Raw genomic sequence first — 144,179 nt, 5'->3', positions numbered from 1 at the left:
AACCTATATTTCAAACTTTCTTTTCATATTCTGTTGAATTAAACACCGTTTTCATTTTAAATACAATACTTATGAATCTTGATCGTATGACATCAGACGTCGTTAGCACTTCTAATTTACACCTGACTATCTAACTGTTGTTGTATATCTATGCAATAATCAAAATGATATATTGATTGGTTAATTCATATAAAAAAAGCTCAAAATTCTACCCCTGGTGGTATCTTTTAAACAAAATAAAAATGCCAAAAGTGTTAACTCAAAGCTGCCATTTGACACAAACATGAAACCATTCGCTAAAAAAACAAGATTCTTTTAACGAAATAACAACAAACACAGTAAAATTTAGTTTAAACGTTTTAAGAAGATTGACGAAAGTGACTTTAGATGAAATTTGCTATTCTTTAAAAGTCCCATTTGGACGTAAAACTCCTATAGTTTCCGCGAATTTATACATTCCTGACTTATAACTGTTTTAAAAAAGTATAAAAAAAATACTGAAATCCATCAATGCAAATTCAAAAATGAAAGGGGTAGTCTATATAAACTGCCAAAATCATACTCTTCATTTTGTTTTTTTTGGTAACATCTTCTGACATCAGACTCGGACTTCTCTTGAACTGAATTTTAATGTGCGTATTGTTATGCGTTAACTTTTCTACATTGGCTAGAGGTATAGGGGGAGGGTTGAGATCTCACAAACATGTTTAACCCCGTCGCATTTTTGCGCCTGTCCCAAGTCAGTAGCCTCTGGCCTTTGTTAGTCTTATATTATTTTAATTTTAGTTTTTGTGTACAATTTGGAAATTAGTATGGCGTTCATTATCACTGAAGTAGTATATATTTGTTTAGGGGCCAGCTGAATGACGCCTCCGGGTGCGGGAATTTCTCGCTACATTGAAGACCTGTTGGTGACCTTCTGCTGTTGTTTTTTTCTATGGTCGGGTTGTTGTCTCTTTGACACATTCCCCATTTCCAATCTCAATTTTATCTGTCAAACAACGAGTGAAAAACAACTTACATATTCCTGATTTTTGTTTGGGTGATTCCGATGAAGGTAAATTCAGATTTCTACTACAGCTATGCTACGTTGGTTTTTTCTCTCAAGATATACTCAAGTAATAAGTATGGAAGAGAAAACCAATGAGCGGGGTTGTAGTAATGACAGACAACGTTCAGTCATTGTGAAATCCATCGGTTTATTGATACCATTTTGTCATCAGTAAATGCATGTGAAGTCTGTTAATGTCATTTAGAAGAAGATTGTAGTTGTGTCTATTTTCTACATGGGAAGGTGTCTGTACCGATTCAGTAATATGACAGTTGTTATCCATTCATATGCTGTGTTTGAGCTTTTGATTTTGCCATTTGATTAGGGACTTTCCTATCTGAATTTTCCTCAGATTTCGGTATTTTTGTGATTTTACTTTTTGCTGATTTTTCAAACGATAACATTTGAAATTTGTGTTTCGGTATGGGAATCTTTTATTTTTAACAAACTTTATTATTTTTAACAAACTTTATTATTTTTAATTAACAAGTAGGCGTTTGTTAAAACCTGTGTTTAATTAATTTTCAAGTAGAATTTACAAATAGTTAAAACTCCGATGACCTTTGAAATCTTTGCGAGTTCTAATTAATTTTTGACTCTCAAATAAGTCGAGAGCTATTTTCAAAGGTGTGTTGAACAGTGAGATAAAAGAGATCAACTTTGTTTTGATTAAAAAGCCACTTATTTATATATAGTTCACTTGTTTTGCACTAACATGAAGGAAATATGATCAATGAATTATATACAGCAGTTAAAACAGCTTCGAGATATATTCCACTTTAAATTCTAAGTATTTGTAACTGTTGAAATAATTTGAATAAATATACTGTTTCTTAAAAGTTCAACGACAGAGCGTTTATGTTTTTGTGTCAATAAGGACACTTTTTCAAGTGGGTTTGAATTCTTTTCCAGAAAACAACAAAAAAGGGAGAGAAAGAAAAATAATTGACGCCTTTATATGAGGTCCAGTCATTTCGTGACTAATGGTTAAGTCTTCTTATTTTGTTATACATCAACCAAAATCTGCTGTCTAAATATTGCCATTACCAATCCTAAAGAACAAATGTTACATTTTAAATTGACAATTAATTGGAGATTTAAAATTGATCATTTAAAATTCAGCGACCGTCTATCTCATCCTCTACATGTTTTAACCATAATGGTAGGACATAAAATATTAAAAATGAACTATTGAAAGAAACAAAACGACATTTAGAGTGAGGAAGACCATGACAGTCCAATAGAGACAATGTCAAGTACCGAAATATAGATTGATTTAAAATATGACGATGTGGTATGGTTGTGAATTATACATCTATCTACCAAAAACCAAATGTCGTCGATTGTTTGCATTTAAACATAAAATGTTTCTCGGGCTTCTATTTCAGCCGCTTTTTTTTTTTTTTTTTTTTGCTTTTTGGGGTTGTTCTATTTAATTTGTATTTGCAAAACATGCATTAAAGACACAGTAGGAAGAATAAATAATAAAAAATACGAAGTTTCAAATGCTCTTTAATAGCCATATTTGTCGCTAAAAATAAATAGTTTTACAAAGCACACATGCACTACATTAATGTCTTTAAATTTTCTTCTATTGAAAGCCTGTAAAGGTTGAACAAAATTCGACAATGAATAGGATAAAAAGTACTTTGTGGTCCATTTGCGAAAGTTTTACAGACCCTATTCAGATTCGGTTTAACGTTACAGAATTTCTGTGTCGCATAAGACTATAGATAAGTTTCAGTTGTGACTTTTAATGCCTCTTCCTTATCTCGTTTATGGTATCATCCCACTTGGGGATATGGAACTGCGTACTTTTTCGAATCATAGGTCTGAGTTCACCCCCTGGGTTTAGTGGAGTTTGTGGGTTTTGTACATTTTGTATAGTGTTCTGTGTATTTTTTTGTGTCGTTTGTTCTTGGTGTTGTCCATCTCTCTTCGATGTTTCTATTGACCCCTTTGAGTCTTTTTTTCTGATTTTACTGTAATCAGCAGACGACAATATTGTTGGCTGCTATGTCAGATGGCACAAACACAAAACTCCTTCCAAGAATTTAATTTAGGCTAATTAATGTTTAAGTATTTGAATGAATTTAGTTTTGAAATGACTATGACTATATTCAACCAGTATTATACTGTTTAAAAGAAAGAATCTATATATAATACTTAATCCAATTTCAATCTTTTGTACCCAGATTTGATATCAGATTGAAGTGGTGTTGAAGGAGATTCTGTTATGGTGTAACGTTTGATTTTGTCAGTGGTTTTATTTTAGACTTCTCCATTTTTGAATTTACCTTGAAGTTCAGTATTTTCGTCGATTTTTTTTTATCTTTCAAGAAAGAAATCAAAATTGACTGATTTGTTTTTAACAATTTCTCTCTACCGAGCAATTAAAAAAAAGTAGACGCTGATGATTTACAATTTTCGAAAAATCATAAATAATGTTATGTTTTGGAAAAAGCTGGCAAAAAAAATCACATAGGAAGCAATACAGATGTGTTATTAGCAATATATATCTAAATGCATTTTTTTCAATCAGAAACGAAAAGAGTATTTGACTGCATATTTCACAAAACATCAATACAGTTAATTCTCTGAGGTTTTGTCAAATACAAGAAAACCAGTTCTGGAGAAGCTTTGCTCTTTTATAAAAAAAATATGAATACATGTGTTTGTACTCCTGGCTTGTAACTCGTGTAACCTTTCTCACTTGTTTTGTGCATATTGTAAATATTTTTGATGTATTTGTTATCTCTGTACTGATGTAATGCGTTGGCTGTATGAGAATAAAGATACATTAGGCACGTGCCTACACATAATGGATTATATAGTCATTAAATGGAACATAATGGATTATATAGTCATTAAATGGAAAAGCCATTCTCTTGTTTTGTATGTCTCAGACCACGGATGTTGTCTTCTAGAAGAATCTACTACTATGTTCAACACGTTCCTGCATATCACAAATATGCATAAGTCTAACACTTATATAGATCAATACAAACAAAATGATTCCAACAACAAAAAAACCAAGTCAATGTCAATATTTATATTTTATTAACAACAATTAATTATGCATTTAACAAAATTGAGCACATATATCTCTGAGACTTATGACTTTATGACAATGTACTAAATATTGCACGCAAACACTTCAAGATTGTGATTCGCAATTTAATTCAACTAACTGATCTAAGTGTTTTAGTGCACCAATAAAAACACGTTTTAAACATCAGGTGAATGGATTTTTTGTAATGTAGTTAACATCATAGAATCATAAAAATCAAAGAAAGAAACAGAGAAGCTAACGTAGTGTGTTCGGAACTTGTATTTAACTAATATTCGTGTTTCTTGTTCTGCATGTGGATTTGCAATTTTTTTTAAAACTTATATTCAAAAAAGATCTTGAAACAATCGCCACACTTATGGTAATAAAAGGATAACATTGATTTGTCCGATGGTTAACATTAACGACAACAATGTTTTTATATGGATAACGATGAAAAGAAATTGTAACCAAAGAAGAAAAACATCACATTTTTTTTCGATTTAGAAGAGATGAGAAGGAGGCTTAAACAAATGAAAGTGAGGTTTAAACAAATGAAAGAGAGGCTTGACAAATTGAAGAGAGGCAATAAAAAACAAAATGTTATCCTATTCACCTGATAAAAATGATAACAAGAGAGGTTTAAACAAATGAAAAAGAGGCTTGACAAATTGAAGAGAGGCAATAAAAAACAAAATGTTATCCTATTCACCTGATAAAAATGATAACAAGAGAGGTTTAAACAAATGAAAAAGAGGCTTGACAAATTGAAGAGAGGCAATAAAAAACAAAATGTTATCCTATTCACCTGATAAAAATGATAACAAGAGAGGTTTAAACAAATGAAAAAGAGGCTTGACAAATGAAAGAGAGGCAATAACAAACAAAAAATTTATCCTATTCACTTGATAAAAATGATAACAATTAATTGCATAGATAGTGTGATTACAAATGTAACATCAATACGAATAGATAGATCTATTGAATAATGCGTATTCACTGAGATTCATCAACGAATATTCTATAAAATAAAATGAATTGTAAGATCTGTTTGCACCAATTAAAGTCAGAAAAAAGTGTGTACCAAGTCACCTTCAGAAAATGTCTACTAAAATACGTAAATATTCAAATTTTCAAATAATAAGCCCGCGTAAAACATCAATATTTAACAAGTATATAAGTATAATTTTGATTAAAATGTGACAAGAAAATAATATATATATACAGACTATAACATCGGTTAAATGATTGAATAATGATTGTATGATAGAAATATGTATAGTATAAAATTGTAAAAGTATAATAATTATGCATAGAATGATAATTTATCTCATAAATATACATGTACAAAAATGATACAGCACTGATCACGTGAACACAAAATCATGGTAAAATTCGCCCTACTTTTCTGCACCACATAAAATAAAACATCTAATATGCACAGTTCATAAATTAGCACATAAGAATTAGCAAGAAAATTAGTATACTCAAGCACTAATTTATTTGAGCAAACAAATAAAAAAAAAAGTTCAATTCGTCTGGTTTAATTTCAAAAACTGATCATATGATCTAACTATGATAGAAAAATTAAAACCTAATCATCATATCATTTGAGTTCAAAAAGCAAACATCCTTTTCCGTATATATATTTCACACACAAATTGCATAAACATAAATAATATAAAGAAATTCCGGATATTTGTATTGCTATTTGTTGGACAGTTTCCCAACCTTTTATAATTCTCAAAACCAGTGCAAGGCTTGGTGTTTGTTCTCAGTTTTATCAGCACGATCTAACCCTTTCGCACTGAACCGCCATCGCGGACTGCATACTATGATAAGGTATCATTGACTCATTAATCTGATTGGTCAAAAGTCACTAGATTTGAACATATCTGTAAGGAGCCTTTCGATTGGTATACGCCCTATTGTCTTTCTAAAGAAGAGATCAGCAATGGTGTTTGATGATATTGTTTTTAGGGTTGGTATTGATAAAAGCAGTTTGCCAAATCTAAATGGCTGTGATGGGTAAGTTGTTTGAATGTATTTACTTAATGTTAGTTGTGCCTGGTCTTGTAATCCGGCCACGGTATGAAAGTCTCTTAAAACTTTTGGGTCTGAAGAACTGGAATCTGGAAACGCTACAAAAGAAAACATCGAACATGTATAATAGATACAAAATGTTCATCTGTTACAAACATCGTTATTTAAAAAAAAAATCGCTTGTTTCATGGTCAACAAAATCTTTTATTTAAGAATTGAATGCTTCTTTTTGTAAATTTATTGGGGTGTAAAAGCGTTGACCGAAGTACATTTTGTATGAAGCGCGAAAGCGCTTCATTCTGAAAATGTACGCACGGTCAACGCTTTTACAACCCTATAAAGTTACAAAAAGAAGCATTCAATACTTATAATTACATTTTTTAGCTATGATCATGAAAACACGAATTTTATATATTTTATTATTTAATTCACCTGTGCACTTTATTGTTGGAGCACGTGTTATCATGAGTGAAAAGTTGTATTGAGCAATGCAACTGCTTACGGAATAACACGTGATGTGCAGTTAGCCAATTAGAATAAAATATTATAATGAAACATACATCTAATGTAATTATATGGATTAAAACCAATATGACAATATCAATATAACTATATTATATAATTTGATTCAATGAGTATAGCATAATCAAAGTTGTTTAAAAATATGTTAAAAATTACCTGTTTTGAATAACACTATTCCTTTCAAGCAGGCGTACTCTGTCGGATCAACTTGCAGACTTTTTAGTTTGCCAATAATTTCTTGGAATGCTCTTATTTCTGTCATCAAGTTCACAACCTTCTCTGATGTTGAGTCTTCTGCAGACACTCCTGAAATTGGAAATGTAATTTGTGTGGATTTTTTGGGTTTTTTTTTAAAACTATAAACATCTAAAACAATGTATGAAATGTTCTAAAACTAATCAAGTGGGTAATAATCTTGCACAAACGTTGTATTCACCTGAGCTTTTAATTAATCATTTAGTCTATGTTTTTAGGTTATTGAGGAAATTATTGCAAATACAATCGATACCTTTTATTTGAAAATACAATATATTTTTTTTCGTAAAAGCGTTAGAACTATGTCGAAAAGCTCTTCAATCTTATATGTTTTGCCTACCTGCACTAGCTAAAAGAGCACCAGGCTCGAGTGGCAGCTGAAACTGAGCAGCACCTAACACAAATAGCTCCCTCCATCCTTCTTCCAATAATAAAACTTGATCACGATAAGGTAAACCAACAAAAGCTGGTACACTTTTTGTCCATTTTACACTCATAAAGAGAAGTCTGGCAGCTACTTCACATATAGCATCTGGGCTAGCCATTGGATATACAGCAGGCATTAGTTCATGTGGATACTGAAAATGAAAAACAAAAGTTATGAATTATTTAACATAGCACTCGTCTGACATAATTGATACTCAGTTCAGTTCAAACAGAAGTTTCAATTTTATACTAGAATTCATTTTAAAAAATGGTTTTCAGCTTTATCTATGTATGTCACAACTCGTCGAACAATCACAGAAAAATAGGATGTTTTATAGTACCATAAAACTGGGTTATGAATTTTATGTATGATCTTATTGGAATACAAGCTATACCAGTACTTACTTTTGGAGTTGGTTGACAAATCGATCCTGGCGTGACCGGTGATGGCGGTCCAGAAGGTGAATATGCAGCAATGTGTTCTTGGATTGGTTCAATACCCATACATCCGGTTAGATATGGCGGTCGATAAGCAGAGTGCATCATCATTGCGTTATATTCACTTGACTCTTTCAAATACATTGCAACTTGTCTTCTAATTGTTGAATTTCTAGGACCACGTTCATGTTGAACAGCTAAAGTATAAACACATTAAAGTATAGTGATGATAATTACAATGGCTATAATCATTAATGGTATTATTGATAGTTTTACTTTATTGCTGTTGTTGTTTTTTTGTGTTTTTTTTTTCGTTACTGTTGTTTTTGTTAGAAGGTCAGTTCAAGTATGGTTTGAAAATTTTTGATCAGATAAAATGCATTGTTTGTACCTGCGTTTATTGTCTATCGATCATCATCAATATTTTTTTTGAGAAAAAATAACAAAAACCAGTTCAGAAAAAAAAGAGTCAATTTGAGGACTGATTTTCACCAGCCTTCACCAGCATCAAAGACATATTACAAAGTATAGTGATAATTCTTCATTATATTCCTTTTTAAGAAGTGCGAGGTAAAATGTTTGTAAACATACCATCTTTATTCATTCCTGCATCTACACATTTCTTTAGCCGGCAGGCTCGACATTGATTTCTGTGAGTTTTATCTACTGGGCAAGCGCCCTGTCCTCTCGATTTGCATACATATTGCCTGTTTCGTCTTATAGACCTCTGTAAGAGAAAAGGAAATGTTTATGCCGTATTCTAAAATATTTAACTGGAGAATTTGCAAATTGCAATTATGTACATTTTAAAGTTTTCCACCGTTTTATTAATTTAAAAGTTGTAAAATATTAAATGTTTAATGAAATTATACAGATACTGAAATTTTATCATAAAACGAATGTGAATTAATGTGACTTTCTAACTAAGGAATAAAGCTATTTTCACCAACATGAAAGAAAACAGGATTAAGACATCAAAACTCGTGGATTATCGTTGACACGAGATTTTGGCGTATCGATTAAACCCTAATACCATATAGTGGTTATTTGAGTTTAACGAGTTACAAATTGGTTAAATGTTGACTTTTGTATGAAATATAAGCCTAAAAAGGGACGAAAAGTTATGATCGGGATAAATTCATAGTGTTTAAGCCTTTTATTAGATAATAAAAGAAGACTTTGAAATCTTTTTAAAACCTTTGGTATGATGATCCTGCAGTTATTTTATTTTCAACACCTTATTTGAAGATGCACATCAGAAGGATGATAAATGGTTATCCCATATGAGATATCAGATTAATTTTAAGTTGATAAATTGATAAGTGCGTGAATAAACTATCTAAAATAATCATGATAAATGGTTGTTCTCTTTTCGAAATACGTTGAGAGGAAAAATGATCCTGGTTAAAAACTTCAGAAAATAGGAACAGGGTTGGTCCCCGGAAAGGTAAAATGCGGACACTGACTGCATCAAAAGCAATCCTCGGTAGATAATAAACACTTAATGCACCAGGATGCAACAGATTCATTTCTGGAATATTTCTTTATGAACAGGAGTCAACAACCATGTGTTTGTATGGTTCTCGGGTCAGACAAATATTTGAATTTGTTACTTTATACTCTTGACAAACATAGACATCTACTTTTATTTTATGTAGGAAATTAAAACAAAGTTACAGAACGTACCTTAAAGAATCCAGCACACCTGTAAAAGATTAAAGTTACGTTAAATCAGCAAGTCAACTATTATAGTATATCAACAACCACCGAATGTGACAAACACGCGACCGTATGATAACAAAGTCAAACAGTACCGTTTATAGTCAAATGTATACTTGTTTATATTCCCTTAAAAGTTTCAAACTGGAATTTACTTTAAAAATGCATTCCGTAAGCAGATTCTTTTATTGTAATGAAGCAAGTTTTAAATAAAATTACTAATTGATTGTGAAATAAATTTTCCAAAAAATGATATTTCTAACTTCGAAAATTTTAGTATCATTTCTTTAGTTTCTATATATTGGATTTCTCATTTATTTCGATTTGAATGACGATTTTCAAAGTACGAAAGTATGCACAGTTATGTTTTGATGTGTTGAAATTAATATTGATAAAAAATATTTCTTCTACAGTTAAAAATAGACTTACCCATCACAAGCATATATTCCATAATGTTTCCCTGAAGAGTGGTCTTGACAAACTTTACATGGTACATCTGTTAATATACGACCTGCAAAGGGAAGAAAATATCTGTTAAAACTTGTTTAACCAAAGTTCAAATGAAAAAAAGTAAGGTATCTAGAAGAAAGGTTAATGGTCAGAGAAATTATATAAAGTGTATAGTCATTTTTCTATCACTCTATGAAAAACCTAGGCGGTCGAATTTGTTTAAATATTCGACAATAATGGAATGCAAATTTTGAAAGAAAATCCTGTTATTATAATTGAGAAATTGTACTTTAGATATACCATAGAGAAAACCCATTTTAAGTGGCCAAAGTTGATTCAGAAGACAAGACTGACCAATCAGAACAACGCAAAAAATGGCCAAAGCTGATTCAAAAGACAAGATTGAGCAATCAGAACAACGCAAAAAAAAACCCATCAGAATCAGAAATTGAGGACAGGATTGTGGATACATGTACGACAAATGGAACATATTTGTGTTCAAATGTGACACATATATTCTGTAACGAACAGTCGGGAAGTTACCTTTAAGACGATTTACATGTGTTAGTAAAATCTGAAGCCTTCTAAGTATAATGAAATGAAAATTTGTATAATATCAAATCAAATTCAACAATCAGAAACCCATAATGTTAAAAAAAACGCAAATCTTAAACAACGACATTCCATAGAAAACAACATGGTCCGATTGTGTATTTTATGAAATGAAATACTGTACTTATGTGACAATATATATTCTATAGAAGATTAAATGGTATTTATTGCATGTTCTTAAAACAGACAACTTTGTCTTGTCACATAGTATCCTCTAAAGAAGAATCACAAAAATAATGTCCTCAACTGTCATGACGTTGTGATTTCTTGGTTGGTATAAATGTATATGTTATAGATTTATTATTTAATTTAAAGTTTTGGTATTTAATCTTCGTCAATATAATTAGGTTCGTATTCCTATAAATTATGTAAACATCCTTTAATGGCGTGATAACTCCACTAATATATCACTTGTAAGGTTAAAAGTTAATCTCCCTCAAACATACACAGTGAAGGCTTATACCGTCTTCCTGTTTTTCGCTTTTGAAGCGAGCATTTAAAATTATTATCTTGGAAAAGTAAAAATTTGACAACGAAAGTTTTTTTTCGGATCTAAATTCGAAAGTATAGTTTTAGATAGCTTCATTTGTGATTATGAAGAGATATACTACAGTAACGGCTGATAATCTTTTTATTTTAATATAAGATATCGTTTAGGAATTAATAAATGAACCCAGAGTTATGATTCTGTAAAGTCCATGAATAGAGCAAAGACCATAACATATCATTGAATAGAACAAAACAAAACTAACGACCGAACATTACAACCAGAAATTGGTACAGGCATTTGCAGAGATAATAAGAAGCAAGCCAATTAAATGGGAAATTTGAATGATATGTTTGTTTGATCAGATTATAACTGAGACTATAATAGTCCCAGGAAAAAAAACATATTATATTTACTTTTGCACCAATTTTTATTTCCGTTTTTAAGATAATTTCTTTTGCATCACATTGCTATGTCTTCTATTATTTAAAAACATTACCAACAGTGAAATCCATTTGATAATAATCAAACTACCACTACGGAGGGTATTTAAAGAACTTAACTACTCCTAAGAGTTTCTCTCTCACAGTCAGTTATAATTTTCATCCTGCAGATTTGTGTTTTACATAACATATAACAATAACTAATAGCATAAGTCATTTCGATATTGCATAAACGTTAGCAATGTAATACATGTGTTTACTTAAAATTAATAAATTCAAAGACCCATAGACATAAATTATTGTGTAGCATAATAACAAAGACGAAAATTTCAATTTAGACACAGTCATTTATTAAGTAATCGTTTAATGACAATGTCAACGTTATATTGCAACCATCTTCAAATATTTGACATTTACTTTCCAATGTATTTCAGAAGAATCATCTTTATGACATTGAAGTAATTTTTACTTTTTCAGGCAGGTGTTACAATTATTTTATCTTTCGAGGAATTTATTTCATTTAAAATTCCCGAATTAAACACATGTTTTTTGTATGTTATCCAATGTATTCACCATTGTCACGTTATTTGAAACAATTTGTTAAAAGTCGACAATTTGATTAACGTAGAACGTGTCAAATCCACAAATTGGTCATTTATATTGGTGTAAATTTTTAGTGTATTACGACAGTTCTTTCAAAGGGGATATAAGGGTTGACTCTTTTAATGTACAGTAGATTCAAAGCCGCTTAGTTAGGACACGATTGCAATGTAACAAATTAATATCTGTTTTTCAAAATAATAGATTTACACCAATCCACAGTCAAAAAGGCAAAATTATTTAACACCTATGATCCTCTTTTGCCAGTCTACAAAAATATTTAATTTTCAACTCGATTCAAATAAAAATTCAAGTACAAATATTACTCAACGTGTCGTAGAGGCTTATTCAATGACAATTGCCTTTAAATGATAGCTCAAGTGCAGAAAATTGTCATTTATTTTTTTAAGACTTTACCAAAAAAAAAATACATTTTATAAATTGTACTACAAAAATTAGATTTAAAAAAAACTAAATCACAGAAATACTATATGTATGCTACATAATTAATACACAGATTAAAATTATATATGTATAGAATAAATAAATTAATTAATTAATAAAAAAAAAAGTCAAATATAATACAATATTAGACCATTGCTTTTTTCTTCTTTTCCCCCTATCTTTTGTACTGCACCGAATTAACAGATTTTTGTATTTTTTTTTAATTGTACTAAAAGCACATTTTTACTTACTTTAAATAATAAGAAATGGCTTTAAATGATCAAAGTACTTTTAATTTGTGTACTCTTATGGTGCAATCTCTACACCTTTGATGTTACAAAATATATACATTTTGTCCAATCATTTGATTATAATTTGGTCGTTATGATGCAAACAAAATTTAGAAAAAAGCCTTCTAAATCCTCTAGTGGTGTCTATGACGACTTAAAGAAGCAGTAAACTTTATCGTCTGCAAATAATGTGCTCGCGTGCAAAGATAATTAAGTACAATTTGTTATTTCAATTATCTTGTTAATTTCCTTTGGACTTCCTTTAATTTCTTTTGTAGTTGAACTGACTTTCCGGAGTCGATGTCTACGTATATGTCTCTGGATTCTATTATCCTATTTTAATGTGAGGTAAACACTTTCCAGATGAAAGGACTCCCTTCATGTTGAAAAGTTAAGTTTGCATGTTTTGTTAAATGGTTCTGGCAAACTTTGCTTTTTCGTACGAAATGGACATGCCCCTGGATATACTAAGATGTTAAGTAGACAATAATTAGATAAAGGCTTACGTATTCAAATACACATTTGTTGACATAGCATCTAGGATCCAAAAAGTATACTTAATAAGCAGAAAACTGGACGAGAAAGAAATTTTAAAGGAAATTTATCCCCAAAAAAGGAGAGCAAAAACGAAAATATATATACGCAAAAACGTCGTTTTCTATCTTTGAACTACTAGTCTATCAGTCATAAAAAAGCAACATATAACTTAATTTCAATCAGTTACAAAGTGATAAAGATTCATTTACTTTAATATATATACATTGTACTACTATGTTTAACATAAGAGCATCAGATAAGCTTGCACAAAATCATGAAATCACAATTAAAAAGCATAATATAAACGCAGTACAATACAATATGCTTTATTTAAAATTAAAAAAATGGTAAAGATATTTATTGCAGGTATAAAACCAAAAATGTTCTTCTAAAATAGGCAAGAAATGTTTTTTTTATATAAAATATTACTGTTCAATATAATCTAATTGCAATTCAAAATAAAATTAATTGACACATCTTTCAAACTCCCTAAATAATAATTCTTTATTCCGTAAGCAAATATACAGCTCATAGAATTAAACAGATACACAAATTATACAGTTTACATAGACATATACAGCATTAATATATAGCGGAGTTTGGCATACAATTTACATTGGTAATAAAAGTACATTTAACAAAAAAATTAAGTGTTACGGATTTTCTCTGCCTCATACAGGTATTTACCCAGATTATTTAATTCTTTAATATTTCTTACAGATAGTAATTGAACTAAGTTTCAAAAGTTAATATGTGCTGTTACATACATGTTAATATTGTGGATAAAAGATAGAATTGCAGATTGACAACTTATTGCTGTTATATTGATAAAATGTTCTGATTTTAACGGTTTACTTCCACCTAAAATATGTATTGTTCTTATATATAAGAATAAGAAGATGTAGTGTGATTGCCAATGAGACAACACTCCAGAAGAGTCAAAAGCTGCATCAAATTATCAACTCAGATAAAACTGTATTTGACTATTTTCCGTATCAGTATTTTTATGTATTTGTATAAATTATTAGTAAATATTAGAGCTCTTAGTAAATATAGAGCTAGTGAGATTGCTTTTATTCCTTGTTTTTTTTAAGTTTTTTATTTTTTGCCAGAGAGCAATTTTTTGCATTTAAATTGTATTTTTGTTTTTATTTTAAAAAAGACTTACTCTTCAGACTAATTTTTTTTTCAGTTAAGATTCATGAAGAATAAAACATTGTATATGTTCCTGTTTATCAAAAGAAAAAAAACCACCCAAAGTTGTCATCATAGATCTGTTGAAATCATTACCTTTAAAGTTAATAAAAGCAATTAGTAAGTACGAACCGTTTTGTTTTATATGACTACCTATGTACTTTACTTCTACTTACTAGAAGTTCCTGCAGGTTTATTCATCATGGATGCTGTCAGCTTTAAGTCTGTTGATGAAACCAAATATTAAACTTTATCACTTGTTATAAGTCCATAGAAAGTGGATTTAAATGTCCGAAGTCCCTTGACTAACTTTATAAAATGACCAAACGTTTTTGTTATTCACACTTTTTAAAATGCTATTTGATTGACTACCCGTTTTATTATTCCTTTTGAATACCCGAGTCAAATCGACGAGCGATTGGCTGTTTTACAACAAAGGTGTTGCGTATTAGAGGCATTGTAACGAGTCGTTTTAAGGACAGGTGAAAATTTGTTTGCATTTGATTTGTCAATAGAATACAATATATTGTAGATGATCTACCCTCCTGTTACCTTAACTAAATATTGATAAGGATAAAGCTGTATCAGTTCAGAGATTTAAATTAAATATCCTTTCACTTTTATGCTTTATAATCGGGTATTTTACAAATACAGATGTAGAAAAATGGTTTTTTTTAATAGGATAAAATTAGATTCATTGTACTAGACTTTATATCTGGAAAATCGTAAGAACAATTAATAAACACTGTTATAAATTTTATATTTAATATAATTATTATTACGTTGCATCGTATGTTTTTAACAACATTGAGAATGGAAATAGTATTTATCGTTTAATTGATTCATATAATATTATTATTAATAGATTTAATTGTTATTTTCTAATAATTGTCACTGGACGTTAAACAACCAACAATGAATCAATGTTATTTTCTATTTATACTGAAATTTAAATTTGAATTTAGATTTATAAAATTTGCGCAAATTCAAAAAAGCAAAATATGAGTATGATCATTTTGTTATGGTATTGAAGAAGATAGATAAATTCCACTACCCTTAAAATAATTTAAATGCAGTTACTATTGATTGTTATAAATTTAATTTCTCTGTTTTACTTACATAGCTGTAAAGGTAAACCGCTATAACTTGTGGGATTAAAATCTATCTATTAAATGAAATTTATCTACTCAGAAAAACGGGTTTTTTATGCAAAATTTAACCTGCATCGACGTGATGATGCACAACCCATCACTAAGATATTTTTTAAAATCATTTAATTCCTTTTTTACTCTTTTAAATTAATTATACAGCATTTCAGAGCAACAGAATATCAATACAATTTTACATATAGTCTTGCATGCTACAAATGTCGCGAGCCGATACAAAGGGCGTTATTCCAGACTATTGTAGGGGTGTCTTCAAACTAGAACCCTTGCAGATTTTTCTGATTTTCATTTGTGTTATACGTCAATGATATTCAATATACATAGCTTCAGCATCAATGAACATGTATGTGAGGCCTCGTCCATGGGGTCATGTACCTGTGATGGTTTTTTGTAAAGTGTAGTTATGTTACATTTATGGTGTTTTAGTACAAATTCGGTCGATTGCTTTCTCTTTTAAATTATTTCACATTTTGTCATTCCGTATCATTTTAAAGAGTTGTACACGATGCGGGATTTGCTTATTGCTGAAGGCCCCCCGGTTACCTATAGATATAGTTGTATTCATCCTTGTCCCTTTGTTTCTGTTGGAAAGTTGTCTCTCAGGCAATCTAAGCACATCTCCTTGTGTATATATAAAAGAAAGTAATGCATTAGTATCAACTTAGTAAAGATATAAGAAGATGTGGTATGAATGCCAATGAGACAATTCTCCATCAAAGTAACAATTTATAAAAGTAAACCAGTATAAGTCAAAGTACGGTCTTCAACACGGAGCTTTGGTTCGTGGCCTTGTTTCTATATATTCAATATGTAAAGCTTTTAGAGTTGGGAATGACTTTGAAGAGACAATCGAAGATCTGTCGTTTTGTCCAAGTTCACAAAAATGACAATACATTAAGATATCGCACAAAAGACAACCTACATTACCACGGGCGATGTTCCTGGATTGGGACATGTACACGAACACAAGATGGGTTAAACAATCTCCCCGCATTCAATCACAATGAAGGATGAGGTAAATAAAAAAATTGTACAATTGTTTCATTTGTTATTTTGAGGTCTTATATAGCTAGCTATATATGGGGTATGTGTTTTGCTCATTGTTGACGGCGGTACGGTGACCTTTATGTGGTTGCTTATTTTTGCATCCTTTAATTTCTAGTGGAAAGTTGTCTCATTGTCAATTAAACTGTTAAATCTTATTTCTATATTCACAGTTCTTGAGATAAATTCTTTAAGCAACGTCATGTGTTTCCAGACAAATTAGTGATGAAAACAATTGGTGTCTTTACAGTTGAAGAACTAATTTTGTTATAAGATTCTAACCTTGATTATCTTATACGACTGACTGGTAATTTGTATCAGATTAAAAATAATCACATTTGACAATGTCTGCCGTTTAGTGGCAATTAGAAATAGATTAAACCATCTGTAAGTTTTAAACAAAATGACTATAGGAATGATGGCGCATCATCTGAAAATACGTTAGCCACTTGTCTCACTCTTAACCAGTTGATCCGTCTTTTCAATACACAATAGCAATGATAGAAAGTATTATATATATGTAACGCAGACATCCCATTTGTGTTTTATAATCCCACTTCATCAACTTAGTTAGAAGACAACTTGCAGGTAATTGGTATACGTCTATACAAGTTATATTGTTAAAACTTTCAATTAGATATGATAATGTTTGTTTCTTTTGTTATTTAGCAAATAATAGCTTTGATGTCTTTTTCACAGGTGTTACATATAGGACAAGATATAGGAAAGATTCCCAAGGAGCTTCACCGACCAAAACCTTTAATGTAGATTTAAATTGTTTCAAGAGCTAAGTTTTGTTAGATTTTGGAATATTATTTTCAAGTAGATTTACTGTGATTCAGTTTAATCTTTGTTGTTTCTTAAACCATTTATATTTCTACAAAATACAAGACATATTTTGAAATATCTGAAATAACTTCTATCACATTTTTTTCTCTCAATTGCATGAAATGTTAAGCTATGCATGTACTTGTTGGTTTCGGAAATTAGGCCATGCATGCAAAAGTGTCTAACAAGGTGAAAAATGATTAGAAAATAGAAAACCAATGTATTAAAAATCATAATGCGTACAGGTATTGTCTTTTTCCTAAAACAAAACCACACACAAGATAAATACAATAAGTAATAATTTCATTTCATACTCATAATAGATATCAGAAGATGTGGTATGAGTGCCAATGAGACAATTCACAATTGGAAAAAGTAAACCATCAAAGGTCAAAGTACGTCCACAACAAGGAGCCTTGGCTCACACCGTCCAGCAAGCTATAAAGGGCCAAAAAATTATTAGTGTAAAACCATTCAAACAGGAAAACCAAAGTTCTTATCCATATAAAAACTCTTATGAACCAGATCAACAAACAACAACTACTGAACACCAGGTTCTTGACCTATAGGACAGGTGCAAAATAAAATTGCAACAGGTTTAAACGTTCAAATAGGCACCAAGCTTCACCCAATCCTGAAACAATAGTCCAACAACACAACATAGAAAGACACGATTGAGTGGCTTAACCCAATAGGCTACTTATGATATAGATAACCATGTTGGCTGGAAAGTACAACAGTCTCGAATTGATGCAACATGTCTTTTTAGTTCTTTCTGTGCCATACAGCATGTAATCTTTTAAGAATCAACATTAAAATGTTTTCATTATATTTCATAAACCAGTAAAAATTTACTCCTTGTATCTATGATGAGTTTTAAAATATGTTCTGACGCATTGTACATGTCTTCACTGAAAAAGACTCTTCTATTTTTTGATGATGATATACTCTAATATGGAAATTCAAGAACCTTATTTTGAATTCATTTGCAATCGAGAAATGCAAATTCAATAATTTGGCTGCTACATGTATAAATTAAGCTTTTCCCTAGTGGATGGCTAACCAATAACAAACATTTTTTCTTTGTTCAGATCAAAGTGTGGCTGGGAAAATTTTCAGCATTATTATTTAAGTGCTACACTCGCCAAACACTGACTAGTTGGTTAAGAGAATACACGAATAGTTGTGAACCATTTTAAAGAAAACTAAAAGATTAATCAAAACGATTCCAACTCAAACTTAGAGGCAACTGAAGAGGGTCGAAAATGTGAACGTGACAATTCATATTTTTTTTTTTTTTTTACAAAATCACGGTAACTTAAAACTCAAAAAGCCATCGATAGTCAACTCGTTCAGGACTAAAACGCACAAAATATAAAAATTATGATCAAATACATTTTTTTTACTTGCATTTAATTGAATGCTGGTCCGCTGTGGTTGCTTTTTTAGGGAGCACGCGCAGCAATGACACCATGCACGATTAAATTGTGTTTGAAAAAAGCTTTAGTAGATTTACATGGATCATGGAGGTGTTATATAATAATTCCATGTTGGGTGTAATAAATCAGATTGTAAGAAGCTGTTTTTGAATGAAAATTAAATTGCTTTTGTTCGATGCTTAATATAAACCCTATATCCAAATGAAAACTACGCTGAGCTATACGACATGGAGCTTGTAATCGTTTGATTTGATAAATCGACAGCAAATTAATTGCATCATTACAGTCATGATTTAATCAAAACAACGATTCAATTCTTGGACAAACATATTTTGGCAAATGTAGTTATCGTGGATGTTTTAGAAATAAAGAATCTTGAATCTTGGATATAAATTAACAATAAACCAACAGTGGTGTCATTTTAATGTGATTACCATCACCACGTTTAGGATTAAATTGAAATTAACCAATCAAAACACAGATTTTGCCTCTGGCTATTCCGTCGTTTGATAAGCCAGGTGACTTTTGTTTTTCTTGTATTTGCCTCTGTTTTTCTCATATTTGCACAAATGCTGACGGGGGTTGATGTCTAAATAATCTATGTGAAAGTAGAATATTTGGCATCAATTACAAAAATATCTTCTGGTTATGTCAAATATTAAAACGAAGTAGATCAACAAACTGATGGGAAATGTACTTGAATATTAGACTAGAAACAATAAGAAGTCCTTGATCCATAATAAGATTTAAGAAGGTCATATTTAAATATTTACATTCAGTTATCTTATACAAAAATGGGTGTAAATCTCTTTTTATGGTGTTATTCTAAGGATGAAGAGCAAAGAATCATTTAAAGAAGTTTTATTTTGAACAAATTTATAATCTTTAAATTATAAGAGTAACCTAGCTGTCATATAAAAAATAGGGTTTTCACAATTTTTCTTATTTTCACAAGAAATGACAAAAATACCCCACTCACTCGAAAAAAAAGTGAATAAATTAAACATATGCTATTGTTTCAGAAAAAGGGAGAAGGTTTGGTACCATTAAAACGTTTAATCCTGCTGCAAATGTTTGCACCTGTCCTAAGTCAGGAATATGTACAGTAGTTGTCGTTTGTTTATGTAATTTATACGTGTTTCTCGTTTCTCGTTTTTTTATATAGATTAGACCGTTGGTTTTCCCGTTTGAATGGTTTTACACTAGTAATTTTGGGGCCCTTTATAGCTTTTTGTTCGGTGTGAGCCAAGGCTCCGTGTTGAAGGCCGTACATTGACCTATAATGGTTTACTTTTATAAATTTTTATTTGGATGGAGAGTTGATTTATAACATCCCAACTCACACCATATCTTCCTATATCTATATATGGACCATCAAAGATTTGTCAAGTTTTATGGGTTACTCCAAACAGTTTCATACTCTTAAGGACAAGATGATATATTTTATTGGTTTAAAATCTAAAATTATAGGATTGAAAACGAGACAATAAACATTTGCCACTGGACGTTAAGCAACCAACAATCAATCAATTAGATAATAGATAAACATAGGTTATACATAAATATACAAACATATATCTCACCAGATTTATAAACATTGTATATATGTTGTCGACAAGTTGTGTTTTTTTGTTATGGGAATTTATTGCGCACCTTTGTCAGCTGACTAGTTTTTGTACTGTTATGAAATCTAGTGCATGGCCAAAGTCACCAAAACCCAGTCTAAATTCTATAAATTTAGTTTAACATTAATCAGTTTTCTCGTTTATATTTGTCATTGAAGGGCTTTTTAATGGTTGCTATTAATTTGTTCACTGGTGGAGAGTTGTCTCATTGGCAATTTACCGCTCGCCTTCTTATTTTTACATGCACATGAAGAAGATTGATATTTTTATTTGAAAGTTATCAAAATCTCCAAAATTTTCGAATTTTGTAAATTTGTAAGATTTACATTGAAACACATTATGATTAAAACCAGCCCCCACTATTCACAAACACAAATGGATAGTGGGGACTGGTTTTAATCAGACTGGCCTACAAACGCAAGTGCATATTGGGGGCTGAATCACTATTTTGACCTGAGTGTCACTGATGAGTCTTATGTAGACGAAACACGCATCCGCGTATTGAGTTATAAGCCTGGTACCTTTAATAACTATAAGCATATCGTAATGTTCTATAGTATGTTAACGTTTATTTGTGTATTTCTCTGTCCTGAATGTTCTTCCATTTATTTGTATTGTAGTCCTGTCATGTAATGTCATTTTAGTTTTATATTTAACATTGGCATAGAAGCATAGAAGCATAGAAGCATTGGCATAGAGGTTAGTCTAGCCATAAAACCAGGTTCAGCCCAACATTTTCTCTTAAAATGTCCTGTACCAAGTCAGGAAAATAGCACTTGTTCTCTTATAGTTCGTGTCTGTGTGTGTTGTATTGTCGTTTTGTCTTTTGTTAATTGCATTTTAGTGTTTCTTTTGTTTGGTTGTTTTCCTCTTATATTTGATATAGAAAGTCCCCGCTGATTTGATGTGTTTCCTTCAGTTCTATTTTGTAACCCGGATATGTTTTCTCTCAATTGATTTATCACATTCAAGCATTTGTATACTACTGTTGCCTTTATTTAAATCAGAATGAATGAAACATTACATTTGAGTTCATAAATATTCTTTTTCAACAATATGATATATCGTTTATAACGTTAAAAAACGGTAACATTTTTAGCTCTGTGGTTAAAACCGCGTAGAAAGCTCAGTGACCACCTGCCTGATCTTTGACTATAAGTTAAATAACTTAATTGGATATATTTGATAGATTATTGACGTAAACCATGGTTTTTAAGCTGCTAATAACATTAGTATTAGGATAAGAACCGTCGTCTATATGCAATAACTTTTGGCTTACTGCATAACTTTTTCTTATAGTATCAAGAAGGCTGGTCTGGATTAATATCGCTTTGGGTTATCCAGAGTTTAATAGGGATTATGACGTTAATAAATCACTAATTAATTTGGAGTTTGAAATATTTTAAAGCTTGTCTAAAAATAACATCGTAGCTTGTAAATAAAAAATCATATTTTTTCACATCGGTTGTCATGATGATGATTATAGGCGGTTATTTTAGCTGTAAAGTCAGATATGTCATAATTTGGTATCATTCATTTCATGAAGGAAGGATCACCGAGTGTGGGAACATCTATAGCAGGTTGATACATTGTTCAATACCACTATCTTCTAAACTTCGATAAAGAGGATTTGAAAAACATTACTCGCCTACCAAAAGCCACAAAAGACGCTTTGCGCACACGCAATGTCACAGAAACAGGGGTTCGAATCCCACTGAAGATGAACAGTTGCTAATTCAAATTTACAGACCAAACAGTGTTTATGCTAATTTCTGACGAAATTTATTTGAGTGTGAGATGTGTATCTTTGTTCGAATAAGGTTTTTGTATTTTTTTTCTTTTTCGAAATTGCAACTCTTTCTGTAACAAAACCGCAATTTATACAAATGTAGGAGTTTTTAACAAAAATATTTTTAATGCACTATTTTCAAAGGAGGTGTCTGTACCAAGACCAGTAGAGAGTCCTCATCTTCATGTTTTTTTCTTTGGTCTTTTTAAACCTCATTGAAGTCCAGGTTGTATGTCAATTATATTTCTATTTTTTTTTCTGCATTTGGAGAGTTTTTCAATTGTTTTTGTTAATATTTCTCAAATACATTCAATCTATTTTCAAAAAAAATCTTTTTATTTAAAAAAGGGAGCTAGTATTCGAATGCCCCATATATCTTTCAAATATTATATATAACATAACCCTTCAATTCAACCTCTTTTATTTTGAGATTTCAATATAATTTCCATTTATTTTTCCATTTTTTTACCCTTCTGTGATCGTGTTTCGTGTGTGTGCCTAGTAACATTCTGATATAACGATCAAAACATATAAAAGAAAAATAATAAAACCATCAGCTTTCTCTTTAGAATAAGGAAGCCAACAAATGATTATAGTACAAAATAATTTTTCGCCGCCCATGAAGAGAAGCAATGCTTAGCTAATTCTTCGAATGCCATTCTCTGGCAATATTGCTAATACACAAAAGAATGATATTCTCGAACTGGCTTAAGGATCAATTAATACAAAGTTTCAGATTAACGGTTTGTTGATTTTGGCTATTTTGATCTCCTTTATAGAAGATCAGAACAGTAAACTTCATAAAACAGTATGATTTATTGATTTGTGAAAATAAACGTTTTATTTGATTATTTTCTATACTTTGACAGTTTGAAGACATTTAATTTTTGATGTTGTATTCAGAATTAACGTATCTAATTTTTCCTTTTGAAACCAAATAGTTTCAACGATAGTTTGTTTAAATAGTATTTTGCTGTTATAATGTTATAAGTAAAGGCAGGCATCAAACCTTATTTTCCATTGTCGATTAGTGACAAATTGTCATTATTGTTATTCATCTATTGTTGATGGTTGTTGTTGGTTGTTGTTGGTTGTTGTTGGTTGTTGTTGTTGATTGTTGTTGGTTGTTGTTTGTTGTTGTTAAGAAATAACGATATGATTGAGGAGATATCTAAACGCTGAATGTATAAGTGTTTTGCGCTACCCTCTTCGTTAGTTTTATAAAGTAGATAATTATGGGCAAAAGGTGCAGAATAAAGGGTAAAATAGATAAACAAAAATATAGCTTAGAAAATATTGCGTTGCTAAAATAAAATAAATCGTGAAAAATTATCCAAAAAATTGGTCTATTGAATTAAAAAAAAAGTAATGAAGGAACCCCATCAGGACCCTCAGTCTGTTTGTTTTTTGTTTGATTTTGTTTGGTTTTTTTTGTGTCTATTTTGGTGAGCTGTTGTAGGTGGGGGTTAGTGTGTATTGTTTTTTATCGCGTGGAAAAGAAGAATAAAAAAAAATCAAATATTAGGAAACAGGAAAATATATTGATAAAAAAAATGCAAAACAAATGATATAATAAATGCATTTTTTCAAAGTTTTAAAAAGGTTCTTGTCTGTATGTCTTCTTCTTCTCTCCTTTTATATAAAAACAAACATCACTGGTTGATTATTACTTTCTAATGAAATATATCATAAAAAGAACATCCCATATCAGTTTTCATACCAGACCCCTTATTAGCCAATGGTGAAATTCATCCCTCGAGCCTGACGACTCTCGGGCTGATATCATGACCTAGGACTGATAAGGGGGTCTGATATGAAAAATACCATGTTATAATCTGTATATATCAATGATCCTGAGAAAAACCCATCTTTGTTATGTTTACATTTATTTCTACATCATTATTGTATTTTAAACCTAACCGAAGGGGATTTTTTTCCCCTGAACATTCAATAAGTAGTTTAAGTTGACCAGGAACACCTGTGTAAGAGGACTTATAACATAGTTGGGATTTAAGCCGATTTAGACCCTATCAGATGCCAGACTGAGGTTACTGACGTTTTAAATGCACGATTAACATAATATAAAAATTGGTATTTATTAATTGCATTGAAAATTTAAACTTCCTTTTTGTGTTATTAAAACTCAAATAATACGTGGTAAGTTATATGGAGTCAATCCCAAAGAGGTCTTGAAGCAGGGATTACTGTCAGTTGAGCTTATTTCAGGCAAGAATGTTGTCTTTAGATATACTGATAAATGTCAAATTCTTTATATTTTGGCACCAAGCATTATGTTTCATCCACTGATTTTAACTTGTTTGTTTCATGAATTAAAACAAGGAATTGTATACTATACAAATCCTTAGTAAAAATAGTTCACTGACCTGATATTGTCAAAACAAAATACGTCGGACTCTTTGAATTTCAACTGTTCAAAAGGAATTAAAAACGATTCTCTAACTCGATGCATATTGTGGTTAATGACAACAAACTGACAACACAAGAATCATCGATGAGAATTAAAAATAGACAGCATTCTAATAGTACGTTACAAACTGAACAAAACATCAACAATACATATTCCTCAGTGTTATCGTGTCCAAACCAGTTCTAAAAATATCTAAGGCGTAATTGTTGAATCTTGAAATTTGGATACCACATATACGAAAAGCTGTGTGAATTTTCACAGGTTATTTATGTCTTATAGTTAAACTGAAGCTCGTAAAGACGCATGTTAATTTACATCATCGGTTGTTGTGCTTCAACTTTTGCTATGTAAAAAAGTTTAACAGCCTTAAAACAGGTTGTCCAGGGTTTCTTTCGTGTAAATGCATAGGCGGGAACAGCACTTCTGAATGTAAATGTGATTGTCAAAAGATGTTGTGCAATTCCCGATGCCATAATTAACTCACCTGCTCAAACGAAATCATAAAGAACTACTTAAGTATTTGATAAATAAGATCATTTTATAACAATTCTGTTGTGTGTATCAATGTTTTTTCCCACCAAAATACATATAATTTATTGTACAAGTTATAAGTGAATTTTCGTCAAATTTTGTACAAATTGTAATTTGTACAGGCACTTTTTGTACAAATTACAATTTGTACAAAGTAAAAATACAAACTATAATTTGTACATTTTTTTTGTACAAATTATAATTTGTACAAAATGATAACTTGTACACAACATATATATATCTATATATATATATGCCACACCTTCTACCATATTCATGTAACGCAAACATACATTAAATCGAGAATCTAAAATTCAATTATTCAGGGAAATGGTTTTATCCATTGAACATGCAAATTTACTTTTAATGCTCTGCCCTTTTCACAAAATCAGTTCATTACTTTTCTTTAAATGAAAATATGAGCCATATCTATGAAAGTTGTCCGGGGGGGGATGCATCTACTCTTGTGCGTACACACTGTGTCTTTGTGGGTGAATGTTTCTGTCCGTTTCTACCTTAACAATTTTGAATTATATATCTATTGAATTCCAGTTACCTTTTTTTAACTTCTATCACTGTAGTAACAATTATCCCCTTTCAAGCTGAACATATTTTGGGGAAATTTATGGTGATACAAAATATGTCATGCTGACGGAGTCTAACTTGATTTTGTGAAGCCTACTGTAAACCTACGGACTGGTTTTGCTCAGAACGAACAAAACCTTAAGCAAATTAAAAACCAATTGTTCTGTTCAGAGAACAATTGGAGGTCTTTCCACCAGTTATAATCCGTTTGACTTCTATAAATCTTCAAAAAATAATTCTTAAAATTTCATTTTTAAAGATAAATATTTTTTTCTTCATGCATGTTAGTTAATGTATGATATATGCGAACTCTGACTATGCATATCATAATTTTAAACCTAGAATCAAAAAGTTACTCATTAGGTCTCTATGTTACCTTAATTTATTTTAATATAAAATACTAAATGGAGTACGTATGAGTAGTGTAACAGCCTTCCATTCAAAACAAAAACATTAGACATGTGCTCTAAACCTGTTTTATTGTACCATGTGACTTTACTCATTTAAATAACTCTGGTCATGTGATTACTGAGCTTTCTGTATTCAATGAGAAATACAAAAGCATGCACACATGACCAGAGTTATTTAAATGAGTAAAGTCACATGGTACAATGAAACAGGTTAAGAGCACATGTCTAATGTATTTGTTTTGAATGGAAGGCTGTTACACTATTCATACGTACTCCATTGAGTATTTTATATTAAAATAAATTGAAGTAACATAGAGACCTAATGAGTAACTTTCTTGATTCTAGGTTTAAAATTATGATATTCATAGTCAGAGTTCGTATATATCATACATTAACATACATGAAGAAAAAAAATATTTATCTTTAAAAATGAAATTTTAAGAATTATTTTTTGAAGATTTATAGAAGTCAAACGGACTTATAATATCTATTTTGATATTAAAATATTAAAAATCAGTCTAAAATGTCAGTTCATATGGCTTTATGATATATAGATATGAATTTAAAGCAAAGGTCAAAATCTAGAACGTCAAATTAACCTATGACCTTGACCTCAATTTGAAGGTCACAAATTGAGGAACTCAAGTCAAAAGACCCTAGGTCTCTAATATGTATGGTTAGTAAGTTATATCACTTTACATATAATTTTAGATATGATAGGGGCGGAAACTCCCATTTATTGTCTACGCACCCTTTCAACTAAAATTATTAAGTTACGACATGTCGCAACTAACAATTTAGTCAAAATAATTTGTCGATATCTTATAAGGTTAATGAAAATGAGTGAAAATAAGCAAAATTCAAAAATTAGAATATGACCTTGACCTTTGACCTTGACCTAATTTTTATTTTTTTGGACCAAGGACCTCAAATCAAAAGATCCTTGGTCTCTATCACTTATGGTTTACAAGATAGAAATGCATATCACTTATATCAAATGCATAAGGGGAAATAACTCTCATATGGAGCGTTCATATCGCTTCGGTCAAAATAGGACAAATTACGAGAAGGATATAATCAGCAAATTTGTAAAATAAATTTATCGTAATCTTTTAAGGTTGCGAAGGAGTTGTGGACACAAGGAAAACAGTGTTTGGGGAGATAACTCCTACAAAGAAAAGTATTCGGTTACACAGGGTAAATTTCAAAAGAAAAGTGGAAAGACCTAATTAGATGCAACAAATCTTAACTTTCAATTCTGAAATGCGGTATAATATTCAATCTCTTTTGACTAACTTTTATGAAGAAGACACCATTTTAACATGTATTCCAGCTGTTTTATCTGTCATTATTTGTTATAAAATGTACAGTTAAATCATGTGGTTTGTATGAAATTTTTCTATAAATAACATTCTTCAGTCAAAGATTGGAAACCAACAATACTTGTTTCAGAGTGCATGATCATATTGGATGAGACTTGAAAACTACTTTCACAGCTAATGTAAACTTTACAAAAATCCTTAGATTTTAACAATTTCATATTAAATGTGCAGTTTTAACAAACATACGTTTTGAATTTCATACCCCACACAATGTTGGGAATGATTTTGTTTCATGAATAGTAATGAAAAGTAAATAATGTGATACTATATGTAAGAACTAATACCATGAATAGTAGTTCAAAATCAATATTTGACTTGATAGGGCTTTGTGTAAAATTCACTTCAGATATAGTTTTGTTAAGTTAAAATTTGTTTGACTTTTCAAAGTCTTTTTACTTTATTTTACGATTAGAGTTGACATTTGACGGTTTATTTCAACTAGTGTAAACACTTGCTAAAAACTCTTTAAATTGGCCATAAGGCTTCCTGCCGTCTTTTTGAATATATCTGTTACAAAATAAGCAAAATATTAGATTTTTTTTATACAAATATCATTTAATTCGTGGTTTCAGTAGAAATTATCTGAACTTGTTGGCATAAAAAAGATAATTGTATACACTTTATATGAACTAGACTAATTTGGGAGGTAATGATATGAATACTGAATATTAAATGTTAATGTAAAGAGTGCAAAATACAATCAACTATCCAATAGTATAGAGAAGAAGCACCCTTCGAGATACAGATTGAAAGCGACTGGGCTTATTTTTTTTTTGTGTTAAACATTATAAAAAAATATTTGACTGTTTATTTTCAGTATCAAATATATATATAGAGAGAATGCTGTTGCGTTTCGTAACTAAATGTATAAATATCAATTCTACTTTTAAAATACATGCCTCAACACAGTTTTAGAAGACTAAGTAGTTCCTGCAGAATGAATACAAAATTAGTTTGCCTTCGATATTTTGAGATATCCACGAGGTTTCCAGTTTAATATATTAGCAGGTGCGCGCAACGACATAATAGCTTTGATTATCATGAAAGCTAAATGCAATGGACCTGATGTACCATATAACATCCGATAATTGAAATTTACAGACATTCATCATTTTTCAATAGGTAATATTATTCATGGAATATTCACTCTAGAAAGACACGAAATTATGCACAGAAAAGATAATCTCCAACGATCAACAACACCAACAGTAGAAAGTATACTATTTAACAACTACAACATCAGCTTTAGTACAATAATATCACACATTAAACGAAATTTTACATCTTTAAAGTCATGCCAGCTTAAGACCAAACATTGGAAAAACCAAAATCATTTATGAACACCAAAATCAAGATGACATAGGCAGGACAACAAACTCATTAAGTCAGCGAACACAGTCTATTTTTAAGTCAGACATTAGGAATTGGACAAACTATCATTTATGTTTCTGATATATGTGGTTTGAAAGTGTTGTTGGACTTGGAATAAGAAATAGCGTTTCTTTAACAAGTAGTTGTGTTCAGAAACGAATTGTTTCAATGAAATAATTAGTTTTAAGTGTGACAAGACTTAAACTGTTTGCGATGCATTTAAACGAATATGACTTTTAAAAGTTGTGCTGTTTGACCTCAACATTTATTATTTTTAGTTGTTCACTAAAATGACTATTAATGATTTTATTGCTATAAGAAAACTGCGGAAGATCTTGCGTTAGAATGGATTTTACTTCGTTCCCAAAATAGTCGATTTCTTATCACTCAATTGCCATATAGACTCGCTAAAATGTCCTCAACAGGTAACCATGCGATTTTTCAAAATAGAGAAGTGTTTCCACAATGTGTCCGAGACGTCTTCTATGGTTTTCGTAGAAACCATATGAATTGCGAAACCGTATGCTTATTTTCAATTAAAACGAATTAATTGGGTTTGTTTCTCTTGTGCAGAGTTTAAAAAAAAGAGAGAGAGTAATGATAAATGAGTGTAATCATACATGTAAGGCCAAAGCCTTACGTAGCTTAAGTAGTCCACCATTCCATCTAAGCTCCTCTCTGACGGTAAGTGTAGCGATAAGTGGACACAACAGGTGTCCAATTTAGTGGTTAGTTGTCTATGAGGCCACATTTCCTTCTTCTTTTTTTTTTTTTTTTTTAAAGAAAACTGTTTTTTTTAATCCTATTTTCACAATTAAAGATAAAAACGATAATCAGACATACACAATAATTGTACAGAACAACAGACCAAAACGACAACCAACACCCGAATCTTCCGAAAAAAATAAAGTACAAACGAAATTCAACACATGGCCTGGAATAGGTGGAATGCAGCGAACCATATATAGTTAGTTGAACTTGTCCCCTGCACACTGCAGCACATAGTTTTCCATATATTTGTATCTCACTCGTATTAATATTCACATTGATTATTTAGTATTCTCATTTTAAATTTCAATCGACAGTTTTGTCGAAATACAGAGCCTGAGCAGTATAATTCTGAAGAATTCATTGAGTCGCTTATTTGAGAAATGCATTTGAACTAAATTGGATATAACATGACTTTTTGATCCTTTGTTTAAAATAAGGATTTTTAAAAACGACAATAAAACTCTGGTTCAGTCAAACAAGTTTATGTAAACATATTATCATTTAATACATCATACAAGTGTTGATCGTTTCTATATATGAAATGCAGGAACAGAGGGATCTGGCTTAACTTTTATAATGTTTAGAAGTCAATGCGTTCAAAATGCTCTTCAAGCGAGAAAAAGGGAGATGAGAAGAGAGAAGCTTGACATAAAACATGAATGATGCGTGTGACGTCATAAATAGATATATAGAACTATTTGTTCTTCTGCTCCTGGTAACAAAAATCGAACAAAGAAACTTTGATTTGTATACTTAATTTAAGATATATATGGATAACACAGATCTTTTTAAGTAAAGGATGTACATATTTAGTTCATCCACTACCCTCAGCTTCTCGATATTTCTGCATGGTCATTTCTTATTCATAACATCGCGCAAATAAAATGCCGTTTCAAAATTCAATAAAATTGCTGTATTTGCAAAAAGTATATATAAATATATTAAAACTAAAACTCTGTCGGTTGCAATTAATTTGATACCATTAGTTACAGTAGTAGTAGCAAATTTTCACATAAAAAGGAATTAAAGGTGTAAGTTCTATGCTGGCATGGTTACAGGTTTCACGCGAACATAAGTACAGCATAATTTACTCGTCATGTTATTTTCTGATGAACAGGTCGTTTTAAAAGAGTTGTTCTTATTTTTGTTTTTTTAGAGAAAAAAACATACCCCTCCCCCTATAAGTTAAATGGTCGTTCCTTAAAGCAGTTTCTCCATGAGTATTAAGAACTGCTTAAGGTGAAATACATATAAAATGGACTTTAATATGCGAGTACGTTTCAGATCAGACTGTCTTCTTGAAAGCCAAAATAGATCCGTCAGTAAAGCTACTGTCATAACAAAATTTAAAGGTTAACGGTCGTTCATACGAAAAATAGTATCACATTTGAATGGCAAGATTTGTTTATGTGGTTAATTAGAAGATTCCATGCCTGCGGTCCAGTACCAAAAGGATTAAAGCCAGGTGACTTTTGTTTTTCTTTAATTTTCTATGTTTCTGAATTTTAACAAAGGACTTAACCTTACGAGCTTTGAATTATTTAGAAACGCAACCTTCTTATTTTATAAATTATCTTAGGCGTGGATTTTGTGTTTAATTTAAATGTTTATTATAAAAATTGTTTTGACGAAGACGATTGATAAGATAACGAACTTTCAATTCTAATCTCTAGTTGAATATTTTAATCCAAATTGCGTAAAATTTCCGGATAAATTTGTAGATTTGAAGCAATCTTTTGTAAAGTCATACAGAATTCTCAAACATGAAATTACATCGACTTTCATAAGAAAATATTGGTTTCAAAATAAATTTCAAACAAAATGATTTTACACCGTGTATATATGTACGTAACTAAATTAATTGTTATTGAATACAGGGCTCAAAATTTTACAAAAATTATAAATCAATGGAGCAATTGATAATACATTTTTCAGCATTTAATTCTTTTTTGCATAGAAATTAGAAAGTAGCACTCCGTGCATGAGATCCTGCATATTTTTATTTATTTGAAAAACATCAATATATAGATAAGGTTCAATCCATCATAATTCAAGTAACCAGTCATTAATGATGGCCTGATTATTAATGCGATGGAGAGTACATACTGTCGATTTTTTTTTTCTGCTGATTTCACGGGAAAAAAAACAATATACAAAAGGAGTTGGATCTGCTCATCTCTGCAGAACATCTTTTGTGGGGTTCGTGTTGCGCAGGTCTGTAGCTTTCTTCACAGTATTTTGAAGAAGTATTTTTAGGGAACGACCATTTAACTGTGAGAGAATGTTTTTTTTTTCATTGTAAAATAATTTTTTTACACCAATCATATTTATTATTTTTTTTCTTGAATTGCGAATAAAAGAACTTAGGATTAAAGTTCATCGCAAATACTCTCAAACTGAGTTTGTTTCCTCCTCAAAATACTTTTTTCTTCAAAGTTGGTAATAATTTTTAGAGAAAAACCATACCCCCTATTTCAGTTGTTTATACCTCCATCTGTTTCTCTTCCGAGTTTTGGATGTTCCCTCTGTACTTCTGTCTCTTTTGTTTTGAGAATAAATAAAGAACATTTTATATATTTTAAAATACAGCAAGATATGAACGAGTGCATATTATTATAAAACGAAGGTGCAATTAACTGAGGGAGAAAACATGTGCATGTTCAATTAGTTGGTATCTTGCTTCTCTCTTCCAATCGATACTCGAGAAAAAAAAGTTTTACAGCACGAATATTTCTTTTTCAGTTTATAATTATTACTTGTAGTTCACATTGAAGTTTAACGATTAAAATGTCGACACTATCAAATAGCGGTTTAAAAGTGCAAAATTGAAATAAAATATTCTAAGAAATGAAATAAAAGACAAAGGGGGGACTTTTAATCAATAAATTAATTTCACCTTCAAAGTGTACGGTGTGAAAATCGAAAAAATTGTCAAATAAGGTAAACATTCATTAAAGTTGAGAATAAGTCTATATAAATAAACATCCATATCTTGAACTCAGTCTTAATCACCCCACGAAAGAACAAAAAGGCAGATTTAATCAAGTTTGTTTTCTGCCTTGTTAACCGTGTAATTGCCATGTGAAATTGGTTGACAGAAAGCTGATGAATTTATTTGATAAAAGCTACCACAGAAGGTAAAAAGATGTAAATTTCCCAGCAATTTGTTGTTCATTTCTTACCAAACTATCGGATATCAATGAAATCTGAAAGTGTTAATAGATCTCCCGCATTGTTGGACGTATTGGGTGATTGTTTTGCCATCTCTCATCAAATATTTGAACAACTTTTGAAATTTTCAAAATTAAGAAAAGTAAAGAAAGTGTCATATTTTAATAGCAAGGTAAGAATCATACCTTTTTGTTTAGAGAGATGAAAAAATGGTACCAAGTATCTATATAGTAAGGAATTATCAAGCATTTTCTTCTTAAAAATTAAACACAGACAACAAAGCTTATCCAGTTCGTACGTACGAATATTATTTCCCGATCAATCTCCATCAGTTTGCTTACAATACACTTTTGAAGTCTGAATAATGTAAGGATATTTCATATTACTTTAATCAATTCATGATGAGAGTGAAATGACTTGAGAAAATACATTAAAAAATGTTGTTCGTGAAAGGAAATATACTGAGCCTTAAAATGTGTTTCCTTTAGATTACAAAATGTTCATTATGAAACCCCATTCTAAAGTTAACAACATATATAAGAAGATGTGGTATGAGTGCCAATGTCCAAACATGTTGCACACGAAAAGGGTTGTGAATCTGATTGATGGAAAGTTGCCAAATGTCATACCCGGAAGTAACATTTAATAACAATAACGCTTTTATTGCAGTTCGTCCTTTACAGCAACGAGTTACAGCACTTATACTTTACGGCTTCTGCAATCCGATTCAAATGGTGTCCTTTTCTGAACATTTTTCATTCCTTTAAATAAACATTGAGAATAGAAATGTAAATAAACTAATTATGTCTATTGCAAATGTAACGTTAAAAGTACACAGTAACACTTTTGGACAAATACTTTATAAAATCATTTCTGATAAAGAAAAAGGAAACGAAACATCCTGTATGTCGTTACAAAGTAACCAAATGTCTTAAACTTTGTCTCCATTGACGCATATAATTGAATTATTTAACTTGCAGTGATTTCTTTCAGAAAATCTTAGACACCAGATATAAACTTTGAAATTAAAGAACAAATATTGAAGCCTTTGGCGGTATACTGGAGTTATTGATATGATTGTTGTGTTAACTATTCATTAAAGATTTAGTCAAATCAAATGTGTAAAATTCGTATTAAAGTATTTAAAAAGTTGTTAAAATTACCTCGGAACTTTGCATATGTTTGATAATGTTTGACGCCATAATAGAAGACGTCTGATTCGGGTTCTTTTGAAAATAGCGGCTTTCTGGTTATTAGACTTAAGCTCCAGACGCCTCCCAAATAAGTGACTTAATGCAGCGGAAATAAAAACTATAGCTCTATGTGTTGACAGTTATGTTTGGAGTTATTTTAAATAATTAAGAATAAGTACATCAGTTTGTGCCATAGTGTACCAACACTTAGAAAGTGAGTGACCGTTTACAGGATACAAGTTTCATTTTAAGCATACAAATATGTATAAGTAAAACAAAAATAACTTTCTTAATATAAAGGTTATAATACTTGGTTATGAGACTTTTGTTGAAGATTGTATGTTGTTTCTATTTTAATAGGTTTAAAAGGTATAGTTGTGATGTTGTTTCATTCATATATACACGTTTCTTCTTTTTATTTATTTTTTAAAGTTTTTTTTTAATTTAGAATTGCTATAGCTATCTATTGTCTGTGTATTGTATATTATTGTTTATAATGGATCATAATGATATTGTTTGTATGCTATATGCCCTATTGGTGCCTAATTTGGTGAAAACACATATTCTATTCTGTTCTTTTTGAAGTTAATAGATTCGGTATGGATACAACAAATTCTGATTTCTTGCAACTTTTCCAGCAAATTACTTTTTTTGGGGGGTAAATTCACTGAGCAATAACAAATATTTCGGTTGCGATTTAAAAATTGTGACAAATTAGTAAAATCGCATACTTTTGTAGACAATGAATATTCATAGAAACAAAACGCCAATCATTTCAACTTTAAAGAATACATTTTTGAAGTGTGTTTATAAAGCTTGACTCCCTGTATTGGTTTTAAGTTTACATAGTGAAGGGGCTTAAGTAAATTGATTCTTTGATTAAAGAAAGTTCAAATATTCGTCAGAGGTTCTGGCAACTCGTCTTACAACAAAGACATCAAAAAGTCTTATAATATCATACTCGTATTTCAAACGAAAATACTAGTTTCGTATTGAAACATGTCATTCTCATAAATTTTGCAAATATTTTACCGTCAGCTAGAATTTTTGTAGAAACATATAGATACCATGTAAAATTTAATGAATATTGTTTTTATTATTACCTAATTTTCTTGATTTTGAACAACATGAATTACATATTACCGTTGCTGTTTTTTTTGTAAAACCTTCCGAAATAATTGGTCATCAATGATCTTTGATTTCGTCTTTTATTTAGATACATCTACGCTGCAACTATTGCCATTCAGATTTTTCCCCAAGGTCACTTTGAAAAAAGTCACATGCCTGTATTTAGCTTGAATCTTTATTTTGTCAAATTTCGTACAAAGTTATGTCGTGGTTTTAATTCGTCTCACTTTGGATTTTCCTCTTTATAGATGGAGCATAGGAAACTCAAGACTAAGTTACACAGTGTCTTGCTTTTGATGTTCTGGTAATTTGGTGTTCTGTTTTCAATATTCTGGTAACTAAGTATTCTGTTTTCAATGTTCTGATAACTCGATGTTCTATTTTTAATGTTCAGGTAACTCGGAGTTCTGTTTTTATTTCCTGGTAACTATGTGTTCTGCTTTCAATGTTCTGGTATAACTCGGAGTTCTTTTTTTTAAATGTTCTAGTAACTTTTGGTGTTCTGTTTTCAATATTCTGGTTACTGGATGTTCTGTTTTCAATATTCTGGTTACTGGATGTTCTATTTTCAATGTTTTTGTTGTTTTGTGTTGTGTCTTCAATTATTGTTCTGATTACTTGAACTAACTGCAAGGCTTGGATAACCATGTATTGAGTGTCCAGTGTTTTTTGGTTGCAATATGTTTAAAATGTTATAGGTTATCATACGTTATTTATAAAATGTTTTGGGTTTCATTGCGTTATGTTTCAGTGCTTTTTGGTTACGATGTGTTATGTTTTCAGTGTTTTTGGTTGCCATGTGTAATGTTTTCAGTGTTTTTGATTGCCATGTAATAGGTTACAGTGTGTTAGGTTTTCAGTGTTTTTAAGGTAGCAATATGTTATATTTTAAATGTTAAAGGTTACAGTGTGTTAAGTTTCAGTGTTTAGGGTAGCCATATAATCATTGTGTTTTTAAAGTAATGTTTTGGATTATCATGTCATGTTTTCAATGATCTGGGTTACTAAGTGTCATTTTTTTTACAACTTCGAACTTTTAATTATTTAATAAACTTAGTAGTTACTGGTAATACACTATAATTACAGTTGACAGAACATTTCTAACCGAAGATCATTAACAAACTAAAGTTCGATTATCAAGGCTACCATTTGCTATGTTCTTAATGTTTATGTATATTATTTTAATATTTTTTATTACTTCAATATTTTTGATTAATAAGTTTTGATTTATTATCTTAAATTTGTAACTCAAACATAACATGTAGATCTGGGTTTAAATCTTATAACATAAACATATCTACTTTGATAAAGATATACCCTGATCACTCGGTGACATTTAAATTGTTCTTCTAGTTAATCAAACAAACATAATAGTACAACATTTGATTTAATCATGTCAGACAACAAGAAGCTGTAGAGATTGGCAGCTAACATATTTTTCAAGTTTTATCTCACCACGACACCATTATAATTGATAAATTTATGCTTAATCTGTTTACAAAAGGATGATCGCGGTTCGTCGTCACAAAAGAAAGTTATTCCTTTTAAACCACATTGGTCAGTTTGTTTAGGAGACTAGGATGACAGCTAGCTGACTACTGATATGATTTCTCAGGAATTATATGTATTATCATTTGTCATTTACTAATCCACATCTCTGTGTTGTAATTATTTGCGAATAACAATCTATTAGTCATGAATTTTCTTATTTTTCCAAATTTTATATCGGACAGTGCATATGGACAATAACAGGAACTCTTAAATTTGTCGTAGTTCTTTGAATTTTATATCGGTTCAGAGAGTAGTAATGAGCTACTTTACTGTTCTTTGAATTATAATTGTAACGTAACATAATTAGTATGAATCGAATGAAACATAGCTTCGTACATGTTGAGACGCTTTTGTGCTTCGACATTAATTTAGAGTTTAGGCAACCAAAAGCATGGATAATTAAACAGTAAAATGCAAGAGATCTATATGACTAATTATAGGACCTAAAAGGTATAACCCAACCTGTTTTAAAGTGAAGTTTTGCTACTGCTTGATAATAAGCAATTTGTTGCTGATTCCATTTTCTATAAACAGTGACTATGCAGTGTCAAAGACCATGCTATTTAACTTTTTAGCTGCCAATAATCACATATTTTACCAGTTATTATTCTTCAACATGTTCTGCAATGTTGTTTGCTTTACATTTCCCCTCCCTTTTCTAATATTACTGTTTATTTTTTGTCTTCAAGTATATTATTAAATAACATAATATCCACTGTCGCCATCAGTTATGAAATTTGTTGTTTCTGTTCTTATTGCACAACACATGTAACTAGTAAAATATTTTATTAATTTCATTTGAGCCTGTGTTATGAATTTACTAGACAAATATAGTTAATTTTCGATTTGCAAGATATTGCGCTTTAATCAATCTAAATATTATGAAAGTATGAATAAGGTTGAACAAAAATATTATGAAATTATGAATAGGGTTGAAAAAAAAACCACATTCAGTTTGATGAAAAAACTAAATGGCTGTCCTGTTTTTATAAATGAATCCATTTCATAATTCAGTTAATAATCTAGCAAATAAATCTACGCAGACCGTTTATATTTTTATGATTTTATTTATTTTCGGTCACACAGGAGAGCAATCTCTTGTAAACATTTGCTGCAGGGTTATTATTATTATTATTATTATTATTATTATTATTATTATTATTATTATTATTATTATTATTTTTTTTTTTTTTTTTTTTTTTTTGCAAGTTTCAGAATTTTCAGAGACACTGATTCCTAGCAAGGGTGCCTTTACAATCAAACGTAACGATTTTAATTAGGATTTTTTTTTCTCGAATCTATCACAAAACCATCTTTGCCTTAACAGCTATATTTTCTTGGATAAAACAAATTATAAATGTGGTATCATTTCATGTAAATGAGCATAGGATAGGCGTAACAGACCCTTGAGGTAGAACCTCGTTGAAGTGTGTTAATTGGCTCCCGCTTTTAAATTTTCCTGTTGGAAAGCACCATCCTTGAAATGAATAATTATTGACAATTATCAACTTTAAAGTCATTCTTTTATTGCAAACACGGGTAAAACACCTTGCAATTTAATTTAGGATATTTTCCGTTCCCCGCCTCATGACAACGTTTTGCCCGTAAGTTACCAACTTGATTCTGTAATTAGACTCTTCGGTATTCCGACAACAATAACTATTGTGTTAATTAACGTATGATATTATGGTAATTGTAGGGTGTATCTCTAATCTTAAATTCTGAAGAAATGAAACGGAATAAATATAACACCCGCTTAATGCTCAAGAAATAAGTGGCACTTTCAAATTTTATCAAGTTTTATTGACGACATCATTAAAAAGTTTCCATTTTTTTTCTCTATAGATACGGTTACCAGAACTACTGTTAAAGATAAATGGAATCGGTTTCTTTTCTTAACTATTTAATGTTTTTATTTTTAATGGGTCGTCATGACTTTGAACACTTGAACATAGTGTCTTAAAAATAAATAGAAAATTGTGTCTTAAAAATAATTTCATGCTTTTACTCAGGAACCGAGTTAGATCTTCTCTAAATAAGCGTACGATGCTTAGTTTTTGTTACAAATAAACAAAAAAAAGGCTGGAAATATCCAAAAATCAAGGATTCAAAGGATTTGTTTTACTTATTTTCAGTGATTAACCAAGTAACTTTGCCATGGGAAAATACCACAGGACAAAAAAAAAACACCAACCAATTGCAAGAGAACGCTTATAACTGGTTTAAAGCAGATACAATAAAAACATTTAATATCCAATTCCAGTGATCGACTTTCTGTTTCAAAAGAGTTTGGTAATTCAAATACGTTAATGATTATTATGATCGCACATTGACATCTGACATACATATATATTATACTATATATATATTTGAATGCTATAATATCTTTCCAAAAATGTATTGCCATGCACTGTCTACTCATAAATTATAAGCATGCATACATCATAAGCTGAAAATCCATACATAATTTCAGAAAATGTATACTTTTACTGCTCCATCTGTCTGTGACATCATTATTATATTTTGAGCTTATTCTTTTTTTGGCTTTATTTCATTGTATGCACTATCAACACTGTCACCTTGCAAAATATTTAAGCCAATGGGAAGTTTGAAAGCAATTATGATTCGTCAAACAATGAGCTTAATACAAAATTGATTCTCCCCCACTTCCAATTTCTATTGAAAACAATCATCTCAAATTTCAATGCGATCTGTTTAACAACCTTTTTGGAAGTCAGCTAGTGCTGTATTTGAATAAATACAATATTTCACTTACAAACCGATTAATGCGTCTAACTCTTGATTTTAGTTGCATTAAGTAGATGGAATACATTAGAATAATATGTTTGAGAAATTATTTTCAAAGGGTTTTTCGAACTAACTTTTTTGAGTAGAATTGACTTTTGAAAAGGGGACATTTTAAAAAATGATTTTGGAAATGTATACAGGAAATTTGATTGAATACGTTTAGGTACATGCAAACAACTCAGTATTCGGTTTTAAACCCATTAACATTATGACTTTCACTTTATGTAAATAAATATTAGATGAAAATAGCACATACTTTTATAAATCCATTGAAAGAAAAATGATGCAGTGATGTACTTATTAAATATTTTTTTATCGTATTTCTATATTTTATATTTTATTTTAGGTGGTTCAAATATAAATTAACCATCACTCTGAAAGTTCATCAGTCTTTTTTTTTTAACTGATCCTGAAAATACTTTGTAGATAAAAGTTGAAATTACAATCAACAAGTATCATTTTCTGCTTTTAAGATTTTTCGCGACATCTTTGATGAATGGTAAAACTTACAACACACATACTGACTGTAAGTGTTTATTTTCATCAAAAGACAATTATGACAACCAGTAACTCAGCGTTTAATGCCTATACCAACGAGGCAATCTTTTCAGCAGTTGTTGCTGTTGCCAAGTCGGAAATCTCTTTATTAATCGTCGCTATTGCATAGTCAAGAATCAATTCAGAAGTTTTCGCTGTTGCAATGTAAGTAATCTCTTCAGGAGTTGATGATGCAAACTCAGAAATTGATCCTTTTTTCGCTGTTTCCAAGAAACCAATCTCTTCAATGGTTGTTGCTATTCCTAAGTCAGGAATTTATTTGATAGTTGTTAATACAAAGATATGAAACCTTCAGACATTATCACTGTTGCCAAGTCAGAAATCATCTCAGTAGTTGTAGTTGTTCCTAGGTCAGAAATTACTTGAGTAGTTGTTATTGTTGCCAACTTTGGAATTATTTCATTAGTTTTCACTGTTTCCAAGTCAGAAATTACTTTAGTTGTTATTACTGTTACTGAGTCAGCAATCATTAATTTGTTGTTGTTGATACCAAGTCAGGAATCAGTTCAATAGTTATCTCTGTAAGCGTTATTGATACTGACATAGCATATCATTATCATCAACACTTTGGTCATCATCGCAGAATTATATGACTCTACTCTTTAAACTTTCTCTCTTCTTTTTTACAAATGATAGCTTGCATTTTTTTTATAAACTGTTTCTTACCATTCATGCTGTTAATACTTTTATGATATTTATCTATATTGTATTATTGAGAAGTCTTCATAGGTTTAGTTGTGGTTGTTGCCAAGAAAGGCATGCCTTTATTAATTGTTGCTGTTGCCATGTCTCGAATATCTTCATTAGTTGTCTCTGTTGCAAAGTGAAGAATCATTTTAGGAATATTTCACCTTTTTCAAGTCAGGTATAACTCCACATGTAAATGCTTTTGACGAGTCAGGTATAACTTCATAAGTAAATGCTGTTGACAAGTCAGGAATCCCTCTATTAGTTGTCGCGGTTGCAAATTCGGTAATCTTTTCAGTGCTTATAACTTTTGCCAAGTCAGGAATTTCGGCAGTGTTTGTTGTTTTTGTCCAAGTCACAAATCTCTGCAGGAAGTTGTCACCTTTGTAAAGTCTGGTATCATTTCATAAGTGAAGGTTGTTGACAAGTCAGGAGTTCCATCAAAAGTTGTCGCGGTTGCCGAATCAGGAATCTTTTCAGTATGCTACTTTTGCTAAGTCAGGAATTTCGGCAGTGCTTTTCGCTATTGCTTGGTCAGGAATCAGGTTTTGCGGTTGCAAGGTCAAGAATTACTTCATTAGTTGTTGTTGTTGTAAAGTTAAGAATCTCTTCAGTAGTTGTCGCTGCTGCTGCAAAAAATAGGAATCACTTCAGTAGATGTTGCTGTTGTCAAGGCAATATGATTTCTGTAGTCTTCGCTGTTGCCAAGTCATGAATCACTCCAGTAGTTCTTGTTGTTGCCAAGTCAGGAATCCCTTCATGATTATTTTGGTTGCCATGTCAGGAATACTTTCATTGTTTGTCGCTGTTGGCAAGTCACGAATCACTTGATTTGTTGTAGTTGATAACAAGTAAAATATCCCTTCATTAGTTGTTAAAGGAATACATTTAGTAGTTGACGCATGTTGCCTAGTCAGGAATCACTTCTGTATTGGTTGCTGTTGTCAAATCTTGAATGTCCAAAGGAGTTGTTGCTGTTGCCAAATCAGGAATCACTTTATTAGTAAATGCTGTTGCCATGTCGGTAATATCTTCAGTAATTTTCCCTGTTGCAATTTCAGAAATACCTTGATGCATTGTCTCTGTGCTAAGTAATTATGAATCCCTTCACTCTATGTGTATATTTTGTCAAGTCAATAATCACTTTAATAGTAAAGGATGTTGTCAAGTCAAGAATCCTTTCAGTAGTTGTCGCTGTTGTCAAGTGAGAAATACCTTTGGTATTTTTTTACGTCTTTGTTCAATATATTTACAAAACGGCAAGGCTTAGTGACGAATGAAAACGTTTCTTATGACAAGTTTTTGACAACAATTTGAGTGTATTGTAACCTTTAAGCATCTATTAAGCTCATCATAGATACCGGGATTAAAATTTTGTATTTGCACAAGAAGTACGTTTCGTCTACAAAAAACTCAGCAGTAACGCTCGAATAGAAAGTGTAAAAAAAAAAGCAAAATAGAGTACGAAGTCTATAAATATACGGCGGTAAAAAATGATATATGACTCGATTAAATACATAAAAGTTATAATTGTACGGTAGGGATCTGTTCTTAAAGTATTTAAAAGTATTTGAATATACAAATAACAAATACCATCAGTCAGAGTCATTATATTTGTCTGATACCTGCGGTCACCCATGTTGATTACACAGACTTCGCGAACATTGTCGCCATCAAGTACATTTTGACTGACAGAGAACAAAGCAATGCAAAGGAGCAACGTCTCTATACTATATTACGTCTTTTCAAACACAGTATTATGGTGTTAAACGACATTAACTAATTGCCAATTGTGAGGGGATCTATTTTTGATAGAAGAGTCAGATTAATAATTAAATTCTACACTTTTGAAAATCAAAAAGCCAAATTTTAAATTTAAATTGTGATATTTGTATCGTTGTCAAAGCTAACTTGTCAATGAAATAAACATTCTCTTTGTAATATGAACATATGTTTTGTATAAAGTAGGACATTTGGTTCATACCTTGTAATAAATAAGTTTAGATTGGTTGACTAACGATTTATATTAAAAATCAAGTTACCTTAATATCGTTTGGTAACAATATGATGCACAATGTCGATAAAAATGTATTGTTTGAATTTGATAGTCAAAATATCGTATGACATTCGATTAAAGGCATACAATTAAAAGGTTGAAGCAAAAAAAGGAATGAAGTCAAAATATAACATGTTAAAAAGTAAATAAATGAAATTTGAATAAACTGTTAAATAACCTATAAAATACTTTTTAACCATTGTCCAAAACGTCAAAATACAAAAAAAAAGGCAATACTGAGTAATTGAGTGCAGAGACTGACCAAACAGCTGCATATATATCTTCTTTCTGACATCATTTTCCGGTTTTTACCATACCGATTTTTTTATCCTCAATAACGCAGAGACAATTATTGATTGATACCCACAGGAACTATGGATACAGCATATTCACATACTTATACGTAATGGTTCTTTACCTATTGATGTACAATTTAGTCTGTCGGATTCCAGGATAAAACACATCTTACTGAAAAATTGAATAACACGAAAAACTTAAGGGTTTTATCTCTAAGGATAAATGGCATGAGCTATGTTTGGGACAACTTTACGGAAATTTTAGCTATCAATGCTTTTTTATTTCGCTCTTGGTTTGGCTTTCTTTTCTTTTTTTTGTTTTATTGGAGCGCCATTTACGAGTGTAATGCAGGTGAATTCGCATCTTACAAATTACAACTCTGATATCTTTGATGAGAATATATTTCCTGTATTGTACTTTTGACAATTTGAAAATTGTTGAACTGGAATGTTTGATAAATCATAAAATGTAAGAGATTCTACGTACTGCAATGGAAAAAATACAAAAAAGGACGCTCTTCGGAAACAAAAAAACAGTGAAAATGTAACACTTTAGCAAATATGGATTGGATTGGGGTTCATTGTTTCACTATTATTTAACAATCTCTTCCTACTCTTGGAATAATCGGGGGTATTTTCCAACCCATTTAGCTCACTACAAACAAAATGTTATATGTAGTATAGTAATAAATCAATGGAGTTTAATATTTTGAAAGTGTCAACAAATCTTTAGAGATTGTAGGTAAAGAACGTTCTTTTTTTTTTTGTCTTTTCAATTCGATTGACAGTTATTGCAATTTGACTATACACTTCTTACTACACACACGTTTTCTTAACAATTAAATGGTCCTTTGAAAAATCTGATTTTAAATGCATTCGACTAATCTGAACAACTTTTAGCGCTAGCAAACATGTTTAACTTCGCCACCTTTTGCATGCATTGGACCAAAGTCACAAGAGCCTGTATTTGAGTTATCATACATCAGCAAACATGTTTAACTTCGCCACCTTTTGCATGCATTGGACCAAAGTCACAAGAGCCTCTATTTGAGTTATCATACATCAGCAAACATGTTTAACTTCGCCACCTTTTGTATGCATTGGACCAAAGTCACAAGAGCCTGTTTTTGAGTTATCATACATCAGCAAACATGTTTAACTTCGCCACCTTTTGTATGCATTGGACCAAAGTCACAAGAGCCTCTATTTGAGTTATCATACATCAGCAAACATGTTTAACTTCGCCACCTTTTGCATGCATTGGACCAAAGTCACAAGAGCCTGTATTTGAGTTATCATACATCAGCAAACATGTTTAACTTCGCTACCTTTTGCGTGCATTGGACCAAAATCACAAGAGCCTGTATTTGAGTTATCATACATCAGCAAACATGTTTAACTTCGCCACCTTTTGCATGCATTGGACCAAAGTCACAAGAGCCTCTATTTGAGTTATCATACATCAGACCGTTAGTTTTTCTCGTTTTGATTGTTTTACAATTTGTCATGCAATTTTTTTATAGCTTTAATACATCATGTATATGTGGTATTGTATGGGTTATGCTTAATGTTGGAGACCACACGGTGACCTATAGTTGCTAACATCTACATCATTCGATAGATGGTCGATAACTTCTTCCCTCACAATCCATCCATTTGTATTTATATCATATTTATTTTTTACATTTTAAGTCTGAACTATCACATAAAACAAAAGCTGGATATAGCAACAATCATTATGTGCTGTATGGGGCATTCACGCTGACAACATATTCGTTCATTTATGAAACTGTATATTCACATAATAAGATGTCTCGGATTATAATTTTCATTCATTGTCAGACCGTAAAATCTGCGCTTCTGGGCAAGACATGTAGATACTATGGGCGGAGATGTCAATAAAACACCATATGATTCTTACTAAGACCCTTGGCATAAACTGACCTCCTAATTATTATTTTTGTCACTTTAAGTATTACTTCTCGTCATTATTATGGTTCATGTACAGGTTAAGATACAAAAGAGAACATCCCAATTTTCATATTGGCTACTCCAGTAAAGTCTGATTTTGTTTTTTGGTAACCTGAATAAAAAGCAAAGTCATGATTGAAAATTTTATACCCTTACTTCATTTGTTGTTTTTTCAACGCTTATGTAAGTTTTTGCTCATTTGATGGTTAATTTGTGTTATGTCTAAATAAACTCATTATAGATACCAGGATAAATATAATCATTTTATTTCACCACATAAACTTAACGTTAAAACTCACCAAGAATACCAAGGCCAAATTTTATTCCACCAGACGATCATTTAGCGCTTATTTTAAATAAGTTGGAAGTCCTTATCCTTAACCAAACACGATAATTTCAAATATTTCCAAAAAGGGGTGCCAAATATTATGTCTGGGGTCTTTCGAGTAATTAGAAGTTGTGTAACAGTAAATTAATAGAATGATGACCATATGTGTGATATTTCTTTGCAAAAGAGGGGCGAAAGATATCAGAGGGACAGTCACACCCATATATCGAAAATAAACTGACAACGCCATGGCTAGTGATATCCGCCTGTAGTTGAAAAATCTCATCAAAGACACCAAGCTAAAATTTGTCACACTAGCCCTGTGTATTATCTACGTAAGAATCATTATTGGCGCTCAAAACAAGTAAGTTGGGAGGCCTTAAAAACACACTCACCAAATTGTCATTGACAAATTATAAATTGTCCCCATTTGTTGTGAGCAATGAGCAAATATGTGCAACTTTGATTCAGATTTTTTTTTATCTAAAATGTTCGAGTCTATTACACAAGCTTTCATTAACTATATATTTATCATTTATCAATTGAAATTGGTGTCCTCCAACTCACATTTCACATTATATACTGAAATATCCCATTTATACGCAAATCAGGACTTCTGTAGTTCAGCACAACTATATTGAAGTATAGAAAATATAACATATTTTTATTTTTATTTCTCTTGCTATTGTATCAAATCGGATTTATTTTTAGTAGCGCTGAAACGCAACAGAAAAGTCGTTTCACCAATTAAATACTGAAATACCACCTGTATACGTAAATAAGGGCTTTTATTATTAAAGTATAGAAAATGTTACATATTTTATTTCCCTTGCTACTGCATCAAATCGAGTTATTTTTTCGTAGCGCTGAAACGCAACAGAAAAGGGGTTTCACCAAACCGTTGTCTTACTTATAACGGAGTACACATACATCATTAAAACCTTACATCACTTATATTAAAGAATCTAAGGCACGGCGAACTAGTTATATTAACCCTGGGTCTATTCCACTATCCTTACGCAAATTTCGTTCTCGAGGGCTTCATCTGCCATGTAGTCAGCATAATAACAAATAATAAAGCAACAATAGTTTACAGATGTCTATTCATATCTTATTTTTATTAAAATCATACAAATCGAGGTAACAAACAACAACTCAGGAAACTACAAGATACCTTAATTTTCTATTGAAGTTTTCTTTCATTTTGAATGATTTAGGACCATAAAGGTTTTATACCCGAGACGTCGATGACACAATTTTAAAGTTTGTTGGGTTTTCAATGCTCTTCAACTTCGTATTATATTTCGCCTTTCAACTGTTTTGATTCGAGCGTTACTGAAGAATATAATTTAAATGACGGAGCGCATCGGGAGTATTGGGTTTTTGATTTTAAAGATTTTTTTGCCTCGATCGACACTCAAGATACCAAAGTCAGTTGTCGAAATTCGCAATTGATACAGTGTAATATCCGCCATGTAAATGACGTCCGTTCACTGATTAATACACAGTTTGGTGACTGACGATTGCACCGCACCAATTCCAACAAATTGAATTAACAGATGCCACATATACAGTAAAATGTGTCTCATATTTAATCTAAAAATTAAAAATGATCGTTGGTTAAGAAAGTAACTTAATGACAATAGTGATTATTTCAATTTTCTCATTTTGCACTTTCCATTTCTATGTAGCAACATTCCAACAATGATATTTATGTACTATATATCTTTCAGTTGATACAAAATCTAAGAGCGTTTTTCTAACATGATTTTCTTAATACAGAGTAATTGCCAATAAGAAAGATATTGCATAACTAGCTCCAAGTAGTTATCATTTTTCAAGTTTTACGGACAACATCAGGAATTTGTTGACCGTGTTGGAATAGCTGTATTAAAAAATGACAACGGATATGTTCCACTTGTTATAACCACAGTTATGTCCTAGTTTCCAAAATTGTGACATTACCCAATTCGACTTTTGTAACGGATTTGTGTTTAGGAACATGACATGTGTCACATGTGGAGCAGAAACTGCTTACCAGAGATCATACCAGGATAATTATTTGATAGATTCGAAGAAATAAAGCAGACATTCGGTTCAATTTGTAGAAAAATAATTGTTTCATTTTATATATGCTGTACAAAATCATCGGAAAACAGTTAATGTCTTCCCCAAATTGAATTGAAACTTTACTGTTCTTTTATATGCTTTTATTTGCCGAGTAATGTCCTAGCACATAGTAAGTAAGCTGTCGAAAAAAAAAATCCGGAGCTCGATATTTTTGTGATTTTACTTTATACGCAGGAGTCAAAAGTCGGTTATATGCAAACAGTCCATTCCGACAACTGCATCTTATTATGAAAAGTTCAACAGCAACGCTATGTCCTTCTTTTAACCTTGAAAATGTATATTTATATGTCCGAACTTATCAAATTTATTGTATTTCCTATAACAGATTGTGCAATTTTAATGTATTAGCGAAATGTGTCGGTTACAATTTTAGCATCATAAATCCAAAAGTTTTTCAAATAAATAAATTTGAAGTAGTCTATGTTTTGCACAGTAATTGTATACCTAGTGTAAGCCTTATCTACTAAATACTGGGAGTTCGATATTTTTGTGATTGTACTTTTTTACTCAGGAGTCAAATGTCGGTAATATGCAAATAGCCCATTACGACAACTGTAGCTTTTTATCATACAAAGTTCAACAGCAACGCTGTCCTCCGTTTAACCTTTATAATGTATATGTATATGTCCGCCATAATATAGCAGTTGTATCAATTGTTGACTTTCGAATGGAATGAATTTTATCAAAGTTGTCGGATGTAAAATGAAATGAATAAAAAGATTTGATAAAAAAAGAAGATTTTACTAGACAGAAAGACGAGGATCATGATAGCCTGATATCGCTCACCAATAATGTTAGTTTCAGGCATTTGCCTTATTTGTGATCTTACTTTGCTGAAAAATTATGTCAGTTACACTTTCTCTCTTTCTAATATTATATCAAAGATAAAACATAACCAAAAATTACACAATTTCCTAAAAATTAACTATTTCTGGACTGTTATCCAACAATATGTTGTCCTAGTGATCTAAAGATTACTTGACAGGAAGCATTTGGCCAAGTAGTTTCAGAATATAAGAGTTTTGAAAACAAATGAGACTTTCACAAATAATTTAAATATCCGTAAACATTTTTGCTATTTATCTCTCTATTTTTCCCTTCATATAACAGACAATTTTCATAAAATTATTTTTTTCGGACAGTAACCCTTCAATAGGTGGTCAAATTTGTCTGAATTTCATAGCAGATATAATTTGACTTATTCATTACTTTAACTCCATGTCACTTTTTCTTTAACGTCTATAGTTTTTGAGATAAAAGCCATACACTGCATTTGATCCCTATGTTCTATTTTAAGCCATGGTGGCCATGTTGTTGATGGATCAAAAATTCGGATACAATTTATAACTAGATCCCTTAAGAAACATTAAGTTGAAGTTTAGAAGTATAAGGCCCAGTAACTATGACATTGTGATACATACTTACAATAAGAGTGAGAATTCGAATTTTTACTATGTACAAAGAACGATAATCACTGACACCTAAATATGTATCTTTGATCTCTAGTTTTAACTGGATACACATCGATGCTGGCGAAAGTTTTGTCCTCATAGATATCACCAACCCAGTAGTATGCAATACTGTGCTGACATGAAATCGCACCGTAATTTTCTGTAAAATAGGTAATCCTAAATCGTTCCATACACTAAAGTGATCATAAGCTGGTATGGTCTTAAGAACAAATATATACTACAAAAATAAACTCATCATAGATACCAGGAATGAAATTTTATATTCGCGCCAGATGCGCGTTTCGTCTACAAAATACTCATCATTGACGCTCGAATAAAAAAATGTTAATCAGTCCAAATAAAGTACGAAGTTCAAGAGCACTGAGGACCAAAAACTCCTTAAGAAGTATGCCAAATACAGCTCAGGTTCTCTATCCCTGAGGTAGAAAAGCTTTAGAATTAAAAAAATTCTAAGTTTTGAAAACAGTTAGTTTTGGCTTCCTAATTGTGATATTTCTTTTTTTTTGTAGCAATAGCTAAGCAGCTCATGTTTAGTGAGTTGATACGATATTTCAGAGCTTTCATTTCGTATTTCGATTACCTTGATAGAGGATTTATGCATGCTTACAAGGAAGCTATTGAACTAAGTTTTTCAATGGTGAAATTGACCGTAATGGAGTATCTGTTTCACAGACGACATATTTTGAAAAAAAAAGTACTAGATTGAAAAATTCGTTTAGGCTTTTAAAACAATAGTTTCTCATACTTTCTTTATATTCTTTTCTTGCGATTATTTCATATTAACGTTATATGTGCAAAAATATCACTAGTAAAATGCATCACTATTGATATGAAGTTATTAACTAATCACTAATGCTCAAATTTAATCCCGAGAGAACATTTCATGAATTACAATCGGCAATAATATTCACGTTTACAGTATATAAAAAAAACCCAGATCTTTACAATTTAACAGTACTAATTTTAGTTACTACTATAAATTCAGAAATTACTGCGAGGTTTGTATTAATGCAAATAGTGCGACTGGGTTAGTATAGCATTAATTAGAACTCACATTCTAATATCTGATATGTGCATCTGTATGCAGAACTTCCTGAAATCGCAATGATTAATTTCGCAATTTTGTCCTTTCTTCATTATTTGCAATTTTGTCCTTTCTTCATTATTCGCAATTTTGTCCTTTCTTCATTATTCGCAATACTATTTAAATTTACAGTACTTGGACTTGAGAAATCAAAACGTATACCCGAAAAACAGCAATACACTTCATTCTCAAATACAATAAAAACTCACAAAGAGATACAAAAAAGACAAGGTACGATAAGGCCTGTTTTGGCCCACCAATTTTCTGATTTTTCAAATTCTGTTTTGGAAAGCTACTTATTATGTTAAAATATTCCCTGAGGTTTGAAAGGAGTAGGTCCGGTAAGGACCGATTTTGGCCTCAAATTTTAGGTTCATCTAACGAAAGATTTTGACCACTTTTTAAACACTCAAGTGTCTATTTTATTTAAATTAATTAGTTTAGTGAAAGATTTTAACAGATTTAGTCATTAAAAACGATCCGATTCATGCTCAAATATGAAAAATCTACATAATATGCCGAAAAATGTCACTTTTCAGATGGTTTTTGGTAAAAACGAAAGTGGCCGCATCCGTGTTCATCCTCAACCTTTATATATGTTATGTATTATCATAAAATACAACTTACGTTTCAATATTAAGGATGAACACGAATGCGGCCACTTTCATTTTACACGAAAACCGTCTAAAATTCAACTAACATGGTAGAATTATGAGGATTTCAGTAATTTAGCATGACTTAATGGTGCTAGTACCGGATATATGTGCATTGTATTGTCAAAAACAGCCCATATTTACGTAGCAGAAGCATTCCACTGTCCAATAAATAACTAAAGGTGTACATTTTAACAATTTTGTAAAACTGCTATATTTTGGGGCCAAAAAGGGGTCTTACTGAACCTACTCCTTTATTTAGTTGAACTTTAAAACCACTAATTTTAGAGTTATGAATTATTTTTTTCACTTTATGAAAATTATGAAAGAAGTTCGTAAGGAGAGGTTTAAGATTTTTTTAATGTTGTATAAAACATCCAAACATCCTGTTAGTTTCTGCCATAGACCTGACATGGGTAAAAATATTTCATGGTTTAAAAAAAGATCAATGAATCCAGACAAATAGTTTCTAGTTTTGACTTTGTTATTGCGTTACCGATGTGCCAAGCTTTAGGAATATGAACACTTTAGAACATATGGTCTAACTACTTGATTCCAAGGGATTTGAATTTTTCTACTATCAGTGTTTTTTTAATTTATTAAGTTGGTCTTCAAACTAATTTCGATTCTTATGTAGACGAATTCGGGTATAATGCTCTCCAACTTTGTAATATTTTATTTGGCTCTCGGGTACCAAACTATAAGCCTGATATATGTAATGCGTTTGAACGACTGGTATCTTTGGTAAGATTTTTATGTAATGACAGACATATCATATGAACATCTACTCAATGCTCTCATATCAACACATTGGTATCAATCGATCCACGTTTTGTCTCACAAATCAACTGAGTGTTCCGATGTATAAAAAAAATGGAAACAACACGTTTAATAATTTCTTGCGTCCGAATCGATTTTCTGGATTTACCTTCATCAGGAACGCTAAAACCCAAACATTTGAAATCCGAAGATGTATAAGTACCGAAACCGTTGAAGAGCTATATGTCAAAAATACCTAAAATAAATAGCCAAATTCATCTAAAGCCAACTTTGCATGAGGGAGTTGAAACCTTAGTTTCTTAATGATTTCAAAATTTAGAAACGGACAATTTTAATAAAGTTTTGTTATATCATGTCAGTTCCGAAGTACTGAATACTGAGCTGATGATATCCTCAGGGACTAATAGTCCACCAGCAGAGGTATCGACCCAGTGATGTAAAATAATGGAAACAACATGTTTCATAATTTCTTGCGTCCGAAGCGCTTTTCTGGATTTACCTTCATCAGGAACGCTCGAAGCCAAACATTTGAAATCCGAAGATGTATAAGTACCGAAATCGTTGAAGAGCTATATGTCAAAAATACCTAAAATAAATAAGATAGCATAAGGGTTAAAATTGCGAGAAAAAGCCCTATAACTAAGCTGTTGTTTCGAGTAAAAATCCTTTCTGAACTTTCTGGCTATAAACAGTAATGCAAAGTGTTGTGCTTGTGCTTTTGTTTATTGTAAGTGTGGGCAGAGATTTTGTTTCATGGATAAATAATAGTATATCTTTTGTTTATGTTCGTAATGTCTCTTGATTTTTTTTTGCGATTTTTGCATCTGTAAATCAAACACAAGTAGCCGATTTACACTCTCTTTACTCTAAATTTCAAAACAGGTGTCAAGGGCAATTTTCTACGAATTATCATCAAGTATGAATGATATCATTATCTTCTGCGCTTCCGGCAAATCATTGTTATTTCACAAATATTATTTAGATAATATCTACAACCTATTTCTAGTGGGAAATTTAGCTTTTCTCTCTCGTTCTTAAAAGAGGTTACATCAGTATACCTGTAGTTCAAAGTCTTTTAAAAGTACAAATTATCGTTCATATTGCAAAGACATTTTAAGAGGTCAATGATTAACAGTGTTGAGTCTATGACAGTGTTCAGATAACCATTATTTCCCCAATATATAACAGATGATGTTTATCCTCCTACTATTGAATTAGACTCTAAAGTCAAGATCGAGTTCAAAATAGAAAGTAGTTTAGTAATAGCTTTCAATAAATATCTCGGAATAAATTTCATGAGTGTAGAACCTGAAATTTTTAATCTGTAGTACAGCGTCAATGCAAGAAATAGATTAAGAGAAACGCTTGTCAGACAAAACAAATTTTGCCGAAATCCAATCAGAACCTAAAATTAAAAAATAATCAAAAAATTGCCAAATTTGTTTTGATATATTATTTGGAACATGGTTTAACAACAGACGAGTGACAAACAAACTGTACAATTGGAAATGGAAACAAAGAAGAGCTTATCATTCGAAGGCCATAAAAAGACAAAAAAGAACAAGAAAATAAAAAGTGAGCATTTTTTTTTATCAAATTTTACAAGAGAAAGGTAAAAGACACCAGAGGGACATTCAAATAAACTGACAACGCCATTGCTAAAAAAAATCCTTTACTTTTAGTAGATTAAGCACAGGTTTCAAACACCCGATTTGCGAGAATACGCCTGCCGATTTCCAGTCAGATAATAAACCGGTCGAGTTAACTTAACCTAACTCAGATGATAAAACAATGGTACAACAGACAGCCTATCATAAAGACAAAATTATCTATGTTAAACAAATGAAAGGTGTTTTGCAAGCAAATATGGCAGCAAATATCATTATCCTTTTTGATGTTTTCATTTACTAGTAGATGGTTCCAAAAGAATCCACACAGATTTAAGAAGTTTGAGCAAAATATGCAGACCTATTTCTTTTCGTTTACCTTTGATAAGATAATGCAATTTTTAAGGATACCTTCATGTTTCATTGCGTTAGATTTGAAAAGAGGTCACTAGCAAATTAAACAATAATACACAGTTGTTGCAAAACGACTGCGTTTGCTTGTATTAGGACTCGGTATCATGCAGTCTTCTAATAACTGATGCATAGGGGTACAAGGATGTTAAGATATTGATATAACATAAATTTATTTGGGCAACATTCTTATTCTAAGAAACCTACGGACAAAGTATACTTATAAAATTAATTGTGGAAACTTGGATAGAAATCGAAAAAGTGTCCTTAATTTTAAAAAGCTAAATATTTTATTTTCAATTTGGAAATAACTGCAAACCAGGTCCTTTAAAAGTTTGAGCGATTAACACTTCCGAACCATAAAGATATGTAATTTTCTGTTAAAAGTAAGATCACAAAAAACAACCTCCTAGAAAATTCAAAACAATAATGATAAATGGCGAATGGAATCATATGTAGCAGTTTATGCTAGAAGTCTGCAATAAGAAGGTTTTTCTGAAAGTATTTTTAGATTTACCATTGTCAATGTTCTACGAAAATGAGGTTATGTTCAGATGTACAATGTAAGCCGGACATGAACACATTACAGTAATTTCAATACACAAACGATAAGGGCCCTAGTGCTTATAGTATCTGATAATTAAATAGACCAAAATACACAAACTAAACATTGTCCAACAGAACCATAATTGATTGATTGCTTGGTGTGCAATGATACCATCAGCACTATTGTGGTATTTCGTTGCGATCAATTTTTGTGGTGTGTTGGATAGCCAGTGCCCAGAGAGAACAACACACATTCGTAAAGAAATCTGACAATCCTAGCCACGTGTGGGACTCGAACTTAAAACCATAAAATAAAGGTAAAGGTAAGATGAAACCTGCTTGTCCAAATCGTAAACCTAACAATCATTCCATACACCAAATATTGTTCACAATGGTTTTCATATCTGAGATAAGAACTTGATTTGAATTTTGGTGTTTTGACAAGGCATAGATAACCGTAGCCTTGTTGAGTCATATGTAGACGAAACGCGCGTCTGGTGTTTTAAATTGTAAGCCTGGTACCGTTAATAACCATTAACGCCACTTTTAAGCACCGCTTATGGGCTATTTAGTGGTGGCCAGTTTTTACTGGTGGAGGAAGCTGGAGTGCCATGAGAAAACCACCGACCTTCGATAGGAAAACTGAATATCCTAGTCAATTAAGATTGAAGTAAAGCGCAGCCGAGTGGAGTTCGTACTGGCTAGTGGTTACAGTAGTAACTTCTCGACCATTCGGCAACCGGGAACTTGCACACATTTAAGAAATGAGGTAGAAATCAGATGAGACCTACTTGAGGGACATGTAGACCTTGCAAGAGACTTGTACCGGTATACCAAATATGGTTTACATTTTACATATTATCAGTGAGTCACTGGTACCTTTGATAACTATTTACACCACTGGGTCGATGCCACTGCTGGTGGACGTTTCATCCCCGAGGGTTTCACCAGCCCAGTAGTCAGCACTTCGGTGTTGACATGAATATCAATGCTATGGTAATTTTTATAAATTTCCTGTTACAAAACTTTGAATTTTTCGAAAACCTAAGGAATTTCTTATTCCAGGAATAGATTACCTTAGCCGTATTTGGCACAACTTTTTGGAAACTTTGGGTATTCAATGCTCTTCAACTTTGTACTTGTTTGGCTTTATAACTATTTTGATCTGAGCGTCACTGATGAGTCTTATGTAGACGAAACGCACATCTGGAGTATTAAATTATAATCCTGGTACGTTTGGTAACTATTTACACCACTGGGTCGATGCCACTGCTGGTGGACGTTTCGTCCCCGAAGGTATCACCAGCCCAGTAGTCAGCACTTCAGTGTTGACATGGATATCAATGTTATTTTCATTTTTATAAATTTCCTGTTACAAAGCTTTGAATTTTTCGAAAACCTAAGGATTTTCTTATTCCAGGAATATAGTACCTTTAATAGCCGTATTTGGCACAACTTTGGAAATTTTGGGTCCTCAATTCTCTTCAATTTGTACTTGTTTGGCTTTATAAATATTTTCACCTAACAAAAGAGTTATATTGTTTGTCAAGCAGTCGCTGAACAATGAAAATAAGGTCAAGGACAATGGACATACGACAGAAGGAAAGTTATTTTTAACATCATAGCACAAGCAATTTGCATACAAAGTATTGAGAATACTGATTTTCTAACTTTGTTAAATATAATGCTTCATACAAATAGTTTTCTTTTGCTGGATTGTAATTATTGTGTCGTCCCAGTGGACACAGCAAAAAAATGTCATTGAATGGCATTTATTCATTAAGGAATCAACGTATGATATTTGTAATGTGATTTAAAATAATTCAAATGAGGAAACTAACAGCAATTAATGTAAAAGACAAGCAGTGAAAATTCAAATATGACAGACAGCTAACAATGACTAACACTGTAGTACAGTTACCCATCTTAGAACATGCACATTCAAAATGTGAAGGCCCTAATCATTTTTGCAAGCACATTGCCTTCTTCACATGCAAGTTTTCAGCTAACATCTCTTATTACGGAGATTTTTATAGTTAGAATTCAAAATTGTGCATGGACCTATGGCTATTGTGCAAAGGAAAATCGAGGCCAGTGAAGGTATCACCAGCATAGTAATCAGCACTCTATTGCTTACATGATAAATCATAGATGCAGTATTTTTGTGTATTTAAAATGCCAAAATCACTTGCAGCACTATGTTATTTATACCTCAGGAAAACATGTCTGTAGCAGATTTTGTACCAATGTAGGGCAATAACTGCAAATGGATCATTATTAGGATTTGAATAAAGAGAATTATTTTCCTAGCAACTTGTGACAGTTTTATAGAAATTGTAGCATAAGCTATAAATGTATTACTTTGGGATACCATAAGGCATATTTTTTTAAGTGAACAAAAAGTAAAACATGCTACACCAAGAACAAATGATCAGTATGTTGCAATTTCTTATTTTAAAATGTCACAAGTGTCCGAGTAAAAAGTTGATGAACCAGGGGTATGTCAAAAAATTCATCTGAAGGTACCAAGGTGTTGATAAATATTCTGTATCAACTTCAGAAATAATACATCATGGTCTTGAATTATAGATTCAGAGAATCATCTTAACAACATGTTAAAAGTTTTTTTTCTTTTTCTTTATGAATATTACTTTTACTGTTTAGTTTGTTTTTATGCCCCCACCTACGATAGTAGAGGTGCATTATGTTTTCTGGTGTGTGTGTCATTCGTCCTTTCATTTGTCTGTCCAGCTTCAGGTTTAAGTTTTTGGTGAAGTTGAAGTCGAATCAATTTGAAACTTAGTACACATGTCCCCTGTGATATGATCTTTCTAATTTTAATGCCAAATTAGAGTTTTTACCCCATTTCACAGTCCACTGAACATAGAAAGTGATAGTGCGAGTGGGGCATCTGTGTTTGGGGGACACCTTCTTGTTTGTGATATCCATTTGGTGTGGCTCTGTACTTATACACCCATCATTGTGTTATTGTACTATGGTAAAATTTTTGCATCCGTGTCTTCCATTTTAGCTAATATGCTTTGTCTACAACTCTTTTTGTGTCTCTTTGTTACATATATTTTTGTTTTCATAGTTATTAAGATTTTAACACAATGTTGACTGCTGTACCCCTATTTTTGACATTTCAACGTTGTCAATATAATGGAATGCCTATACCGAGTCAGGAATATGACAGTTGTTAACCATTCGTTTGATGTGTCCGAGCTTTTGATTTTGCCATTTGATTAGGGACTTTCCATTTTGAATTTTCCTCAGAGTTCAGTATTTTTTGTGATTATACCCCATTTAGCTAGCTATAAAAACAGGATTAATCCATCATTTTCTACCCATGAAAATGCCTGTGCCAAGTCAGGAATATGTCAGTTGTTATCCATTGGTTTGATGTGTTCGATTTTGCCATTTGATTATGGACTTTCTGTTTTGAATTTTCCTCAGAGTTCCATATTTTTGTTGTTTAACTTTTATCTTATGGCTCTTAATTACCTAGTAAAATTCTGGACATGATATTACGAAAATAATAAACAGTCAAGCGAAACACATTTTACTACCAGGCCAAATTTACTGGCATCTCAACTACCAACTTTAATAGTAAGCATGCTGCTTTATTTTTTCAAGGCTTTAGTTTCTTGATTTTATATACCAAAATAATAAGCTTTTCCTCCTGTTTATCATTTATTTATATATGATTAAAAACTGTAAAAAAACATATTTTTATTGAACATGAGTAGATTTTAAGGAATTTCTTACCATATAATGTATAGTAAAATTACACTTTTAACAAAATGTCAACAACTAGCAACAATAACAACAATGACTAGATAAATGTTACCTGCACTGCAGTTTCAAAGGAAATAACATATCACAGATTACCTTGATGAGCATATCAATAACATTTTAGAAAAATTACATAATAATGTTGAATAATCTAAGAGAAAAAAAATAAACAAACATTTCAGTCTTCAAAACCAAAGACAGAATCAATGTCAAACCATGTCTCTTCTTTCTGCTTAGCTTTATGTGATGGTCTATCTTTTGGTGATGACTTAAAGAATTTCCCTGGTGGTTTACTTGGTGTTTTTCTGATATTTGGTGTCCTTGGTACAACCATTTTCTGAAAGAAAAACCACACATTCTTCATTATATTTTTTATGGCCCAATCTAAATACAACTCTTCAAAAATAGCTTTAATTCAATTGCCTGGATATTTATCTTGCATTTTAAATTCAAATAAATGTTATTGTAAATTAATGGGTCATAATAACACATTTTATATATAAAACATCTCAATTTTCGATTTCAACAATCAATTATCAAAAAAAGTAGCAAAAAAAACCAATAATTACTGTAAATTCAGAAATCATGCGAGGTTTTTATTATTGTGAAAACTGCGACGAAGTTGTAAACACAATAATTCAAGCTTCCATTTTGAAATATTTTATATGAATTTAACGGGGTTTTTCTCAAAAATAGTAAAAATTAAAATCGCATTTAAGTCTAAACTGACAAAATCGCAATAATAAATGCTTGAAATAATTTCTGAATTTACAGTAGTTATTGTCTTTTAGTGAACTATTTGCACTTCTTATATTTTCCTCAAATTGATTTGTGTGAACAAAAGTGAATATAAATCTTATTTTATCATCTCTAATTAGTTAATAAATTTCAATTGACCAATAGAAATGATTATTTACAGGTGAAAATTGTGAACTTTATAACACATTAAAAGGAACCGAACCACCTAAACACAAATCTCATACATGTCTGATAGACCAAGCTATTGCAAGTTCAGATGCTCTTAAGAGCTTGAAAACCATAAATTGTAAAAAAATAAATAATCACAATCAATAATAAAGTAGCAACACATATAGCTTTGAGACTTTAAATCATCATTAATAATTGAAGATGAGATGAATATTTTGACAAAAATGCATAAATAACAAGAAGTAATTGTAACAGGATGCTGTTACGAAGTCTCCCAAACAAAGCTCCCATATTAATTTGACTTGTTTAATTGTCCCATACAAGAATATATATGGTTTAGGGGTGGGGATCTTGACCGTTTACAAGTTTTCAAACAAGAGGGGGTGGGGTGACCCCCTAGGGTCTTCCCTTTTATTTCATATCATTTATTTTATTGTCCCCTACAAGAATATATATGGTTTAGGGGTGGGGATTTGGACCGTTTACAAGATAATAGAACATTCTCAAATTGAGCGGGGTAGGGGTAACCCCCATGGACTCTCCCTATATTTCAGTTGTTGTGTTTTATTGTTCCATACAAGAATAAAAATGGTTTAGGGGTGGGGATATGGACTGTTTACAAGTTTTCAAACACAAGGGGTGGGGCGACTTCATTTTGATTTCTTTTTATTAGTTTTATTGTCCCCTACAAGAATATACAGTCGACTCTCGTTATGTCGAAGTCAGCCGGACCAGAGAAATATTTCGAGATAAACGTAGTTCGACTCAAACGAATACCGGAAGTTCGACAATCTAAGGGACACAACTCTTGCTTAGCTTGGTAAAGCTAAAATAATTCCGGGTGAATATGGCAAGGGGATCGATATTCTAGTATCAGATCGATGTATTTGTATGTCACAGTCTTTAATTATTATAATGACATTTTTTTTTACTTATTCAAATAAAAAAAAAATCCTATGGCTTTTCCAAGAGAGTAATTTCCAATCGATAGTTTCTTTATTCAGGTCGGTTATAGCTGACAAAATTGTTTATTCTCGGATACAAGAGATTTAAGAAAATGTTGATTTCTATTCATTTTGTTTTATCTCACTCTTTCTTTTCAAAAGAAAATATAACAAGATTAAAAACGCCGTTTGAGTAGTTTTTAGGTGATCATCAACGGAAGCCATAATCTTCACTTTTTACACACCCAAGCTCATTAGTGTAAATCACAAATTAATTGTTTTGTAAACATTATAAATTCCTTTTCCATGAACATTAACAATGTATCACTAATTATTTATAAAAATTTTATAAAAGATAATCTTAGGTAAACACTCATGGAAATAGCATGTCATAAATCGATACAGTGTTCAGTGACCGGAAATTTAATTACACGTGTATTGTCAGATTAACTCTTCAATCCATATTTAAAAATCCCGGAGGTCATGTTTTGACATATGTGTATTAGTTCGAGATAAAAAATGAATTTTGAATGCTTTTGTTAACCTTGGGACCGTAAATTTAGTTCGACTCAACCGAAATTTCGACTCATCCAATTTCGACTCATCAGGAGTCGAATTACATATTTTTGTATGGAATAAAGTTCGGGACCACGTGAAAACTTCGACTCATCCGAAATTTCGAGTCAACCGAGTTCGAGACAACGAGAGTTAACTGTATATGGTTTAGGGGGTGGGATTTTGACCATTTACAAGATAATAGCACATTCTCATATTGAATGGGGTGGGGGTGACCCCCAGGGACATCCCTTTAATTTCATTCTATTTGTTATATAGTCCCCTACAAGAATATATATGTTTTAGGGGTGGGGATCTGGACCGTTTACAAGATAATAGCACATTCTCAAATTGAACGGGGTGGGGGCGACCCCCAGGGACTTCTCTTTTACATCATTAAATTTGTTTTATCGTCCCATTCAAGAATATACATGGTTTAGGGGTGGGGATTTAGACCCTTTACAAGATAATAGCATATTCTCAAATTTAAGGGGGTGGGGATGACTCCCTAGAGATTCCCCCTTTATTTCAGGTGATTTGTTATATTGTCACTTGATCATTTCTGAAGACTGTGTGTGTTTATCACTTAAAGTTTTCAAGTTATATTCATTTGAAAATTTTCAAAAATTAAATCCCATAGAGTTCTATAGTAAACCCCTCCCTTCTTTCAGCCCCCAAAATAGCCCTTAATAAACCCCAATGTACAAACGAACGATTGATGGCTCATCTAGACATGTTAGTCTAACATTTTATGAAATCCTAAGTAAATCTGACAAGCGGTTTTGGAGAAACGCTGCGGACAAGTTCATTTTGAAGAAGAAGAAGAAGAAGAAGATTGTTGGGTTACATTTTTAAATTTTTTTAACCCTTTTAAGGCTTCACTAATAGAAAAACAACTGCTGCAGCATGAACTGTAATGTTATGCAATTATTTGAGTAAACAAATTTCATTAAGCTACCTTCATTTTCAGGTAAATAACAGGTAAAAGGTGTAATTTATTGTATTTGTGTTGAATTTTGAACAAAAACAACCTTTAATCTTTATTTATTTTGTTGTTTTATCTGCCATAAAATAAAGAAAACACCAGTTGCTCAATTCCGTAGCGTATCAACTATTTGTGCCATACACAACATATAATGTAAATGTAGCGCAAATAAGTGGCTCCTTTCCCAAATTTTCAATCCACCTATGTTTCCCCCCTTTTTCTTTGTCTCGTAAAAATCGAAAAAATTAAATTGTCCACACAAATTGAATGTAATCAACACATTGAGATAAAGGGAAACCTTCTAACTATTCCTCTTTGTCAGTTTCCCCATTGAAATGCTGAAATATTTACAGCGTCTTTTTCGATTTAGATAAGACCAAAATGAAAACCTAATGGTTACGAGTCTGGATGAAAAATTTTGACAAATGCTGCGAACAGCAGTGGTGGACAGCGTATGTCATCGTGGTATATGCTGTGTTATAGCATTGAAAGGATTAAGATTAAAATACAATTACCTTTTCAGTAATATCAAATTTCTGGTGAACATTTTCTTTATTTGATGGATTCAGTGACAAATTCACTCTTGCCTATAAATATAAATGCATAAAATTTATATGGAATAGCTTTTGACTTACATTAAGCAATTTGATATACAAAACTACATTTAGAATTCTATTTAGTTGTCAGTATGTTCCAAGAAAATTTGGTCAAAATTCTTTCATTTACTCTAAGCTTAGTGTAATTCAATACTACAATGTGCTAGTTTTGCACCACTGAATGCTAATTATTGAACATAAGCAAGATATACCACCAACAAGAATGTGTCCATAGTAAACGGATGCCCCACTCACACTATCATTTTCTATGTTTAGTGAACTGTGAAATTGGGGTAAAAACTGTAATTTGGCATTAAAATTAGAAAGATCATCCCGTACAGAAATTGCTAACAAAAGCACATAAGTTTCACATGTGAAGCACATGAGATGCAAGTAAGAATTGTATGCAAATCAGGTTGCTCATATGTGCAGTTTGGTAGTTCATATGTGCCCACAAAAATCTAACATAATGCTCACATGTGCAATTCAAACCTCAGGTGAGCTTTTATCATCCATGTTAGTTTTATGTTAGTTTTGTACTTTGAAAAGTTTTTCCATTCTTCTTACCATTCAAAACTAACCTACATCATTGCTCATATGAGCTTTTTCAAAATGACATGCCCAGTCATGTACTTCCTGTAAATTCAAATTCATGAAAAGCATGCAATAAATGGAGGTAGATGGATATGGAAAATGTTAAGTCCTATATTATGCTATTTGAAGAAAGGCATTGTTGAAATCTGATAAAACCAGTGTGGCTGTGGTTAATTTTATGTAAGTTATCATTTCTATTTCATTATTTTCATTTTTGTGTCAGATTTTGAAATATATTACAATTTTAAGTCCTTTATGGGAATATATACATACAGGCTGCTTCAAAATAAGTACTACATGTATAAAGATTTTTCCCTTTTAAACTTTTTGAAATACAGTACTTATTAATCAAAGACATTCATTGTGTACTAAACTTGCAAGTCCCTCTATTAGTTTTATAATGGAATGTTATGTTTTTAGTCATGATCATGATTATTGTTTAAATAAAAAAAAAAAAAAAATGATATGAAAATCATAATTAACTGACAATAATTAAAGAATAACTCTTTTAACATGATGTATCAGTTATTTTATTTTCAACTGAATTATTTAAGATTTTCATTTAAATTTGAAAAACATTCCTTTTTTAAAGCAGCCATTTTGTTTTGGTCAACTATAATAATCACGTGTGCAACATGTGAGCAACTGCTCATATGAGCAATCTAATTAAATGCACATGTGAAACAAAAGCTCATATGAGCAGTTGCACGTGAGGTTTTTAACATGCAAATTAGGTTAGTTTCATATGTGCAATTTTTTTGCTCACAAAATGCTCACCTAATTTGCATGTTAAAAAACTCGTGTGCAATCATGTTAGTTTCTAACGTGAGCATCTTATGTGCAACTTATGTGCAACATGTTAGCACTTTTTGGTAAGGGATATCATAGGGAACATGTGTACTAAGTTTCAAGTTAATTGGACTTCAACTTCATCAAAAACTACCTTGATCAACAACTTTATCCTGAAACTTGCACTATCATTTTCTATATTCAGTGGACCATGAAATTGGGGTCAAATATCTAATTTGGCATTTAAATTAGAAAGATCATATCATAGGGAACACGTGTACTGAGATTCAAGTTGATTGGACATCAACTTCATCAAAAACTACCTTGACCAAAAACTTTAACCTGAAACTCCCACTATCATTTTCTATTTTCAGTGGAGTATGCAATTGGGGTCAAATCTCTAATTTGGCATTTAAATTAAAAAGATCATATCATAGGGAATATGTGTACTAAGTTTCAAATTGATTGGAATTCAACTTCATCAAAAACTACTTTGACCAATATTTCAACCTGAAGCAGGACAGATGGACCCATAGACCAGAAAACATAATGCCCCTCTACTATCATAGGTCACATAGGTGGGGCATAAAAAAAAACCCAAGTAAAGCAAATCTCTTTTGGCTAACATGTATTGTGTTGTTATCTTATGCACAACTACTCCACTTCTTACTTTTTTTTTATATTTGAGTTAACACAAAAATATTTTTTTAAATGTTTTACCTCTTGTTTAGGTGTTTTAGGTACAGGTGGGCCTCTAGGTTTCCTCTGTAATGAAATTCTACTTCTATCGGTCATATCATCATCATCACTACCCATACCCCTGATCTCTGGTGTCTTAATTTTTGGTGAAGGTCTAACATGCAGGGGCAGATTTTTCTGGCCAGCTTTGTATCTGAAATCTACTTCACCTATCTGAAACAAACATTAATATTATCAATGAATAGTCATTTCATACCATGTTAAGTTTAAAAAATTAATGTTCTGCACTAACTTCTATTTCTCAAAATCATACCATGTTCATGTTAAGCTCAAGCAATTAATGTTCTGCACTAGATTTTATCATTTCTCAAAATTCATGAAATTGTGAACCATACAGTCATGTCTAACTTACATCACAACAGAGCATTTGATAAGAGTGGTAGTAATAAATGTAATAAATTTAGAATCAAACATTTCAGATTTAGTCAGATACTGTGGATTCATTAATATGTTGGATACCAATTTTCATGGATTTTTTGTTACAGGTGAACCACGAAATTAAATGATCAACAAATGGCAAAATTTTCTATAGGCTTGTATGTAGACTTCATCAAAACCACGAAATTAAATATCAACGAACATGCAAGTTTCCCTAATCCACAAAAGTTGGTACATGTACCCACAAAAATAAATTAATCCACAGTAAGTGTAAAGCTACTTACCTCAACTTCCATTAGTTCAGACGAAGAAGAACAGTCCGATTCAGATCCATCTGATTCAAATGCTACTCTCCTTTTTTTCACTGCTGAATTTCTTTCTGTATTTTTTAAGATACTTCTCTGTGGAGTTCTCATGGCAGACATTGGTGTTTGGGCTGTAGGAGTTTTAAACAAAACGGGTGTACAAGGAACTTCTGGTGTCTTTACATCCATCTTCATATGGTTTAACTAGAAAAGTAATTGAATTCATCATTTTTGAATCTAACATGAAATTCTATTGTACCATCAAAATAAAAATCATAATACCATTGGTTGATATGCATAATATCTTACAATTTCAGAAAAGTTAAAACTGCAATTCTGAACCGTAATCAGGCTAATACAATTTGAAGGGTCTTAACGTATAAGATCTAGAAGCTTTATAAAAGGTGACTGTAGATTAGATAGAAAACAGAGAAATAGAAGAAGGCAAGTGCATAAAACATCTTAAAAATTGTATTTTTACTACATTAATGAAATTTGTTATACCTGAGGTGTTTTTGGTGCTACTCTTATATTGGGTGTTGTAGTTCTTTCTTTTTGTGTTTGCTTCATCCCAATATCTGTTCTTTTCCTTGATGGTGACGTAATTGGTAATTTTGAATGTTGAATTTCAAGTTCTGTTTGTATTCCTATATTCTCTGTCTTCTTAGATTTAATGACATCTACTATGTCCTGCAGACTCTTTATTTTTGTCTCCTGTACATTGATATTACAAAAACACTATGTATACAACAAATGAAAGTAGTAGCACAATGTATACATACATATATATATATATATATCAATCTTAATTTGTTACAGAACTTTATTGTTCATGTTTTAAAAGCTTTATAATATTTAAATTAATAATAAATTGTCAGTGATGTAATAAAAGGAAGACACTGTTTAACACGTCTTTCTATAAAAGGATTTTAAAAAATTGTAAAAGAAATATTCTATGGGCATTATCTATATTATCTGACATTAAAATAAATCCTTCATATTGTTCCTTACCATTTTTGAGATATCATTTTCATATTTTTTTACTTTCCTTTCCAATTTTGTAACCTTTTTATCAGCAGATACCTATAAGTATAAATTATAAATATATGTGACCTCTTCATAGCAAACTTTATTTTATATGACAGACTAAATTATTGAACAGAACTTATTTTCTCTTTACTCCCATCTTTATGTGAATTACAAAATAATAATGATGTCATTCAACATTTGATGTAATAATTAAGAACCTTAATTTAATGACCACACAATTTATCATAAGAACATTTACTGTTTTCTTTACACACATTTCTTTTATAGCAATGTTATCATGAAAAAGAAGTGCTTTTAAAATATGAGATCTGAATAGAAGAAATACTGACCTTGTGTAGTAAAGGTATTCGTAGAAGAAATATTATATTTTTTGTTCATCAAGAAAAAAAAGGGCATATAATATTTGTTTCGACAGAAACCCATTTCATATTCACTTGATAATATAATTTTAACAGATTTTTTTTCACTCGAAATGACCATATACAATTTTGTAACTGTGATTGAAATTGATATCATCATGGATGGTTACTAATGACTGTTTGCCATGATTGAGTTATTTTACTACTAAGTTTACATTCAATACTTATAACATACCTTTTCCCCTTCAGTAGAACTCAATTTTTTACTCAGGTCTTGCATTTTATCATTCAAATCAGAAATGACATCATTTGTCTGGAAAGCAAAAAGTATATAAAATTTTGTGTCTAAAAGTACATATAGAATATACATAACACAATAATCTATCTCCGCATCTGACAGCAATATTGCAAATCAAGTTAACAATGAAACTGAAGTTAAATGTTTAATGAAATCATTATCAACTCACTTGTTGTAGCAGCAAAACAGGTCATAGGTTTACATACATCAAAACAATACTTTAAAATATTAGAGGACAGTTGAGCACTCACAAACATGGTCAACCTCACCACATTCATCAATATTCCTGTCCAAAGTTAGGAGCACATAGTTCAGTGGGTGTCATTGGTTAATGTCTCATATTTGTTTTTTTGTAAAAATATTTTTTATTAATAAGGTGTTATCTCAATTGAATTAATTAATATTTTCATGTCAGGATCTTTAATAGCCACCAAAACAGTATGTTTTTTTCTCATTGTTGAAGCCCATATGGTGGCCTATAATTTCTTACATCCACTTAATTTGAACTTTGTGGATAGTTGTCTCATTGGCAATTATATCTCATGGATGAAGTTACTTAAAATAAGCTCAATGTTCTTCATAAATATCCTGCCTTCTTATACAAATTACTTCCAAGAAGATTCAATTAACTTAATGAAAAGACAGAAAATCATCGATTTATTGTTGTTCATTATGTCACAAAAAGAAGATGATGCCATTGGTATTACTTTACTTTATTTCTAACAAATTCATTAACATAAATTTACCTCCATTTTTGATCTGCTTTCACTTTGTTCCACTAAAATTCTCATTTCACCAATTTCTTTCTCCTTTTCAGCAACAATTTTTTGGTTTTCCTGTTGATATTTTTCTAATGTTGACATCATTTCAGCAATCTGGTGCTCACATTTTTGTACCATCTCTTCTTTGTCTTTGGAAGCTTTGTCCGACAGTTTTTTCATTTGTTTCTCCTTCAATAAAAATAAAAATAAGACAACATGGGCAAAGGTCACACTTTGCAATTTTTTAAATTGATTTACCCAAAAATTTGTATCTAGGCTGATTGAATATTAAACTCTACTAAAAGCAAGAAAAGGGAGAAATATTTCATAGAATTGATGCATATTTGTAAAGGGCTGGAGACTAAAAATCAAGATATAATCTTTGATGGGTACAGTAATTGGATTTTTCCAACGAGGGTAAAAGGTCTCACTCCTATTGAAAATCTTAATAAAACTATCCAATTATTTATCTCTCACTTGCCCTGTGTCAAGGACACCAAAATCGTAGTAAATAATAGTAAAAAGTCATCAGGAACATTTGAAAATCAAAGAGCAGAATGCTCTGAGGGATACGATTGCCATATAGTTTTCATTGACACATGTATAGCAGTTCTGCCAACTTTTCATTAAGCAAATTCGTGAGATTTGGCCAAAATAGAAAAGATCAAAGAGGAAAAAATTGATCCAAGGATACTGCTGCAAAAAAGCATGAACATGCGTGAGTCTCACACATTTTTGGCAGCCCTGGCCTTGATAGTCCAAATAATTATGACGTCTTGAAAGGCTATTATATTTTTTTTTCTTTGACGCCTTACTTCGACGTCCAAGTAAGGCCTCAAAGAAAAAAATTATAATAGCCTTCCAAGACGTCATAATTATTTGGACTATGGCCTTGAAGGCTTAAAACTTTGCTCAGTGCTTGGAGCACAAAAATCATGCTCGAAACAAGAAATCAAGCAATTTCATTTGTTGATTTTTGAGTATGAGTACAAAAAAACTGACTCGAAAGTTTTATGACCGCAAGGCCTGGTACAGCTGGATAGTATTATTTTCAAAACTAATTCAACTGCACATGCAAAGGTAATATAAATCTGAATAGTCACTCAACTTTAAAAATAGCTAATCCCGGATACAAGTGTACAAGCAATGTACTTATTGTGTTTTATTTGTGTGCTATCAATTCCAAGTTTACTTTCCACAGCAGTCACTGAGAGAGAGAGGGAAGGTATTTCACTTCATAGTTCGAGATTACTCTGATGTCCGACGGCTGATTTGCCAGACAAGCTGGGACCGTTGGGGACTTTTATGCTAGTATACTTAAATTACAAACTTAAATAGTCCCAGTCCCATATATTATATCAAGTATTATTGGATGCCGAATTGAATTTTAAATAGGTGCCGATTTGACTTTCTCTATGGGTGCCGATTTGACCAGGTGCTGATTTTACTTGTGCCTAGTAATCTCGGGACTATTCACTTCGTATCTTATCACCGTTAATTCTAGGAAGAACCCCATTTCCCAGTCCCGTATATTATATCAAATATTATTGGATGCCGATATTGACTTTTAAATAGGTGCCGATTTGACTAGATGCCGATTTAACCAGGTGCCGATTTGACTTTTTCTATGGGTGCCGATTTGACTTGTACCTAGTAATCTCAGACTATTCACTTCGTATCTTATCACCGTTAATTCTAGGAGGAACCCCATTTCTAAATCTTAAAGTATTATTAATTTCCTTTGGGTCAGTGGGCATGAATCCTTCTGTACACACTCCTCTGTTTAAATTGAGATCGTTCTTAATATAATACGACGTTTATCGACATCTAACAAGTTAATTTTTTCTTGACGATTTTGACGGGAAATACTTCTGAAAGGGAGACATCTCGAAACGATAATATGGAAGACTCCATTTCGGCTAAAGGGGTGTTATAGGTAAAACTTCATTGATTTTAATTTAAATGATGTATATGATTTTAAATTATGCAACAACGTTATTAAACCCTCAATAGCAGGCAGACACAGAAAGAATCCAGTGAGTTTCAAATTAATTAATAAGTGGGGAATCCAGAACAACCACTCAATCTGATACCCCTTGAAATCAAGAAAACTATACGCATGCGCATTAATACATAAACAAACCCGCGACTTGCGATTTGGAACAAGAACGTTTATTTAATTTATGATGTGATGAAAATGGATGAAACTGGTCAATTTCTTTATGAGAGTACAGTATCAGTTTCATAACGGTAAAATATAGAAAACTCCACTTCAGTTCTTACATGACAGAAATAGAATTATCGGATTCAAAGAACTCTCGCATTTATCAAAACTGGGGAATTCCCTCTGACGTGTTTCTAAATTTATAAAAACACTAAATATAAATACTGCTTAATTCTGATTTTCCGTGTTGTTAAAAACACGCACATAAGTCAAGGGAAAAATCAAACATGAAGATTATGAGAAGAACATTACAGGAAAGTTGTTTATGTTCAATCCTTTTGCTTGTTTTTACCTTTTAAAGCAAGACAATCATAAGAATCTGCTGAATGTTTAGAATAAAACGGATGACGTGAGGGAATGAGCTCTGAGTCAACGGTAAAAGTCTACAGATTGCTTAAAAGCAATCGTATCCCAAAAACAAAAATGTCGGAAAATTCATAGAATTCATGAGTTTGAGAGATTTTCAGAGGGAAGAGCAGAACTTGATTGTAAACGGTATCTAATGCAATTAGCTCAAAGTGGTATTGGTGATGATTTTATGATCAGTCATGTTGAAAGTTAACTTTCAATGGAAAATAATGATGAACCACAACTGGAAGATGTAAATAATGCCAGTGATGTCCCCAACAATGATGTATGGCACCAACAGTTTGATAAATATGAAATAGGTCACCACCACCTATTCCAACCTGGAAGTAATACTGGCCCACAAAATATATAAGGATACCATTGACTTTTTTCAACTGTTCCCATCTGACAACCTAGTTTAAATATAATTGAGAAAACTGATGAAGATGCAAAAAGATATTAACCCTGACCAAATCAGCTTGGTCTTGTTCCTACATTGCTGAGATGAAGGTTTTTTTTGGGATGACTTTTCTCATGGGTATTGATGTAAAGTCAGACATAAATCAAATTGGTCAAGGCATTGCTAAGAAACCAAGTATTTTGCTACAGATATATGCAGAAAATGAGGTATTTACCCTTCACTGATCCTCACCAGCAAGTTCCGCAAAGATCGGAAGCTAATTATAATGGTACTTACAAAGTACGATATATTATAAAAATCCTTAACAAAGATATTATTCAAGCAATACATGCCTGCTAAACCAACAAAATAGGCATCAAACTTTGGGCATTGGCAGAGTCTGACACTGGATACATGTCATATTGTGAGATCTACCAGGGCAAGACAGATCAAACACACAGGAGTGTAGGATTGGCCAGCACTGTATTATCTTGTCTTGAAAGAGCAACTTTACCCTGACAAGATTGCACCATTTTGTTTCAAAATTTTAATACTTGAGGTTGCAGAAGTGTCTACAACAACAGCAGAGAATTGACAAGGGATTAAATGCCAAAAAACCTGTTTATGTAACACAGAGAGGAGATAGTCAGTTTAGGCAAAACGAGGCAATTGCTGCTACAGTATATAAAGACAAGAGCATCTTAAATTGTGTCTGTGATCTCTACCATACATGACAACAGCTTGACAGAAGTAAGTAGAATTGTTCAAAATGAAGGACAATTCCAAAGGCAAGAACTCCAATGCTCAAAGATGGTTGCAGATTACACAACCCACATCAGTGGTGTTGACTGTTGGGATCAGTATATTCAATACTATTCCTAGGAAACAAGACACTGAAATGGCCAAAGCAAGTTTAACGCCTACCATCTCAACCAAATCACCAGCAAGCTACATCAATGACCTTCTTGGATTTTACAAAATCTGTTGCTACTAAGCTTACCACAGGAGATACAACAAGGGAGAATTGTAGGGGAAGGCCATCAAACCTACCAACAGAAATCAGACTGACACACAAGTATTTACCAGCAGACAGCAGGGAAACAAGACATGATGACACATGTGCTGGCTGTTCAACAATGTAAACAAATATTACTAAATTAAGGAATTAGGGATGATTTTGAGTTTTGAATACTTCATGAAACAAGCCTGAGGGCTCAGAAACAGGACTGACCATTTTTATTTTTAGTCAATGAAAAATATAGTGTCAGACTTAAAAAATATTGCAAACATCTGGCATAACAATTTTGATATTCATGAAAGGGATTTACCTCATTTATTCAAACATAAAGGTTTTGATGGAAGGGCAACAGGTCTAGCTACCAGTTTAGCTGCTGATAAGGGTCCAATAGACTCTACTAGGTTTTCTTGAATGTAATAATTTTTGAACACATAATGAATAAAACTGAAAGATATGCAAGCCAACAAATTGCTGAAAACCCAGACATTAATAAATCTCATTGGTCAAAACCAAGTCTGCCAGAAATAAAAGCTTTTATTGGCCTTTGCTTTGTAATAGTAATTGATGTAAGCCAGAAATCAAACTTCACTGGTCAATGATTCCTGTATAGAATCTACAATATTCTGTAAAACAATGTCCAGAAATAGGTTTATACAAATCATGAGGTATCTTCATATCAGTGACAACCAAAACTCTCAACAAACAGGTCATCTACCATATGATGTACTATATGAAATAAGAAACATATGGAATATGTTTAATATGTTTAGTATGTTAATGTAAAGAGAATGCATACCATGTTTCAATACCGTAGTCTGATTAGATGAATGTATGATCGGCTTCAAAGGAAGGGTTAAATTTCAACAGTATATGCCAGCCAAAAGATATGAGTACTGGTAGATGCCAGTAAGAATATATATGATATAAAACCCTGTCTTACAAGTCTTATAATTGATACAATAATTAAAGGTACAAGCTAGCTAGTGCATTTGATTTCACGTGATTTAAATATTTTATGACATCAAAAGCATGTATATTTCAACCAGGTGCTCCGCAGGGCGCAGCTTTATACGACCGCAGAGGTCGAACCCTGAACAGTTGGGGCAAGTATGGACAAAACATTCAAGCATGATACAGCTCTGAATTTGGATTGTGATCAAATTTTTGACATTACATGGTTTTTTTTACACAAAACAAATGCCAAGATTTTACAAAACAATTAAAGATTTCTTCTTCAAACTTTTTAAATCTAAAATTAAATAGTTGACACAGCATAGGTTTCTGACACAGAATGAATGTGGTCTAATGAACTTAAAAGGTTTTTTTTGCCTTTGAGCAAATCACTATGCTGTTGAATATTAATCCTCTCAAAAAAATGTTTGAAGAAATTTTCTTTTTATTTATGAAATCTGAAATGAGAAAAATTTAACCCCCCCCCCCCCTTTTTTTTCACATCCCCGTTTCCCTTTTTCAAAACTGATATCAATTCAAATTTCTAATGGAGTTTGCAACAATAACTACTCATTTAAATACATCATAAAATATTAAGATGTAAAAAAACTGCTTGTTATTACTGAATGGTAAAGATTATTTAAATTTATCAGTTGGTAGTAAAAAGTGTATATACATTGTATATTGTATATAACAAAGATTTAAGTTGATTCTGGACAAAGAAAGATAACTCCAATTAAAAAAAATTCTTGCTATTGCACAATATTGTGCAATAGGATATTTCTTGCTTACTATTCTGGACAAAGAAAGATAACTCTAATTAAAAAAAAAATTTGCTATTTCACAATATTGTGCAATTAGATATTTCTTGCCATTGCACAATACTGTGCAATTGAAAAGACTTGCTATTGCACAATACTTAATATAATAATTTTAGATCCTGATTTGGACCAACTTGAAAACTGGGCCCATAATCAAAAATCTAAGTACATGTTTAGATTCAGCATATCAAAGAGGCCCAAGAATTCAATTTTTGTCAAAATCAAACTTAGTTTAATTTTGGACCCTTTGGACTTTAATGTAGAATTTGAAATTTGAAAACAGGACCAAAAATGAAGAATCTACATACACAGTTAGATTTGGCATATCAAAGAACCACAAGGATTCAATTTTTGATGAAATCAAACAAAGTTTAATTTTGGACCCTTTGGACCTTAATGTAGACCAATTTGAAAACTGGACCAAAAAACTTCAATAATCAAGAATCTAAGTACATTTTTAGATTCAACATATCAAAGAACCCAACTGATTCATTTTTTGTCAAAATCAAACTAAGTTTAATTTTGGACCCTTTGGACCTTAATGTAGACCAATTTGAAAACGGGACCAAAAGTTGAGAATCTACATATACAGTTAGATTCGGCATATCAAAGAACCCCAATTATTCAATTTTGATGAAATCAAACAAAGTTTAATTTTGGACCCTTTGGGCCCCTTTTTCCTAAACTGTTGGGACCAAAACTCCGAAAATCAATACCAACCTTCCTTTTATGGTCATAAGCCTTGTGTTTAAATTTCATAGATTTGTATTTACTTATACTAACATTATAGTGCGAAAACCAAGAAAAATGCTTATTTGGGTCCCTTTTTGGCCCCTAATTCCTAAACTGTTGGGTCCTAAACTCCCAAAATCAATACCAACCTTCCTTTTGTGGTCATAAACATTGTGTTTAAATTTCATAGATTTCTATTTACTTAACCTAAGGTTATTGTGCAAAAACCAAGAAAAATGCTTATTTGGGCCCTTTATTGGCCCCTTATTCCTAAACTATTGAAACCAAAACTCCCAAAATCAATCCCAATCTTTCTTTTGTGGTCATAAACCTTGTGTCAAAATTTCATAGATTTCTATTAACTTAAAACTAAAGTTATGGTGCGAAAACCAAGAAAATGCTTATTTGGGCCCTTTTTGGCCCCTTATTCCTAAAATGTTGGGACCAAAACTCCCAAAATCAATACCAACCTTCCTTTTATGGTCATAAACCTTGTGTTAAAATTTCATAGATTTCTATTCACTTTTACTAAAGTTAGAGCGCGAAAACTAAAAGTATTCGGACGCCGGACGACGACGACGACGCCGACGACGACGCCGACGCCAACGTGATAGCAATATACGACGAAAATTTTTTCAAAATTTGCGGTCGTATAAAAACAGCATGAAAATTGTGGTGAAAATTTACTTAAAATAATGCTGGATATCTATTGTATACCAATAAACTTGATTCATAATTCCTCAACCTGATTATCAACTGATTGAAGAATCTTTAATAAACAAACAATTAATTACCTCTTTTCTAGCTTCATCTGCAGCTTTCTTTTCTTCATTTGCATGACATCTCAATTCATTGTTTTGTGTTTCTAAATCTTGTTTTTCTTGGTTGATATTTCTTAGTTCTTCATTTAATTCCTCAATTTGTTTCTCTTTGTTTTCTGTTTCTTTAGTCTGTGAGGTTACCTTTGACTTTAATGCACGCATCTGAAATCAATCACAATAACTTAAAAAGGCTGTATAAGCCAAATATATGGATTTGTAGAAGCAACATTATCAACCCTTTCAAGGCTACACAAAAAAATAGAAAAATGGCTGCTGCTGCTGCATTTTTTGTGTGTTCATTGTTTAGAACAGTATATTCCTTTTCAGACTGCTGTATCTTTTTTATTATAAGAGATACAGACAAAGTTAGTGCATGAAAAATGCTCAGAAGAGCATGAACTATAAATTTAAGCAATTATTTCAGTAAATTTTTTATCAGGTTACCTGCATTTTCAGGTAATTAACAGGTAAAAGGTGTAAATTACTACATTTGTGTTGAATTTTTAAATAAAAACTACTTTTAATCTACATTTATTTTGTTGTTTAATCTGCCATATAATAAAGAAGACCCTAGTTGCTCGATTCTGAAGCCTATTGCACCATACATAACGTATAATGTAATCGTTGCACAAATAAGTGGCTCCGTCCTCAAAATTTTCAGTCAATCTCCATTTCCCCCCCTTTTTCTACGTATAGTAATGATCAATCAAATCATATTTCCCCTACAAATTAAATGAAATAAACACATTGAGATAACAGGAAACCTTTTAACTAATCCTCGTTGTCAGTTTCGGCATAGAAATGCTGCAATATTTACATATTTACAGCTTCGTTTCCTATTTCCACCAATTGCATTTGTCAAAATATTTGTTTTTATTTTGCTTCTACTGCATGCTTTTACTTTAAAAATTGCCAGGATTTCAAGCACAAATGAGACCTTGTATATCCTCTATTCATACGAGGAAAAATTAGAGAGGACCTGAATAAAAACCATATGGTTTAAGAATCCTGATGAAAAATCCATTGTCATTGCGTCATATGCCGCGAATAGCAGTGGCGGACAGCATACTTATCGCGGCATATGACGCGTATAGCGTTAAAAGGGTTAAGTTGCAGGTATTTTTTTTATTAACAGTTTTGGTGATTTTGAAATTCAAAATAGAATTGCTAATCTATTGGGAAAAAAAACCAGCATTCAGAAATGGGGGGAAAAAAACCAGCATTCAGAAATGAGTCTGTCAGACATCAGAATCTGCATTTTTGAATTGTTAAACAATTAAGCATTAGGGCTTCAAAATCCAACAACTAGTGCAAACTGCAAAATCTGCCAAAAGAGCATCTGACACAAAGTTTTTTTGCATTATTTCCATTTTTGAATACCATGCATTATCTACTTGATACATATTTTTCTTAAATGATGCACATGATTGGCAAGATACCTACCTCCTTTTCAAGTTCCTTTACTTGTTTTGTCTTTGTTGAGACATTCTCTTTAAGATTTTTTATTTTGGTATCTAAGGCATTGGTTTCTTTTGCTTTATGTTCCAATTCATCATTTAACACTTTATCCTGTTGTTATAAAAAAAAAGTAGAAAATATTTATATGTTAAATAATACAAAAAAACATTGCTTTTCTATATTTTTGTAACATGGAAAGGCATGTAAAAATAAATTCAAATATTAAGATGAAGAAGAGTTTAATAATTACAAGTAAATTCATAATTTGTAGCTTTATTTGTCAAATTTGAAGAAATGAAGAAAGCTTCCTTTCTATTCAAACATTATTTTATGTTTGTTTTTCCACTTACAGGACTTAACCATTATCAGCACATCAAATGTATTTTTTCACCACATATCCCTGATCAAAGTGAGAATGCTTTAATAAATTCACTTTAAACTTTATATTGTTGTTAGTATTGGTAAAAGTAAACTCCATTTGATATTGAGTTTGTCATTGCAGATATTTTGGACTGTCAAATTTAAGTCAATTTTGAACTAGCTCATGCCCTGAATGCTCGAATCGTTTACTTTTATTTTTGGAGGAATAGCTAAAACTAACTTGCTTTTACGTATTGATTTGTCATTCCAGAGTTAGAAAGGAAGGAAGGAAAGTTTAATTATTGAATGTGGGTCATGGGTCTTTTTCAGTATGCATCTATTACCATTATGCAAAATTATCTAAAAAATAGTTGTTGGTTGTAGTTATTTTGAAAGTTGAAAATGATACAGAAATATGAGATATGATGCATTTGTCTGTATAAGAAAAAAAATGTATAAGTAAACATCTCTATATAAGACTTTTCTCTCTATGGTATTCAAACATTATTAAGCCTGCTTCAATAACTTAATTCTCACATGATTAAAGACACAATTGACTTTATTATATACACTACCTGCTCTTCTCTATTCTCATTTAAATTTTCAATTTCTGATATCTTTATTTCTAAACTGGATTTTAGATCCTGAATCTCAAATCTATAAATGAAAGAATATATATCATTTTAACTTTGTTTTCCCAAATATAATACAAAATCTTCCACACAGAGCAATGTATGTCAAGACTGCATACTTGATTATTACATTTCAATTTTTATTTAGAAAGGATGAGGTTTACCATCTTAATATGTCAGTGATTTGGGCAAATCATTCAGATTTTTTTTTTATAGAATATGTAATCCCTGTACTTCAGCTTCATTACAATATGTGTGTACTACATTTTTTTTTGGAAGTACACAAACACAACGTACCAAGGATTTGACATTTGTTTATATTTAAACATAATAAAATAATGCACATAATTTGAGGTAAATGCTATTTCTCAGTTATTTATATCCATATTTCAGGAGTAAAGACTTTGGTCAAATAGGTCAGGTTTTACCTAATAAATTTAACTGGATCAAAGGTTTACATAATTATAGATGATAAACCAATTTATCGAAGTCTACTAAATAGCTAATTTCAAAACTTTTTTTTTTTTATAAAATTCTTGGTTGATTTGCTTTCATACAGGCCTTCCTTTGAAATTTGTATTTGCCTTCTGACGGTTCTTTCAAACAAACCTTAGCTGTTCTTCTGAATTGGTACATTCCTCAAGTTTTGTTTCTAGCTTTTTCACCAATTTGGAGGATTTCTGAAAGAATTGGAAAAAAAAAGTGTCCATTAGAAGGAAGATAAAATATGATAACCCTACATTATGGTAAGGTAGTGTATCAAATTTCATTTCATTCTAAAGTATGTTATAAAACTTGTGCTTTAAACATATATATATGCACAAAGAATGATAAATTCCCTTGTGTAAGTTACACAGTTATGCTTTGTGTATACTTCAAAATGTAATGTAATTATTTTGTTTATGATTGGAGAAATCCAATAGCAATGAATCAAAGGCTTGTCTCAACTGCTAGAGCAGCTTTAAGAATTTTTGTTATCAACTGAACACTTTATTTCATAATGAAAGCAGTAATTAGGTAATGCAAAAGTGAGAGAAACATAATAAAAGTTATGTCACAGACTCACACAAACAATTTCATTGATATAAAACTACCTATATTCTGACAAAATGCTTCAACATTTTTGATAAATAATAACCTCAAGATCCTTATGCTTTGAATTAAGCTCTGTGTCCTTATCCAATAATTCTTGTTGTAAACTCTGAAGTTCTTCACCAAGGTTTCTTTTCTGTATGAACATATCTTCCAATTTTTCTCTATTTAAAAGAAAAAATACATAAATTCAATTTATGGAACAACAAAAACACAATTATAACCATTACCAAAAGTCTGTTATGCCAAGGAGAGAGTTATGAAAGACAATTCCTAAATTTAGTAGATCAATAAACACTACTATCTTAATAATGTTTATGTTCAAACTTTGTCTTAGACTTTTGGTTCTTAGCATTATGTATGAGTAACATGAAATTCAAAGTCAGAGGTATTTAGTCATGAGGAACATAATTTTGATGCATCTGGCAATAAAACATACTGTGGTTCATCATTATTTGTTGAATACTAATTTTTGTGAATTATTGGTATAGTTGAACCACAAATTAAAATGTTCAAGGAATTATAAACGTTCAATAAGCTAGTATACAGAATTTGGCAAAACCACAAAATCAATATCCATAAAAATGAAAGTTTTCCTCAATTCACAAAAGTTGGAACCCATGAAAATAAATGAATCAACAGTAACATATATTGCTTTCATACCTTTCTTCCTGCAGCAATTGTGACATTCTTGCTACTTCATCATTCAAACATGAGGATCCAGTTCTCTGCTCTGCAATATCTGATTGAAGCCTTTGCAAAATTTCCTACACACACAAATATAAGTATTATACATTACAGAATCCAACACAAATCTGTTTAATATATTTTAGGGAAATAGCAAGTTCTTTTTTACTCATTACAGAACTTATTTTAAAAACTCATAGTTTATGATGTCACCTTAATCATGGTCTTCAAAAGATCCCCTTTGTGTACAAAATTCAGCAATATTCATGTTTATTAAGTGCAATGATATGAATGGTATTAAGTAATGCAACCAATTTTCAAACTTGATCTGTGTTTTGTAGTTATAAGTATTGTCTATACATTTTAAATCATTTGGTTGAGGCAAAATTAAGTTAGAGAACGGAGACGAAAAAATTAAGCAATTTTTATGTTGATAAAAGGACATAACTCATGAACAGTAAAAGTGACGCCACCCAATTTCCAAATTTGATCTGTGTTTTGTCGTAATAACCATTGTGTATAAGATCTATTTGGTAGAGGCAACCTAAAGATAGAGAATGGAAACCAATCTGGGGACATCTGACAGACGGATAGCCAAGGGTTACACTTAATGACCCCTTAGCTACAACAGAGCTTTAAAAATAGATTTCAACTGATGGCATATTCTGGAATGGTCTTTGCATCTACTTTAAATGAAATAACGTTTTTACACTAAGTTTTTTAGTCAAAGACTTACATTTTTAGATGCCAGTTCTTGAACAAGATTTCCAATATCATCATTCATTTTCTTTTTCTCCATGTCAAGAATGTCAATTTGATTTCTAAGATCATCTGAAGTAGCCTGTTAAAATAATGTATTGGATTTACTTTCAAGAGTAGGAAAAGTACAACCTTGCATTTTAATACAAAAGAACAAAATAAAAGAACACAAAAATATAAAATCTTTCAAATGAGTAAGATATGGTATGTCAAGATAAGATTTTGACCGAGCAGTTGGAGATATGGGCTTGAAATTAATATTAAGACTGTTACTAACACTCTTTCAGTTTTTAAATGCTGCAGATAGATATTAATGAACACATGATACTTCTTACTAGATGTTATCTGAGATGGCGTTGACAATTGATAAAAGCATAACGGTAACATAGTTAGATTTAGATATTTATAGTGAAACAGCTATAAAGCTTAAATAAATTCACTTTACTTTTTTGCATTACTATAAACTTCTCTAAAAGATCAAAGCTTTTGAAAAAGGGGAGGGAGAGAGGAATCAGAAATTGTTTTCAATGTTAAAAAGTGATAAATAATAACCTAAGTTAATTCATTTAAAGAAGTTGACTAATGTATGAAAATAAAAAGATTTTGTAAAAATGACTTTCTCTTGATACTTGTATTTAATATTTAGATATGAGACGAAACCTATCAATTTTATCATCAAAGTAAACCTAATTTTGAAAGGCTTCTTGGAGCAAACATATGCTATTTTCCTGCCAACAACCTTTTGCGGATAGCCCAGCTTCTGAGAGTTTGTGAAATGATCTACATAAAAATCCTAATTAATATCATATTTTCTTAATCAGCATATCATAGACCGACAAAACAATCTGTAATTATCTCGATGTTTATATCCTATCATCAAGTAATGTTTGTTAAATTAATATCTTCCAATCACTGTAAATTTTCTTACAAATTCCAAATTTAATTTTTCTTTATGGTTATGTAGATTGCATTTGATTTCCTCAATTGTTAAGTTCATTTCACTCATGGTCTTTACATTCTCTTCTCGTTCAGTTTCAAGTTGATCCTGCAAAAACAAAAAATATATTCAGTAATAAACATGAACATGTGTTCAATTGACAAAATGCACTGCTCCTACTGTCACATTTTCATGTTCAATGAATAATGAGTTCCTGTTTAAACCCTAACTTGGCATACGATTGACTTCATAACAAACATGTGTTCCAAGTTTCCAGTTGATGTGTTCAAACTACTTACCCATACAGACAAGAAAACAACATACAATCAGAGTGTATTCAAACACGGTTAAAAAATATAGTACTTCATATGTTACTCCAGATAAAAGGACATATCAAATACCTTTTGTTGAATTACAGAATTTAGCTGACATTCCATTTCACTTTTCTCCATTATAACTAGATCTGAAATAAAAGATTACATAGACACTTAGGTTCCTTATAATTATAATAAGATAGATCATAACATAGGGAACATGTGTACTAAGTTCCAAGTTGATACTACCTTGACCTAAAACTTTAATCTGAAGCAGAACAGGCTGATGAACAAACCGAAAAACAAAATGCCCCTAGTTGGAGCATAATAATCATCGTGCTAATAAGAATAATAAACACTGAAAGGTAAAGATTGACCTAATTTATTAGTGCGAAGTAAAATTAGATATTGCATTGTCAATAAAGTATTGGTTGTAGTAGATTCATCAAGAATTCTGGACAATGGGAGATAACTCCAATTTTTAAAGATCATCATTTATATTTTTAAAACAGATATTAGATTCCTGCACCTTGCAAAAGTGTATTTTTCTTGACAAGTATAACATCATTTTGGGACTTGAATATCTGAGCATATATTACATTGGTAAATTTCTTGAAATGTTCATGGATAGGATGTATAGAATGTTATGAGCAATGCACTATAATTTGTGTATCAAAAAGGAAAGTGATAAGCCTTGGAAGATTATCAAGTCAGTAACATTGGCTTTTTGATTGAATTTCATGCAATCTTTACCCAAAAACAGGATATCAAATATAGTTATATATTGCTTATATTATGGAACTATTTTGTATAAATAGATTATTAATACACAATACGTTTTTGTGCAATGCTGGTACATATAATTTTAATTGGGAATCCCTGTCTGCTATTTGGTCCAATCAGCTTGGGGGTTTCCCAGTTGCTGCTGCATGTGAAATCTCGTTTACTAATTGCTTTTCGAGATTATCCTAATTAACCAATCAAAATTAACACTGCATTTGAATTAACCAATCAGCGCTTAATTAACAGGGCTTTTGTTTTAGGCACAAGCACATAATTATTCTGAAAGCAACGCTTGCTTGGAGCAGACATTCTAATTTTCTGGGAAATTATTTATTTATAAAAATCATGAACGGATTTAAGTTTTCAATGTGGAAATTAACCATATTATATATGTGAACGTTTATGAAACGTATACGAAGTGATTTTGCATTAATAACATTCCGAATTAGTTTTTTAATGTCAAAATTGATGTTACGACATGGACAAATTTAAATACAATCAGGAAGCAGAATCGGCTTTGTCTGTTTAAGTTTCATTGTGGAATCTCATCTGCAGCAGCGTGAGATGGCTGGTTTATTCCAAAGCTACGGGTTTTGTGCTTCTGACGACCCGGCGTAACAGGATTAATTCGTATTCCTAGAAAATTTAACGGCACGATTTATAATTGCTATAAACTGTTGTTTTTCAATAAACTGTCTTTCCATCATGTCTGATGACGAAGATATTACATTTAGGACGGGAACCAATCACCAGTCCGATAAAGTAATGGCATGGGCCGAAGTGATGAAGCTAAACACAGCCACCGCAAATGAAATGCTAGAACTTGGATTTGACAGCATGGAGGCCGTTGCGTTGATTGAGAAGGAAGATTTGGATAACTCGAGTATTCCGATAGGCCAACGAAAGTTATTACTGCGAGCAGTAGGAAAAACATTTAAGAAAGACTTTTCGCCCAGCGAGAGAATGGCGGCAAATTCTAGACTTCCGGCAGTATCAAATTCTGGTGCATGCGCATTACAAGATGGCGACGACGGAAGTACTGTGAACAAAGATGGCGGCGCCCATGAGCATCTTAAAGATGGCGGAATACAAACAAACACAGATGATGCTTACGTTAATGCTGTATTGCAACAGCTTACCGGACAGCAAACACAATATGTACATTCCTCTGGCTTATTGGATGGACGTCAAAACCAGAACATTGCGGGAAATTCGAATGAAAGTGACAATTCCGTAACCAATTTAGGTAACACTGGCATTAACTCTATTCTATCTTGGCAGGATCCGCAAATTTATTTGAAACATTCAAACATAGACAGTAAAGTTAATTATTTAGATATTATAGATTTTGTTGGTAATGATATAGGGGGGACCAGTATGCCTGAAGAACGTCTTATTTCCAATGCATCAGGGGGGCAACTAGTGTTTAAGTCTGGGCCATTAAGGCCAAAACTTGAATCTCTGTCTCTGTGTCAATGGTCTAGGGCAAACTTGTCAATAATGTACAAGCTGCTCAGCACTGGAGAACTGGCACAGACACAGATCCTCGATTATTTATCATATACCATGAGATTTTACCAGTTAGTTTCTTCATGTGAGTTTGTGTCAGTACTTTTTTTTGATAGAGAATATCGTAGGCTTCAAAAGCAGCATACTTTTAGATGGGGTACTGACATTCCTCATTTGCAGTCAGTTTACTTACGACCTAAAGCTGTATACAATAAATCTCAGGCATCTGGTCCAATATTTAAGAATGCAAATAAACAGCAACAGGACTATTCCAAGTATACTTCACACTCTGTAGAAGGAAATGAAATTTGCAAAAGTTTTAACAGTAGGAAAGGTTGCTCATTTCCTAACTGTCGCTATGTTCATATTTGTTCAATTCAAGGTTGTGGTGCCCAACACCAAGCCTTTGCCCATCCAAAAAACGGATAAAGGTAAAGCCTGTGCGTGACTTGGTGTATAATGTTTGGCATGATGAACTAAAAAATGATGTTGATAAAGATTTTCTTTTGCAAGGCATAAAAAATGGGTTCGACATTGTTCAAGATAATTTGGCTCCATCACACATTTCGGCAAAAAATCACCCTTCAGCTAATCCTTCAAGTCCTTTATATTACAAAGCTCATCAACAGATTTTGACTGAAATTGAAAATGGAAATTATGAGTTTGCTAAGTCCACACCTAAAATTATTAGCCCTTTAGGTATTATTCCAAAATCTGATGGGGGTGTAAGGATAATTCATGACTGCAGCAGACCACTTGGATCTGCTGTAAATGATTTTGCAGGGGATGTAGAAAAACAAAAGTTTCAATCTGTTGATGATGCAGCAAAATTAGTCACAAAAAATTGTTTCATGGCCAAAGTCGATTTAAAATCGGCTTATAGATCTGTCAGCATTAGTTCCCATAGTCAACAGGTCACTGGTTTACAGTGGACTTTTCCTGATGGTCAGACCCATACCTTTATTGATAAAAAATTACCCTTTGGTTCAAAACTTGCACCAGGTATTTTTCATAGGCTATCACAGGCTATTCGGCGCATGATGTCACGCAGAGGTTTTACCATTATAGCTTATTTGGATGATTTTTTCATTTGCGAAAAAACAAAGCAGCGCTGTGCACATGCACTAAGAATTTTAATTTACTTGCTGCGCAAGTTAGGTTTTTCTATTAGTTGGTCCAAGGTTGTTGACCCTTGCCAGAAATTAGTATTTTTAGGCGTGGAGATAGACTCCACAACATTGGAATTAAGATTACCTATTAAAAAACTTGATGAATTAAGGCGGGAACTAGCAAGTTTTCAGCAGCGCAAGCATGTTTCTAAGAAACAATTGCAGTCCCTGGCGGGCAAGCTAAACTGGGCTTCGTCAGTGGTTCACGGCGGGAGAGTTTTTCTCCGGAGAATCATTGACAGCATAATGCAGCTCAAGCATGACAGGCACAAAATGCGCTTAAGCGGCGATATTTTGCATGATATCCATTGGTGGTATAATTTTATGGCAACTTTCAATGGGAAATCCATCTTACTCAATACTAACCCTGTCACCTCAGTTTACACAGATGCTTGCAATACAGGTGCAGGTGGGTTTTTTGGTACTGATTGGTTTTATGTCAATTGGAAAGAGGATTTCCCATTTGCGCAAACTTTGCATATAAATGAGCAAGAAGCACTTGCAGTGGCTTTGGCAGTCAAACGTTGGGCTAAGTGCTGGCAAAATAGGCGTGTATTTATTTATTGTGATAATGCATCAACTGTTGCCTGTATCAATAAGTGTACCTCAAGGAACAAACTTTTGATGTCCTTTTTGCGTGAATTGTTTTGGCTATCTGCTGCTAATAATTTTCATCTGGTCGCAATTCATTTACCGGGGAAGCAAAATGTTTTAGCGGATGCTATTTCCAGATTGCATGAATTAAAGTTATGTCAATTTTTTATGAAGGAATGCCTATCCACCCCTTTGTATGTGCATCACCTTGTTCCTCACATGTCCTGTCTTTCTCTCCGCTTTCTCATCTTTAGGCTTACAGGCACACAGTCATGACAGGTCAAGTTTTTTCTTTAGTTTTCTATGGGATCAGTCTTAGCATTTTCTAACGCATGTCCCTTTTGTCCTACTTTCTACCTTTACTCAGGTTTGGGGTTTTACTTTGGAGTACCACAGATTTTCAACTGGAATTTGCTTTGTTTGTAATTATGTTTACATGTATTGCTTTATTGATATGCAAAGAAAATATTAAACTGTGGTTCTTTGTCCCAAACCTGTGTTTGTTCAGTTTATACTTCTAACTAAGAACCGGTTAACATATCTTGGGCCCCTTACTGATCTCTGATTAGTGTAAAACAGATGCTTCATTTGCACTGTATCTTTTCAGCGTTTGGTTCGGGCCCCAAAAGGGAAAGTATCTTAGTATTCACAACATAGTCCCTAAATAGATTAATGAGCAATATATAGGGAGGATTGGGGGGGACTAGTAATGTGGATTAATGGAACTATTTTGTATAAATAGATTATTAATACACAATACGTTTTTGTGCAATGCTGGTACATATAATTTTAATTGGGAATCCCTGTCTGCTATTTGGTCCAATCAGCTTGGGGGTTTCCCAGTTGCTGCTGCATGTGAAATCTCGTTTACTAATTGCTTTTCGAGATTATCCTAATTAACCAATCAAAATTAACACTGCATTTGAATTAACCAATCAGCGCTTAATTAACAGGGCTTTTGTTTTAGGCACAAGCACATAATTATTCTGAAAGCAACGCTTGCTTGGAGCAGACATTCTAATTTTCTGGGAAATTATTTATTCCCACCCTCCGCTCCCTAGAGGATAGTTTTTACTTTATTGCTTTGTCATTTCAGCCTTTTATCATGTTTATTAAAATATATTGTTAATAAGTAGAGTAGTAATGTTTTCAAAAGAACTCACAGTTATTATGTACTTTGTGTTAGGAGTACCACAGATTTTCAACTGGAATTTGCTTTGTTTGTAATTATGTTTACATGTATTGCTTTATTGATATGCAAAGAAAATATTAAACTGTGGTTCTTTGTCCCAAACCTGTGTTTGTTCAGTTTATACTTCTAACTAAGAACCGGTTAACATATCTTGGGCCCCTTACTGATCTCTGATTAGTGTAAAACAGATGCTTCATTTGCACTGTATCTTTTCAGCGTTTGGTTCGGGCCCCAAAAGGGAAAGTATCTTAGTATTCACAACATAGTCCCTAAATAGATTAATGAGCAATATATAGGGAGGATTGGGGGGGACTAGTAATGTGGATTAATCTCAGATATGACTTGACAATAAAAGCTTTACCATGATCACTGATCCATGACATGCAGTCAAGGTCAGATAAACTCTGATGGATATGTAGACCTTGTAATGATTATTTATACCAAATATAATTGTCCTTTCACACATCAGTGAAAAATCATGTGATAATTTTTTATTTTTTTTTCAAGATATGGCTGGACCTGGAAAATGTGGTTTAAGGACAATGAATAAAGCCAGAAAGAAACCTTAAAACATAAGGCATCTGTAAACAAGATATAAAGTTTCCAGGTATTCTACCTTTTAAGATATTAAACATTATACAAATAGTTAATGCAGTCACAGGATTAGCTTCCCTATAATTGAAGGCCTCTGGGAAGATAATTAATTAAGTTATTGCAGTAACTGTGTACATAAGGACCTCTTAAAATAAAGAATATTAATAAGTTTCTCATTCTGCCATTATTGTTCTAGGCAAGACTAAATTTGATGGCTGGTAGTATATTCAACATACCTTTAGCACTTTTGATATCTTCAATTGAATTTAATGCTTTTTCTAACTGGTCTCTAAGGGAAACAACTCTGCAATGAAATTCATTTTATAAATTACAAGTGCAATATGCAAGCAATTTCATTAGGAATTATTCGGCCTAATATCTAAAGTATTACAAAATCAAATATTTTTCCCCAAAATATCTAAATAAGTTAGTGAAAACTTTGAACTGTAATATATTCCAAATATTTTTATTATGAACAAGATTTTTAGGGATTGCATAGCAATTATGATTCAATTTTATGCTAAACAAGAATGTGTCTATAGTACACGGATGCCCCACTCATAATTATCATTCTCTATGTTCAGTGGACTGTGAAATCGGGGTCAAAACTCTAATTTTGCATTAAAATTAGAAATTGAAAGATCATATCGTAGGGAACATGTGTACTAAGTTTCCAGTTGATTGGACTGTAACTTCATCAAAAACTACTTTGACCATAAACTTTAACCTGAAGTGGGACAGACAGACGGACAGAAGCACAGACTGAAGAACATAATGCCACTAAGTGGAATATAAACTAATTAGTTAGAATATTACCAATGCATTAACGGACATAGTATTTCTGGAACAACTTAAGTTTTTTTAAGATTTGAAAATTAATTAATCGTATTCATTTCAAGAAAATGTTTTATAAAAGTGATCAATTAGTGCATTCCTGTATTTATTGTAAACTTATGGCAAATATTCACAAATTACATCATTTCAGTAAAACACTTTATTTGTGAAGAATCTTCATTTTCTCTATATTTGGCTTCATTGTACATGCTGCACTGTTCATATTCAAAAAATCTTTTATATTTACCTCTCTTTTTCTGTCTTTAACTCCATATTACATGCTTCTAATTCAGTTGTGAAGCACTCCATCTGTGTGTTCAAAGTATTTTCAGAGTCTTTGTATTCCTTTTCCAAAAGTTCTTTTTCATTTTGTATTTTTTCCAGACTTTCAGATAACTCTTTTATTTGTATTTCTAAAATACTGCAATGTTTCTAAAATTGAAAATGAAGTGACTAGTGAAACAGGTGAACTATAGCACAACTACAAGTGCATTGTTGCAAGAATGCAGTTATGTAATAAAATGTCATCAAAATATGTACTTGCAGTATCAAAAGGATTAACCATAGATTTTATAACCACATGCAACATGTTTTATATAAGAGTTATATTTTAAAATTGGAATTTGGCTGACATATTATACATGTATGAATCAATCACTCAAAGACGGGTATTGCCATACACCTTGTAAAGTTGTTAAAACATATATTTAGATGATACAGGGTATTTGGATTGATGTAACAATATACTGTAAATTCAGAAATTATTGCGAGGTTTTTATTAATGCGAATAATGCGAGCGTCGGACGATCGCAATAATTAAACCTCGCATTCTTACTTTCATTTTTCCAATGTCAATTTGTGATTGATTTATCTCCCTTTGTTCAGTGGTGTGATGTGTTTAACCTTTCACCTGGGGCATTTAAGGGTAATATGTTTTTACAACTTATTTCCGCTAATCTGTGTAATCAGTGAAGCCAGGTGACATTTTTATAACACTTCGACTTTTAATTGGTAATGTGTCTGTAATATGTTTATGATTGAACAATATTGCCGGGAACTTTTATGAATGGGATACTAGTACTAGTAATTACTTTTGAATGCTGTTCAATTATTATATAAAGTGACAAATTACGATGTTATTTTATTTTGTTAATATTGTTTGTAATTGTTCAGTGGAGCATGTGTATTTTCAGTATAAGTAAACCTCTTGAAACTTAGAAATAAAAACAAGTTATATAATACAATTTATTACAATAAATAAATAATAAATAACAAAATAACAAAGATCATCAGAAGATAATATTGTTCATAAAGCACAAGCTACTATTATATTGTTCATTGAGCACAAGTTCAACACTACATGTAGTTCATTAAAAATACAATTTAACACTTTATACAGTCACTTATACCAGACTTTTTCCAACCTAGCAAGATAATGTCTTTCTTTGACTTCAAGTCGTGGAACACTTTACTCAACCACTTAGCATGTAACGGCTTGAGAACAGAAAGTCTTAAGTCAACCTTGTTGATGGTGGATGAATCTTTAAGATCTTCAGCAACCATATCTGCGTACCAGTTCGTGAATTCGTTTTTCATGGCAGCTTTGAGCTCACCATTCACGCTGAGATCCATTGGCTGAAGTTCCCCAGTACAACCCGCGGGTACGAAAACATGTTGAATTCGAGCTTTAGACAAAGCATCTAGGACTTCTTGACACCTGTGTGCACGGAAAACATCAAATATGGCAATTGACTGCTGTCGTATCGGCAGGTCTAACTCTTCTTTAACTTTGTCGGTATACGGCACAAGCACAGTCTCAATGTATCGTACCATACTCTGTTCATTACTCCAGTGGCTCTCTGTGTGGAAAACGTCCCAGTCGGAGGGAAACGGATATTTAGCATAGCACTGGTCTGTTTTACCTTGGTATAAAATCTGAGGTGGTAAGAGGCAACCATCTGATGTGCTACCTAGCAAACCTGTTATCTCACGTTTATCTTCTAAACCGATGATATCAACTTGCTTTGAGCCCTCCATCTCTAATGTCCAGTTAGATACAGGGACGATCTTCAACCCGGTCTGGTCAAAGTTGAAGATAAGTTGTGGAGGCACTTGGTACTTTGTAACGGTCTCGTTGATGATACGATGAAATTCACTTTTTTGGTGCTCAAAGTCAACTGGTAGTTTTCTGGCTGCTTTGGTACCCTTTCGCTTGACGTACCCGAGTCTTTTTAGGAAGGATACGGCCCATGTCTTGGTGATATGAATCGACCCACCAGCTTCACTGAGTAGTGTTGGGTTTTTGTGTTTGACTAGACCACGGGCTGTTGCAATAACGATAGCTTGGTTTACGATGCCACCGGCTTCTCTGATGCTGCGTATGTGGGCTGCTACATCTTTGTCTAAATCACCAAGTAGTAGCGGTCTACCACGTTTTTCTGGTGTCAACGCATTGACAGGTTGGTGGTTGGATTCTTTTGAGTGTACAAGATATTTCTTTTTCATGGCTCTTACTGCACTTTCTTTAATGTCAAGTTGGAGGTCTTTGCTAAATTTGCGGGCAGCGGCAACATTGCCATGTTCAGTGGCGTATTTAGCTATTTTAGCACGGGTCTCTGGTGTGTAGTGGTTGTTGCTGGCTTTTCTCTTGACCCCCCGTTTTGTGCTGGTAGTTGACTCATCAGTAGCAAGAGAGTTGACAATTTCAGTGTTAGCAGCTTTAATTTTATCAGCTGCATCTTTGTTGGTAGCGTTATCAGGATTGGGCAACCTCAAGACGATATCGTCAGGGGAGCGTTTCTTTGTGACAAACTTCCACATTGACATTTTTTTACTTAATGGCGTAAAAAAAATATCATTCCTATTTATAACCAAATGAGTCTTTGCTAATCAAAGCTAATTTATAAGATGTGTAATTAAATTTATTTTTAACAATATACCACAAGCCAAGCCTTTATGATGAATTTTATTTTTCTCAACTTCGCTTGTATGCATAAAAGGACTAAGAAGCCAAACATAATTTACTACGGGTGATTGCGATTATCAACTTTTAATATTGTAATTTATTTTCTTTTGAAGTTAAAAATATCCTATAATTACCCAAGCCGGCCTCGTTCTACACTAATCTTCTGCACGTGGTCGATGTTCAATTAAGTTTCTAGATCCCCAAAGTCGGCATGCACAACACATAAGTTCTAGTAATGCATCTTAGTTTCTAGATCCCCTTTACAAGTTACATCAGTTAAGAATTGTGTATTCAATCACAGAAAACATACGGAAGGTAACTAAATGTATAAATTTGAACAAAGCTTTATTTTGCGAAAAGACATGTGAACATCTGTGATTTACAATAATGTTCAGCATAAAAAAAATTTTTTTTTAATCGGCAAGTCGCAATAATTAAACCTCGCATTTTTGCCTGTGGTCGGCACATCGCAATAATAAATGCACGCAATAATTTCTGAATTTACAGTATGCAATTGTATTTATTTAAAATTTGGGTAGCTTGTCTTTGCTTCTCTACATATTTGGTCAAATTACATGTTAAATGTGATGATTAAAAAAGTTTAAGAGTGTATGCCAAAAATTAACAATTCTGCCCCATCTTGGAATCTGGGGTGATCACATAAGACAAAATTGGCTGCCTAAAAACAGCAATTCTACATAAATATCAAACCTTGCTTCTTGTCAGTTCATCATCAGAATTACATAGTAGACTCTCTTTTTTATTAAAATCTTCTTGCAATGTTGTTAATTTGATCCTACAATTTTCTGCAATTTAAAAAGATAACATGAAAAAAAGCTTCTGATGCTCAATGTCAACAATCTTCTGTGATTTAAATGATTGACTCATATTTTGACATAAACAACTACACATCTTTGATATTGTAATAACTTTTTTAACAATATTCAAAAAAATGTTGGAAAATTTGATATTTATAGTATAACTAATCGCTGTATTTGAATATCAAAATAAGACATCGCGTGATCGATTGACGCATGGATTAAAAGAGTGCGCAGCACGAGTTTAATCCATAGCGGCATTCGGTCATAAGTTGTCTTATTTTTTATATTCAAATACGGCGATTAGTTATTCTTTTTATTACATTGGCAAATGGCTTTTTTTTTTTATGAAATTAATGTAGAAAATGTAAGGAACTATATCTTTTTCCTACGCATTAACAATTTGTTTTGATCCGACGTTATCGACGTCTTGACAACACCTTTTTATTGTATGACGTCAGAGAGTGAAATAACCACGTTTATTTCACATGTGAAATTATCGGTTTTTATCTAACTGGGAAATCAATGTAATTCATTGCAACCAATGTAATAAATATATATAATACAAGATTTAATTTCAATAATACATTGTAATCTTTTCTTTTTTGTTGTTTTCATCATGAAACAAATTAGGTTTACTCATTTTTATTTCTTGTAAGTAAGAAATACAAGCTTTCTTCTCATATTCAGCAACTTCTTGTCTTTTTGTTCATGAACTTATTTTTCTTTAAATCATCTTAAAATACAAAGTATGACAATTTTGTAATAAGTGTGTTGTACTTTTTATTGTAATTCTGTAAATAGCTGGATGTAAACCAAATTATAGATGGAATAAGGAAAAAATATTTTTTTTGTTTTTTTTTTATCTCCAATATAATCATCATTTTTTTTAAATTTTTTCATACTAACCTAAATGACACATAATTTCATGCATTTTTTCTTCATTTTTTCTGAGATCAGCTCTAACATCTCTGATTTCTATGTCTTTCTCTTCACACTGATTTTCTAAATGGTTTAACTAGAGAAGAAAAGACAATATTGAGTCATGGACAACATCAATGTGTATTTACTGTAAGACTCAGATCAAAACAAGCAATACATAAAATTTGTAAAGACAAGTATTGTTGAGGGCTTTCTCAAAATGTTACATATTCATAAAAAAGTTTTGCAGTCAAATTCAGAATTCAAGATTTTCCTTTAAATCCTTATTTAAAAAGAGCATACAACAATATTCAATAATTCTCCAAGATATGAAACAACTTAAAAACAGATGTCATATAGCTGGACCGTATTTTGGTTTGTTGACTGTAGGTTGGAACCTTGCTGTTTCAAGCAGCAATACAAAGTTACAGTTGTTACACAAATAAGGAAATGAATGATGGCAAGTTAGTGAAATTTATTTAGATGACAAGAACATATCTGAATTATTCTGATCAAATATATATTTAATTTTAACTAGAATTTTAATAATATAAACTAGCAATTGTATAAGAAATGACCCCGGCAAATGTGTGCAACGCCAATGCGAATAATATTTAGAAAAGTCTTCAAATGTTTCAATCATCAAGTGTTGTTTAACTCTGATGGGATGAGAAAAAAGAAAAGAAATCTTTTTAAAGGCATGATATGTGGATAGTCAATATGAAGCAACCTTTTTTGCTTGCATTTTATTCATAAACAAATGTATTTTTGACATGGCTATTTTTCATAATAATGGATCTATATGGGATATATGTGTTACCTTAAGCTCAGCTTTAGCTACATTTCCTTTCAATTCGTTTTCCATTGATACTTTTTCTTGTCTTTCAACATTTACTACAAAACATTATTATGCAAAATTATCTACACACATCCGTTTAAATGGACTAGGGATGATATAGACTATATTTGGACTAAAATTTTCAAGTCTTATAATTTTGTTAAGCCTACAAGGAAATTTGAAGAAGTGATCTTTAATAAGTTTTTTTTTGGACACCAAAAACTTTGCAAAGAAGCTTCTCCACAATCAAAAGACAATTTGAAACTTTTGTTATCTTCCCTTTTTTCCCTTTGGTGGCATTATTTGAAACTACTGATAGGACCTTTTTCATGTGAGATCAAGAGAGCTTCTAGAGAAGTTTTTACATTTTCCCAAGTATAACACTGATAAAAAGACTTTGTGTAATAGTTATTATATAGACACAGGTTTTTTTTTATGGTTATAAACAATTCTGTCAGATTACTGAAGAAAATTGTGTCTTCCTACAAGAAAATTGCATATTCATTTACTAACTATTTAGCCTATATGTATATAGATAGATACAGGAAGATGTGGTACAGTTGTTCATTGTATTGAAAAATTATGCATAAAAATCTAAAAAATAGTTTTATCAAATATATAAAACTTACATAAATTTGTCAAATGATCACGGTTTTCATTTGCTGTTATTTCTAACTCTGAAAACTGTCTTGATAATCCCTGAAAAATAAAAAAAAAACCTTTTTTTACAAAAAAAAAACAGTTGACCAATAGTTTACAATACGTTGTGGGCAACAACCAACTGTGAGGTTAAAATTCAGTATAAACCGTTCTCCCAAAATATTTTTTGTGTTTGTTTGTTTTAGTATTAACCTTCCACAAAAAACTAATCTTTTTATCTCAAATGACTATCACAGAAATAAAGTTATTATTTCTTCTGAAAAGATGTACAAAAGGATGTTTTAATTATAATTGGCTAACTGAAAGATGTTGAAAAGTTAGTAAAGCATTTATGAAATATAAAATATGATATAGTCAGAAAACTAAAAATGGCTTTATGTTTATATCAGATAAATAAGGGTTCATCATTACATACCTCAAACTGTTTTAAATGGTCTTTCTCCAAGCCTTTTAATACAGTTCTTTCTGTTTCACCTTAAAAAAAAATCCTCATTACAAAAATTGATTAGGGCTATTCTAGGGAAAAAAAATGTACAGGAGGGTTAAAAGGCTTTTATTTAATACACACCACAATTTATTTAATAAATGTGAGCTGATCCAAATTTCACCACCCACATACATTTATTATTTTATGAAGTGCCATCAAACCTTCCTAGACAAATTTTGCCTGTAAAAGCCTCTTAAGAAAAATCTGTTCAATAAGTGTTCATTTAGTTAGTAATATTTTGGAAATAACGTGAAATTCCAAGGATGACAAGCTTAAAGCGGTGGTATAAAAATACAAAAACTTTAAGAAATATCATAGTTATTATGATTACAAACTATCCTACTCTCTAAAATCATTGACCATTTTACTACATCCTGTCAGCCATAAAATTCTTACATTTTAATAATCTCTCTTCTGTCCTTGCACCATGTTCCTTTAGGAGATTACACATATCTCTTGTAGCATTTATCCTGAAAGAATTATGAAAAGATGAATGCAAATAAAAAATAACAATATGCTACTTTAATAAAGGAAGAGGCAGACAACTGCTGGTTGAGTGTGCAGGTGTTTGTATGCAATTGGAGGTGGGATTGGGCATTAAATAATAATTAAGGCTCTTAAAATTCAGCATACAGGAGCTTCACTTAGGTGTTAATGTCAACCTGTCACATCTAGTTATAGTCAATTGTTTCATCTATATTTCACAGCAGAGATATAAATGAAATTGGTTTACAACTACCAATTAAATCAACATTCAGCAAGTTACAATCAATCATTATAAATAAACTCATCATAGACAAGGATTGAAAGTTTGTATGCCAGACACGCCATATACAAGAGTCTTCAGTGACGCTCAAATCAAAAACTTGAAAAGGTTAAAAAGGTTAAATAAAGTGAGAAGTTGATGAGAACTAAACCACTCCAAAACACAGTACATCAACTGCTTTGGTGAAAAAATCTCACCAAGTTCATTAATTGTAGAAATTGTTTTTTCTTGGGTTTCTGTTTGATTCATGCTGTGTAGTTAATATAAAGTGAATATACATCCAGAAATGTACTGAACTAACAAGCTGGTCCAAAGAACAAGGTACAATAAGGCCCGTTTTTGGTCCCCTATTTTCTCATTTTCTAAATTTTGCTTTGGAAAGCTACTTATCACGTTAAAATATTCCCTTAGGTTTGAAGTTTGTTTGGATGAACTTCAAACCCATTAATTTCAGAAAATTGGTGAGGTTAGGGGGTTAAAGGTGCATCAAAAACGCTAAAAGAAGGAAAAATTACGATTTTTGGCCATTTTTTTAAAATTTAATAGCGTGCGCCTACGTGACCCAGAAAAAATTATGGCAATTTAGACGGCAAAAACAGTTCTTATGACATTGGAATAAAAAAATTCCTGGGTCACGTTGGTGCAGGCACTAAAAAAATAACAATTTGTTGTAAAATCACCTGCAAAATGAATAATAATTACAATATTTGAATAATAACAGAAAGTTAACCCCCCTCACCTCACCCAGTTGCGAAAATTTGTGGTTTTGAAGTTCATCCAAACAACTTCAAACATCAGGGAATGTTTTAACATAATAAGTAGCTTTCCAAAACAGAATTTGAAAAATAAGAAAATAGGGGGGCCAAAAACAAACCTTATTGTACCTTGTCCTTTGCTATTTGCTAGTATACAAGGAAACAGTAATCAGTGTTTGTACTCACTTCAAAATGTTTAATGCTGCGCAGAGAAATAGATAATTCCAATTTTCAAATATGGCTAAGGACAAACCCCTTTATACAATCTCCTTCACTCAAAGCAAGCAAGCTATCACTAGACAACTAAGGTGGTTCAATACACTATGGTATTAGATGGGTCAGAACTATAAGAAATATCATAATAACCTTTGCATAATGTCTTCTCTACTTCCCATTTCTTCTTGCAATTTCAAACTTAAACTTTCATTCTGTAGCTGAAGACAAATGTAAGAAATGGAAATGGTAAATTACATCAACATGTGCAATTTACAATGAAAGATACATCCCATTTGTTTTTGTAACAGCAAACATCTGTATTTTTATTACATTCTAGATACACAGTGATAGTACATTACAGAGTATTCTTGTTAAAACTAAATGTATGTGACTCTCAGGAATACTAAAGTTGATCTCTTCCCCTAATAATGTTCAGTAAATAATTATAGGATTTCCAATGAAAAATTAAGTCACCACTTGACAGTCTGAAACCAATAATGATGAAGGATATTTGTTATTCAAAATATTTGTTGACCTTGTATTTCTTATTATTCTTTTATATATAAGTCTTTGAATCCAGCTCAACAGTATTAGAACTGCTATTTTGCAATTTCAAAGTAAAAGCATTGCAATAGAATCGAAATCAAGCTGTTTAAGGCACCATCAGTTACACTACCAGCAAGGGTTGGCACCTTACACCTTTATCCGTATAAACTGTTACATATCTCTATTCATCAAAATAATCCTTTCCCTTTCTTCTCAATCCAAGGTTGTAATTCAGTATATAATTATTTATATAGCTGCTTGGAAAGATGGTATACCTATGTATACTAGTATGAATGCTATATTTATAGGTTTGATATGTAGGTGCATGTATATGAGACAGTAAGCTCATGAAATACTTGAAACCAATCAATATCTAAATGAACAGTCATGTTATTGTTGCTGGAAAGTTTCTCTTCATATAAGGTATACCTGCAGTTCAAGAACTGATTTTCTAAGAGATTCTACTGTCTGTGTGGCTTCCTGGATCTTCTTGTCCTGAAATATTACAAGTGTTATTATAATCTTATGTCTATATCCATAGATAGATTTACTGTATATGGATTTTTCAACCCAAAGTGTTAAGTTTTCACTCATTTAAGCAGAAAAAAATGAGCTTAAATACCAAAAAAATCATGTAGATGTTGGAAACCTCTTTATGGAAAAGTTTCTTAGATGTACAGTTGGTAAGCACCTAACAGGAGGGATTGTCCTTGATTTTCAATCAGTTTAATTGAGGTCTGGAGCTGCCATGTCAGTAATTGCTAAGTAGTCCTTTGATAATTTATGTAGCATAGTCATTTTGGTTAGTTTCTTATATCAGACTCAGACTTCTTTTGAACTGAGTTTTACTGTGTGCATTGCTGTGTGTTTCTTTAATCTACATTGGCTAGATGTATGGGGGAGGGGGGAGTTCTCACAAAACATGATTATCCCTGCCACATTTTTGCCACTGCCCCAAGTCAGGAGCCTCTGGCCATTGTTAGTCTTGTATGTTTTTTTTAAATTTTAGTTCATTTATATGTTTTGGAGTTTTGTATAACATAAATTTTCACTGAACTAGTACCCATTTTTATTTTGGGGCCAGCAGTGAGCCCAACCTCTGGGTGCAGGATTTTCTAGCTGCGTTGAAAACTCATTGGTGGCCTTCAGCTACGGACAGAAAAAAACACATCTGCTTCCATTTCTACATTTTAATCAGACAAAGATGACGTCGCAAACAAAAATACAAAATACTGGCAAAAGGGGAACAACTCTCTCTTACACACAGAAACATAATCTGACCATACACACTGACATATAACATTTGTCTGGTCTTTGGTCTGGTTGTTCTCTCTTCTTTGATATATTACCGATTATCATTCTCAATTCTATATATCAATACATGTAAACTTTAACATAAACGGCAAAGGGCACAGCTTCAATTTGAAAATGACATTGTTAGTTCTTATAAACAAGTTTCTTTCTTGTTTGCTTTCTATGAATTTTAGAATCTATTGTACATGTACCTAATTTAATTAGTGTTAAAGGAGTTGAAATAAATGATTTTGCTCACTAATGATAACCCTTCTATATATATTTAATAAACATGATGATGAGCAATGCATGTGAAAATGCAAAATATGGTTTACCATTGCTGACATGAAGCCAGATACTAGATATTCCAGAATGCTCTGATCCCCAGTTCCTGAGAGAAATGTTTTAGATGAAAAGTTCATACATGGTCATATATGGGTATTATATGTAAGAATATTTAAGTATTCCCTTAACAGCAAGTTAATGAGCTATGAATTTAAAAACATCACAGTATCAGTGTTCTCCCCAGACCGATATGACGCTGCGGTGCCGCAGCGCCTTCATAATATTTCGAAGATCCCGCAGCGTCTTAATTCTCCGCTGTCCCTTAATACTTGATCCCGCAGCGTGTTAATTTTCACAATTTCATTATAAATGTTGGTTAAAATTGTCTAGTTGCTGATCACCGCTGAGAGGTCGGTCAGTGTTACGCAATAACTGATAATTAGTTTTACTTGAGCCACGCTTATCTCAGCCCATGGAAGTAATATTTAGAAGGAATAACAACGACTAATTAGCATGTATTTATAGCATGCTGAGCTCTGTACTAAAGTCATACGATTTCATCCAATTATAGTCTCAGCGGTAAGACCCCTTTGGTTACTATCTGCGTTACCGCGGTTGTAAAATGGCATCTGGAATTTCTTATCAGTCACGTGGTTTTATCGAGTCCGGTAATTTTAAAGTACCTGTGTGAAATCCGAGGTTTATTAATAAGAAGGTGGCGCTGTATCATATAAAACCTCTGCCTTCAGATTAAGTCGTATGATGTAAAAAACTTGAAAAACGGACGAGAATTGTTCAAACTACAGCAGTTTAACATGGAAAATTGTATTTAATTTAGCATATTTTTGCTTTTTACCTTTTGTTTTAAACTGTTCTAAAAGTATTTTCCGGTTAAAAGCGGATCCCGAGTTAAACAGATAAATACCGTTGAATCGATCAGGTTTCACATGATGTTTAACAAAATAGTGTAGGCAAATGTAGGCATAGATTTTTTTACTGTTGAAATGTGCAAAGTTAATCGAGATTGAATAAAAGAATATTTACTTTCAAGTATTCTAAATTTATGTATATGTCATAAATGTCATTGATTGCATTATTGAAACTAAAATGGGGATAATATTTTCGTAAATATATATTATTGTGGAATGCTTGTATTAATATAATAAGCTATACAGCAAAAATTATAACAAACCGACGAAATGGGCTTGAATCTATCTGTCTTACGGTAAATTCATTTTTACACAAATTAGTTTATGCAAGGATTTGTATAGTTAGATCTTACTAGTTTATGCAAGGATTTGTATAGTTAGATCTTACTATACAAATCCTTGGTTTATGTATCAAGACCTTAAATTGAAGGATAGAACCGTTTAGAATTGTGAATATTTTAATTGACTATAAATACACGAAGGATTTAGATTTTTCATATTAAATAAAGGGGGTTCAAACGTATTTTTTTTACAATCATCTTCTTAACTTACGGAAATGTTTTCTTAACTGTCTGTAAATATTAAAATTGAAATGACACAATCTTGTTCTCCAATTTTCTATGTGATAGCTGTCGGTTTAAACTATTATGATCAAACTAACCAAAAATAGGCAAAAATTGGACTAAAATAAAAATTGAACGAATGACTCTTTCGGCAGCGTACATCAACGGAATGTAACGAATGAACTATATATATATTCGGGTTACTTCGCTCGTATAAACGACAAAAACTTGTCTGTTCGTAGTTCTCCGTGAACACGAAAATGACCGATAAGTGTCAGTGATTTGATCGATCACATGCGGAGAATCAACTTCCATGCCAGATATTGAACCAATTAACAAGTTATTGAAAGATGGGCGGTAACGCAGATGAAACCTTTGAAGTGACAACGTTGTTATTCCTTCTAAATATTACTTCCATGCTCAGCCTTATCGGACTATGTTATCATGTAATAGCGTACATGATCATCAAGAAGATAAGAAGAAAATTTAAAAAAATAAAAACTTCAGTGCAGAAATTGAAGAAATAGATCGCAAATACATTGTATTTACGCATTGTGTGTGTGATCACTTGACCATTTAAATAACGAATTTTTTCATTGGTCGAGAAGAAGAATCTATTTTAACACGACCAATGAACGTGATGAATACACGTGATAAATTTGAATACACATTGCTAAAGATATTTACGATGAAAATTATGAATGAGAGTATTTGTAATTGAAAAAAATAACATAAAATTTGATTAAAGATAAAGAGAAGTGATTTATTTTAATATAAAGTGAAAAAATGTTACTTGCAAGGTAAATTGTCTCAAACTGTCGTGTTTTTAGAAATAAAAATGATCATTGAACATCGATCGTAAAATTTCGTTCGTCGGGAAATATGTGACAATCAACACGGGTACGGAATTGCTGCAGCTTCTATATAATGTCACTAGTTGATAATTTCAATGGTCTTAACTTTAAAAAACTTGCAAAGTTTCGTTTATATCTACAAAATGTACCTGCAGAGATAGGTTTAACAATAATACACACGGAAGTGTAATGTAAAACTACGGAAACTTGTCAGCTGTTCATTAACATATTTTTGTTTTAAAAAGTTGTATGCCAAATATGATCAAATATCTTAACCATATTCGATTTTATTAATTCTGAATGAACATGTTCTCTGCAAATAACAAAAGGGTGACTTCTAAGCAAAAGGCAGATGATGGAAGTAGAAGTTTTTTTTCTCTCAGCCTAATGACTTAAATTCTAATGAAAAGGGGAATATACACCTTCCTCTTCACTGTCAGTATAAGCAGATGTCATTGCTTCTCCTAATCCCAACCTAGCTAAAGTTTTAGCAAGTGATAACAGCAAGCACCATGTTTCTGGTTTCAATGACAAGTGGCTGACTGAGTTTCCATGGCTTACAAATGTTAAAGGGGGTATAACCAAAAGTTATTGTGAGAGGGGGTTTTCAACCCTAAAGAGGATAAAGACAAAATTGAGGAACAGACTGTCCAACAAAATAACACTATCTTGAAACATTATCCCTAGAACATTGTAGAAGGAGCAGAGAGTACAGAGATGAATATTTATATTTTGACTTATAAATAACTTTTGTGTTTAAAATCAATTTATTTCATATATATATATATATATATATATTCTTGTAATTCATTATTAAATACTCTGCATTCTCAAACACATAACACAAATCATTATAATTCATATTGCATGTCATGGATTAATGACTGATTGCTTCAGATCACAAAAGTTCACTCTAAAAAAAGAGTTACGCGCCCTTGAATTTTGCGCCTTAAAAAAATCCTGGGGAGAACACTGAGTATATCATACTCACATACAGCATGAAACCTGAAACAAAAATCAGGACGCTATGATCAACTAATAGTAATAGTATGTAATTCTTAAATGTTTTTATGAATTATAAGATAAATACCTTTTGTCTGATTTCAATTTCAGTCTGCACTTTCCATTTGCGTATTCGATCAGCTTCTTGATGTAACTTTGCATGTAAGGATGAAAGCTTTTCAGTCCCAACTGTCTGGTCTTGTTTTGTAGACTCATTTTCTAAAATATACAAATGTCAAACCTAAATATCTATTAATTCAAAGCTCAATTTCACCAAAGGTTCATATCAATTAACTCCTAGCTACTGTATGTATCATATCAAATATGATGGACATATTGAGTACAAGGTAAACTCGATCACTATCTGCACTTAAAAATCAAGTTAATGCATAAAGGCAATAGAAACTGTTAACAAAATTTATCTCAACAGCTACATTTTTCAAGTAAACAGCTAGAACTACTTTCAACTACACAGTTATTGAGGGAAAACATTTTAAGTTAAAACAGCTAGTATGCATGGAGGGACAAATAAACAGGTTGATTTTTTTGGGGTAATTTTTCACCTGTATGAATGGGTAAAAATTCTGAGGGATTCAAACGGAATAAATAGAAAACAACTGTCAATTTCCTAACTTGGTACATCAGTTTTTCATGAAAATGATGGGTTAAACATGGTTTTATAGCTAGCTTAACTTCCCACTTGTTAGAGTCATTGAAATGTATATAGTTTGGTTATATTGACAAAATTGGGATCTAGCAGCCAAAACTGTGTAAGTATACAGTATACATCAAAGACATACAACACATCTGACTTGACAAATCAAACAAACATAGGAGAAAATATACCAAAGACGCCAATAAAACGTTTTTGTGATTGATAGTTAATTTGACAGAAGCCAACATATAAGTTTTGTAGTCATGCAATAGAACATACAGTAAATAGTATACACTTTATCAATAATGTACAAATCTTTAAAATCAAATACAACGGTAAACAAAATGAAAGCCACATTGTAAAGACCTCTTGGCCTACCTGCACCAGCAACACATATAAAGCCAAAACCCTGATAGTTTGATGCATAAATACCAAATCTCGTCAAGATTCAAATGACCGAAAGGAACATAACATTTGTCTTTCAGGGCCTTTTGCTGACTATGTGATATGGGGTTTGCTCATTGTTGAAGGCTGTACGGTGACCTAAAGTTCTTAATTTGTGAAAATTAGTTAAAAGAATATTGGTTTACTGTGCTTATTCAGTGAGTTTTTGGGTATCACAATAGCAATGGCTAAAACATTTGATCAAATTGCAGTTTGAGTTCTTTTTAAGTTACAATATATAAAGGCACTTAAAAAAAAACTCTGTCTTGTAAGCTACCTTTCTGTCTATTTATATGGAATGTTGTCTGGTTAGTTTTCTGTCTGACAGCCGACTGCAAAATAGAAACATACATGTATATTACTTTAAAAAAAAGAGATAAAAAATACTTAAGTAATTTTATAAGATCAGTCATTTTTTTGCTATTGCATTTTCAAACAATTTGATTTTTAATAATTTTTTCTATAACCGATCTCTTCATAAAGCTCTTTTAACAGTTTTTTAAATGTTTTTGAATGTGAAACTGTCATGTACTTTTTCATATCAGGTTTAACATTGGTTGCATATTTCATCAATTGAACTGCAAGCACACTACATTTGTAGTTATAAGTTGTTTAATATTATTCACAGTCCCATAAAAGCTTTTACATTTATAGTGCAAGTTAGACTAGATGATTTTGTGACATGCCAGTAAATGAGCTTTTAAGGATCACAGCAATTTTGGGATATGATAATCAAGAGAAGTGCTTTTTTTATTGGATCACACCGAAAGTTACCAATAGAGTCAGTCGGGAGATCTGAAACACACTTATCATAAAAATATACCTTCTATTTTGGTAGGATAGATGTTTTGATTGCTACTCACTTCATACAGACTACTTGGGCTAGTCATTTCATTTGTAGAAAGATTAGACAGTGGCTTGAAAAAAGGCTGTTTTTCTCTTTGTGCCTGCATCATGTTGATTATAAGAACTGTTGAAGTAAAAAAAATAATAAGCCATCTATATTGTATATTTTTTTTTATCATTTAACATGTTATGTAAGTATATATGTACTTGCAATCTAATAAATTTGGACATAGCATCATCCTCTATTCAGTATTGACAAAGATGAACTAGTTAATAGTCATTAGACACGGACATTCAATATTTTACTTCTGATTAATAGCTAATTTTTTCACCATTTTTCAGGGTGAATAAATGTTGTAATTCTGATCATTTAGCATGGCTAATTCAGTTATTAAAAAATGCCCAAAAAGGGGGTATCCCGTTATGTTGGTAAGTCGTTCATCTATGGACATTTTTTTTCTTATTTTTTCTGTAGACTTAACTTTGATTTTTTATTTACTGTGTATTATCAAGCTTGGTTACTCATTATTGTTTCTCAGTCACTCAATGTATGATGTTGTTCCATACTAAAGGTGCTGACCCTGTTTGTTTACATTCAAATTCCAGTGGCGTCAAAACCACGTGATGTATTGAATCGTTCTAACCAATCAAATTGCTCTTTTGTCAGTTAGGGGATTTTTTTCAGTCAAAGGCAATTATATTATTTGTTTGTGTCACAATTCTAAATTCTATCCTTTAATCTATAGCTCTTGATACCTAAACTAATTCGTGTAAAAATGAATTTGTCATAAGACAGATAGCGTCAAGCTCATTTTGTCGGTTTGTTTTAATTTTTGCTGTAGCTTGTTATGGTAATACAAGTATTCCACAATCAACACTTTTTAAAATATATATATATTATATATATATTTACGAACATATTATCCCCATTTAAGTTGTCCAGTTTCAATAATGTAATCAATGACATTTATGACATATACATAAATTTAGAATACTTGAAAAATCTTGAAAGTAATTTATAAAATATCCTTTTTTTAATCTCGATAAAAGTTGCACATTTCAACAGTAAAAAAATCTATGTCTAGATTTGTCTACATTATTTTGTTAAACGTCATGAGAAACCTGATCGATTCATCGGTATTCAACTGTTTTACTCTGGATCTGCTTGTAACCGAAAAATACTTTTAGAACAGTTTAAAACAAACGGTAAAAAGCAAAAATATGCTTAATTAAATACAATTTTCCATGCTAAACTGTTGTAGTTTGAACAATTCTTGTCCGTTTTTCAAGTTTTTTTTACGTAATACAACTTCTTTCTGGAGGTAGAGGTTTAATATATGGTACAGCGCCACCAGATTCTTATAAATTAACCTCGGATTTCACACAGGTACTTTATAATTACAATGTATGTGACTGATAAAGAAATTCCAGATGCCATTTTACAACCACGGTATCACAGATAGTAACCAAAGGGGTCTTGCTGCTGAGACTATAATTTGATAAAATCATATATGACTTTAGTACAGAGCTCTGCTCTTCTTACTTTTAGAACAGTTTAAAACAAACGGTAAAGCAAAACTATGCTTAATTAAATACAATTTTCCATGCTAAACTGTTGTAGTTTGAACAATTCTTGTCTGTTTTTCAAGTTTTTTACATAATACGACTTCTTTCTGGAGGTAGAGGTTTAATATAAGGTACAGCGCCACCAGATTCTTATAAATTAACCTCGGATTTCACACAGGTACTTTATAATTACGTGACTGATAAAGAAATTCCAGATGCCATTTTACAACCATGGTATAACAGATAGTAACCAAAGGGGTCTTGCCCGCTGAGACTATAATTTGATAAAATCATATGACTTTAGACGTTTAGTACAGAGCTCTGCAGGCTGTTAATACATGCTAAGAAGTCGTTGTTTATATTCCTTTTAAATATTACTTCCATGGTCTGACAATGTTTTAAAGTGTTGTGCAATGTGGACACTTGTCTGTTTTCAGGATACTTTTTTTTAATATTCTGCATGAAAAACTGAATTTGAAAATAATTTGTCTGATGTCCCTCACTCTGACAGTCTCTGTTCAGAAACAGTGTTTTATTTTGATTGCACATTGAACATTTTAAAGTTTTGTTTTCTAACATGCAATCGTGAAGCTCACAATCTTGGACAGGGAAAATATAATACCGTCAAATGAGATACAAGGTACGTCTTCTCATATTTTCTTGCTTGGCAATCAATTTCTAAATTTCTAACTGAACAGCTTGTCGTCTGCTGTAAATAATACTCTACGCATGCTCTATCGGAAATAAACATCCGGCATATTATTTCCCGCGAAAATGGCTGAAGTTCAACCAAAACAAGAACTACAGTTAGGTAAATAACACGTAATACACGAGTAATAATAATCAAAACATAATCCCGGTTACAAAGAATTAACCAATATAAGATATTGTCATGTTGATTTATCCTTGAAATAAATGACACTTCTTAGTTGCATGGATCCTCCCCCTTTTTTTGGTTTTATTTTTGTGTTCCCGCCGTTGCCCTTGTTATTGCATCGCAGCTAGGCGAAGGGACATAATTTGTTACTCTTGTCAGTTACGTCCATTCCCCAGGAATGTCCCTAAAATTGGTTTCTGTCCCTTACTTTACCCAAAGTTTTTCTTATGCTCGACCAAATGTTATAAGGGGGTATCATTGACATTGGGGGTTCTGATCCCGGATCCTGCTTGCTGTTTTGTCAGATTCCTATATCTGCTTACGCTATGTATATAAGCAATTCTTATTTTTTGTCTCGCTTGAAGGAGTCTAAAAGCGAGGCATAGGTATGCTGTTTCCAGCGGCGGTGGCGAAGGTGTCAACAATGTATTAGTTTGTGATTAGGTCTAGTTTATGGTGAACCACTAGTGGTAAGTCAAAGATATTTGGTATGCAGTTGTATAAGTATTGGCGCATCTCATTACCATGGAGATTATTTGACACTGCCTTCTCAGTTGTGGTCTAATGACTTTGAAACTTTTGCTTAGTTTTTATGTATTAGTTTGTGATTAGGTCAGTTTATGGGGAACCACTAGTGGTAAATTAATGATAAATGGTATGCAGTTGTATAAGCATTGGCACATCTCATTATCATGGAGATTATTTGGCCCCGCCCCCTCATTCATGGTCTATTGACTTTGAAATTTTTGCTTAGTTTTAATGTATTAGTTTGTGATTAGGTCAGTTTATGGGAAACCATTAGTCGTAGGTTGATGATAATTGGTATGCAGTTGTATAAGCATTGGCATACCTCATTTCTATGGAGAATATTTGGTCCCGCCCCCTCAGTCATGGTCTATTGACTTTGAAACTTTTGCTTAGTTTTCACGTATTAGTTTGTGATAAGGTCAGTTTATGGGGAACCAGTAGTGGTAGGTCAATGATAATTGGTTATTAACATTGGCACATCTAATTACCATGGGAATTTTTTACCCTCCCCTTCAGTTATGGTTTATTGACTTTGAAATTTTGCTTAGTTTACATGTATTCATGGTATTAGTTTGTGTTTAGTTTTTTTTAAAGAGAACTACTTTTGCATGTTGATAAGTCAATGGTATTTTGCATGCAGTTGTATTAGCATTGGCACATCTCATTTCCATGGAAATTGTTTAGCCATGTACCTTCAGTCATAGTTCATTGACTCTGAATATTTGCTTAACTTACATGTTATAGTGTTGCTATTTTTTATTTCAACATTTGCATTATAGAAATTACTAAAAAGCGAGACATATCTCTGTGATAACAGTTTATTTGTAATTTTCTGTGTCTCGCTACACTTTAATTCCCATATTCACGGCACAATAATTTGACTTTCATGTGTCATGCTTACAAAATTTCGGCAATCCCGTGTCACGTTTAAACCCCAATGAGACCTACTTATAAGAGGGTAGTAATGCCCTTTATCGTCAGGCGTCAAACAGTCATTTTCGGCTACTGTTAGCGTCAAATTGGTTAAATTTTTAAATATTGTTAAATTTTGGGGCCTTAACATTGCTTAAAGGTCTTTTAACCCTTTCAACGCTACACAAAAAAATAGAAAAATGGCTGCTGCTGCTGCATTTTTTTTGTGTTCATTCATTAGAACAGTATATTCCTTTTCAGACTGCTGTATTTTTTTTATTGTAAGAGATACAGAAAAAGTTATTGCATAAAAAATGCTCAAGAGAGTATGAACTGTAATGTTAGGCAGTTATTTCAGTAAAATTTTTTATCAGGTTACCTGCCTTTTCAGGTAATTAACAGGTAAAAGGTGTAATTTGTTACATTTGTGTTGAATTTTGAATAAAAACTACTTTTCGTCTTCATCTATTTTGTTTTTTTATCTGCCATATAATACAGAAGACACCAATTGCTCGATTCAGTAGCGTATTGCACCATACACAACGTATTATGTAATCATGGCACAAATCAGTGGCTCCGTCCTCAAAATTTTCAGTCAACATCGTTTTCCCCCCTTTTTATACGACCGCAAAATTTGAAAAAATTTTCGTCGTATATTGCTATCACGTTGGCGTCGTCGTCCGAATACTTTTAGTTTTCACACTCTAACTTTAGTAAAAGTGAATGGAAATCTATGAAATTTTAACACAAGGTTTATGACCACAAAAGGAAGGTTGGTATTGATTTTGGGAGTTCTGGTCCCAACATTTTAGGAATTAGGGGCCAAAAAGGGCCCAAATAAGCATTTTCTTGGTTTTCGCACTATAACTTTAGTTTAAGTTAACAGAAATCTATGAAATTTTGACACAAGGTTTATGACCACAAAAGAACGGTTGGGATTGATTTTGGGAGTTTTGGTTTCAACGGTTTAGGAATTAGGGGCCAAAAAAGGGCCCAAATAAGCATTATTCTTGGTTTTCGCACAATAACTTTAGTTTAAGTAAATAGAATTCAATGAAATTTAAACACAATGTTAATGACTACAAAAGGAAGGTTGGTATTGATTTTGGGAGTTTAGGTCCCAACAGTTTAGGAATTGGGGGCCAAAAAGGGACCCAAATAAGCATTTTTCTTGGTTTTCGCACCATAACGTTAGTATAAGTAAATAGAAATCTATGAAATTTAAACACAAGTTTTATGACCATAAAAGGAAGGTTAGTATTGATTTTGGGAGTTTTGGTCCAAACAGAATAAGGGGCCCAAAGGGTCCAAAATTAAACTTTGTTTGATTTCATCAAAATTGAATAATTGGGGTTCTTTGATATGCCGAATCTAACTGTCATGACTGTGTATGTAGATTCTTAACTTTTGGTCCCGTTTTCAAATTGGTCTACATTAAGGTCCAAAGGGTCCAAAATTAAACTTAGTTTGATTTTGACAAAAAATGAATCAGTTAGGTTCTTTGATATGCTGAATCTAAAAATGTACTTAGATTCTTGATTATTGGCCCAGTTTTCAAGTTGGTCCAAATCGGGGTCCAAAATTAAACTTTGTTTGATTTCATCAAAAATTGAATAAATGGGGTTCTTTGATATACCAAATCTAGATTCTTCATTTTTTGTCCTGTTTTCAAATTGGTCTACACTAAAGTCCAAAGGGTCCAAAATTAAACTTAGTCTGATTTTAACAAAAATTGAAATCTTGGGGTTCTTTGATATGCTGAATCCAAAAATGTACTTAGATTTTTTATTATGGGCCCAGTTTTCAAGTTGGTCCAAATCAGGATCTAAAATTATTATATTAAGTATTGTGCAATAGCAAGTCTTTTCAATTGCACAGTATTGTGCAATGGCAAGAAATATCTAATTGCACAATATTGTGAAATAGCAAATTTTTTTTAATTAGAGTTATCTTTCTTTGTCTAGAATAGTAAGCAAGAAATATCTAATTGCAAAATATTGTGCAATAGCAAGATTTTTTTTTAATTGGAGTTATCTTTCTTTGTCCAGAATCAACTTAAATCTTTGTTATATACAATATACAATGTATATTCACTTTTTACTACCAACTGATAAATTAAAATAATCTTTACCATTCAGTGATAACAAGCAGTTTTTTTACATCTTAGGCCTAAATTAAAATATTGTTTGTTTGCCCTTTTCCGACCCTATGTTTTGAAACAGGGTAGGTAGGTAGGTAAAATATTTTATTTTTTTCCCCAAAAAAATAACTTGGCTCGGTATATTATTTGTCATGGGTAGGCAGGTAGGTAAACTATTTTATTTTATAGATACAAAATCTGCATAATGTCATTTTTTTTTGTCCGTTTTGTTTTTGCAAATAAGTTTTCCGCTGGGACTATTAGTTTTGAAAAAAAAAATATAAGAGATAACTTTGCACTGGTAAGATAATGTCCGGGCAGACATATATTACTAGTAGAAAAAGTCCCTATAGAGTGTTACAAATTTCGTGTGTGCCTTTTTTTCCAATAAAAATGCTATAAGACTTAAAACTCAAATGTCACGTATTTTGCATCACATTTATAAATGACCTGTATGGAAAACTTGGCGATTTTACTGCCAGATATTCTCCACTTTACAGGGTTTTGTCACTTTTGGTTCATGTCAGATATAAATAATTTAGCGGCATCGTTAACATAATCATTCTGATATGCGGATCACAAAAGGCCATCCCTACAAATTAGTTTGTACACACGTTAATACTTTTGTATCAAACGAACTTTTTTGTAAATGAACCCTGCTCTTTAAGTTTAAAGGTACAGAGTAACGTACTTCATATCATGATTTCAGAAAGCGTTAAACATCGATTTCAAACAAATGCTTTGAAACTTCAAATGCAAGTGTTCATGTCAAACGCTCAGGTGATACCAAACGGACTGGACCATATACGTAAAGATAAAACCCGAGGATTCCGGTAAACAAGTTTTGAGCGGGAAATACAAATATAAGATTTTTGGTAGGAACGAAAAAATAAAATAAAATAAAATCTTGCTGGTAAATACAAATAAAAGATTTTCAGGCGGAACGAATTGATAGGGTCGGTCGGTAAAGGGCAAACAAACAATATTTTAATTTAAGCCTTAATATTTTATGATGTATTTAAATGAGTAGTTATTGTTGCAAACTCCATTAGAAATTTTAATTGAGATTAGTTTTGGAATAAGGGAAAGGGGAATGTGATTAAAAAAATTGGGTTCAATTTTTCTCATTTGAAATTTCATAAATAAAAAAGAAAATTTCTTCAAACCTTTTTTTGAGAGGATTAATATTCAACAGCATAGTGAATTGCTCTAAGAGAAAACAAAAATTTTAAGTTCATTAGAACACATTCATTCTGTGTCAGAAACCTATGCTGTGTCAACTATTTAATCACAATCCAAATTTAGAGCTGAATCCAGCTTGAATGTTGTGTCCATACTTGCCCCAACCGTTCAGGGTTCAACCTCTGCGGTCGTATAAAGCTACGCCCTGCGGAGCATCTGGTTCTACGTCTCGTAATGATCGATCAAATCATATTTCCAACACGAATTGAATGTAATAAACACATTGAGATAACAAGAAACCTTTTAACTAATCCTCGTCATCAGTTTCGCCATAGAAATGCTGAAATATTTCATATTTACAGCTTCGTTTCCGATTTCCGCCATTTGCATTTGTTAAAATATTTGTTTTTATTTTCCTTCAATTTTCCTTCTACTGCATGATTTTACAATAAAAATTGCCGGGATTTCAAGCGCAAATGAGACCTTGCATATCCTCGATTCATACAAGGAAAAATTAGAGAGGACCCAAATGAAAACCGAATGGTTTAAGAGTCCTTATGAAAAATCCGTTGTCATCGCGGCATATGCCGCGAATAGCAGTGGCGGACGGCGTATGTCATCGCGGCATATGCCGTGTATAGCGTTGAAAGGGTTAAAGAACTCCTGCAATTTCCTTTTCAAAACCGTCATCAGATTTATTTAAGCATGTCTAGATAAGGATATTGTGTATGCAATAAAAGTGAAACAAAGATAATCCAGTATGATACTGTGTCATTGCTGATATTTAAACCTTCTGAAAATCTTTTCAAATTGAAAATGTTTCAAATTGCATTAAAATCTTGTAAAAGTGTGTGAAAGATCTGTTAGAAATGTGATGTGGTGATTATGTTAAGATTAGATTTACAATGTCATGAATGTACAATAGATATCAAGCAACCTGCAATAAAAACAACAAAGTGCTAAACTATATCAAAGAATAATTCAAGTTTTCCTTTTTTGTCATAGTATGTACAAGTATTTATTATTTTGTAGATAGTTTTCAAGAGCAAGGCTTTCTATCATATTACAGACACCTTCCAGAGGTATGTTTCATGCAACAGTATTAAAATGACATAAAAAAATCTTTTTATTTCATTCTGAAATTAATTAAAACTTTGTTAACACTATGTGCATTTATATATATATATATGTTATCTTTTTGGTTGTATATCACATTTCTTTCATTATTTATACTTTTAAGAACCACTTGCTGTTAGACTCTAAAAGTTCTTTTGGCACTGAGTCATTGAGCTGAATAAATGTTTTTTTCATACACTGGCCAATTTACTCAAGATATATATCAATGACTAAATACAATTTACGGACTGGAAAAAAACACCTGTTGGGGAAAAGAATTAATATTTAAAATATGGCACTGTTAGTGGAAGCTGGAAGATTATCCAGAGGCAATGGACACATGGTAAGTGCATTCAGAATCTGAAGATTACATGTGAGATTAAAAAAATATTTACAGGGGAAAATTTGACATTTGAAAAACAAGTTTATTTGTCTGTAAAAGCTTGCAATATCTATTTTTGCAATATTGTATTGTGTAAATTAGATATATATATCATATATACCTTTCTGTTAAAAATAATGATACAGTCTTATAAAGACTTTTCATTTGAGGAGATGCATGTGTAATATCAGTAAGCAATTGTGTAAAATGACCCAGATTTTGTTTGTCTTTGTTGTAGAAATCCAGTACGACATTAAGAGTATTTGATAGAACAGTGAGTAACAATAAGTTATTGTATGTAACTTGTAAGAAGAAAATCATTTATTAGTAATTATTTGTAATTTCCAATTTGAATTACAGTAATCAAAAGTACATGTAAGAATTGATTGCACTTGACAATCTTGTTATTTATTGTAAGTTAAAGACTTGATACTGAGTGACACAGCATCAATGATATTTAAATAATTGTTTTTTTCAATGAAGCATCATCAGACATGCACTCTTTTTTAAGACGAGACAAAAGCAAGAAAATGTTGCATCATAAGTGAATTTTGACCAATTAATAACTTTAAATTACACCAAGATTATAAATTTGACATTGTATTGTCTCACACATGGCAAATATAGACCGTTTGTATCATACTTCATGAATTGTAGAACTACACATCAAATGCCATCTCTAAAAATAATTTATATTTCAGGATTATTATACAGTGCATGGAGAAGATGCTGTTTTTGTTGCTAAAGAAGTGTTCAAAACTACTGGTGTTATAAAATATCTTGGATCAGGTAGTTCATATTTATTTAGGATAAAAAAATATTTTCTAGTAGTCAGTTAATGTGTAAGATTTGCTCTCTAGCTTACAAATTGATGAAGGGGAAGTAATATTTTTTATGCCCCACCTACGATAGTAGAGGGGCATTATGTTTTCTGGTCTGTGCGTCCGTTCGTTCGTTTGTTCGTCCGTCTGTCCCGCTTCAGGTTAAAGTTTTTGGTCGAGGTAGTTTTTGATGAAGTTGAAGTCCAATCGACTTCAAACTTGGTACACATGTTCCCTATGATATGATCTTTCTAATTTTAATGCCAAATTAGAGATTTTACCCCAATTTCACGGTCCACTGAACATAGATAGTGCGAGTGGGTCATTCGTGTACTGAGGACACATTCTTGTTTATGTTAGATTTGAAAAGCCAATCAATAAGCATTGAACACAAACAAAAAAGTATTTAAAACTTTATATCACCACCTTGATTTCATAACAGTCATGAAATCTTACCAAAATTCTTTAACCCTTTCACCGATTGCTGCCCAGACAGAAGCTACTCTGAGACGATGGCTTCCCTGGCTACTTTTACTCAAGTGGGAGATCTTAAATTTGTTTGTAGTTATTTGTGTATTTATTTCATTCACTAACACCATGTTCACAGTTTTTTTTATGTTTTGATAATTTTTTCCTCGTAAAATATTATAATTTTCAATTTTTCGGCATTATTGAAGTGAAATTCTCAAAATTTAGCTCTTTGACCCCAAATCGTAATTTTTTAACCCAAAACGGCAAAATTTTGAAAAAATTTGTGAGGCTGTACAAATTCCTCACACTGAATGATGTCCTTTCCAAGTGTTTTGTACATAAAACGACATTTTATGTCAAAAACGTATACTAGTTTGGCTTAATTTTTCCATATTCTTTCCCCAAAAATGTTCCCTCATTTCAAATTCTCGTAAATTCCGTAAATTTCCTCTGATTTTGACACGGTTTTCAACAAACGGAACCGCCATGTTTACACTTTCATCCGGGTATCCATCAAAGAAAGATAACTCATGTTTGCACTGTTTTGAGCGGGAAATAAAAAAGATGTATTCCGATCCCGGTAAAACGGGACTCATCGTCATCAGTCTGAAGCGTGAATCCGGGTAAACCGGGACTCATCGGCGAAAGGGTGAAGGCAAAATGAATATATTAAATTTCTGGTTTTTTTTGGGTTTTTTTGTATACAAGAGGGAAGAAGTATATTTTTTGAAAGTTAAAAATAGAACAACTTTTTATTACAAATCTTCTCAAAATGAGAGGGGAAATTTGTTACCTCTATCCATATTACATTTAAAAGGAAATATTTATTTTGGTAGATAATTATATTTAGCAACACATGTGTGGTATTGGTTACAGGCATATAGATTCCACAACTGCAACAAGTGTATTACTATATTTCTCCACTCGAGACAGTTAAATTTTGATATTTTAAGTGTGAGGCTTGCCAAGTTTTTTAAATAATAAAAAATTTATTTTGAGAGTGGAGAAATATCGTAATACATGAGTTACAGTGGTGGAATCTGTTTCTCTAATGATTTTTATCCTTCCTTTTCAAAGACTTGAGGAAAGTTGAGTACTTTTGGTGTGACGTCATCTGACAGGCATGGTGGCCTTTTTTCATGACGTCGCAATAAGAAAATTCAGAAGAAAACAAGAAAATTTTTAAAACGTCACAATTAAATTTTAACCAATCATTTGCTGAGAACAGATTTTTCACTAGTATGGAGAAATATTTTTCTCATACCGGTCAGGAAATGTGAAAATAGCACAAAAATTAGAGAAATAAAAAGATAAAATTCAAAAGTAAATTACTTACTACAATTCAGCTGAATGAAACTTTTGTATATATTAAGTATTTGGTATAGTCTTTCAATAACTTATTTCAGATAATGACAAATGCTGAAATCTTTTATTCTAGGTGACAGAAAAGTGGAATCAGCTGTTTTAAGTAAACTGAACTTTGAATCATTAGTAAGAGATCTGTTGTTGGTTCGGCAGTATCGTGTGGAGGTCTACAAAAACAAAGGTGGTGCAAAGAACAATGAATGGAGTATTGGGTATAAGGTAACAATTACAAAATGATAGATACATTACTGCATAGTGAATATTTAAGTATTAAATACAACAAAAAAATAATTTCTCATTGAAAAAAAGACTATTTAAAAACACATCAATGTTATCATTCATTTGCATATGTATTCAGGCTGAATTACATCCTCCAAACCATTTAGGTGATACCAAACATATTACCTAAATTTAATTTGGCTCGTTTATTTTTCATAAAATTTTGACATTTACTTTGACCCTTTGACAAAAATATAAAAATTTCTAAAAATTTGAACCAACCATTGTATCAGAAAAAATACACTGGTTAAATAGCAGTTTGACAAACACCTATTTTGATCATTGTGAAGCTTAATATTCCATTAACAACACAACGTAATTAAAACGTTTAGCTGATTTTACAGAGTTATCTACCTGTAGTGTTAGGTATCACCGTAATTTTCTGATTTCCAATTTGCAATTTATTTTAAAAAAAAAAACATTGTGAAATTTTGATCAACCTTTTGCTACTTTCGATCTTGTTTTAGATTTGGTTGTTTCCCAAATTACACAATATATCTTAAAAGGATTTTGTCAAAATTGATGATAAAAAATTACATTGCCAAAATCTTTCCGTTTTTAATAGTGTAATTAATGCATCTTGGTTTTATTGTTAATTTTTATTATTGACACTTGTTTTATAGGCCTCACCTGGTAATCTCACACAATTTGAAGATATTTTATTTGGTAACAATGATATGTCTGTCTCTGTTGGTGTTATTGCTGTTAAACTTGGATCAGATGCAGGACAGAGGGTAAATTATTTATATTACAATCATTTGTATTCATTAGACTCGACATAGAATAAATACATCATGATTTTTATCCGAGTCGCACGAAGTGTCCTATTATAAATGAAAAAATATGATAGCTCTCATTATCCACCAAAATTCAGATGAAGTGGATGCAAGCAATTCTAGGCAATCATACGGTCTTCGACAATGAGAAAAAAACATACCTTATACCTCACATGAGAATATATAACATTTCACTTGAGAAAACTAATTAGGGCCCCGCCGACTAAGGCGGGTCGCCCTATAGTGATCAGTCTGTCCGTCCGTCCGTCCGTCTGTCCGTCCCTCCGTCTGTCCGTCCGTCCGTCCGTCCGTCCGTCCGTCCGTCCGTCCGTAACACTTTAACTTTGTGTCCGCTCTATATCTTAAAAACCGTTATGATTTCAAAGTTTATACTTGACATCCATTTTAACCAACACCAGAGGGTGTGTCATGATGTATGTAAAACTTCCTAGGTCAAAGGTCAAGGTCAAAAACTTTGGTTTCAGTTGACAACCCTGTGTCCTGTGGTGAAGATCGTGTCCGCTCTATATCTTGAGAACCGTTATGATTTCAAAGTTTAAACTTGACATCCATTTTAACCAACACCAGAGGGTGTGTCATGATGTATGTAAAACTTCCTAGGTCAAAGGTCAAGGTCAAAAACTTTAATTTCAGTTGACAACCCTGTGTCCTGTGGTGAAGATCGTGTCCGCTCTATATCTTGAGAACCGTTATGATTTCAAAGTTTATACTTGACATGTATATGAACCAACACCAGAGGGTGTGTCATAATTTATGAACGACTGCCTAGGGCAAAGTTCAAGGTCAAAAACTTTGGTTTCAGTTGACAACCCCATGTCCTATGGTAAAGATTGTGTCCGCTCTATATCTTGAGAACCGTTATCATTTCAAAGTTTATACTTGACATGTATATAAACCAACACCAAAGGGTGTGTCATAATTTATGTGCAACTTCCTAGGTCAAAGGTCAAGGTCAAAAACTTTGGTTTCAGTTAACAACCCCATGTCCTATGGTAAAGATCGTGTCCGCTCTATATCTTGAGAACCGTTATCATTTCAAAGTTTATACTTGACATGTTTATAAACCAACACCAAAGGGTGTGTCATAATTTATTTACAACTTCCTAGGTCAAAGGTCAAGGTCAAAAACTTTGATTTCAGTTGACAAACCCATGTCCTATGGTAAAGATACAATTTTTTAATGCAACAATTTTTTAATGCACATTATTCACAGCGGGGCCCACAGAGATGGCTCCCATCTCAATGATATCTAGTTACAGTCTTCCTCTTAATGGATGAATAAACATTTCATGTAAAAAAAGAAGATATGGTATGATTGCCAATGAAAGAACTCTCCACAAGTGACCAAAATGACACAGAAATTAACAACTGTAGATTCCTTTATTCTCTGGAATAGAGGCAGTGTTATATTTTCCTGGATACTTGATTTCCTAGTCTGGTTAAAGTTTGCATACAAACTTGTAAGAATTTGTACTTTGTTGAACAGTTAAAAATTGTGGTTCATTCACTTTTACCCACAAAATCCCCAACATTGGTATAATTCTTAGTATGTTATACATCAAATACTCACTTCCAATATTTAATCAGTTTGAAAATTAAGATTTTTTGGACCAATATCAAAGGTATAATTAATCTTGTGAATATAAGTTTTGTGAAATGTTATATTTACCACTTCTTCAGGTTGTTGGAGTTGGTTATGCTGATGCAACACTCAGAAAGTTCATGGTCAGCGAGTTCACAGATAATGACCAGTTCTCAAACTTAGAGGTAAAATTGATTTTCTTTATTCCAGCGGTTTTGAATTCACAGCCGATTCTTTTCAGAGAGAAGGTACAAATGTACATACCTTGAAAAAATAAGAATGGCTACTGAAGGGGTAAACGGAAATTATCATATGACTTTTTCAATATCAAGTTCATATCATCTTTAAGACGAGATGTTGGGGATATGACAATTAAACAGCAACCTATCATAGCAAAACACCAAAAAACTTCTTACGGTTAACATATGGGTAACTAATTGTAAATTGTATGTTATTCAAATGTATGTTATGTTTTAGGGATTGCATTTACTTATTTTGGTTTTAGGCTTTGATAGTACAACTTGGACCTAAAGAATGTTTACTTGGAACTGGTGATTCTTCCATAGAGAATGGTAAACTGAAGCAGGTTTTGGATCGTAGTGGACTCTTAGTTACAGAAAGAAAAAAAAGTAATAAAATCACTATGAAAAAAAAAATAAAAAAAATAAAAATAAATATTGATATAAATCAAATTACTGTAAATATTAACCTTTTTCTTGTACATTTATTCTGATTCTTCTCTTTGCCCACAATAGTCTAGCTGGATAAGTCACATTGTTCTTTAGTACATCATTGGCAAGTATTTTAATCTTAAATATTGACAAGTTTGTTATACTTTAAAAAAATGAGAACCTAAAAGCTCATTTTCTTTTTGTACTTCTAAGGAATGACAGTATATTTTGAATTAAAATTTGGACTCTTACTGATTTTTGTGAAATGTTTTAAAATTAAGAGGTGTTGCAGACAATAATATTCTTAAAAGATGACTAAAGACTAGATATTCTGTGAAACATTGATCTTTCACTATATCTGTTTCATTTCATTTGTCAATTTTCAACCAGCACAAAAAAAATCTGTCTGGGTATCTTTACATATAAACATGCTTACCGGTACCTAGTTATTTGTAACCACTACTTGTTTTATAGGTGATTTCTCAACAAAAGATACAGTACAGGATCTAAACAGACTTCTGAAATTTAAGAAAGGAGAACAAGATAACAGTGCAGCCTTACGTAAGCACCTTACCAATGTCATTGTTACTGCAGAATATTGACTAGTTGCATGTTGTGCCTGTACTTTACATCTTCTAAATGATATATTTTACTATAGATTTGTTTTGTCAATTGTACTGGACACAGACCTGTAAGGATAACATCAAGCTATCTTGTTTATAGTTTGGATTCAAAATGATTAAGGACTGTTCCATTTAAACATATTCTTTTACCTGACATACCCAAATTTTGGACACAGACCCTAAGTCATTTTTATACGACCGCAAAAATTTTAATTTTTTGGTCGTATATTGCTATCACGTTGGCGTCGTCGTCGTCGTCATCGTAGTCGTCGTCTTTTTTTGGATTTTGGGAGTTTTGGTCCCAACATTTTAGGAATTAGGGGCCAAAAAGGGCCCAAATAAGCATTTTCTTGGTTTTCGCACTATAACTTTAGTTTAAGTGAATAGAAATCTATGAAATTTTGACACAACGTTTATGACCACAAAAGGACAGTTGGGATTGATTTTGGGAGGTTTGGTTCCAACAGTTTAGGAATTAAGGGCCAAAAAAGGGCCCAAATAAGCATTATTCTTGGTTTTCGCACAATAAATTTAGTATAAGTAAATAGAAATCAATGAAATTTAAACACAAGGTTTATGACCATAAAAGGAAGGTTGCAATTGATTTTGGAGTTGAGGTCACAACAGTTTATGAATTAGGGGCCAAAAAGGGGCCCAAATAAGCATTTTTTTTGTTTTTTGCACCATAACTTTAGTATAAGTAAATAGAAATCTATGAAATTTAAACACAAGGTTTATGACCATAAAAGGAAGGTTAGGTTTGATTTTGGGAGTTTTGGTCCCAACAGTTTAGGAATAAGGGGCCCAAAGGGTCCAAAATTGAACTTTGTGTGATTTCATCAAAAATTGAATAATTGGGGTTCTTTTATATATGTCAGCCATACCGTGTGATGCGTTTTCAGATTCATCACTTGACAACTTCCTGTTTACCGAACACTTGTCTGATTTTACACATGATAGCCAAGTTGAAAATTTTCGTCACATTTTTCTCAGGAACTACAATACAAGGATTTCTGAAATTTGGTTTCAGGATTTATATAAGTCAGCTATACCGTGTGATGCGTTTTCAGATTCATCACTCGACAACTTCCTGTTTACCGAACACTTGTATGATTTTACACATGATAGCCAAGTTGAAAATTTTCGTCACATTTTTCTCAGGAACTACAATACAAGGATTTCTGAAATTTGGTTTCAGGATTTATATAAGTCAGCTATACCGTGTGATGCGTTTTCAGATTCATCACTCGACAACTTCCTGTTTACCGAACACTTGTATGATTTTACACATGATAACCAAGTTAAAAATTTTCGTCACATTTTTCTCAGGAACTACAATACAAGGATTTCTGAAATTTGGTTTCAGGATTTTTATAAGTCAGCTATACCGTGTGATGCGTTTTCAGATTCATCACTCGACAACTTCCTGTTTACCGAACACTTGCATATTTTTACACTATTAATATTATCCACTTGCGGCGGGGGTATCATCAGTGAGCAGTAGCTCGCAGTTTCACTTGTTGGTCCCGTTTTAAAATTGGTCTACATTAAGGTCCAAAGGGTCCAAAATTAAACTTAGTTTGATTTTATAATATGTAGAGACAACAACATCTGGGTTACCGCAAGGTGATAGTTTTATTGAGTCGACATGTTTCGCCGCTAATGCGGCATCATCAGGACAATATTACAGAGTTTACATGTTCATAAAGTGTATATAATGCGGTTGTATTAATTATGACGTAAAAGAATAAAAGTGAAAGTGAAAATGTAAAATAGTGTTCATAATGTAGCAAGAATAAAAGTTAAAAATAGAAATAAAAACAAATGTCTATCTTGACTGGTATGTTCCGTAGTCACTGTGATTGAGGTTCATATATAAATAGAAAGTGAAAGTGAAATTAAAATAAGAATCTAGTATAGTTAAAAGTGAAAGTTAGTCAATAAAGTTATTAACGATGTGGTTAGCTGCTATTCTTGCACGTCTGTGTAGAGGTCCTCATAGAGGTTTATAAAATGTCAGTTCATTTCCAAATTGGACAACACCCCATTGGCCATCCCGTACCAATTCAACTGGCTTCGCTCCGAGGGAGGTACTGCTTCCATTGAGGTAGTAAAGGGTGAAGTGTATGATTGCCGCAATTTTGGGACAACCTCAATCACAGTGACTACGGAACATACCAGTCAAGATAGACATTTGTTTTTATTTCTATTTTTAACTTTTATTCTTGCTACATTATGAACACTATTTTACATTTTCACTTTCACTTTTATTCTTTTACGTCATAATTAATACAACCGCATTATATACACTTTATGAACATGTAAACTCTGTAATATTGTCCTGATGATGCCGCATTAGCGGCGAAACATGTCGACTCAATAAAACTATCACCTTGCGGTAACCCAGATGTTGTTGTCTCTACATATTATATTTCCATGAGGTTTTAAGACAACCGCAGCATACTTCGGTATCCATCTTGGTTACTCTACCAGCTTTTCCGTTAGAAGGTGTTGGTTCACTCGTCACAAATTAGTTTGATTTTAACAAAAATTGAATCCTTGGGGTTCTTTGATATGCTGAATTTAAAAATGTACTTAGATTTTTAATTATTGGCCTAGTTTTCAAGTTGGTCCAAATGGGAGTCCAAAATTAAACTTTGTTTGATTTCATCAAAAATTGAATAAATGGGGTTCTTTGATATGCCAAATCTAACTGTGTATGTAGATTCTTAATTTTTGGTCCAGTTTTCAAATTGGTCTACATTAAGGTCCAAAGGGTCCAAAATTAAACTAAGTTTGATTTTAACAAAAATTAAATTCTTGGGCTTATTTGATATGCTTTATCTAAACATGTACTTTGATTTTTGATTATGGGCCCAGTTTTCAAGTTGGTCCAAATCAGGATTCCATATCAAGTATTTTGCAATAGCAAAAAATTTTCAATTGCACAGTATTGCACAATAGCAAGAAATATCTAATTGCACAATATTGTGCAATAGCAATTAATTTTCAATTGGAGTTATCTTTCTTTGTATAGAATAGTAGTAGATAATATATGTTGGAAATTTGCCAGACATGACTATGATGTCATTTTCTATTTTTATTTGCCAATAACTTTATGTAAATAACTTCATTGGAAATTTGCCAATATAAAATGTTGCTGATGAAGCTTTTTTCCCTTATCTTATCTAAAATGTTTTTAGATAATGTATGTTGGACATTTGCCAGACATGACTATGATGTCATTTTCTATTTTTATTTGCCAATAACTTTATGTAAATAACTTCATTGGAAATTTGCCAATATAAGATGTTTCTGATGAAGTTTTTTTTATTGTTTTATACAATAAACAATTTACATTCACTTTTACTACCAACCAATCTTTACCATTCAGTGATAACAAGCACTTTATTTTACATTTTAATATTTTATGATGTATTTAAAAGAGTAGTTATTGTTGCAAACTCCATTAGAAATTTTAATTGATATCAGTTTTGGAAAAAGGGAAACGGGGATGTGAAAAAAAAATGGGGGGGGGGGTTAAATTTTTCTCATTTCAGATTTCAAAAATATAAAGAAAATTTCTTCAAACTTTTTTTTGAGAGGATTAATATTCAACAGCATAGTGAATTGCTCAAAGGCAAAAAAAATTTTTTAAGTTCATTAGACCACATTCATTCTGTATCAGAAACTTATGCTGTGTCAACTATTTAATTTTAGATTTAAATAAGTTTGAAGAAGAAATCTTTAATTGATTTGTAAAATCTTGACATTTGTTTTGTGTAAAAAAACCCATGTAATGTCAAAAATTTGATCACAATCCAAATTCAGAGCTGTATCACGCTTGAATGTTTTGTCCATACTTGCCCCAACTGTTCAGGGTTCGACCTCTGCGGTCGTATAAAGATGCGCCCTGCGGAGCACCTGGTTATTTCTGTCGAGAAGTGAAAAGTTAATTTTATTATTGTTAAAAGCAAACTGAAGAGTAAGAGTTGCTTATAAAATAAATCTTATGTCTGATGCCTCTAAATGTTCACAATCATGAATATAACAGCTGTTTAAAAAAAAAAATTCCTCACAACCAATGTGATGAAATAATCACTTTGCCGCAATTTTTCCAACCAATAATCAAGGGAAATAATAATCCAAAGTGCATTCCCTAGGTTCCATGTATGTTCTAATGGAACAGTCCGTTGGTGACATCCACAAATATTCACTCTGTGGTTAAAGTTTTTGAAATTTTAATAACTTTCTAAAACGATTTATATCAAACTTGGACAGAAGCTTGTTAATGATCGTTTATCAGTATTTTACTTATTAATGGACTTGGTTTTTCTGCCAGTTAACATTACATTCACTCTGTGGTTAAAGATTTTAAAATTTTGATAACTTTCTTAAACTATCCTGTATTGCTACCAAACAAAATGTTACTTAATTATGTACGTAGTTTTCTTCCAGTTAAGATTACATACAATCTGCAGTTAGTTCCCTAAACATTTAATAGCTTTACAAAGTAGGCGAGACACTGGGTTCCACGGAACCCTTACAATTTTTTTTTAAATGCATGCATTAGAATTATTTGATAAAGCATGTATTATTTGCAATTATTTTACCATGCAAAAATGCAATTTTTTATCTAAATGAGTAAAAGAAATGAATAAAATAATGCAAAGAACACTGTATGTGACTGATTATTTTTACAGCTGAAACAGAAAAAAGTCATGCCATTGGAGCCCTTGCTGCTGTGATCAAATATCTAGAGGTAAAATAGCAGAAATGATTTTAGATAAATTGATTTTTTAGCTCACCTGACCTAAAAGGTCAAATTAGCTTTTCTCATCACTTGGCGTCCGTCGTACGGCGTCCGTCGTCCGTAAACTTTTACAAAAATCTTCTCTGAAACTACTGGGCCAAATTTAACCAAACTTAGCCACAATCATCCTTGGGGTATCTAGTTTAAAAAATGTGTCCGATGACCTGGCCATCCAATCAAGATGGCCGCCATGGCTAAAAATAGAACACAGGGGTAAAATATATATTTTGGCTTTTATCTTTGAAACCAAAGCATTTACAGCAAATCTGACATGGGGGTAAAATTGTTGATCAGGTCAAGATCTATCTGCCCTGAAATTTTCAGACGAATTGGACAACCTGTTGTTGGGTTGTTGCCCCTGAATTGGTTATTTTAAGGAAATTTGGCAGTTTTTGGTTATTATCTTGAATACTATTATAGATAGAGATAAACTGTAAACAGCAATAATGTTCAGCAAAGTAAGATCTACAAATAAGTCAACATGGTCAAAATTATTAGAGGACCCCTTAAGGAGTTATTGCCCTTTATAGTCAATATTGAATAACTTTTCGTCATTTTTGTAACTTGTACAAAAATCTTCTTTTCTATAACTATGGGCCAAATTTAACCAAACTTGGCCACAATCATTACTAGGGTATCTATTTAAAAAAAGTGTCTAATGACCCCGCCTACCATCCAAGATGGCAGACATCAGTAAATACAGTAACAGGTGAGCGGCACAGGCTCTTGAGAGCCTCTAGTTTTAATTGTTTTATTTTTGAAATAAGATATTGGTTAGTCCTCCAGTAATACATGTTGCCTGAAATTAAATTTTTATGATAAAAGTACTTGAAAACTTTTTGGTGATTTTTGAGTTGTTTTAAATCCATTTGAAATTAAAAGGTTGAGACAAAGAAATACAGATAATGATACAGGACTTTTAATTCTTGGGTATGATCGTCTAACATCTCTGACTGATACAAACAACCCTGTCTGGTTTTCTGATCTTGTACTTTTTACAGTGTTTACTGTGTTGTATTATAAATGTCTCAACTAAATACTAAGTTTGAGTCTTTTAATTACATTTCATATTACAATTACGAACTCACATATTAAAGTATTTTTACATTTTTTTTCTGTTTTGAACTGATGTTTCCAGTCTTTTGTTACAGCTTTTATCAGATGAAGGAAACTTTGGTCAATTTTCTATAAGCTCTTTTGAGTTGGGACAATACATGAGACTGGATGCTGCGGCTGTGAGGGCTTTGAATCTTCTACCAAATACAGTGGAAGGTAATGGATCTTTCTCAAGATTATGATTGCATGTTTATTGTAAAATATTTTTAGAATTTGATATGACAGTCATTCTAAAGATGCATTAGAAAAAGACTTATTTTAAAGGGAAGTCAGTTATTAGATCAAATGTGGACTTTGAAAATTTTGAAATATTTGTTGTTTTGGAAAAAAGTATGTACAGTTGTATTTACATGTCAATGAAACAAAAGTGAAACACCAAATGACATCTTGAATTCAAATTATATTCCTTAACAATAGTAGTATACTTAATACAATATGTCAAGTTCTAAATAACACAATTAAAGAAACTATGAATAGATTTAATATAGAGTTTACCACTTTTCTTTCATGTTACCAAATTTCTTAAACGGCAAAAACTAACCAATATAGATATAGCACAAGACAAAACAATAATGTAGTCCTAACCTTGAGATAGGCACATGAGAGTTGTAAGTTTTAACACAATGGAGTGAATGGAAACTAAGAAAATGTTTCATTCAGAATGATTGACAAATAGTTTCAGTTAAGTTAGCCTCATCTTAGATATTGTTATGAGGAACTACTCACATGCTTAAAAAAGCAAACAGCAAAGAAGAACATTGACAGTTGTGTTGCCTAAGGGGAAAATTGTGTAATCAGCTGGCCTTTAAGATTTTGTATTTTATTCAGTTTGATTTCAATTTTTATCAGCTAACACAAAAATATATATACTTTTAATTATTCAACATTTGTTTATTGTATACATCACATATTTTTTCTATATTTTAGGAGGAAATAGAAATCATAGCATACTGGGCCTATTAAATAGATGTAGAACAGCCCAAGGTCAAAGGTTATTGGGCCAATGGGTAAAACAGCCATTGGTTGATCTTAATAAAATAGGTTAGTACAGTTAACTACATATTTATTGCAAAGAAAAGTAATTTACAATTATTTTTGAAAAAATAACGAAAAGCCTCTTCAAAGGAAAGGGCACTTAGCTAAACTTTAAAAAAAATCTTAGTATGATTAACTATTACCCTCCAAATATAGATCCTTGCTTTTATAAACAGAGATGTCAAACATAGCTAACTAGCATCCATGGATAACATGTGTGTAATGCAGATATTTTAGACTTGCTTTAAATGTTTTTTTTTTTTTTTTATAACACCTAATTCCACAATCCAGAATCTTCAACATTTAAATCAGTGCTGCTAGTTCATACATTTTATTTAGCTAGCAATTGCTTTTGATATTATGGAAATAGCTTTTATATGAAAACCTTAATTTTAAAACAGATCTGTTGAAAGAACACAGCTAGTTTAGAGGGATTTACATCCTTTAGAAGTGGGAGGGAGAAAAGAATGAGTCTGACAACCAAATCTTTGTATAAACCTTCACTAGGAAAATATGGTTGTTCAAGGAAAATATTTTACCTTTTTTATACAGAAATGCATAAGTTTGTTCCAATAATCATTATCTTTAATTTATTTATTTTAGAGGAGAGGTTGAATGTTGTAGAAGCTATGATTGATGATACAGAACTAAGACAGACCTTACAAGAAGATCAACTGAGAAAAATTCCAGACTTTCAGAGGCTGGCTAAAAAATTCCAGAGGAAAAAAGCTACATTACAGGTTACTAGATATCCATCATGTTGACACCCATTTACCATTGGAATTTCTCGGTTAAATAAACCTATAAACAAAAAAATTGTAATTCTATCAACCTAGCAAAGTAGATTTAGGATGCCATTTTATATAATGGTAATGGGCTAATGAATTTTTTATAAAAAAGAATATTGCTGGATAAGTGGACAAATTTCTGTTGTGGATTCTTATCAATAAAACAGTATAATGTTAAAATACTATAGATTCAAATACACATTGTGTGTATTAAAGCTTTTGTGGGCAAACAAACAAAAATGTGGGAATTCTTGCAATCTCATGAAACACCACAATAATCTACAGATTATAAAACTAACTGTTTATCTTTACCACTCTTATTTCTTGCTGCATTTTTCGATAGTATACATTTCTGAATGGAAGTCATATTTAAAATCCTTATATCATATATTTTAGGACTGTTACCGAGTTTACCAAGCTATTGAAAAGATGCCATACTTACTGGAAACATTAGAATGTCATGAAGGTCCAAACAAACATTTGTTGATGGAACTGTTTACTAACCCTGCAAAGGTATGCTTAAAATGAAATCATTCATTAACTTTTTTCTCTAGTACACATTGAATTTACGGTTGACGAACATTATGGAACTTGATAGTAATATTTACTCAGATAAACAGTGATTGTTACCACGACAGATGCTAAATTTTCAATTCAATGTATGTTTACATACTGGATTGGATTGGCTTAAATTTTGCATTATTTTCTCAATCTACATGTAAGATTTGATATGGAAAGAATTTGTTTTATTACATTGGTTGCAATGAATTACATTGATTTCTCAGTGAAATAAAAACTGATAATTTCACATGTGAAATAAATGGTTATTATCACATGTGAAATAAATGTGGTTATTTCATTTCTCTGACGTCATACAACAATATGCGTTGTCCTGACATCGGATCAAAACAAACTGTGAATGCTTAGGAAAAAGAAATAGTTCCTTACATTTTCTACTTTAATTTCAGAACAAAATAATCAATATTTTATCCAAAATTCAAATTTTAAGAAGTAAACCTTATAGTGGCATATAAATATTCCACTTGTGCATCATCAGATAAAGCAATGAAAGTGGTACTAAATGTTTATGTTATATTGTTTACAATTAGTGTATGTTGATTATTTAAGGAATTACTTATGGACTTTGCCAAGTTTCAAGAAATGGTAGAGACCACTATGGATCTAGCCCAAGTAGAGAACCATGAGTTTGTAATCAAGGCAGACTTTGATGAAGGATTAGCAGGTTAGTTATTCAAATCATGTTCTATAAAATTGAGAATGTAAAGGGGGAATGTGTCAGAGACAACAACCGACCAAAGAGCAAGAGAAAATCTCGTACACCAGAAAGCGGGCTTCAGCTGGCACCTTAACTAAAATGTGACTAACCTTTAAAGACCATCATTTTAAAACTCTTCATAAGTTAAATAAAATGTGAAAAAAAGATATATTTTGCATTTGTGGTGTTGACAATCACAAACGCATTACAGTTCCAGTTGCTATAAAACCATGCCATTCTTTTTAAGTATTGAAAATCTCATCAAATTGCATTTACATGTATAGGTGTATTCAAAGGTCTTATTTCATGTTTCAGTGGTTACAATAAAGTTTTAGAATACCTATGCTTTGAATAATGTGAGGGGGTAAGCTCGTAAGAACAATACATGCATTCTTGTTTTACTTGAGTTGGATGTTTTATTAAATTAATCTATAGACTTTATTATCAATGGTTGTATCTTTGTCATTCCAGCTTTAAGGGAGAAAATAGACAGCTTAGAGGATGATATTAAATCACAGATGAATAAGGTAATACACTTCGTAATAATAGTAAAGATTCTTAGAAAGTTCAAGAAAATTTTCAGTAAAAGTTAAGATTCCTCTTGGTTTTCGAAGAGATTAAAAAATACTCCAAAACTGTTTACTCCAGAAATTGATTTAACCCTTTCGCCGATGAGTCCCGGTTTACCGGGATTCACGCTTCAGACAGCTGACGATGAGTCCCGTTTTACCGGGATCAGAATACATCTTTTATATTTCCCGCTCAAAACAGTGCAAACATGAGTTATCTTTCTTTGGGGAATACCCGGATGAAAGTGTAAATATGGCGCTTCCGTTTGTTGAAAACCGTGTCAAAATCAGAGGAAATTTACGGAATTTACGAGAATTTGAAATGAGGGAACATTTTTTTTGAAAGAATATGGAAGAATTGAAGCCAAACTAGTATACTTTTTTGACATAAAATGTCATTTTATGTACAAAACACTTGAAATGGACATCGTTCAGTGTGAGGAATTTGTACAGCCTCATAAAATTTTTCAAAATTTTGCCGTTTTGGGTTAAAAAAATTACGATTTGGGGTCAAAGAGCAGAATTTTGAGAATTTCACCTACATAATGCCGAAAATTTGAAAATTTGAATATTTTATGAAGAAAAAATTATCAAAACATAAACAAAACTGTGAACATGGTGTTAGTGAATGAAATAAATACACAAATAACTACAAACAAGTTTTTATTGACATTTATTATGAAGATCTTCCACTTGAGTAAAAGTAGCCAGGGAAGCCATGGTCTCAGAGTAGCGTCTGTCTGGGCAGCAATCGGTGAAAGGGTTAAAGAAACTTTGCAAGAAGTCAAATATTCTAACTTTTTATTTCCTTGAGATTTCATGTAATTAGAATACCCATGTATTATTCAGATGATAAAATAAAGATGGGCTTATTTTTGGTTTACAGGTTGCAAGAGATTTAGGTATAGAACCAAACAAAGTCCTAAAATTAGAAAGTAATTTACAATTAGGATACTTTTTTAGAGTTACTAGAAAGGTAAGATTTAGAAGATTTAGTCTAATCCTCTTAAATTGATTTCAGTAACAACAATCAAAATAAAAGTAAAAATCATTGGAAGAGTATATAGAGAACAAAACAATCTGGATAGTTAATGGTAGGAATGTCACTTCCCTAACATTTTATCTTGGAGACTCCTATTTGCTACATGTGAAAATGAATATAATTTTTTTAGCTCACCTGGCCAAAAGGGCCAATCGAGCTTTTCTCAGCACTTGGCGTCCAGCGTTGTTAACTTTAAAAAAACTCTTCTCCGACACTACTAGGAAAAATTTAACCAAACTTGGCCACAATTATCATTTGGGTATCTAGTTTCAAAATGTGTCCAATGACCACCCCTGTGAACTAAGATGGCTACCATGGCTAAAAATAGAACATAGGGGTAAAAGACAGTTTTTAGCTTATATCTCTAAAACTAATAAAAGCCTTATTTCAAGCATTAATTGTAAATAAGAATATAAGGTTAGAGTCTCAGGCTCCTTTGAGCCTCTTGTTGTTGAATGCAGAGAAGGTGTTTTTTTCATGGATACCTGTTTTTGTGGCTTTAACAATTCTTTTTACAAGCTAACAGGAAATATTCATTCTGCTAAAACACTAAAACTTGTGGATCAAATCTATCCTCTAAATCCATGAAAATTGGTATCACAAAAGCAATAAATTCATAGCAAAAATCCACAGATGTAATCTTTCACAAAAGTATTTCAATTTTAAATGAATGATGATTTAAGAGAATAATTATAAGTTGATTAAAAGATTTAGATTTAAAACTTTAATTTTTTGTATTTTTAGGACGAAAAAGCATTGAGAAACAATAAAAACTATATGATAATTGATACTAAGAACAATGGTGTACGATTCCACAATAATGCTGTACGGAAATACAATGAAGAATATCTGCAGTGTAAAGAAGATTACAATGACCAACAGAAAAGTGTGGTTGCTGAAGTCACTAATATAGCTGGTTTGTAGGCTTATTATTGCATTACATAATCTTTTAGAGCTGATTTCCTAATGCGTGTGGAGTCTAATTTGGCATGCTTGCTTTGTTTGTCTAATTTTTATTAAGCTTTGTAATTAACATTGACATCTTCAAACAATAAATAAAGGCATAGTTGAATCTATATATATTATATTGAAATTACATTGGACTTTATCCCGATATACAAACTAAGTAAGCAAGCTACCCCAAGTCTTGCTCTACTAGTATTAGGACATTTTATTATTAACATGGTAACAACTTCAATAAGAGGCCAGTAGTAATTTATTTTTAATTGCTATTGTTAATTTGAAATTTTAAAAAGAAAAATACTAGATTTGTCTTAAATATTAACCTGTCTGTGATTGGACCATAACATTACTGACTCTGTTTTTAGCTCCAATTCCTCTCTATGCTTATGAGTTCAACTGTATGATATGTATTTCAAAACTTGATGCATTTTTCTTGAAACTGAGGTTATATATTGTCATGTCAGGCTTAAGGTGCAGTTTGAGCTCAAATACAACTTCAAAAATATGAATTCTGATAAAAAGAAAAAAAATTGGAAGGGATGGGTCTTCCTTCTGTGCCTGGCAGTGTAAACTCGGGTGGTGTAACTACTGATCAACTAATCATTGACATATGCTAAGGGAATGGTAATCTGCAGTTGCAGGTCCAGATAAAGACAAAATTCAGGGTTTTTGGTGGAAATGACCTTTTGTACCAAGATCAGTTTCACTCTACAAAAATTCTAATTTTACATCCTAAATATATCTTTATTGAGGTTTTATTTTTACAATCATTTATTTTAAAAGCTAACATTTTGTCAAAGATATGAAAAATTTGCACCGATTCTGTTTGTTTTGAAATATTTTAAACTCTCCAGCATATAAAAATAGATAATAAATGAAGAACTTTAACAATTAACCACTAGATGGTGTGTATTGCTAGTGATGGTTCTTTCATTTAAACAAATATGATACCCAGGGAAGGCACTTTCTAAAAGAATTAACCACCTATAAAGGCAAATGTAGAATATCACTTAAATTTTTTGTACTTCATGCCCGTCCTTTATACCCATAGTTAAGATTTTTAAGTGCCTCTCCTTGGTCCCATACATGTCTATGGAACATTCATGAAACAACTGAAAGGTCACATTATATATTAGCAGGAATACAATGTTTAACCATATCAATTTCCAGAAAACCTGATAATGAATACATATCTTTTGTAATTACAGCTGGATATGTAGAACCTATGTTACTGATGAATGATCTCATTGCACAGTTAGATGTACTGGTTAGTTTTGCACATGTATCAGCCAGTGCTCCCATTGCATATATCAGACCAAAACTTCTGTCCAAAGGTCAGTTACATATAATTTAACTTCAACATACATGTGTAAAAAAAACAACACATTTATTGGCTTTTGATTTAGATGTGTGTGTGATAGAATCAGTCACTGATTTTAAACTGGTTTTCAAAAGGAAAAATCTGTTATTTATTTGGTGATGTACAGCAATCAGCTGCCAAACAGTATGTGTACCATTACTGTAAACCACTTTGGTGAAATCTTTTCAAATTGTTTCCTTGAACTTTTATACTTTGTGTCAATTTAGACTCATTAACCACAGATTACCTATAGAAAGTGGAAGATGGAAAAAAATTCAGAGAGATAAAAGAATATGCAAACTATGTGACTTAAAAGATCTTGGAGATGAATTTCACTATGTAATGAAGTGTAAATTTATGGCTATAGAAACAGGGGTTAAGAAATCCACTAGCCAGACGCCTGGGACTACAACATTTAGACCTCAGGCAACCAAAACTTGTAACCCAAAATGCCCGACGGACTAGTTACAAAAAATTCTTGGCGTTTCTAAAATTGAAAGGGGAAAATCCCATCATCACTTTTCTATCTTATCCAATCAGATTCAACTACGTCATCCGGGATTCCCAGAATTTGAACTGATTTTGTACAAGTTTTAAAATAGAACAAATAACTCTGGATGGATCTTGTACTTTCAATATCGATGTGTCAGTACAGAGGGTGGTATTGTACATTGCTAATGCAACCTGATTTTACCTCCTTCTGATTGATTTATTGCAATATAAATGTGAATCCCTTTTGACAGCAGAAACCTGACTTTTGTCAGATAAAAATTTGAAACATGTGCTGATAATTCTTTTACACAAATGTGATGATGCTATTGTATCTGATAAACTCCCCTCCAATCCTTTTACATACACACGTATAGCAGTGGTCAAGACATGTATCATTCCCAGATTTGGTAAACTCATTATATCAGAATTTTCAGTGAATATTCAATTATCGATTAATTGAATATATATATGCTAATGGAATATGTTTTGCTAATATAAGTTTTGAATATCCAATTTGCAAAAATCTACTGTACAATGCCATGAATGGATAAAAATTGTTAAGTTTATAGAATTCACTGTTATTGCAGCACACTCTGAATTTGTAAGGCATACTAGGGCTAGCAGGTCAGTTTTGTTGGGCTAGTAGTTCTTCCAACAGGGCTAGTAAAATCTTGCAACCAATTAGCCCTGGGCTAGTGAGCTATAACAAAATTTTTTAACCCCTGAGAAAGACAAAAGTATATTGCTAAAAAGTATATTGATTATCCAAACACAATTTAATTTAAGAAAGTAATGAATATGAACAAGCAATCATCTTTAAAAAAAGCTATGTACATTTATAAGACATATTAATTTATGTGTGTGTTCTCCTGGCTAAACTCAACTTATATTTGTAAATAGTGTACATATTATGTTTTCTCTAATTTATTACTATGCTATTTATTACCTGTAACTTCTGTATACCATCGTATTGACGAAGGTGTTTGTCAGAATAAAGATATATATATATATATATAATTAAATGAAGGTTTGATTTTCATGTTTTTACATTGTAGCGTTATTGAGCTGTATAGCTTTAAGTAGCAAAAAATGATACTTAATAATCTGTCTCTTTTCACAGGAAGTGGTAAAATAGATCTGAAGGAAGCAAGGCATCCTTGTCTTGAAATGCAAGATGATGTAGCTTATATACCAAATGATGTTGTGTTTGAAAAAGGTATTTAACACTGACTAACTGTACTTAGTTTTCAGCTCACTGTCCCTGAAAAATTAAGATGTTGTTTAATCTCCATTTTAAATTTCTTTTGAACTCTTATCTGCGCTTTATATTTAAATGTTTACTGTAATATGGATTTTGCATTTGGTTAAGATACACAAAGAGATTTCTGTTCTTGCTTATTATTAGGAAAGACAAAACTACCATAATTAAAACCTAAGAAAGAAAAAGAAATACATAGTGCAAATTGACTAGTCATGATTAAAATTATTGATTGCTAATTTGATTTACAAGCCTTAAGATGAAAAAAGGGAAAACATTGTTGATACATTGAAGACTTCAGAGAAAACGCTGTCAAAGTTTTTGGTAAAGAGTAGCCCTTGATTTATGCAGAACTGTTTCTAATTATTATGTCTTTCTTCACCCCATTTAAATGTTTTCATGGTAAGAAAAAATCCTGCTTTTTATATTTTCATATTTTAATATTTTACTGATTATTTATTTCTTTTCTCATTTCTTCAGATAAACAGATGTTTCATATCATCACAGGTCCAAATATGGGAGGCAAATCAACCTATATTAGATCTGTAAGTCATGGTACTGTATTCAGTATAAACATAAAAATAAGAATATGTGGTCTAATATCCAATGAGACAACTGATATCAAGAGACCAAATGACAGAAATTAACAATTATAGGTCATTGGAGAGACTTCAACAATGAGTAAAATACATACAGAATAGTCAGCTGTAAAAGGCCCCAATACTGTTTGTGTATTTGCAAATAAATAATCACACTTGAACAAAATATTTGTGATGCTTGAATGTATTTGGATCATTAAGAAATCATTTGAATGTAAATTAAAAAGTTTGGCATCTTCCTATTGCACATCTATAGGCTTTATCAATAATAATCTACAGTCTGACTGGAGGTATTAACAGTTGTAACCCTATATTTAACAGTGCATCTCTTTCCAAAAAATGTAAAGAGACCTTGTAATGTAACAAAGGGACAAGTTTTTATGCCCCACCTAGGATAGTAGAGGGGCATTATGTTTTCTGGTCTGTGCGTCCGTTCGTCCGTCCGTCTGTCTGTCTGTCTGTCTGTCTGTCTGTCCCGCTTCAGGTTAAAGTTTTTGGTCAAGGTAGTTTTTGATGAAGTTGAAGTCCAATCAACTTGAAACTTAGTATACATGTGCCCTATGATATGATCTTTCTAATTTAAATGCCAAATTATAGTTTTGACCCCAATTTTACGGTTCACTGAACATAGAAAATGATAGTGCAAATTTCAGGTTAAAGTTTTTGGTCAAGGTAGTTTTTGATGAAGTTGAAGTCCAATCAACTTGAAACTTAGTATACATGTGCCCTATGATATGATCTTTCTAATTTAAATGCCAAATTATAGTTTTGACCCCAATTTTACGGTTCACTGAACATAGAAAATGATAGTGCAAATTTCAGGTTAAAGTTTTTGGTCAAGGTAGTTTTTGATGAAGTTGAAGTCCAATCAGGTTGAAACTTAGTATACATGTGCCCTATGATATGATCTTTCTAATTTAAATGCCAAATTATAGTTTTGACCCCAATTTTATGGTTCACTGAACATAGAAAATGATAGTGCAAATTTCAGGTTAAAGTTTTTGGTCAAGGTAGTTTTTGATAAAGTAGAAGTCCAATCAACTTGAAACTTAGTATACATGTTCCCTTTGATTAGATCATTCTAATTTTAATGCCAAATTAGAGAATTTATTCCAATTTCACGGTCCACTAAACATAGAAAATGATAGTGCGAGTGGGGCATCCATGTACTGTGGACACATTCTTGTTATAGAATCTTTCTTTTAGGAAATGGCTCAATAAATGATTTTAAGTTGTGAAATTCATTCCAGATTGGTGTTGTTGTATTGATGGCACAGTTGGGTTGTTTTGTTCCTTGTTCAGAAGCAGAAATCTCAATAGTTGACAGTATTCTGGCTAGAGTAGGGGCTGGAGACAGCCAACTGAAGGGAGTATCTACTTTCATGGCAGAAATGTTAGAAACAGCATCAATATTAAAGGTAAAAACAGAAGTATTCAAAGTAAACTGATGTGTCATTTCATCAAATTCTCTTAAAATCACTGAAGCATTTGTCTTTCCATACATCTACACATTAGTTCCTGCAATTTACAGCTTCTTAAAGTTTACTGTCAAGCATCATTTAGATGAATTTATTTTTGCAAAAAGAAAAGTATTTTGTTAAAAAAAAACTAATTGATTGATCTATTGTTGTTTAAATTAATGAATAGACATTTTGCTTTTAAAATACAGTGTCATTCCATTTAATATAAATTGTCATTTCATTTAACTCAAAGGAGATGAGCATTTTGGTCCACTGTATTATGACAATGATTGTTTATCTGTAACATGTTAAGGTCTTTGATATAATGTTATCAAATGAAAAGAAGATGATATTAGGAAATCAGTGCAAAATTTATTCTTGTCCTTTTCAGTCATCTTCTGGAAATTCATTGATTATCATTGATGAATTAGGTCGAGGTACATCTACATATGATGGCTTTGGTCTTGCCTGGGCTATTTCAGAGTAAGTAAAAGTATAGTAGATATATATGATAGTAATACTGTTAATTCAGAAATTATTGCGTACATTTATTGTTATATTTTTGTCATTTTAGACTAAAATGCTATTTTAATTTTTGCGATATTGAGAAAATCTTGTTTAATTCATATCAAAAATTTAAATATATTAGTTAAAATAATTACAATTATAACCCTGTCTCATTTTTTTGCAATTATAAAATCATTGCAATAATTTCTGAATTTAAAGTAGTAGAAATTTTAATATGACATTTTTTGAGTTGTAACATAAACAATTATATAAAGGCAAATACATGTCATGTGTAGTGAAGTGAGAACTATTCAGATTCTGATCATGCTGACACATTTGTTGTTGTTGTACTTTGATCAATTTGGATAAAATGTATTTTAAAAAAACCTGTGGACAGTTAACAAAATAGATCAGAAGATTTGGTATGATTGTCAATAAGACAACTCTCCACCAGAGACCAAATGACATGGAAGTGAACAACTATAGGTACTTGTATTGCCTTCAACAATGAGTAATACTCATAACACATCGTATTAAGCTTGAAAAGATAAATGTAAAATATAGATTTGTTTCAGGATCACTTTGCTCTTCATTTTCTGGTACAAGCTATAACATTTAAGATATCAGGCCAAATAAAAATATATATGTGGTTCCAGTTACATCCTTTTAAAAATTAGGGTCGGTAGGTCTGCAATTTTATTTTATTTTTTTCTAATTTTTTAATTGGTATTGTCAAAATTCGGAAAAAAACGAAATCAAAATTACAGGATTGATACCAAGACAATACAAAACATACAAACATATATATCATACCAAATCCATAAACATTACTTAATAAAGCATTTCATTTCATGTACATGTCGCTTATAAATTTAACAATAATTCTAATTATATCAGTCTCACCACATGTATACAAAAATTTAAATCTTGCTTCATAAGTCATATTTAAAAAAGATGGAACTATTTCACCATTTTTGGAAAACAATTGGTCTGAAAAATCTATCAAATATGCCATAATATCTTGCATTTCAGATGGTTTTTGTCAAACTGAAAGTGAACGCATCAGTTTTCACTCTCAACCTTTACACATGTTATGTATTATAAATTGCTAAAAGTTTACATTTTAACAATTTTGAAAAAGTGCTATATTTTGGGGCCAAAAAGGGATCTTACTGAATCTACTCCTTTAATCAAATTTTTTTGTTTGAATTATGAAAAGTATCCATGGTGAACATGGTGAATCATTTATTGCACCTTTGTTTTTGTCTTTACAGATTCATTGCTACCAAAATTAAAGCTTTTTGTTTATTTGCCACCCATTTCCACGAATTGACAGCATTATCAGATGAAGTTACAACTGTTAATAATCTACATGTGACGGCATTGACCACAAATGATACGCTGACACTACTATACAGAGTAAAACCAGGTACATATTGTTATGCGTTTACTTTTCTACATTGGTTAGAGGTATAGGGGGAGGGTTGAGATCTCACAAACATGTTTAACCCCGCTGCATTTTTGCGCCTGTCCCAAGTCAGGAGCCTCTGGCCTTTGTTAGTCTTGTATTATTTTAATTTTAGTTTCTTGTGTACAATTTGGAAATTAGTATGGCGTTCATTATCACTGGACTAGTATATATTTGTTTAGGGGCCAGCTGAAGGACGCCTCCGGGTGCGGGAATTTCTCGCTACATTGAAGACCTGTTGGTGACCCTCTGCTGTTGTTTTTTATTTGGTAGGGTTGTTGTCTCTTTGACACATTCCCCATTTCCATTCTCAATTTTACAACAAATTAACAAATCAATGGTTTATTGGTCAAGGTTAAGTTTTATGATTTGGTCAGTTTCTCAGAAATTTTAAACAATTTGGTAAACTATTTTTGTTGTATAGAATGAATGCAAAATTTACATGTCCATCTGACTGGGTTTATTTCAGCATGTGCACTCTTGTTTGGGCAATATGGTTCCAATACATTTGGAAACTTTTACTCAGCTGAAATTATTTTACATATAAGTCGTAACTTACCAATATACCATAGACAAGCACTTGTATAGCTGTTTGTCATCATGACAGTTAGGCCACACCAATTTAATTTCTTGTTCTACGGATTTTTGGACTCCAAAATTTGGGGCGAGCGAGCGATTTGAAAATTTTAATAAAAAAATATTTAATTTGCAAATTTTTGAGGCGAAGCTTGAAAAGTAAAGGCGAACGATTATAATTTTTTTTGGTAAACATAAAATAATAGGTTTTGACAATATTAAAACTTGATTTATCACTTGTACTTTGACATTTCTTTAATTTCTGAAGTATTTTTTCCCTGTTCACCAAGAAATAATTAAATATGGTCTATGTATGTGTGACTGACAATGAGACAATTCTCCATCCAAATCATAATCAGTTTGGGGGCAACCCCTTAATGTTATAAATATCCCTTTTACATCTTTTATGAGGGATCAATATAAGTTATAATATATTTGTTTGTACAAAAGGGCTCATATTTTCTCATAGAACTATATATCTATCTGGTATTTAAAAAAAAAAATGGTCAAAACATGTCTAAGAATTTAGTAATATTCCTGGACTTTAACCATGTTAACACATTTACTTTAACAGTTTAATATTATTCAAAATAAGTGGACCCCTCTTTAAGAAAAATTTGTTTAAAATATGATGTAACTCTCTTCTTTTTGAGTACAAAATTCTAAGTGTTCAAAGGTTTTGTATAGAAGAACTATACAAATCCTTGGTATTTCTATTTTCTTTTCTACATCAGTAAAATGACCCCTTGTCTGAGGGAGGGTTGTTCTCAACCTGATAATAACAAACACAGGTCAAAGTCCGTCCTTTTACACAGGGCTTTGATACAGACCAAAAAGCAAGCTATAAAGGACCCCAAAATTATTAGCGTACACAATTCGAACAGGAAAACCAACGATCTAATTTATATATCCAAACGGGAAAGTACCAATGAACAACATCAACAAACGATAACTGCTGAACGACATGCTCCTGAATCAATCAGGACAGGTGCATAAACATGCAGCGGCTATGGATAGTTTTGTTTCGCCAGCATACAATATAATTGCAGTTGAAGGCAAATCCTTCAGAAGTTCTTTGTACTTTATTCTAACAACGATCATTTTTTGATAGGAAATATAAGTAAGGGGGAAAGAAACCAATTTTTTGTTCTTCACGGAAATACCCGCTGTTATAACTTTTTATCGGAGCACTCCAGGTTTCATGCTGAAATAAATATTCTCACAGATATTTACACAGTGTGGTGGGGTGCTTTGTGTTTAAAATCGTTATATACAGGTTAGATTGTGATAAATTTAACAAATGTTGATATCTTTTTATAATATTTACAACAAAAAAACGGTGCGGGAAATGGACATGATTACAATTCTGGATGCGGGAAGCGAGAATATAAAAAGATTAAAAAATTCTGTTTTGAAAAAAATAGGTGCGGGCGGGTCCGTCGAACAAGGGATCAAATTGGTGTGGCCTTACTGACAGGTTTTCAGCAATGAACTGAAGGTTGCTTTCATTCTTCTAAATTCGTTTTTCTTTTGACGTTTTGTCATAAATTATTCCATTCTTGCTTTCTTTCATTAAAATAGTGTAATATAATTTTATCGTTTTAGGTGTGTGTGATCAGAGTTTTGGAATACATGTTGCAGAATTAGCACATTTTCCAAAAAATGTCATAGACTTTGCTAAGAAGAAGGCTAGTGAATTAGAGGATTTCCAGAGCATTAGTTTGACAGGGACAGGACTAGAAGGGAATGATGAACCTGCTGTCAAGAAAAGAAAGGTGGTGAAAGAGGTAAACAATCTTCCTATAAAACAAAACATAGAGAAAACATAAATATTCATAGGATATAAATTTTCCAGTATTAAGTAGTATTAGATAAACATAGAATTTTTAATGTTTAGGAAGTACACATTTTTATGCCCCATCTAGTAGAGGGGCATTACGTTTTCTGGTCTGTGCGTCTGTTTGCCATTCCATTTGTTTGTGTGTCTGTCCGGCTTCAGGTCAAAGTTTTTGGTCAAAGTAGTTTTTGATGAAGTTGAAGTCCAATCAACTTGAAACTTAGTAAACATGTTTCATATGATAATATCTATCTAATTTTAATGCCAAATTAGAATTTTGACCCCAATTTCACACTGCACATAGAAAATGATAGTGCGAGTGGGTCATCCATGTACTATTGACACATTCTTGTTAAAGGCTTGTAAACCCAGGAAATCAGATATCCACAAAAATGAAAGTTTTTTTCTCAATCCATAAAAATGGGTACCCAAGGAAAAAAATCTACAGTTAATTCTTTGTTTTATACATAAATTTCTTCTGAAAAATTTGATGATTTTCTGATTTCTATTAGGCTATTATAACCTTGCAATAAAAAAAATATAGATATAGATAGTACACCAATCTGATTGAAATGCAATTTGTGTGTGTCATAGTTCCATTTAAAAAAAATGACCTTGCTTTGTTCTTTATTATTGTACTAAGAAAAGTAAGACAAATGATGTGTTTAGTAATTACAAAGCATTTTTAACCGGATTTTTGTGACAAAAATGTCGGTTATTGATTTGGGGATGTACGGCGGGCGGCCGGGCGGTCGGGCGGGCGGGCGGGCGGGCGGCAATCAAATGTTGTCTGTGCATTAACTCATGAACCGTTCAACCAAAGCTTTTAAAATTTTAATATGTTATTCCTGACAACTATACGAAGGTCAAGTTCAATAATGGCGATTTTGACTTTTACCGTTCAGGAGTTATGGTTCTTGAAAGATTGAAAAATGCAGTTGTCCGTGCATTTACGCATGAACTGTTCTACCAAAGCTTCCCAAATTTTAATATGTTGTTACTAATGAAAGAATGGAGGTCAAGTTCAATAATGACGAATTTGACTTTTATCGTTCAGGAGTTATGGTTCTTGAAAGATTGAAAAATGGAGTTTCCAGTCGTGTCCGTGCATTTATGCATGAACTGTTCTTCCAAAGCTTCCGAAATTTTAATATGCTGTTACTGATGACAAAATGGAGGTCAAGTTCAATAATGACGATTTTGACTTTTACCGTTCAGGAGTTATGGTTCTTGAAAGATTGAAAAATGGTTTTTCCCGTCGTGTCCGTGCATTTTCTCATGAACCATTCAACCAAAGCTTTTGAAATTTTAATATGTTGTTACTGATGACAAAATAGAGGTCAAGTTCAATAATGATGATTTTGACTTTTACCGTTCAGGAGTTATGGTTCTTGAAAGATCGTAAAATGGTGTTTCCATTCAGGTTGTTGCATTTACTCATGAACCATTCAATCTAAGCTTTTCAAATTTTAATATGTTGATACTGATGACAAAATGGAGGTCAAATTTGATATTGACGATTTTCACTTTCACCATTCATCAGTAATGGTTCTTGTGATATTGCCAGGACACAAATTAATGTTAATAAATCCGGTTTGCTGTCGTTGTGACAGCCTCTTGTTTAGTTTATACTTTCCTTTTCATGATGTCTTTAGAATATGATGGATAGATATTTTCTTTTTTTGTAGGAGGGAGAAGAAATCATTGAAGAATTTTTGAAGAAAGTGAAAGCCTTACCTATAGACTCTATGTCAGAAGGAGACTTGACTAAAGAATTGAACAAACTTAAAGATAATGTCAAATCTAAAAATAATCCTTATGTGAATGATGTATTAGCTAGGGGTCAGTGACAAATAAAGCATGATTTATATAGATTTTATTTATTATTGCCATTGGTTATGATAAAAAAATATCCACAGAAAAATCATTTAAAGAATTGGAAAATTTGTTAGGTTTGATAATTACTCACTTGTCTGTCACTCGATTTTTGTGTGATCTAACCTTCATTAGCACATGATATTACATGTAAAAACAAGGAGATGTGGTATGATTGCCAATTAGACAACTATCCACTGAAGTTCAAATGAAGTTGATGTAAGCCATAATAGGCAACCTTATGGCCTTCAACAATGAGAAAAACCCATAACATCTGATCAACTATAAAAGGCTTTGATATGAAAAGATTCAATTGATAAAACAAATGGCCTAATTTATAACAAAACAGCTTATGAAAAACAAATATGACAGACATGAACCAATGACAACCACTGAACTAAAGGCTTCTGACTTGGGACAGACACCTGATTAGTTCAGAATAGTCAACAAACTTAAGTATTTAACAAATAGACCTTATATGTAAAGGATATCTTCATTTTTGTGTGAAATGTCTGAAGATCACTCATGTCATGAAAGTTGAAATCATCAGTTTAAAGGTTGAATTTAAACTAATTGTGGTATAATTAAAATTAGAATAAAAGTAATAAATATAATGAAGCTAGGTGCATGGATTGAGATAAATTATTGCCCAGTGATAAACACTCTTAAAGGTGATGATCTATTATGATATCTTGAGGAGTTAATATGTTTCACCACATATATTTGCCTCCACATTAAGACAGGTAAACATGTAATCCCCTTTGGAAATGTTAACCATTTTAAAAATATACAAAAATGTGAACTAGGCAGCAATTTCTTTATCAGCCTGTTTTGATTTAGTTCATTCTATATCCACCCTTTCCTTGAGTTGCTGGTATATTGCATTAAATATAATAATCAATCTGTCATTCCAACCAAAACTTTCATTAGATGTTCTCTGTTGTGTTGTGGAAAGATAGATATTTGATCTTGAACTTTATAAAAATAAGGAGATGTAGTATGATTGACAATGAGACAATTATCTGATATCCAACAACCAACTGCAAATGAAGTTGTTATAAGCAGTCATTCTAAGGCAACTGTATTGGTTGGTTATTGCCCCTCCGATAGACAGTTTAGACTTTTTAGTATGAGAGCCCATTTTCAAATTTCTTATAAACAGGATAACAAGAGGTTTTACTGCTTTCAAGACTTCATACAGGTAATTTGCAAGTAAAGTGTAAGCAATTAACTTGCTTGTTTTTTTATGTAGAGTATTACATAAGTGTTCAGTATAGACTATATTACATAGAGCTTTGTATTAAAATACAGTTATGTAATGGATATTTACAGATTTTATTGTCATGATTAGGGTAATTTTTTAGTTTTGTTTGAAAACAGTGAATATTGTGTGTACTTTGAGAAAGACTTTTATATGAATAAAAGAGAGCTAGGATATATATTAACTAGACAGAATTATATGAATAATGGAAAAGCCTCTAATTGTTCACATATGGTCTTCTATAATAAGTTGAGCTTTCAATATGTCAAGCCGTGAATTGCACTGACTTAAAAAATTGTGTGTGACTCGAAAAAAAATGTTGTCAATAAATATAAGAAGATGTGGTAAGAGTGCCAATATGAAATCTCCATCTTAGTCGCAATTTGTAAAAGTAAACCATTATAGGTCAATGTATGGTCTTCAATATGGGTGCCTTGGCTCACACCAAACAGCAAGCTATAAAGGGCTCCAAAAATGACTAATGTCAAACCATTCAAACAGGAAAAGCAATGATCTAATCTATATAAAAAACAAGAATCACTTATGAACATCAAACAACAACAACTGAACAACCAGTTCCTGACTTATTACAGGATGCAAGTGCAACAGATACAGCTGATTTAAGCGCTTTAATAGATACCAACCTTCACCCTTATCTGAAACAATACATAGAAAGACACACTATAAAATATCAATTGCAATGGCTTAAATCAATCAAAACACAATGAATTCCCTAAAGACAAATATATGAAGACTGTACTTTAAGCTATAATGGTTTACTTTTACAAATTGTGACTTGGATAGAGAGTTGTCTCATTGTCACACATACCATATCTTCTTATATTTATATAACAAAAAATAACCATTTATAACGTTATTGGCTTTGGACATCCACATAAACATATGGCAGGATTAAAATACTTTTTCTGGGTAAAGATTTTATATAATAAGATCGAAGGAATCCATATGATATACTGGTAGCTACCATACATGTCCAACACTATTCCAGAAGATATCCACAATGTAGGCACAATATTGAATCTATA

The 144,179-nt window shown here is 31.8% G+C and overlaps 4 protein-coding genes across 6 annotated transcripts; 2 read left to right on the top strand and 2 right to left on the bottom strand.

The window, feature by feature from the left end:
- Window positions 1–4,092: 4,092 nt before the first annotated feature.
- On the bottom strand, window positions 4,093–14,908 carry LOC143048123 (nuclear receptor subfamily 2 group E member 1-like). The gene is made up of 8 exons (XM_076221602.1): window positions 14,737–14,908; window positions 9,933–10,014; window positions 9,471–9,489; window positions 8,376–8,511; window positions 7,752–7,981; window positions 7,261–7,498; window positions 6,822–6,971; window positions 4,093–6,241 (listed from the first exon to the last, which is right to left on the bottom strand). The coding sequence occupies exons 1-8, from the start codon at window positions 14,762–14,764 to the stop codon at window positions 5,970–5,972; spliced, it is 1,155 nt and encodes a 384-aa protein (XP_076077717.1). The 5' UTR covers window positions 14,765–14,908; the 3' UTR covers window positions 4,093–5,969.
- A 43,168-nt stretch (window positions 14,909–58,076) lies between these two features.
- Window positions 58,077–105,800, bottom strand: LOC143048122 (uncharacterized). Of its 3 annotated transcripts, none has more exons than XM_076221599.1 (31): window positions 105,715–105,800; window positions 103,544–103,650; window positions 102,958–103,012; window positions 101,670–101,800; window positions 97,085–97,150; window positions 96,260–96,327; window positions 94,769–94,842; window positions 94,301–94,359; window positions 93,855–93,924; window positions 93,208–93,281; window positions 92,376–92,484; window positions 91,360–91,454; window positions 87,931–88,115; window positions 87,086–87,153; window positions 81,096–81,157; window positions 80,686–80,802; window positions 79,735–79,839; window positions 78,975–79,078; window positions 78,358–78,475; window positions 77,829–77,899; window positions 77,163–77,244; window positions 76,213–76,338; window positions 74,743–74,931; window positions 67,440–67,643; window positions 66,631–66,708; window positions 65,998–66,069; window positions 65,491–65,700; window positions 64,966–65,190; window positions 64,265–64,456; window positions 62,081–62,152; window positions 58,077–58,491 (listed from the first exon to the last, which is right to left on the bottom strand). In XM_076221599.1, exons 2-31 carry the CDS (start codon window positions 103,634–103,636, stop codon window positions 58,333–58,335), a joined length of 3,333 nt encoding a protein of 1,110 aa, XP_076077714.1. In that variant the 5' UTR covers window positions 103,637–103,650; window positions 105,715–105,800; the 3' UTR covers window positions 58,077–58,332. The 3 variants fall into 3 exon arrangements, with proteins under 3 accessions (XP_076077714.1, XP_076077715.1, XP_076077716.1); XM_076221600.1 differs by lacking the exon at window positions 105,715–105,800 and adding an exon at window positions 105,689–105,709; XM_076221601.1 differs by lacking the exon at window positions 62,081–62,152 and having other exon boundaries at window positions 58,195–58,491.
- LOC143048120 (uncharacterized) lies at window positions 84,151–86,357 on the top strand. Its single transcript, XM_076221596.1, has one exon. It carries the CDS (start codon window positions 84,152–84,154, stop codon window positions 85,337–85,339), a length of 1,188 nt encoding a protein of 395 aa, XP_076077711.1. The 5' UTR covers window position 84,151; the 3' UTR covers window positions 85,340–86,357.
- A 30-nt stretch (window positions 105,801–105,830) lies between the features above and the next one.
- On the top strand, window positions 105,831–141,869 carry LOC143048121 (DNA mismatch repair protein Msh2-like). Its single transcript, XM_076221598.1, has 26 exons — window positions 105,831–105,903; window positions 111,764–111,813; window positions 112,468–112,503; window positions 112,931–113,018; window positions 114,960–115,105; window positions 115,789–115,899; window positions 117,643–117,729; window positions 118,050–118,173; window positions 118,690–118,776; window positions 123,542–123,600; window positions 124,803–124,923; window positions 125,695–125,808; window positions 126,406–126,542; window positions 126,987–127,103; window positions 127,719–127,833; window positions 128,338–128,393; window positions 129,322–129,411; window positions 130,222–130,393; window positions 131,649–131,774; window positions 133,413–133,508; window positions 134,031–134,095; window positions 135,400–135,567; window positions 136,001–136,092; window positions 137,391–137,545; window positions 139,766–139,947; window positions 141,686–141,869. Exons 1-26 carry the CDS (start codon window positions 105,867–105,869, stop codon window positions 141,845–141,847), a joined length of 2,793 nt encoding a protein of 930 aa, XP_076077713.1. The 5' UTR covers window positions 105,831–105,866; the 3' UTR covers window positions 141,848–141,869.
- The last annotated feature ends 2,310 nt before the right edge of the window (window positions 141,870–144,179 follow it).

This window comes from Mytilus galloprovincialis, chromosome 10 (genome assembly GCF_965363235.1).
Source record: "Mytilus galloprovincialis chromosome 10, xbMytGall1.hap1.1, whole genome shotgun sequence".
Lineage (NCBI taxonomy): Eukaryota > Metazoa > Mollusca > Bivalvia > Mytilida > Mytilidae > Mytilus > Mytilus galloprovincialis.
Note: the sequence above shows the minus strand (reverse complement) of the source record. Positions and strands in the feature narration are given on the sequence as shown.

Bases quoted from the DNA above. Each gene is read 5' to 3' on its own strand.
- LOC143048120 (XM_076221596.1), top strand. From the start codon at position 84,152: ATGGCCAAAGTCGATTTAAAATCGGCTTATAGATCTGTCAGCATTAGT.
- LOC143048121 (XM_076221598.1), top strand. From the start codon at position 105,867: ATGGCTGAAGTTCAACCAAAACAAGAACTACAGTTAG. The intron at 118,777-123,541 runs GTAAGCACCTTA...TTATTTTTACAG, and splicing joins AGATAACAGTGCAGCCTTAC to CTGAAACAGAAAAAAGTCAT. The intron at 125,809-126,405 runs GTTAGTACAGTT...TATTTATTTTAG, and splicing joins GGTTGATCTTAATAAAATAG to AGGAGAGGTTGAATGTTGTA.
- LOC143048123 (XM_076221602.1), bottom strand. From the start codon at position 14,764: ATGATGAATAAACCTGCAGGAACTTCTA. The intron at 7,982-8,375 runs GTATGTTTACAA...TTTATACTTTAG, and splicing joins TGCAGGAATGAATAAAGATG to CTGTTCAACATGAACGTGGT. The intron at 7,499-7,751 runs GTAAGTACTGGT...TTTCATTTTCAG, and splicing joins TTTGTCAACCAACTCCAAAA to TATCCACATGAACTAATGCC.
- LOC143048122 (XM_076221599.1), bottom strand. From the start codon at position 103,636: ATGATGCAGGCACAAAGAGAAAAACAGCCTTTTTTCAAGCCACTGTCT. The intron at 77,245-77,828 runs GTTTGTTTGAAA...TTTCATTTATAG, and splicing joins AATTCAGAAGAACAGCTAAG to ATTTGAGATTCAGGATCTAA. The intron at 74,932-76,212 runs GTAGGTATCTTG...GATTGATTTCAG, and splicing joins TAAAGGAACTTGAAAAGGAG to ATGCGTGCATTAAAGTCAAA.